Raw genomic sequence first — 142,621 nt, 5'->3', positions numbered from 1 at the left:
GAGAAATCACAGCCTTGATGCAACACTGGCTGGAAATTTACCAAGTTCACATGATGGCCTCATGGACCCCGTGGCAGACAGGAAACACTGTTGTTGTAACAGGCCCGCCTGGTTTCCCCTGGAGCTAGAAGGTAGCAAATCTCTCCACTGCCCCTACCCCTCCCCACCTCTTTCCCACTCCCCCAGCTGCTCTGTGCAAGCCCAGTAATGGCTGTTATGAGCACATACCAACTCTCCCACCACTGAGCTCCATGCACTAGGCCACACTGCCTTATATGACACCATCCCCGCCCTGTTCTAGTTGGACACCAAGAGAAGTCATGGGACCTGGGTGCAAGCGTGGGACTGGCAATCCAGGATACCTAGGTTCCATTCTTTGCTCTCGGAGGGCAGCGGGGTCTAGTGCTTAGAGTGGGGCGCCTTGGAAGTCAGGATTCCTGGGTTCACCTTGACTGACTTGCCACGTGATGTTTTTTTAACAACAAAAATTCAGCTCCTGGATCCAGCCATCTGGCCTGTTCAGAGCAGGGGGGTCGGGTTCAGCCCGGTGCTGCGAATTGGGTCGGCGACAAGGTTCTCATCTGGATGCAAAAATTACCCACCAGGTTAAGATAGGACGGCTTAATGGTTAGAGGCATCAGGACTCCTGGGTTCTCTTCACAGATCAGGAAGGACAGAGTGGGGTCTAGTGGGTAGAGCAGGAGGGCTAGAAGTCAGGTGTCCTGGATTCTATCCCCAACTCTAGGACAGGAGTGGAGTCCAGTGGTTAAAGTGTATGTGTGCGAGGGGGGAGTCTAGGACTCCTGGGTTCTCATTCTGACTCTGGGGTAGGGGGTTAGAGTGGGGAGACTTGGAAAGCAGGACTCCAATGTTCTCCGTGGGTGGATCCTCGCTGTGATAACTTTTTTTTAACACACCACATCACCTGTCGGTGCCTCAGTCCCCCCCCACCAGGGCTCAGACTGCCCAGGATTCTGTGAGCTGCGCCCAGGAAGCCCTTTGCCACCCTCATGGGTATGAGTTGAAATAAAGCCTCCCGGATCATCTGGGGATGGACCTGCTGGGAGGAGCTATGTGCAGGAGGATGGGGAAGCTGCATGAAATGTGTGGGTGGGAGCAGAGGCCGAGGGATAGTTTCAAATTCCTCCTTCAGAGCATTCACAGAGCCAGGAGCAATTTAGATCTCCAGAAAGGGACTTTTCCACTCCCTCTGCCCGGAATTTCCTGTTAAGGCTCATTGCAGGTCTATCTCTCTCTCTCTACGTTTTTTGTCAATGGAGTTTTTATTCACCGCAGTGTCCCCCGTAGGAGACAGCTCCATCCGCTCTGGGTGCATGCAGGATGGATGTGGTTTAGGCACTGGGGCCAGGACTTGGAGGTTTCATTCAGCGGTACTTAGTGCCGAGCCCCACTGAAATCAAGGGGAGTGAGACCCCCCCCCTAAGAACCTTTGAGTAGCTGGGCCAAATTGCTTTAGAGGTCAGTATCATTATACCCATTGTACAGATGCGGAAACTGAGGCAGAGAGCGGCTAAGCGACTTGCTCAAGGTCACCATGGCAGAGCTGGGAATTGAATTCAGACCCCCCCCCCCCGTCCATGTCCTAGAGGGGCACCCTAACCACTGGAGCACCCTTTCTCTCCTAGCAGAGCAATGAAGCTTGGTCAAGTCACATCATTGCTCTCTGCCTCGGTTTCCCCACCTGTAAAATAGGAAGAATGCTCATTCCTTTGTCTGTTCAGATTATAAACAGGGCTTCTGAGTTTCGGTTTCAACCGATAAACACCAATAACCCCATGCTAAAAAAGAAAAAAATCATTGTTTTTCCATTAAACACCAGAAAAACACCAGACATGGTTGGTTTGTTCTTCTAAAGACTCAAAACCACATCACTGCTGATTAGCTGAAGTGGGGTGAAAACACCCTGCCCGTGAAACCCAACACGGAGTTCGGTTATGGTAAAATGAAATAATGTGTAGGCGCAAAATCTAGATACGATTAAGTGAGCTCAGTCATAAGGAATGAAGCTGGAAAGAATTACAAGTACACAAAACACGACACCAAGGGCACCGATTCATTGGGTGCTCCGGGGCTGGCCCACCAGCAGCCCCCCACCCCCCCCCCCAAGCCCTATCAGCTTCCCCCCACTGCCTCCCCGTCCCTCCCCCTACCTGCCGCCCCCGCTGCAATCGGCTGTTTTGTGGTGTGCAGGAGGCCGGGAGGGAGCGAGCGGGAAGGACGAGGTGTGCCCTGGGGAGGGGGTGGAGCGGGGGCGGGAAGAGGCGGGTTGAAGGACCCATCTTGCACAACTAGCAAGAGTTCTGGCCTCTTGTGTCTGTCCAGTGCTTGGCCAGCGAACCTGGGAAATGGATTTTTCTCAGGGTTACCCCGCAAAGTAAAGTGAATGCAAGCCGCGGGGAAGGTGGCGCAGGGGCCGGTGGGGAAGGAAGCTCCGTGCGCTTTCTTCCCTCCACCTCTTAGCTTACTAGCTTAGGGTAAAATTGCTCAAATCAATTGGTTCGTCTCTAAGGTGCCGCAAGTCCTCCTGTTCTTTTTGCGGATACCGACTCACACGGCTGCTACCCTGAAACCTTACTAGCTTTGTTTCTCTCATAGGTAAAAAAGGATGGCCGTTTTCTTTGCCTGGCGATCGGGCTGGTCAGAGAATCAAATGCTCATTCCTTTGTCTAAGCAGGCCTGGTTACCAGCTGCCCCTGGCGTTCCTGGCTTGAACGCACTTGAGTTTTCATGCCAGCATACCTCCATAACTCTTAACACCCACCACGTGCACACGTCCCACCAGAACTGCAGTGAGCAGCGAGTTATTAGCTTTCCCATGATACCTCACACGGCATCCTTCATACCTGGAAGATACATACAACAGTGTGCAGGGTGTGAATACAAAGGGGCTTAATGTCACAGGGTCCGGCTACACTGCAGTTAAAAACCCGCAGCTGGCCCGTGCTCATGGGGCTCGGGCGAAAGGGTGGTTTAACTGTGGGGTAGACTTTCAAGCTGGGGCTGGAGCCTGGGCTCTAGGACCCTGTGAGGTGGGAGGGTCCCAGGACTAGGGCTGAAACCAATTAAACAGCCCCCTCCCCTGAGTCCCAGGAGCCCAGTCAGCTGCGGGTATTAAATTGCAGCACAGAGGTACCCGAAGAAATGTAGGAGTGAAAGGTCATCGTTCTAGCCCATCCACTCTGAGGCAGGACCAAGTACACCAAGACCATCCCTGACAATTGTGTAACCTGTTCTTCAAACCCACCAGTGATGGGGATTCTGCAACCTCCCTATGTCCCCTGGGCCCATGTTGAACTGGTTTCAGAGTTCAAACGTGCTTTTACCAATATCTGTATCTTCCTTGCTCCAAACCCTGCTGGTCCTGCTCTCTGTGAACACGGAGAACAACTGATCGTCATCCTCTTTAGAACAACCTCTTCCATATTTGCAGACTGTTCTCAGTCCCCCCTCCGTCTTTTCTCTGGACTAAACATGCCCGGTTCTTTCAACCTTTCCTCAGAGGGCAGGTTTTCTAGACCTTTAATCATTTTTTGTTGCTCTCCTCTGGACTCTCTCCAATTTGTCCACATCTTTCTTAAAGTGTAGCACCCCAAACTGGACCTGGTACGCCGGGGAGGACTCACCTCGTGTCCTATATATGACACTCCTGTTAATACACCTAGGACAGTCAAAGTCCAGACACCCAAAGGAAAGATCAGGGAGGTCTTACCTCCCCCCTCCACCCAGTATAAGAAATTGAATTGTTTGTAGACAATATTACTGTGTATAAGAAATTATGTCAGGTAAAGGCTTCTATGAAAGCATGTAATGTCTTGAACCTGACGGTCACTGGGAGGTCTGTATACAGGATAGAGTTATGAATATTGCCTATATGTGTCCAAAATTGTAATTATAAATACAGTGCAACTGCAGCCTCACCTCAGAGCAGCCTGGAGAGACAATCAGGCAGGGCACCGCCTCAAGGCCCCTAGCAATGTGCAGCCAGGAAGAGACAACGGCCTATGGTGGATCACTCCAGTTAATCGGAAAACAATGAAAGAACTTGAAACTGAAAAAAAGCCCACAGTGGGAACCACCCCAGCTCTGTGTAACTCTGAATGACCACGTTCTGAGAAAAAGGGGAAAAAAAATGACAAAGGGCAAAGCCTGTCAAACGGGAAGGGGTTTGAAGGGAAGCTTAGCTGGAAACCCAAGGTCAGCGCCCCCGGCTTGTCTCCACTTGACATTCTACAACGGCATCGTGCTGAAGTGTAGCCACTCCTGGAGCTGACGAGAGGAGTTCTCCTGTCGGGGTCGGTGATCGCCCTCCCCGAGATGCAGTAGCTGGGGCTATGGAAGAATTTTTCCATCCACCTGGAGCTGTCTATATTGGGACTTGGGTGCATGACTTAACCAGGTCACTCAAGGATGTGGATTTTTCACACCCCCAGAGTGGCCTAGTTAGACTGAACTAATATTCTTGTGTAGACCAGCCATACGTGAAACCCTGGATCCCCTCTAGTGCAGCAGGCCTGCAGGCAAACTGTTCAGAGGCAAGAGGTAACTATAACTAGAAAAGGAAATACAGCTCAGGCAGATGTGAAGAACCTGAGATTGCATCTTGACGTTTATTTTCTGGGTTACTTGTCTCTGTGCACTTTTCCTTGCTATCTCATCTCTGAGTCGACGATTTCCCTATTACGAAAATGTCTTTGTTGTGCAATCTGTGTGTGCTGAAGTGAGCCAATAATTGTGGGCAGGTTTCATGCCTTCGGGGCTGAGGAACCAGAGGGGAAAAGTCCGAGCGGCTGGTAGTTAAGAACTCGGGGAGATGGATTTGGGGGACTTGGGACCAGAAGGGGCGGCTGAGTTCACCCAGCTAGAAGTCACGAGCCTGGTGGGAGCCAGGGTGAAACCTTACGCTTGTGGGCTGGCTACTGGTGTCCGAGCGCTGACCCATAACAACGTTAAGACACCCAAAGTGACAAGGCAGGGGGTGAGAGAACCCCTTCCTGGTCTGGGTGCTCCCCTAACTGTTATAACACCCAGGAGTGACATTTGCATCTTTGGCAGGAGCATCACGTTGCTGGCTCGCATTCTGTTTGGGATCCAGGCGAACCCCGGAATTCCTACCTCACCGGTGACCCCTTTGTTAAAGGTACACTGTATTCTCCCAGAAGGGGGCAGCACTGAGCGTCACAGTTCACTGTCAGGTCCTTGGCAGCCAAAGGGACAGGTGGAGTCCAGGTGTGCAGGGCGTGTGTTCACATGAGATTCTTTGCTGAGCGCTTGTGCAGCCAAGTCACTCCCCCCCTTCCTCCCCCCCCCCCCCCCCAGTGCAGCCATGGTACATTTCCATTCATAGAATCATAGAATATCAGGGTCAGAAGGGACCTCAGGAGGGTCTAGTCCAACCCCCTGCTCAAAGCAGGACCAATCCCCGACTAAATCATCCCAGCCAGGGCTTTGTCAAGCCTGACCTTAAAAACCTCAAAGGAAGGAGATTCCACCACCTCCCTAGGTAACACATTCCCGTGCTTCGCCACCCTCCTAGTGAAAAAGTTTTTCCTAATATCCAACCTAAACCTCCCCCACTGTAACTTGAGACCATTCAAGGGCTCCCACTGTGCGGATTCATTCAGCCTATTGTTTCCCTCCCTTCCCTCCGTGTAACCAAGCCCACTAGATCCACCCCTCCACTCAGCAAGACAGAACAGGTTCACTTCATGTTGCCTCTAAAGGGCCAACAGGGATCACCTGGGCTAGGGCAAGGGATGAGTCCTCACTCTGTCACACCTGGGTCCGGCTGGTTTTGAAATGTTAGCTGTTAGGGTTGGCCAACATTTCATACCCACGAATTTAGACCATCTCTTTAAAGAGAGGGAGCGTGGCATATTCCAGCCCTTTACAATCAACAGGCTAAGTCACCTCATTTCAGTCGGGCGACACTCCCGGGCAGCCCGCTTGAGTCGGGCGATCTGATGGGCGCTTCTGGTTGACACGGTTTGCCAATTAAAATAAGGCCAGTTCAGCCCGGCAGGTAAATCCACGTATCGGACTCGCAAGACGAAATGCAGCTCCGCAGGGGACGTGCATCGTCATTTGTACTTTGCCAGTGCGCTCTCTATTAAAGACCCGGCTCCGATCCGCCATGGTCTTTAGGCTCCTAATTTTGAAATCATAGATGTACCAAATCCTGCTCCTGATGGCCATTGGGATTAGGAGCTGGCGTGAGACTGCACCAGTCTGCCAAATTCGCCATGCCTGTGAGTCACATCCACTTTGGATCACTGCCCCACTATGTCAGAGGCTTAATTATTTCCTTGCCTGTATCCCCCCATTGCCTCCTGCCCTATAGTTAGATTGTCAGCTAACTGGGATAGGGACCATCTGTTTGTGCCGTGTTTGAACAGCACCTTGCACATGATCCACGACGGGGTTTTTTTAGAAGCTACCATAATACACCTAATAAATCATGTACTGTACCCAGCACCATGGGGTTCTGGTTCATGACTGGTGTACCTCGATGCTACCATAATACACCTAATACTGCACAGTGGGGTGCTGGTCCATGACTGAGGCTGCTAGATGGAAATAGCGCGGCTCACTTGAGTCGTCACCTCGGCAAGCACGCTTGTTGCTCTGATCTGCAGCTATGTCAGCACAGCCAGCAAACTACCGGAAACCTCACCATCCCATTGTTTGTGTGAGTCATCTGTAGATACAATAGCTCAGCAGCATTGTTCTCCGCAGAGCTTAAAATAGATGAGCAGGGGTTCTCTGGCTGCTGTTCCTTTTATTGAGGTCATTTACAAAATAACGCCCCCCCAAAGTCTTTTCATTTGTAATTCGTAATTTTTTTTTTAAATTAAGGTGCATTTCTATTGCTGAAATAGTTTACACTCCTGTTTTTCCTTTCATCCCAAAGGGCTAGCGAATGTTTTGCCTGCTACTCACATTGCAGCTCCCTCTGGGGTGGGGCACAGCAGCTGGCTGACCGTGCAGCAAGTAGGAACAGGGCTCATTCACCGACCACGGAAAGGCAGCTACCTCTAGGTGGGGCATGGCAGCTCCTCAAGAGCAACACTTCACAATAGTTTAGGGCAGGAAAGCAGAAGGATCCCAGCTATCACCGCAGGACAAAAAGCAGGGTGGCAGAATTGGACGCTGGAACTGGGCCAGCACCCTGAGGTTAATGTCCTGGTTCCTGTGAAAAGGCTCATGTGGTCTCTAAGGAAGACGAGTGGTCAAGACCTTGGTTTTTCGTGTTTCATCTGAAATTCAGCCCTTCCAAATAACACAGCACCCCCACCCGGCTCCCTGCAGCGTGGCACCCCCGAAAGCTGCACTGGGACACTGGGGTCAGCTCTGACGGCACTGCGAGAGCGCTCCCTACTGAGCCTTCGTCCCTGCTCCCCCTACCACTCCAGGGTTCTCTGGCAGTCTCCCATCCGAGTACTTAGCACACCAGGTCAGCCTCTGAGAGCAGACGAAAACGCAGACAGCCATGGCGCTGGCTACAGCCAGTACACAGGAAACACAAGGAACTGAGATGCGATTTTTCCGTAGCATTCTTGGAGTCAAAACATTCGTCTGCTCTGAGCGAAGGAGAAGCCGTCAGATGGAATCTGGGGAGGTGTGAACCACCCACGCACACCCTAAAGAGATAACAAATTGTATCAGCCTCTGAGATAGGTTTGATCTGATGTACTGTGGCCTATTAAGTCCTAAAGATGCCACAGGGCCCCGTTCCCACCCACCAATGGCCCTTGGGAAGCAGAGAATAGCCATAGTGTAGCATGGTCTAGATAATACCTAGTCCTGCCATGAGCGCAGGGGACTGGACTAGATGGTCCCTCCCAGTCCTATGATTCTCTGATTCTATGCTCCAGCATTGCCCTGATCTGCCCCCAGTGCTAAGAACTGGGTTTGTGCAGAGCCCTTATACCAGTCCCACACCAGCTGGAGAGACCTCCCCAGACCCAGCTTTCTGGCAGGAGAAATTCTAAGGGCTTGTTTATATGGGGACACTCAGGAAAGTTAATCCAAATTAACTTTTAAGCGGATTACTTCAAGATAATGGAGTGGTTGTTATGGGACTTGATTACTAAAGAACTAACCGCAGGTAATGTAGTTCATGCAAATCAACTTGGGTTTACAGGAAACAGAGCCTGTCAAACTAACTGGAGATCTTTTTTTGGTGGGATTACAAGGTTGGTTGATAAAGGTCACACAGTTGATGTAATAGACTTAGAGTTTGTAAGGCGTTTGAGTTGGTGCCACACGACATTTTGATTGAAAAACCAGAAAAATTGAAAATTAACAAGGCACACATTAGATGGATTAAAAACTGGCTAACTGATGGCTCTCAAAATGTAACTGTAAATGGGGAATCGTCATCAAGCAGGGCTGTGTCCAGTGGGGTCCCACAGGGGTCAGTTCTTGGCCTTACGCTATGTAACATTTTTATTAATAACCTGGAAGAAAACATAAAATCATCACAAATAAAGTTTGCAGATGACACAAAGATTGGGTGAGTGGTAAATAATGAAGAGGACAGGTCACTGATTCAGAGCGCTCTGGATTGCTTAGTAAACTGGGTGCAAACAAACGCTATGCATTTTAAGATGGCTAAATGTAAATGTGCTCATCTAGGAGCAAAGAATGTCGGCCATACTTACAGTATGGGAGACTCTGTCCTGGCAAGCAGTGATCCTGATAAAGATGTGGGGGTCATGGTGGATAATCAGGTGAACAAGAACTCCCAGTGCGATGCAGTGACCAAGAGGGCTAATGCGATCTTGGAATGTGTAAACAGGGGAATCTTGAGTGGGAGTAGAGAGGATATTTTACCTCTGTATTTGTTACTGGTGCAACCGCTGCTGGAATCCAGTGCCCAGCTGTAGTGCCCAAAATTCAAGGAGGATGTTGATAAATTGGAGGAGCTTCAGAGAAGAGCCACGAGAATGATTAAAGGATTCGAAAACCTGCCTCATAATGAGACACTGGAGGAGCTCAAGCTATTTAGTTTAAAAAAGAGAAGGTGAAGGGGTGACTTGATCACAGTCTATAAGTACCGACATGGGGAACAAATATTTCATAATGAGCTCGCAGAGAAAGGTCTAACACGATCCAACGGTTGCAAGTTGAAGCTAGACAAATGCAGACTGGAAATAAGGCATACATTTTTAATGGCGAGAGTAATTAACCACTGGAACAATTTACCAAGGATTGTGGTGGATTCTCCATCACTGATACTTTTAAAATCAAGATTGGATGTTTTCCTAAAAGCTCTGCTCCAGGAATTATTCTGGGGAAGTTCTAGGGCCTGTGTTATCCAGAAGGTTGGACTAGATGATAATGGTTCCTTCTGGCCTTAGAATGCATGAATCTATGAACTGCATTAAACCCATGTGTGAACGCTCTTATTCAGAATTAAAACACCTTAATTTGGTTTAGCTTAATTCCCTTAGCCCCCCGCATACCCTGCTCCCTGCAGAACAGCGCCCCCTATCACCCTAAGGGAGTCATTCCCACCCACTTTAAGACTCCTTTGTGTTCCCATGGTCTAAAGGGGCTTGCTGAGTCTAGTTATTTGGGCTCAGATCCTCAAAGCTTCTCAGGTTGAAAACTTGGAAGTCTGGGCTTTAGATTCTAGCTGCCTATAGATTCCTCTTCTAACTAGAATTGCGGCCCAAACTAACCTTCCGGGCCTCAAAGGTCCCCTCAAACTTTTGGTCCAAATCTGGACCTGACTCCGCATTTTGTGTATGAGGGTGAACTGAAATCCTGGATCCAGAGTGACACTGGTGTCTGCAGTGTTGCCCAAGCCAGAAGGTCAAAAATCAAGAGTCAGGCCATTCAACTGGTTTAAAAATTATGGTTTAAAAAAATAAAGACACTTTGGGTTCTTTTTATTTGCCTTCTGCTTCCTGAGCCTTTCATGTGGCCCTCAGGATGAGCTTTCATGCCTCCACACCCAGAATGGTTAAGAAAAGTCATTTAAATTTTTTAAAGGGAAGCTGAGACTCTCCCTTATTCACAGGAGCTGGGGCTTTCTGAACAGCACCAATTATTGCAGGAGTTGGCGACATGGATCTGACCTTGATGGGTGCCCTCAGGCCGATGAACCAAAACCGGAGGATCCATCCCGAGGGCATAGTGCGCATATTCTGAACCACAGGTTTACAGGCTACACACTTTGACAAGGACTGAATCAGCGGTGGCATTCAGGGATCACCTCCCATGCTGTGCAAGATCTCTGCTTTATTCTGATTCCCCTTCCAACTGGCTGTGCATAACAACAGAGGTGGTGGCTGGGAAGCTCAGTCCTTAAAGGCACAATTGCCCAATACGCCACACCAGCGATGTCCAGAACGAGAAACATGCGCCCCGCCACAGCTCAGTGTATATGACATGCTCCCTTCTGTGTCTCATCCATCTTTTTGTTCTGTGTCCATACAGCGCCTAGCATAATGGGGATGCTGGTCCATGGCTGGGACTCCTAGGCGCTACTGTAATACACCAGATAAATAGTAACGTAGAGAACCTAGCACAATGGGATCTTGGCCCATGCCTGGGGGCCGGGACACTACCATAATACACCTAATAAATAATAATAACAATAATAATTTTTCACTGCCCCCCGCTCAGGGCTGTAGCAAACCCACATCCTCTGTGGGGCAGGCAAAGAGGGCACCGCAAGACCCGCACTGACTCATGAGTTCCATGCCCACCTCTGGTTTATTAAAAGAGGGTATGTTGCCCCCCGGCCCCACCTCCTGCAATCAGCCTCCCAGCAGCGAGAGTGCATTCCTAGCCCTTGCTTATTTCCCGCCGGGCTGTGCTAGGAAGTGATGCATCTGGGAGCCCTGTGGCAGACTCAGAACACGAAATGCTTTCCTCATGGTTAAGGGCCCTGGGGCGGCTTGCTGCAGCCGGGTGTTCCACTGATGCTCGGCTCCAGTTACGGCTGCTTCACGCTTCACACTTCACACCCCCGCTCTCCCACCCACTCAGCGGCTTTCCGTGTTCGCATCAGAACCTGGTGTGTCACTGCAGACAGCTGTGCCAGCCATGCCTCCCTTTCTCATGGGGGGGGTCTAGCGGTTAAAGCTGGGGGGGGTCAGGTCTCCTGGGTTCTAGTCCCAGTTCTATGGGGGTAGTGGGGTTAGAGCGGGGCGTCTGGGAGTCAGGACTCCCGGGTGGTATCCATGGATCTGGGTGGGGAGTGGGGCTGAGTAGTCAGAGCAGGAGGGCTGGGAGCCAGCCTTCCTCAGTTCAGCTGCCAGCTCTGGGAGGGAAGTGGAGTCTAGTGGGTGGAGCAGGGGAGGGTGGGAGTCATGGTACATGGGATCTAGGATGAAGTGTGCCAGTTGTTTAGCACAAGCGACTGGGAGTCAGGAGAGGTGCAGCTTAACCCATCCTATGGGAGGGAGCTTGGTCCGATGGTTAGATCGAGGTGAACGCCGAATCCGGGCCACTGGGATCAGGAGGGGAATGCAACCTGTCGGATCCAGCAGTGACATGTCCCCTGTGGTCCAGTGGCTAAGGCATTGATCGTGTTCTGATTTGGTGCAGACATCTCCAAATATTGCTCTGTAGCCACATTACTTAATGACAGTACAGGCCGCCAAGGGCCACAACACCCCCTCGAGGCAGAGGGGACGTGTGGTGGTGGGGGGGTCGTGTGAGGTCATGTACCCCCCCCCCCGCCCCCTGGATTTCTGCCAGGATTTATATGCCCTGCCCTGAACCCCACCAGAACCTGTAAATTGTGCCCTGCCCCCAATCACATTAACCAATTCCTCTGTCACCTTGGGACGCCCCCCCCTTTGCCGTTGGTTCCCCTCTTCCTACTGCCTTCCTCACCGTTTCTCCCAGTGCCCCAAAAGCATTTGACGTTCACCTTAGAAAGTGGCGATGAATTGTGACAGCAGCAGAACCTAACTGATTTTTCAAGAGAGATTTAGACATGAAAGAGCCTAAATCCCATCAACAGCCAATAGGACTTTGGCTCCTAAGTGCCTAAATCCCTTTTGGAAATGAGATTTCAGGATCCTTAAACTGGTATGCATTGCAACGTGAGTGCAGCAAATCCTGGCTACCTGCCAATCTCTGGGCTGCTGTTCCTCACCCTAGGCCAGGCCAGGGTCCAGGCCAGAGCGGGGAGCTGGCCTGGAGCCCCAGGCCAGTCTCAGCAAGGTCAGTCTCCCCTTTCCTCCACCTCAGCCCGAGTCACACTCCCCCCACTTCCTGATTAACACATTTCAAACTCCTCTTTGCCCTGCTCCCTTCCCATGCCATCACATGCTCCCTTTTCCACATCCCCTTCCCCATGCCATCTCACACCCCCCTCTGCCCATCTCCCCTTCCCATGCCACCTAACACACCCCTTTGCCCATCCTCCCTTCCCATGCCATCTCACACACCCCTTTGCCTATCCCCCTTCTCATGCCATCTCACACACCCCTTTACCCATCCCCCCTTCCCATGCCATCTCACACTCCCCTTGGTCCACCCCCTCTTCCCATGCCATCTCATGCTCCCCTCTGCCCATCCCCCTCCCATGCCATCTCACACTGAACTTTTCTGATCCCCTATCCCCTTTGCCCAGCCCCCTCCAATGTCATCTCACACCCCGTGATACTCTGTACCTCAGGCCTTAATGGCTGGATGCCGGGAGAACTGTAACACAAACTGCCTTTGAGATAGTCAGTGACTAACCTTCTTGCAGGAAACTAAGGGGGCAGGTGTGACACTCTGTACCTTGAGGGGACACCCTGCACCCCCATGTTCATCCTTATAATATGACTGTGTGGTATCCAAAGCAAAGTTTGTCATGTCGGGTGTCTTTGGAAGGCTCATGATGCCCTGAGCATTGTTGTTATAGTGAGGTTATAGGGTGTAATTTCATGTATATAGTTATGAGGCTGAAAATGTGTCCTCATGGCTTAAAACAAGGCCAGGCAAACACTCTCCAGGAGCAGAGGGGCAGCTCACACCTCATCAGGGCATGTATGGGACAAACCCAGCCCAGCCTCACAGGAACAAAGGACACCTGCCTAGGCAGCAACAAAGGATCTGTTGGACTCTGAAGTGAGTGAAACCCCTTCCCTGGGTCAGTTTGGGACTGCAGTGAGGTAATGCTCAGCTGACTCTGAAGGGGGTGGGGGGCAAAACCAAAAGGGAAGAAAGAACATGATAAAAGGGAGAGAGGTTTGCCATGCTCTTCCACCTACATCTCCAGACACCACACCCAACGACTGAGGCGCTGATCAAAGGGGAGAACCTGGCTGAAGGGCAACCAACCAGCCTGTGGTGAGAAGCATCTAAGTTTGTAAGGGCATGGAAAGTGTTAAGATCAGCTTAGAATGCATTTTGATTTTATTTATTGACCAAATCTGACTTCATAGAATCAAAAAATCATAGAATATCAGGGTTGGAAGAGACCTCAAGAGGTCATCTAGTCTAACCCCCTGCTCAAAGCAGGACCAATTCCCAACTAAATCATCCCAGCCAGGGCTTTATCAAGCCTGACCTTAATAACCTCTAAGGAAGGTTTCCACCACCTCCCTAGGTAACGCATTCCAGTGTTTCACCACCCTCCAGTGAAAAAGTTTTTCCTAATGTCCAACCTAAACTTGCCCCACACTGCAACTTGAGACCATTTCTCCTTGTTCTGTCATCTGCTACCACTGAGAACAGTCTAGATCCATCCTCTTTGGAACCCCCTTTCAGGTAGTTGAAAGCAGCTATCAAATCCCCCCTCATTCCTCTCTTCCACAACTAAACAATCCCAGTTCCCTCAGCCTCTCCTCAGAAGTCATGTGTTCCAGTCCCCTAATAATTTTTGTTGCCCTCTGCTGGACTCTTTCCAATTTTTCCACATCCTTCTTGTAGTGTGGGGCCCAAAACTGGACACAGGACTCCAGATGAGGCCTCACCAATGCTGAATAGAGGAGAATGATCATGTCCCTCAATCTGCCGGTAATGCTCCTACTTATACAGCCCAAAATGCTGTTAGCCTTCTTGGCAACAAGGGCACCCTGTTGACTCATATCCAGCTTCTTGTCCACTGTAACCCCTAGGTCCTTTTCTGCAGAACTGCTGCCTAGCCATTTGGTCCCTAGTCCATAGCAGTGCATGGGATTCTTCCGTTCTAAGTGCAGAACTCTGCCCTTGTCCTTGTAGAATCTCATCAAATTTATTTTGGCCCAATCCTCTAATTTGTCTAGGACCCTCTGTATCCCATCCCCACCCTCCAGCATATCTATCTCTCCTCCCAGTTTAGTGTCATCTGCAAACTTGCTGAGGGTACAATCCACGCCATCCCCCAGATCATTAATGAAGATATTGAACAAAACTGGCCCCAGGACCGACCCTTGGGACACTCCACTTGATACAGGCTGCCAACTAGACATGGAGCCATTGATCACTACCCGTTGAGCCGGACGATCTAGCCAGCTTTCTATCCACCTTATAGTCCATTCATCCAGCCTACACTTGTTGTGCTTTGACTTATAATCACTTAAAATCTATCTCTTGGAGTTAATAAATTTGTTTGTTTATTCTACCTGAAGCAGTGCATTTGGTTTGAAGTGTGTTAGAGATGTCCCTTGGGATAACAAGCCTGGTACATATCAATTTCTGTGTTAAATTGACAAACCCATATAAGCTTGCAGTGTCCAGCGGGCATAACTGGACACTGCAAGATGGAGGTTCCTAAGGTTGTGTCTGGGACAGGAGATATTGGCTAGTGTCATTTGGTTGCACAATCCAAGGAGCAGTTTACATGCCAGAGGCTATGCTTGAACAGCCCAGGAGTGGGGGGTTCTCACAGCAGAGCAGGGTAAGTCTGGCTCCCAGAGTCGAGGATTGGGGTGACCTAGCAGATCCCCAGTCCAGATAACACCAGAGGAACATCACAGTGGCACAGCAAGCCGAGTGTATATACAGTTTGTTACTTCAAGTGAAGTTCAACAAACTTTAAGCACTGATATTTCTGATTTTAAGTGAGTCTTAAGTTCAGTGGCTAACACTAGTCAGAGGAGATCACAGTTTTGTTATTTCCTGTTTGCTTATTTTGGGAAAGGGAAGTAAAAACAGGAAAGCAGGAAAATGAGTGAAAGCAGTGAAGCGATTGCGAAGTTGTAGCTTTTTAGGCTGCAGGTTGCAGAAAAGGAGAGGGAGCACCAGAGATTATTACAACTGAGAACTGGAGATAAAAGAAAAAGAGAACGAGAGAGAAAAAAGAGAAAGAGAGAGAGAGAGAGAGAGAAGAGAAAGAGAGAGACAGACAAGAAAGAGAGAGAGAGGTGCCACAAGTCCTCCTTTTCTTTTTAAGAAAGAGAAAGAGAGCAAAAACACCAGCTTGACCTGCTAGAGAAGCAGAACCAGAACCCCCCAACCCCAACGACTCCCATCACTCCAAAAATCCACAAATGGGAACACTTATGTCCTGCATACAGTGAGGAGGACGATATTGCTGAATATCTGACTACTTTTGAAAGACTGTGTGGAATACATGAAATCCCTGATGATAAGAGAGTTCCTTCCCTGATTGTGAAATTAACTAGTAAAGCTCGAAATGTATTCAATGGAATGCCTATTGAAGATGCTTTAGACTACTGTAAATTTAAAGATACTGTTTTGTGAAGTTTTCAGATTACCCCTGAAACATATCGAGTTAAATTTAGGAATCTTAAGAGGGAAATTGGTATGAGTAATGGGGCATATGTAAATAAAATGAAAGATTTGTTGGGAAAATGGAGAGGGGTAAGGAGGTGGCAAGTTTTGAAGGAACGCTTGATCTTGTGGCTCATATAAGGCTGATGTGAAGCAGTGTCTATGGGACAAAGATGTCAAGTCTGTGGACGAGATGGCTTTTTTAGTGGATGCCTTTGAACAGACTCAGGCGTCTATTGAGGGCAGGCCACAGAAAGAGGGGTTTACAACTGGTGGGAAGGGAGGATCCCATTTTGCCCCTGGGGAGAGAGAAAGGGGCTGGGGGCCTGAACAGTCTCTGACCCAAAAACAGCCCTCTACTGCTAATCCTCATCCCAAATCTCCTGTTAAAGCAGAAGAGCCCGGAAGGTGCTATCGGTGTAATTCCACTGATCACCTGAGGAATAGATGCCCTGTGCTAGGAGGAAGCAGGCAACCAATAGCTCATGTTAGTTCTGCTGTCCTCAACACAGAACCACCCCCAAGCAATGGAAACCGATCATATTGGTTCTGGGAGGTTAGCCTCTGCAGAACCAGATATGGAGCATGTTAAGGCTGTCCAAATTGATGGCAGGGAATACTTGGGGCAGAGGGATACAGGGGCCCAGATCTCTCTAGTTAAGCAGAGTGTGGTCCCAAAGGCCAGTATGTTGCCTGGCCAAATGGCAAAGACCGTGGGAGTGGGCAAATGCAGATTCCTTATACCACTAGCTAAAATCCACATGGCTTGGGAAGGTTTGGAAAGTGTTTTGACTGTGGGGGTAATGGAACACCTCCTAGTCGACCTGCTTCTTGGTAATCATTTTTTCTGTGTAGCTCAGGTTAAAATATTTGCCTGCAGCAGGAGGGGGTTTTATGCTGATACCCCCGAGGGAAAGGGTAAGAGTTTTCTCAGGAACTGCTGAGAGAATGGGAGAGAGTCTCCTTGATTCTTCTGCAGCAGGGGGAAGCCACATGCTTCCAGATGGGAGGGTGGTTGAGACAAATTCCTGGACTGCAGCTGAAGGCATCACCACATCAGGAAGGGATGGGAGCGTAATGCCTGCCAGGGAGAGAATTGTCCAGGTTATTAGCTGCCAGCAGGTCGCAGCTGAACCAGAGGCAAAACTGGCTCTAGGGAGCACAGAGAAATTTGTCCCAGAGGAGAGCCCAGAGAAGGGGCAGAGGATCTCAAAAACCACTGAGGTGGGTGAAGATTCCTGTGACTCTGTAACACAGGGAAACAGGGTGCTTCCAAGTATGGGAGAGGCTGAGACTAGCTCCTTCACAGCAGAAGACAACATGCCCCCAAGTGCAGGGGCAGGAGAGGGGTTGTCAGTGATTATGAAAACTGCCCCAGTTGTTAGCTGGCAGAGTTTTGCAGATGAACAAGGGACAGAACTCTTCCTAGGGAGCACAGAGAAACGTGTCTTAGGACGGGGCCCAGAGGAGGAAACTGGGGAAGGAATAGTGCGGGCACAGGAATGTCTCCTCGCTGGTCATTTGGGAGAGGATGCCCAGGACAGAATGGCTGAGTCAGCATCTGTGCACCCAGGCACTCAGCCTGTGACTTGGGTTTTGAGGGGGGACCTGTGTGACCGACTTCCTGGAGGGGAGCAGTCACACAACTGACTTCTCTGGGACAGAGAAAGGGGTGGCGGAGGGTGCCCCAATCCAAGTCCCAGTTTGTCAGGATGCTATTTCTGATAAGTTTTTTGGAAGTAACTGTGTCTCTTTACATCAAGATGCAGCTCCAGTGCCTGGACCTGAGACCAGGAAATTGCCAGGTGGTAATTTGTGAGAACACAAATGACCCACCTGACAGAAAAGGGGGCGTTTTCCCTCAGGCTGGTGAGATGCAGAGAGCAGTTATGGAAAAGCTGATGGGGAAAGGTACTTCTGATCAAAGGGTAAGCACACCTAGCCCAGAGGGCACAGATCACAGCCCTCTCGGGCACAGGGAAGGACTCAGTGCTGGGAGGGGGAAACACCGGGTAACCCCAAAAGAGGAGCTGTATTTTCTGTATATGTACAGTCCTGGGGTTGGGAGACTGCTCCCCAAAGGGCCAGCCAATGTGCAGGATCCCCCTGAACACCTACCTTGCCAGACCCTGAGGCACCAAAATTCCAGAAACCTGATTAAATTAAGAGCCCACACAGAGGGGAACACTGAAGGGAAAGAAAAGCCAGTGACTGATTACATGGGAGAGAGTCAAAGGACACCCTGGGTGATGAACAAACTAACCTCAAACTAGAATATCTGAACAGAGGGCCTGGTATTATTAAGATACCTGTAAATGTCCATCTGTGATAAAATGTTTTGGTAAGTTTTGGGGCTAAGAATTTTGACACGGATGTTAAACCTTGTGCTAATGCTACTTTTCAGTTAATACCTGTAAACAGACCACAGCAGAGAAACCACAACAAACCTGGTTTGCTGGATGAGGGGGAAACTGAGGCATGCTGCCTTATGGCCTTAATGGTTGGATGCCAAGAGAACTGTAACACAAACTGCCTTTGAGATAGTCAGTGACTAACCTTCTTGCAGGAAACTAAGGGGGCAGGTGTGACACCCGGTACCTTGGGGGACACTCTGCACCCCCATGTTCATCCTTATAATATGACTGTGTGGTATCCAAAGCAAAGTTTGTCATGTCGGGTGTCTTCGGAAGGCCCATGATGCCCTGAGCATTGTTGTTATAGTGAGGTTATATGTTGTAATTTCATGTATATAGTTATGAGGCTGAAAATGTGTCCTCATGGCTTAAAACAAGGCCAGGCAAACACTCTCCAGGAGCAGAGGAGCAATTCACGCCTCATCAGGGCACGTATGGGACAAACCCAGCCCAGCCTTACAGGAACAAAGGACACCTGCCTAGGCAGCAACAAAGGATCTGTTGGACTCTGGAGTGAGTCACCCCCGATCCCTGGGTCAGTTTGGGACTGCAGTGAGGTAATGCTCAGCTGACTCTGAAGTGGGGGGTGAGAGGCAAAACCAAAAGGGAAGAAAGAACATGATAAAAGGGAGAGAGGTTTGCCATGCTCTTCCTCTCTCTTCCACCTACACCTACAGACACCACACCCAGCGACTGAAGCGCTGATCAAAGGGGAGAGCCTGGCTGAAGGGCAACCAGCCAGCCTGTGGTGAGAAGCATCTAAGTTTGTAAGGGCACGGAAATATCAGCTTAGAATGCGTTTTGCTTTTATTTCATTTGACCAAATTTGACTTCTTGTGCTTTGATTTATAATCACTTAAAATCTACCTTTTATAGTCAATACATTTGTTGGTTTATCTTTACCAGTGAGTTTGTATGAAGTGTGGGGCAAATCTGCTCAGGTTGGCAAAGGCTGGTGTATGTCCACTTTCCATTGTTGAAGTGGTGAACCAATTAATAAATTTTCATTGCCCATCTTGGGCAGTACAAGATGGTATATTCCTGGGGTACAGTGCTGGGAACTGGGGGGATTTGGCTGGTGCCTTTCTCTGCGGGATTGATGAGTGGCTCTGGGAGCATTCTAGCTGGGTGTGGGGCTCCACATGCAGTTGTGCTGAGTGATCGCAGCTCCTGGAGGGGTTTGCTGCTGGTCACTAGCAAGGCATTGTGAGAGACAGCCCAGGCTGTGGAGAGTGCAGGGGGCACAGTCCCAGGCCACATCCCGGTCCCAGGCTGAACCCCAGGGAGATCCCGTCACACCATCTGACCCTCCCCTTAGCTCAGCCCCCTCCCATGCCATCTCAAACACCCCTTTGCCCATCCCCCCTTCCCATGCCATCTCACACTCCCCTTGGCCCACCCCCCGTTCCCAGGCCACCTCACACTCCCCTTGGCCCACCCCCCGTTCCCAGGCCACCTCACACTCCCCTTGGCCCACCCCCCCTTCCCAGGCCACCTCACACTGCCCTTGGCCCATCCCCCTTCCCCATGCCACCTCACACTCCCCTTGGCCCACCCCCCCTTCCCAGGACACCTCACACTGCCCTTTGCCCATCCCCCTTCCCATGTCATCTCATGCTCCCCTTAGCCCATCCCCCCTTCCCATGCCACCTCACACACACTTTAGCCCATCCCTCCTTCCCTCACACTCCCCTTGGCCTCACACTCCCCTTGGCCCACCCCCCCTTCCCATGCCACCTTACACACCTCTTTGCCCATCCCTCCTTCCCATGCCACCTCACACTCCCCTTGGCCCACCCCCCCTTCCCATGCCACCTCACTCACCCCTCTGCCCACCCCCCTTTCCCATGCCACCTTACGCACCTCTTTGCCCATCCCTCCTTCCATGCCACCTCACACTCCCCTTGGCCCACCCCCCCTTCCCATGCCATCTCACGCTCCCCTTGGCCCACCCCCCTTCCCATGCCACCCCACACACCCCTCTGCCCACCCCCCCTTCCCATGCCACCCCACACACCCCTCTGCCCACCCCCCCTTCCCATGCCCTCTCAGTCTTTCTTCCTATGCCCTCTCTCTCACTTATCCCGTCTTTCTTTCACACTCATCAGTTCTTTCTCACGCATCCCCGTTCTCCGCCTCTCTCCCCCCCGCGGCCCCGGGCCGGGCTCCCCATGATGGCTCCCCGGCCCGGGCTCCCCATGATGAGCGCGCTGCTTTCCCCGCAGCTCTCTTTCCTTTCCTGCCCCCGGCGCTGTCAGTGGAAATTCTCAGCCGCGCTCCCGCTTCCCTCGGCGCCTCCCTCCCTTCCTCCCGGGTCCGCCCCGCGCCTATAAAGCCCCTGCGCTGGGCGCCGCTGGCTCATTTCGGCCTCGGACCCCCCCCAGCCCGGAGGGAGCAGCCGCCTGCCCCCATGACGGCTCTAGAGCGCAGCCAGGACCCCGAGAGCCTCCTCCAGGCCGGCTCCCGGCGCGCCTGCCCCTGCCGGAGCCTGGACTGGTGCCTGCTTCTGGGGCTGGGCGCCCTGGGCGCAGCGCTCCTGACGCTCGCCTTGTTCTCGGTCTGGAGGGTCCTGCCCCCGCCGCTGGAGACCCCCGAGCGCTCCCTCCTCTCGCTCAGCATGGGAAAGGTAACGGAGTGGTGGGGAGGCGTCTGTCCAGCCCAGGGTCCCCTGCCTGTCTGCCCCAGCGAGCGGGGGCCCCCATCTGTCTCCCTGCCCACAAGGCAGGGGTCTGTGGGTCTGGCCCTTCCCCTCCTGCCTGTCTGTTGCTGGAGCATGGGGATCGGTCGGTCTGGGGGCGGGGGAGATCTGTTTGTCTGGCCCCGCTGGGGGTGCGGGTGGGCTCTGTGTGTGCGGAGATAGGGGGGGTAGCATCTCTCCCCTTGGCTAGCTGTCTGTCTCCGTGCCCCTGTGGGGTCCTCCTCTCCCGCTTTCCATACCAGACCTTCCCGACCCCTCTCCAACACTTGGTGTAAACACCCGAGTGCACTAGTTGTTTGGGCAGCCAGTGCTTAACCGCTTCACGAGCAAGGAGCTGCATGCTGAGGAAGGGTGGCCTAGGGGGTAGGGTGCTGGCCTGGGCCGAGGGAGACTTGTGTCGAATTCCCAGCTCTGCCACAGACTGTCTGTGTGACCCCGAGCAAGTCACTTCATCTCCCTGCATCAGTTTCCCCACTCTCCTATGTCACAGGAGTCCTGGGCAGTGTCCAGATGCTACAGGCATGGGAGGAGGATGGTGTGAGGCAGCTGATTCTTAATCTTAGGGCACAGTGGGTGATTTAGGGATGTGGCACTTTAAGCCCTAAATCTTCTGTCAGCTGCCAGTAGTTGCTGTAGGTTTTGTCACGGATCCTGCCAGCTAAGCAGGACTGGGAGAGAGGTGCTGGAATGCTTTGTGTAGCGGGCAATGCTGAGACCCACCGAACCAAACTGTAACCCTTGTATGTAATGGAAACCACTTCCAGCCAGGGGGTGCGGGCGCACCCCTGCTTCCAGCACCTATGATAGGGAGCGCTCTCCATTTAACCCAGTGCTTGACTTGCCCCCTTGGGGCCCAATTTCTAGAGGTGCTGGGTTCTTGCGACACAAACTGAAGTCAACAGCTGCCACAGGCATAACTTGAAAACCAGGCCTGGGACGTCACAGGAAAACAGCCCAGAAACCCCAGCGCCCGCCTTTGTAAACTGTCACTGTGTGTGACCAGTCAGGCTGCTGGAAAGTCCTTTTCATTCCAGCTGTCAGCATCTCCGCTCTAAAGTTCTGCATCTCAACTTCCCCAAAAGTTGGCCTGCGCTCGGGCCCTGCCTTTGAGTCTATGCCCATTGGATCTAGTTTATATGATCTAGTTGGTGCTGCTCTCTTCGCTCCTGTGTCTGGGGGTGGGAATAGTATCTTGTCTGACCCTTGCAGAAAACAGCTGTTCTCGAGCATGGTCAAGTGCATCTTTGTTTGTAAAACAAACACTCTCTTTCCTTCTTTTCAGGAGGCTGGTGCCCAGGTATTGCCCACAAGCGGTGAGTATTTTACAGTTACTTGACATTAATGGCTCATGTTTTCCCCTTCCTGAAGGGGGAAAAAATGGGAGTTTGGGGGATCTAAATCCCTTGGAAGCTCTGGGATGGGAGACTAATAGATTGTTTGCATCGCTGGTATACACGAACCAATGTAACTGCTGTCCGCCTGTGGCAGGGTACTGGATAATTCCCCTAGCCTCATGCCATTTGTGCATCAAAGGAGACTTTAAAACTCATGCTGTTTGTACAGTAGGGAAATCTGTCTCTGTCACACTGCAGATCTAAGCAGGTTTGAGCTGGACCAATACTTAACACCTCTCCCATCCAACTAAACCAGTGATCATTTAATCAGGGGTGCTCTATCCTCTAAACCAGACCCCCAGACCACATTACATTTTGGATGCAATGCCAAACCAAATTCTTGTCTACTCCTGCTCCCTTAGGCAAAAATCCTGTAGGTTGCTACCTTCACTGTCTTGACTAAATTCAAACTCTAGTTATATTCTGCCGACCTAAACCACAGACATACTTTCTGTTGGATAAGTGAGATCCCCCATTTGCTTCCTCTCTGAAACTGGGTGGCTGTCACAGGAGTATTGTGAAGTGTTCAGACATGAAGGTAGTGGAGGAGGAAGGCGTAAGACAGATGATTCTTAAATTTGAGGGCACAATGGAGGATTTAGGGATGTGGCACTAAATTGCTCGTAAATCCGTTCTGCTCCACCCCAGAGGTGGCTGCATTTCCACGGTAGACATAAGTGATTCTGACGTATCAAGCTGCTGGAGTCAAGCAGTGAGTGCTTTTGAGGTCTCTCTGCGTGAAAGAGCCATAAAAGAGACGGGTTTCAGAGTAACAGCCGTGTTAGTCTGTATTCGCAAAAAGAATACAGACTAACACGGCTGTTACTCTGAAACCTGTCATTATGCAAGGCACTGCATTTAGCCGTATGGAGTGGAAATCTATCAACTGCATGAAAAAACTTGTACAGATACAGACGATACATCTGAAGAAGTGAGCTGTAGCTCACGAAAGCTTATGCTCTAATAAATTGGTTAGTCTCTAAGGTGCCACAAGTCCTCCTTTTCTTTTTATAAAAGAGACGGTGAGGTGGTGCTGATTTGTTATTTCACCTAACCACTCGACCTCTGGGGGCTCGCCAGCCTCCTGACTTGGACAAATGCATCGGTAACAAGGCTGTGTGGATGTATTTCCCAGCCTCCGAAGAGTTAACGGTGGATTTTTCTCTCCCTGCAATGATTGCTGCTGTATATTTCATGAGCACCTCACCCCTCCTAGAGTCAATGCCCGTTGTCTTGGTTATACGTGCTTGGGAGAATCCAGTAGGGTGTCTAGAAAGGGGGCACTGTGACCATATAGGATACAGACTCTGCCTAAAGGCTCCGTTAAGGCAGAGCATAAAGAGAAGGCTGTGGAGATAGGAATCTAGGGTGCGTTGCCAGCAGCGGACCCTAGAGAGTGCTAAAGCTCTGAATACCTTGTTCATGGCTCATGCGAACAGAGTCCCGGCCGCTAGATTGACATGAGTCATGTTGGCTAATTCTGCAGCATGTGACCTTCTCCTGCCTATGGGAGTGGGAAGGAAATGGTTTCACTGCTTGCAAAAATAACACCGGATGCAGAGAAGTCCTAAGGCAGCGGTCCCAGGGTGAGGAAATGCCTGTAAACCCCCTGGCTCGGACCCATGAGCTCGTACTGGGGCTGGATCGTCAGTAGCCATAGCTCAGGGCTCTGCGGTAGGATGGCCCCATCCTGCATGGAGCTGAGGATTGGGGTGGTTAGACAACCCCTGCCGCTAAAGGAGAACCTCTCATTAGCTCTTGTCAGTGCAGAGCCGGACACATGGTTGAACAGTTAAGACTCCATCCAGCAGAGGTCACTGCGGTGCATGCATTGACTAGCCAGTTCACTCCTACACTCCCATACTTTGTAGGCCCTAGCTCTAACGCCCTTTTCATCACTGCTTTGCAAAGGTCGCAATCATTTCTCCCCATTTTGCAGCTGGGGAAACTGAGTATTTATCCCCACCTCTTCAAAGATGACTAACATGCCTTCCCTCTTCTACCCTGTTTCTGCAGATGTAATCCAGGACAGGGTAATGGGGTTCTATCACGCCACGGGTATTGATGGAGTGGTTTTCAGCTCCAACTTCAACTACCACGACACCTCGCACAAGCTGGAAGTGAAGGTCGGAGGCCTCTATTTTATCTACGCCCAGCTTGCTGTCAAATGCATTGCCAAGTGCAGCAAGAAGCAAACAGTGGAACTGATTATCAAGCAGGTGTCCGGAGACACCCACAGCCGTGTTCTGACCATCTCCCTGCACTTGTCCTCCAAGTCGGAAGAGACCATGTCCAAGTTCTCGGCGGTTCTGCAACCTCTGAAAAAAGGGGACTCTCTCTATGTGGTGATGAAAACTAATAAAACAGACATCGAGAACTGGCAGCTGGACCAAACCAACAAAAAAGACAACTTCTTTGGCCTCTTTAGGCTACCTAGCTCTGCTGACCAATAGGTGGGAGCAAGGACCTCTGCGGTGGGAGTGGCAGTCTGTATATCACCTTAGGTTCTCTTGGACTCTGCTAGAGGTTGTGGAGGCTAGATTCCACCCAGCTAAATGCCCAGGGTAACAATCAGCAGCAGACACTGGGGAAACATGGGTGTGTTGCTAGCTCTGGGACAGCACCATCGCTTTGAGTGGCGACAGCTGGTTTCCATTCGAAGCAGGACTGAAACGGAAGGAACACGCTGTGAGGCGTGCGCTTGCCACACCAAAGAACTGGCGTGGGTCTGGTTTTCGCAATCAGTGATATTTATTATTATGTGTTTCTTTATCATTCTGTAATTTATTGTAAGCAACTGGGAGATTGAATGAATGGTGCTGCTTTTTTTTTTTTAATTTTTGTGTGGGGATTGCTCTAAATGTTGACAAGGACAGACATTTCCATTGGGGCACACGGCAACCTGAGTACTGACGTAGTAATTCCCATGACTGTCAGTATTATAATTGTCCGATCACTGCTGCATGTGGTATTATGTCATCTGTCTGGTCTTATGGCGGCTAGGGTATGGTGCTTATCAGTGTGGTTTAGGCATTGCCCGCTGCTGGCTGGCATTGCAACTGCTCAGTCATGTGTCATAGGCCCTGCATTGCTGAAAGCTACTGAAGATTCTCTTTTAGTAGAAGTAGATTGAGGCCTGTTCTTCTGGAGCAGGAAGGTCTGAGATCTATCTGAGCTTGTCACCATGAAGCCCTAAGAGGCGGCAGATTTGTTACAAGAGCGTGTTTGCCTAATCATTATATTTTGCATTCTGTGATTATGTGTCTGACAGTGACTAGTGTCAGCATCTGTGTGGGCCCCCCCCAAAAAAATTTACTACTAAAAATACACATATGAAAATGCATCTGTTTGAAGCTTAATTGGAAAGAGTCCATTTAGAATTTAAACAGCCTTCTGCGATGCTCCTAAAATTGGGTCTTACTCACTAGCGCAATGTCTAGTCAATTTCCATTTCCTGGTTGTGGTGTTAGCTGAGGGTGGAAATTGACTAGCTGGTTTCCACTGTACAATCGGAGTGACAGGCAAACAGCGTAAATAGGATTATTAAAAAAACGTATTTCACCCCTAATTGTCACCAGGGCCAGGGGTCGCAACAGCTTTCACAGGAGTCTTCTTGAGTTATTTAAGCGGATTGTGATGATTTTTACAGCAATTTAGAGAGGCTTAAATTAGCAGATACAATAGTTGCCAACTTTCATGGCTTTGAGGAGTCTTGGGATATTTAGTCCTTTTCTTAAAGCCCCAGGCTCTGGTGTCACGTGAATGCATCAAAGTCTCAGGAATCGTTCCCCCCCCCCCCCAAAAAAAAATCAATCCTAGCTCTAGTTTGTGGAGAAACGCTGGAAAAAAGTGGCCCCGAAAGGTGCAAAATCCAGAAAGCAAATAAAAAGAATTCCAATTTTATTTATATCCATTTTAAATTTCCTGATTTTTTTTTTTGAGCCAAGCTCACGATTTTTGTGCAGCCTGACTTGTGATATTTTGAATGCTTGGGACTGGTAACCCTGCACAGAGCAACTACAATCGTGCCAATAACTTGACTTCAAACTGCACTTATCAAAGGCTCGGGTCTATCACTGCAATAGCATTACTTGGAGTAAGATACTATTCCGCCCGCAGAAAGTGAGCAGTGCTGGCTCCTAAGTTATTGGGGCCCTGATCTTTTCATTAAAGGAGAGGAGACTGCAGCTTGCCTTGACTTCAGCTGGAGTTGGAGGGATTTTGCACTTCTGGAATAAAGACTTCCATAGCTTGCTCCTGTTCTGTTGCATTGATGCTCTTCTGAACCCCTTAGGTAAAGCAACAGTGGTTCCAGACCTGCGTGTTTTTAATACAAAACACCCATGGTCTGTGAAAGCTTGTCTGACATTCAGATGTATGTATTTTCTTCCTCCATACTGGGGTATATTTAATATATGAATATACAGTTTATTTATTAACAGTCCATCATTTCCAACCAGTGGATTAATCCACAAGTACTAAGCTCAACTCAGTCAGGAGTGAGTTTAGAGGAGTAGTTTCTTAACCTTTTCCATCCTTTACAAAAAGAATCTAGGGATTCCCTTTTCCTCTCATCCTAAAGAGTGTGAAAGGGTGTAACCCCATAGGCAGAGAACCTCTGATTTTAGGACACTTGTTCTCTGGTGTCTGGAAAGAACTTGTTCTCATCTATTTAAATAAGACCTGAACTGTGTGCACGGGAAGAACTAAGACTCAGGTGTATTATTATCATATATGCTCTAACTTGTTTTGTAAAAACACTTCTGGAATATATATACTATATATTTAGTATGCACTTTAAATGGCTTATTTATTTTAATACAGCAGTTAAAATGGACGTGTCCATCAATAATAAACTATTTATACTCAAGAGTCTGAGTGAACTTGCACTGTATTTTATAAGCTGGTTTCTTTGATCCTTTTGGGCCCAACGCTCCAGACGTACTGTTGTAAGGAGGAAGGTGAGTTGAGGCAGTTCAGAATCTGCTTTTCTGTGTTAATTATCCAGCAGATCCGTCCTTTGGAAAAAGCCACGCTGTCTAACCTGGCCTTTCTCCCCTATTGGTCGGTGAAAATTCAGCTTGGCCTTAGAGCTAAAGAACTATAAGTCCAGTAATGAATAGCCCTGGATTGGTCTGGGGAGATGGAGCCTATGTGGTTTTGTAAGTTTGTCACATGGTGTAGCGAGGCAACGACTCACCGGTGCGGCACCTCCTGCTGGTCGTCTGGGAATTAGCTCTTTCCAGCCTTCGGAGCGCCCTCTGCAGGCCAGTGTCTCACCTGACGCTGGCCCTGTGTCCCTCCCGGACCCTGTGCCCCTTTACCTTGGGGTGCTGCCCCCTGGCAGTGTCCCAACACTCTGGGTCTCCCCTCCCAGGGAACCCCCAACCCTCTAAACCCACCTTGCCTCAGTGGCTACTGCCAGTCATCTAGCTCCCGCTCACTGGGGCAGACTGCAGTCTGTAAACCACTCATCATGGGCAAGGGGGTTTGGACCAGCTGCCTCTGCCTAACCCCAGGCTATACCTCTGCAGCCCCAGTACCTCCGTAGGCCTTGCACAAGGCCTGCAGCCTGGGGAGTTAACAGGCTGCAGCTCCCCAGTTCCTCTTACCTTTCCCCAGCACTGCTCCGCTCAGGTACCCTGCTCAGCTCCCAGGCAGCCAGGTCCTCTCTCAAGAGCTAGAGAGAGTCTTCTGCTCCTGGCCCCCAGCCCTCTTATAAGGGCCAGCTGGGCCCTGATTGAGCTGGCCACAGCTGTGGTCAGCTACACAGTCAGCTTCCCCCAGCTGTTTGTAATCCCTTTTACCCAGCCACAGCCCTCTCCAGGGCTGCTTTTAACCCCTTCAGGGCCGGAGCGGGGGCACCTCACTCCCCTACACATGGCCAAAACTTTTACTGGTACCTTTGCTTCTACATCTCCAACCGGATGGATCTTGAGCCTCACGCTTAAGAAGTGACCTCAGCTGGAGCGGTGGGTGCTGACCACGTAGACACCAAGGCCCTGAGTTTCACAGTTGGCTGCTAAATTCAGTGCCTGCTGCTGAAAATGTTGGTCTGCCCCATCCCACGGTGAGTCACAGAGCTAACTCCCATAGGAGTCCTTGGCTCTGCCCTCTTCCACTCACCCTTTGAAAGAAGACGCAGAATTGTTCTTGTTTTCTTGGTGCGGATCGGAGCAACTTCATTGCTTTCTGTGGAGTCGCTCAACAGTTGCCCTGGGGTAAAAGAGAGCAGAATCTGCCTCATGGCTACTTCTCCCAACCTTCTGGAGGTTTTGCCCGACATTAAAACTTGAGTGACTTTCCAGAGTTGCTGGTCCTTTTATGGTCCATCCATAGGAGGTTACCCAACAAGGAGACTTTGGGTCAGGGTGAATGCAAGACATTTCCCAAGTTTTGGTCAGGAAACCTACTCTTAAGCCAGCTCCAAGCGATGTGGTGGCACCAAAGAGCATTCCCGGTCTTCTGGAAAGATCGCCCAATGGGGTCACGTGTGAGCATCTTCCCTCGAGCATCTGCTCCTGAATGGGCTTGCTCTGGAAACATTCAGCACCATGTTGAGCTGGAAATGAATCTAGAGACAGCCGAACTACCTCACGCGGGACTCTCAAGAGAACCAGTCTCTGGATGGGATTTTATTAATCCTTTTCAAAAGGTCCTGGATCACTGAGAGACAGGAATTCATTTAGGGATTGATTCTACTTTGGGGCTAGTCCAGCCAACTGTCCCAGGCCAACATACACCACCACTTCCCAGGGAGCGAGCTTATAAGAGGGGGAAAGTTGTCCCTCTATGGTCCATCCAGCCCTTGGCCTCAGCTAGTCGCCTCGGGGTGGGCAGGAAGCTCCCTGTCAAAGGATCCAGCCTGTCCTCTTGCTGAGACATGCCTCTTCATTCAGCGGCTGTTGGATGCCGGACTGCTTGTTAGGATATAGACATTCAGGCCTGTCTGCAGAGGCCTCTGCTTTAAGAATTTAGGTGTATTTTTATCACTTAGCTAGTTATGGAGGTATAAAACAAAGACGGAAACTCATAGTCTGCCTGTGTATGGGCCTTCTCTCGCTAGGAGACTCTGAGCCCCGGCTCTTAGGCTAAGCCGGGGTGGCCAACCTGTGGCCCCGGAGCCCCATGCGGCTCCTCAGAAGTTAATATGCGGCTCCTTGTACAGGCACCGACTCTGGGGCTGGAGCTACGGGCGGCAACCCTCCAATGTGCTCACGGCTCAACCCCTGGCTCTTCCCCCACTCCACCCCCCCACCCCCTCCCATGAGGCTGCCCTGCCCTCGCTCCTCCCTCCCCCTCCCCACCCCCAGCCTCCTGCATGCCATGAAACAGCTGATCGGGAGGTGCAAGGAGGGAGGGGGAGGCGCTGATTGGTGGGGCTCCTGGTGGGTGGGAGGCACGGGGAGTGGTGGGGCGGGGGGAGCTGACGGGGGGGGGGGGGGCTGCTGATGTATTATTGTGGCTCTTTGGCAATGTACATCGGCACATTCTGGCTCCTTCTCAGGCTCGGGTTGGCCACCCCTGAGCTAAGGCCTTTGGCTAAGCAGCAGAGGCAGCCATAAGCTGGGATGCGAACGGTCACATCCTCACATCCCAAAACAATCATGTTGAAATAAGGTGCTATTGGGCTGTTCGGAATACAACCCTGCCCTGCTAATGCCGATCACCACCAGAGAAAGATGATTAAAGAAAACTTAGTCTGATAGCATCCTGTCTGGCAAGAGTTGTGGTTGTGAAACCCTCATTTCTGTATGCTTTATCTTTATGGCCCTCACTTTTCTATTGGCCCTTTAAAGAGTAACACATTTATTTGGGCATTTATTTGGGCCGGACTCCTCGTTGTTTTTGTGGATACAGACTAACTCGGCTACCCCCTGATACTTGACGCTTTTCTATTGTTAATCTGGCTGGTTCTCTGACTGTTTCTGTCTGTTGCATAATGAGTTTTGCTAGGTGTAAGTTAATTAGGATAGTGGGATATAACTGGTTTGAGAATTAGGTTCCAGGATGTTAGGACTGGTTAGCTAGCTTTCAGTAAAATGATTGGTTAAGATATAGCTGAGAATATTACTATATAAATTAGGGGCAAACAGGAAGTAAGTTGGGATTCGAAAATAAGGAAAAAGGAACTTGGATTTAAGCTTGCTGGAAGTCCACCCCAATAAACATCAAGTTGTTTGTACCTTCGGACTTCGGGTATTGTTGCTCTCTGTTCCCGCAAGAAGGATCAGGGAAGCGGGGTGGTGAAGGAATAAGCCCTCTAATGCTGCTTTGAACCGTTCCTGAGTGGTGTCACCCATGACCTACGTGTCCCCTCACCTGGCCCTCAAGCTTGGATGTGGTTCATCATGGTACATCACAGCATGGGGCGCTTGGTAGCTCAGCTCAAGGGTGTGACATCAGGCCCCCAGTGTACCCATCACAGGGGAGCTCTGTGTGCAGCAGGGAGGAGACAGAGAGAGGAGATGCGGTCATGGTGCCAAATACACATAGCCTTCCATCCTCTCCGGTGGAAACTGACGTGAGTTCAAGGCCAGAGGCATCTCTCTCTCTCTCTGCGTCAGCGTCACCTCCTCGCTCCCTCCCAAACAATAACAAGGGAAGTCTACACAACAGCCCACACAAAGCTAACCACATCCCTAGCAGTGACAATGTGAGCTCCAACTCACCCCTGGTTTTTAATCCTTTCCTTCCCTGTGTGATTAATGATCTCGGGGATTAAGTGCCGGGTTCGGCTGTAAGACTCCTGGCTTCAGTTGCTTCGGCAAGGCGCGTCCCCGCTCTGTGCCTCAGTTTCCCCAGCTGTTGAATAGGGAGAACAATCCGTCCCCTTGGCTGCTCAGACTGTAAGATCTTCATGTCTCATACTATGTGTCTGTACAGTGCCTGGCACGCTGGGGATCTTGCTTTTGCTAGGGCACTCAAAGCACTGCTGTGATGCACGGCTTGGTGGCAGAGGGGGAGAATACACAGAGTCTGAAAGGTTTAGCATCTCTTCCCCTGAAGTTCCAGGATGAATGGGAGTCTGGTCCCCAGCAGGCCTTTGCAACACAATGGTTCTGTGGGAACAGTGCTGCCCGCTAGTGAAAGGGCGCCAGAGTGGCACGCAGCCTACTACCGCCGCTGACTAATGAGAGGGGAATTCTGCTTTAACTTGCGTGGTGGAGGTTTGGGGTTTTGAATCAGGCTTGTAGTCGTGCTTGCCCGAAAGCGTGATTTGATATCAGAGTGTCGGGAATGCTTCAGAAGCGCGAGCTGCGTGCAGAGCTCCCAGCTTCTCCAGTTCTGTCCTCTCCCAGCAGGGGGGCGCTGTAGGGATGGGACGGGAGTGCTGGCTGGGTGCTGTAGTGTGGAAGCAAAAGTGCTGGGTGCGAGGGCAGCGCCTCTGTGCCTCAGTTTCCCCACCTATAAAAGGGGACACGGCCACCTCTCTTGTGAGGGTTGCATGCCGCTTAACTTTTACTCATCTGGCGATGGCAAAGCTCTAACGCCCATGAGCTGGAAGGGGTGGGGCTCGACCCCTACTCCCACCCCTTTGACAGCAACTCTTCCCAACTGCACAATGCTTTCAGCAGCCGATGTTGTTTGAGGCCTATGGGCCTGGCAGACGCCTTTGTTCCATTCTGCTCCCCACGGCATCGAACACCCTGGGCAGACCAGGGAACAGGCTGGGGATGAAGATCTGACTGCATCATGCCACGTCGTTAATAAAGTCTAGGATCTCGGTCCAAAAATCATATCCTGTTGGCTGAGCCAGAGGGGGGAGCTTAGCAGTTGGAGCCCAGGAAAGGAGGCGAATGGGTCAGAAATGGTTCAAATGGCTCATTTTTAAAAAGTGGCTTTTTTGATTAAAAATTCTGGCATTTTGCCCCCCCCCCTTTTGGGGTGTGTGTGTGTCTGGGGAGGGGGGGATCTGAAATGAAAAAACAATTAGCCTTTTAATAGTTTTTCTTTCCTTTTTCCCTCTTGTGGTTTCCTTCCCCCTTCACATCTTATTTTTGTCTCTTTTTTTCTCAAATTTTTCTTGCTGAAAACCCAGACGTTAATTCGAAGAGCTCTTTTAAAAAATCAAAAAATTCCAAGGGGGTGGCGCAGAATAGAAAACGGAGGCAGAAAAAAACCCATGACCCAAAATTGGGTCAATTTTAAACTCCACTAAATGATCATTTGGATAATTTTTCATTCCCCCACCCAAGTTGTTTTTCTCTTTTCAATCATTTGGGGGGGGGCGGCATGGGAGGAATTGAACTCTTCTTCCTCTGCGTTTCCAGGTTGGATGGTAATTCTGGGTAAATAGGGGCGGTGATAAATACACAATAAACCAAAGTCACGCATTGTGCTGCTGGAATAGCAGGGGGCAGCACTGAGGTGGGAGGGGCAGTTAGGAGCTGGCGGGGGGGGGGGGGGGGGCTCTCCTTGTGGGTGAACTCCAGGGCGTGCTACACTGAGCGTGTCTCACAGCAGCCGCAGTCAGTGTCCTGTAAGATGCAAGAGCAGAGGTGGTGAAGCTGATTCCTCTCTGCAAGCAACTGGGACTGGAGTAGCTGGGAGCTCCCCCGACAGCCAGGGCTCCTGCCACTTCCTACAGTACCCCCCTGCTGGGAGAGGCTGCGCGCTCCCCCTTCCCGCACAGCCAGTTCTCCTGCCCCATTGCCTACAGCGCCCCCTGCTGGGAGAGGCTGGGTGCTCCCCCTTCCCGCACAGCCAGTTCTCCTGCCCCATTTCCTACAGCGCCCCCTGCTGGGAGAGGCTGCGCGCTCCCCCTTCCCGCACAGCCAGTTCTCCTGCCCAATTTCCTACAGCGCCCCCTGCTGGGAGAGGCTGGGCGGGAGGAGCCACTCGACCTCTTGTTGTGGTCTCAGGGAGATGGAGTTGGAATCCCGGTGACGCCTCACCACAGCCACCGGACCTATTCCCTGGGGAGATAGACCATAGCAAGGAGCTGATTCACTGACCCCTCATCCGCTTGCCCTAACTCACTCGTCCCCCTCCCCTGCCCTCCAGAGCTGTGGGCTAGACCCCAGGAATCCTGGCTCCCACTTCCCTTCCTCGGATCCTTAGCCCAGACTCTCATCCCCAGCACCTTCAAATAGAACCCAGGAGTCCTGACTCCTCCTAGTCCAATGCTCTGCCAAACTAGATCGTAAACCAGAACCACACTCCCCCAGACAGAACCCAGGAGTCCCACCTCCTTGCTTGAATCACTCCCCTCCCCTTCCAGAGCGGGGTCTAGAACCCAGGAGTCCTGAAGTCACAGCCCGCAACACACGTTATGCCGTTAGCCCCTCAAGCTGCGCTTTCCCGAGCCATGCAATCAGTCTGAGCCGCAGCCCATGAAATGCCCACGGCCAGCCAAGGCCCGGGCCTACTAGCTAGCCCCGTGGAAATGTGGCCCCCGGGTCATATGTCTCCGCGGACACATTTGGTTGCCACAGGTCTTCCCGTCAAAGCTGCATGCTAGGGACCGGAAACGCAATCCCTGGGCTGGTTCACTCCCCACCGCCCCCATCGGTTCTGCTCCGGTAGCTGCCAGCTTGGCTGTGATGAGGGCTAATGAGTTTCTGTAAGAGGCTGGCAACATAACAAGCCTGAGACTAATGAGAACCAGGCGGTGAGCAGCTGGGGGTGGGTGGGGAAGCAGGGCTGCTGTTGCTGCGATTAGCACTCGCTAATTGCGGTTCTCACCCTGTCATTGATTTGACCCAGATCCACAAAGGGACTTAGGTGCCCAAGGCCCACCCTGTGGGAGATTCAATTCCTTCCCCCTCTCCCCCCCCCCCCCCCCGAAGGAGAGAAAGGGTTTGAACAGGGGTCTTTCAGCTCTAACTCCTGAGCTATGTGATATTTGGGGGGATGCCTCAGTTTCCCTTGTTGAAGCTGTTCCATCGTGGATCTAATTCAATACGCCCTGGGGCTGGCCCCTGGTCTCCCACCTGGGTGCCCAAAGCACCAGTCTACAGAGTCATTCTCCGTCTCCTCTCTGTGACTCAATGACTCTTTAATTATTTAATCCAGTGGTTCCCAAAGTGGGGGTCCCCCGTGGGTTATGCAGGGGTCCGTCTCTTGAGCCAGGGCCGGACTGCATCAGAACAGTGTTCCAGCGAGTCTGGTGCATGGCGGACGCCATTTTGTTCTTAAATGGTGCCTTCCACACACTGTGACCTCGCACGCACCGAGTGTGAGAGGTCTCATTGGCAGGGGCCTTCTCTCGCCGGCGGGGGTATTCTGGTAGCGCTGTACCGGGAATGAAAGTCAGTCAGATGCCAAAGGGATGCTCGGGAGGAAAATGTTTGGGAACTGCGAGTGAATTAAATGCACCAACACATAGCCCCCGACTTTCTAATGGACAGTCATGCAATCTGGCTGGCTGAGTCCTGGGGCAGGGGGTTAGGAAGCACCTCTCTTGCTCGCACAGTCCAATGAATCTCAAACTGGTTCCCTCCCACAGCTGGGACCAGAACCCAGGAGTTCTGATGCCCAGGCCCTCTGCTCTAACCACTAGACCCAACTCTCCTCCCACAGCTGGGACCAGAACCCAGGAGTCCTGACTCCCAGCCCCTGTGCTCTAACCACTAGACCCAACTCTCCTCCCACAGCTGGGACCAGAACCCAGGAGTCCTGACTCCCAGCCCCTCTGCTCTAACCACTAGACCTCACTCCCCTCCCACAGCTGGGGCAGAACCCAGGAGTCCTGACTCCCAGCCCCTCTGCTCTAACCACTAGACCTCACTCCCCTCCCACAGCTGGGGACAGAACCCAGGAGCCCTGACTCCCAGCACCCCCTGCTCTACCCACTACAACCACTCCCTCCTTTCCAGTTTTGCTAAATCTCATTAGTTCCCCCTGCAACCCCTGCCTGTATTTCAAACCCGCTGCTTGCTCCAGAAAACCCGGCCTGCAGAGAGCCGGGCAGGCAGAGAGCGAAGCTCTGGGTCTGACGGTCCCGCCCGAAGTTCGGCTGAGGCGGATGCATGGGAGAGGAAGCTGTTCTCAGAAGGCAAGGGGGAGTCGGAAAGAGGGGGTGGGGAGAGGGGCTTTTGGGTGAAAAATTCCATCTTCGGACCTGGCCCCCGGGCTGCGGTTGGGATTCTCAGAACGGAGCAGGCCAGGGGCTTTCGGCACCGGGGGCCGTGTTATCTCTGCCCATCAGTCCACAGTACAGGTGCATGCATCTGGCCCTGGCCTATTTAAAGACAGAGGAAGCTGAGGTCAGAGCTGGTTGGGGCCCTGAGCTTGGGTGGGGAGTGTACGCGTCGGAAAATATAAACAAACAATCAACAACTCGCATGCCCTGCACCTTCCTATTAACATGCCCAGCAGGGCTAGGGCATTACTCCTGCTTTAGCTATGGGGAAACTGAGGTCCCGAGCCACTCACCCAGGGAGTCAGCAGGGGCACTAGGAATCAAACCGACAGCTCCAAAGAGCCAGGTGAGCCCCCCACCCACTGTCCCGTCCTTCCCCCCTGTGACGCCAGCCCGGCTCAGTAGGTAACCAGAAGGCATTGAGACCAGTCTGTAGAAGACTCCAGGCATCCTGATCAAGCCTTCGCAGCCTGGCACTCCTTCTCTTCCTTGTTGCTGAGATCCCAGGGTGGCACCGGCAGCTGGCATTGCAGCCAGCGCCTGGCCCAGCCACAGCGCCGTCCAGCTGAGGGGTGCAGAGCACTGAAAAGACAGACTAAACCCGCCCCTCCCCCCCAGGGTGGGTATTATCACGCCAGCCTTCCAGATGGGGAAACTGAGGCACACAGCCAGGCAGGAACTTGCCTGAGTGAATCCCTGGCAGAGTGAGGAATAGAACCCAGGAGTCCTGACTCAACAACACCCTTCGTCTATCCCACTAGACCCCACTCCTCTCCCAGAGCTGGGAACAGAGCTAAGGAGAGCAGACTGCCAACCCCTGCCCCCTGGAGCAGGTGGTCTGGGGCTCGGAGCTGGACACGGCTGCCCGGCTATCTTATTGTCACGTGTGCTGCGGTACTTTTCCAGCTCTCAGGCCGTGCCCTCGGCCTCCCGGATGAACTGCCAGCCTCAGCTGCAGTAACCCGGCTGCGGGTGCTTCTTAATCTCAGAACCCAAATTCGTGCTGGGCCGACGTAAGGGGCTGATAGTGGGAGCGATGGAGGGGGAAGGCCCTGGCATGGCTGCAAAACCCAGGGGATGCGATCTGGCTGGCTGGCACGCAGCGATGGGTAGGTGCCATGGATTCCAGGATACAGCACTGTCATCACATGCATCGTTAGGATCTTTTGCGGCTCCTCCCAACTTTTAGACCGGGCAGGGGTTCTGGGTGTGTAGCAAACTCCAAAGCTCCCCACCCAGAATGGATCCCAAACTCCCAGCCCCCCACCCCATGCCCCTCCCAAAGCTGGGAATGGAACCCAGGAGATCTAGCTCACAGCACCCCTGCTCTAACCATTAGACACCACACCCCTTCCAGCGCTAGGAATGGATCCCAAGCATCCTGACTCCCAGCCCCCCCTACTTTCACCACTAGACTCCTCTCCCCTCCCAGAGCTGGGGATAGTACCCAGTAGTCCCAGCTCCCAGGCCTCCCGCCTCTAACCATTAGATACCACTCCCCTTCCAGAGTGCAACCAGGTCTCCTGGCTGGCAGCACTCCGTTCACTGCTACAAACACTTTTTGTTTGTCCTTTCCTATAATCTCATTTGCACAAACAGTGGCTCAGTCATTCAATATATTGGCACCAGTCCTCATTTACTACCCTAACTTCCTCCGTTTGCCCCAGAGAGGCCATTCTCACATTTCCTCTTCATCAGGTTTGTGATGGGACTGCTCAAGGCAATGCAAAATAAGTCCATGCACAGGAATTGCAGGCGGGGAACTCGATGCTTTGGGCGGGTGTGGCAGAACAAAGGGAGGGGTGGAGCATGGCGCTAACCCATAATACTCTGGGTCACGCAGTTAACCCCTGGATGATCATTTTACTGGTGCAAGGCACACCCCTCCCCAGTGGGATTCTAGGTATGCACTTAATGCAGCTTGTTTATTGACGCTCTAGGAGCGAGTCCTGGGACAGAGGTGGGCGCAAACAGCGCCAAGCCCAGTCTGAGATTTCAGCCCAAGCACCGGTGCCTGATCCGCATGAAGTTATCCAGCATGGACTCTAGGGAAGAAGATTTAAGGCCTGGGCTACACAATGATTTTGTACCCATACAGGTATATTATGGTAGCACCTAGAAGCCCAACTGATGGACCAGGACTCTTTTGTGCTGGGCGCTGTACATTATTTATTAGGTGTGTTACGGTAGCACCTCGGAGCCCAGTCTCATAGACATATAAACTTTAAGGCCAGAAGGGACCATCACGATCATCTAGTCTGACCCCTCTGCACAGCGCAGGCCACAGACCCTCACACACCCACTCCTGTAGCAGGCCCTTAACCTCCGGGTGGGTTAATGATCCCCTCAAATCTTGATGCAAAGACTTCAGTTACAGAGCAGCCACCATTTACACGAGTTCAAACCAGCAAGTGACCCATGTCCCATGCTGCAGAGGAAGGCGAAAACCCTCCCGGGTCTCTGCCAATCTGGGGGGGGAATTCCTGCCCCACCCCAAATGTGATGATCAGTTGGACCCTAAGCACGTGACTGAGATCCACCAGGCAGACACCTGGGAAAGAATCCTGTGGAATAACTCAGAACGCTCCCCACCGTACGCCCTTGGAGGTGACCGCATCAGATCATCCCCGCCAGCTCAGTCGTGAAGCCAGTTTGGTTTGTTCCACTCCACTGCTCACCTTGGGAGGCTGGTCCACTCCTCTGATGGTTAGAAACCTTGCTTAATTTCAGGCCTAAATAACTTTCACCCAGTGTTTATCCATCTGACTTATTGATACAGCGCAATCAGATCTCCTCTCGGCCTTGGTTTGGTTAAACAAGCCAAGTGCCTTAAGTTTCTTTTTGTCAGGTAGCTTCTCCATTCCTCTCATCAGCCTAGCAGCCCTTCTCCGCATCTGGTCCAGTTTGAATTCATCTGCCTTAAACATGGGAGCAGGACCCCACTGTGTGCACATTATTTATTAGGTATATTATGGTAGTGCCTAGGAGCCCCAGTCATGGAGCAGGACCCCATTGTGCTGGGCGCTGTACGTTATTAGGTGTATTACGGTCGCACCTGAGAGGCCCACCACCTCACTGTGCTGTCTCTATACAAACATCGACCAATAATCCCTAGCTTTTATCATCGTTAGCTCTCAAAGTGCTTTACCCAGGAGACCAGTATCATTATCCCTATTTTACAGATGGGGAAACTGAGGCACAGGATGGGAAAATGACCTGCCCAAGGTCACCTAGCAGGCCAGGGGCTGAGCAGGGAAGAGAACCCAGGTCTCGTGAGTCCCCGTCCAGAGCCCTACCCATAAGGCTGTGCTGCGAAAGGGGCAGGGGTGTGATTTGTTTACTGGTATGGCAGAACAAGACCCAATGGCTGGACGTTGACGGCAGATAAGTTCCAGTTAAAACAAGGCACATTTTTACAAGGCATGTGATTAACCAGTGGAACAAACTGCCAAGGGAAATGGGGGGTTTTCTACCGCTGGAGAGCTTCAGATCAAGACTCCATCCCTTTCTAGAAGATGCTTTAGCCAAATATACAAGTTACTGGGCTCAACCCAGTGGGGCTGGGTGTTCTTCTCTGGCCTGTGTTACACAGGATACCAGCTTGGATGATCTAACGGTCCCTTCTGGCCTTGAAACCGATGGATCCATTTAAACCCCTAGTATGACTGGAGATATACTGCTATAAAGGTATTTCCTACCCTGTCCCATATAGGAATAAACTAAATTGGTACAAGCACCTTTACACTGATATAACTGTGTGGGTACGATGTGGGGGGAGGGTTGTGTCATTAACTATAGTCTGCTGTAGTTAAAGAGACACCACTTTTGCATGCAGAGAAGTGCTTTGAGATCTACTGATGAAAAGCACTAGATAACTGCTGGATCGTAATTAATAATAACATAATAAATAATGATAATTATTATTATTCAGGCAAAGAGCAAACTCCCCAGCTGTCTGCAACAGCTCCCCCCTAGAGAAATGTCACAAAACTAACAACGCAGCCCGTCTTCAAAGACTGAAAACTTGCTTGCACGCTTAGAAAAAAGACACGCAAGGGTGCCACCAAGTGACTCCTGCCATAGCAGGGGTTCTCAAACTTTTGTACTGGTGACCCCTTTCACACAGCAAGCCTCTGAGTGCGACGCCCCCACCCCTTATAAATAAAAATATGTTTTTATGTATTGAACACCATGATAAATGCTGGAGGCAAAGTGGAGGTTGGGGGTGGAGGCTGACAGCTCGTGACCCCCCCTGTAATAGCCTCATGGCCCCCTCAGGGGTCCCAACCCCCCAGTTTGAAAACCCCTGTGCCATGGCAACAGGAGCTGTCTGGTGGATCAGACCAATGGTCCACCTAGCCTAGTAGCCAACAGTGACCTTGCAAGAAGCCCCCCCTCGTGGTCACTGGTGAAATTACCTGCTTCTCATATCTCCCCCTCCTGACTGCAGCATTTCAGAGAATCATAGAATATCAGAAAGAACAGGAGGACTCGTGGCACCTTAGAGACTAACCAATTTATTTGAGCATGAGCTTTCGTGAGCTACAGCTCACTTCATCGGATGCATACTGTGGAAAGTACAGAAGATCTTTTTATACACACAAAGCATGAAAAAATGGGTGTTTACCACTACAAAAGGTTTTCTCTCCCCCTACCCCACTCTCCTGCTGGTAATAGCTTATGTAAAGTGATCACTCTCCTTACAATGTGTATGATAATCAAGGTGGGCCATTTCCAGCACAAATCCAGGTTTTCTGCCCCACAAAACAAACCCATTCTCCTGTTGGTAATAGCTTATCTAAAGTGATCGCTCTCCTTACAATGTGTATGATAATCAGGTGTGGGTTTGTGTGTGTGTGGGGGGGGGGCGGAGGGTGAGAAAACCTGGATTTGTGCTGGAAATGGCCCACCTTGATTAGCATACACATTGTAAGGAGAGTGGTCACTTTAGATAAGCTATTACCAGCAGGAGAGTGGGTTTGTTTTGGGGGGTGGGTGGGGAGGAGAAAACCTGGATTTGTGCTGGAAATGGCCCACCTTGATTAGCATACACATTGTAAGGAGAGTGATCACTTTACATAAGCCATTACCAGCAGGAGAGTGGGGTGGGGGGAGAGAAAACCTTTTGTAGTGATAAACACCCATGTTTTCATGATTTGTGTGTATAAAAACAAACATCTTCTGTATTTTCCACAGTGTGCATCCGATGAAGTGAGCTGTAGCTCACGAAAGCTCATGCTCAAATAAATTGGTTAGTCTCTAAGGTGCCACAAGTCCTCCTTTTCTTTCTCCTTACAATGTGTATGATAATCAAGGTGGGCCATTTCCAGCACAAATCCAGGGTTTAACAAGAACGTCTGAGGAACGGCGGGGGCGGGGGTGGTGGTGGTTAGGAAAAACCAAGGGGAAATAGGTTGGTTACCTTGAATAATGACTTAGCCACTCACAGTCTCTATTCAAGCCTAAGTTAATTGTATCCAATTTGCAAATGAATTCCAATTCAACAGTCTCTTGCTGGAGTCTGGTTTTGAAGTTTTTCTGTTGTAATATCGCAACTTTTATGTCTGTAATCGCGTGACCAGAGAGATTGAAGTGTTCTCCGACTGGTTTATGAATGTTATAATTCTTGACATCTGATTTGTGTCCATTTATTCTTTTACGTAGAGACTGTCCAGTTTGACCAATGTACATGGCAGAGGGGCATTGCTGGCACATGATGGCATATATCACATTGGTGGATGTGCAGGTGAACGAGCCTCTGATAGTGTGGCTGATGCGATTAGGCCCTGTGATGGTGTCCCTTGAATAGATCTGTGGACACAGTTGGCAACGGGCTTTGTTGCAAGGGTCGGTTCCTGGGTTAGTGGTTCTGTTGTGTGGTGTGTGGTTGCTGGTGAGTATTCGCTTCAGGTTGCAGGACTGTTTGTAGGCAAGGACTGGGCTGTCTCCCAAGATTTGTGAGAGTGTTGGGTCATCCTTCAGGATAGGTTGTAGATTCTTAATAATGCGTTAGAGGGGTTTTAGTTGGGGGCTTAAGGTGATGGCATTCTGTTATTTTCTTTGTTAGGCCTGTCCTGTAGTAGGTGACTTCTGGGAATATCAGGGTTGGAAGGGACCTCAGGAGGTCATCTAGTCCAACCCCCTGCTCAAAGCAGGACCGATCCCCAATTTTTGCCCCCGATCCCTAAACGGCCCCCTCAAGGCTTGAACTCACAACCCTGCGTTTAGCAGGCCAATGCTCAAACCACTGAGCTCTTCCTTCCCCACCCCAGGCCCTCTACACTGTGTTAGCACTGAGCATGTCACAAACCCCGTGGGCTTTAGATCCTTCCCTTTGCCCATTTTGCTCCGAAGAGAAAAGAGTTTCCTACACCGGCCTCCCCTCTCTAGCAGCCTGGCTTGGAATCCTGTCCGGGGTCACAGAGAAATGTTTTGTGGCTACTTCCTAAGTTGTAAGCCATAAAGCCATAAAAGTGGTACTTAGTTGGGCCGGATTCAGGACAATTCAGGGCAAGAGCGGGCCGGCAGAGCTGGGAAATCCCCCTGTGCCCGGCCCAGTAGGCCACTGACGGCTTTTGCGCTCTAACTATGGGACGAGAGTGCCCTCTGCTGGAGCTGAGGCCCAGGTACAAGGTATCCTGACTGCTCTGCAGAAGAGAGACAAGGTGGGTGAGGTAACACCTTTGACTGGGGCAACTGCTCTTGGTGAGAAAGCCAAGCTTTCAAGCCACATAGAGCTCTTCTTCGGGTCTGAAGTCACACGATGGGTGCCTTCAGCCCTAGGTCAGAGGTGGGCAAACGATGGCCCGCAGGACCCTCCCACCCTTCCCCTGAGCTCATGGCCCGGAAGCTCGCCCCCGGCCCCTCCCCTGCTGCCCTGGGCAGCGGGGCTGTGAGGTCTTGCCGGGCAGCAGAGCTGCAGAGCCGCGGCCTGACCCGGTGCTCTGTGCTGCACGGTGGCACGGCTGGCTCCAGCCGGGCGGCGCGGCTGGCAGCTACCTGTGCTCCAGGCAGCGCGGTAAAGGGGCAGGGAGCAGGGGGGGTTCGATAGACGGCAGGGGAGTTCAGGGTGGTGGTCAGGGGGTGGGAGTGTGGATAGGGGGGTGGGGCGGTCAGAGGGCGGGGAGCAGGGGGTTGAATGGGGGAAGGGGTCCCAGGAGAGCAGTCAGGAAGGAGAAGGGGGGGATGGATGGGGTGGCGGGGGGCAGGCAGGAGCAGGGGTTCCGGGGGTGGTCAGGGAGAAGGGGTGGTTGGATGGGGCAGGGGTCCCCGGGGGGCAGTCAGGAATGAGAGGAGGGGTTGGATGGGGTGGCAGGGGGCGGTCAGGGGACAGGGAGGGGTGGATGGGGCAGGGGTCCCGGGGGGAAGGCCATCAGGGGACAGGGAACAGGGGGGTTGGATGGGGCTGGAGTCCCGGGGAGGGGCTGGTCAGGGGGTGAGAACCAGGGGGGGTTCAACAGGGGGAGAGGGCACAGCCTCCCCTAACTGGCCCTCCATACAATTTTGGAAACCCGATGTGGCCCTCAGGCCAAAAAGTTTGCCCGCCCCTGCCCTAGGTGATGCTAAACTGCTGCTGTGTGGCTGTATAAACAGCTGCTGCACTCCACCTCAGAGCCAGCTGCATCTCAGCATCAGATGAGGTATCCCTGTATAAACAGCCCCCATGCCACACCCCAGAGGTGGGTGCACCTCAGCAGCAGGTGGGGGATTCCTGTATAAACAGCCGCTGTGCCTCACCTGGGAGGCAGCTGCATCTTAGCATTGGGAGAAGGATCCATGGATAAACAGCTGTCACTCCCCATCTAAGAGGCAGCTGCATCTCAGGGTCAGATGAGGGAATCCCTGTCCAAACAATGCTGCATCCCACCCCGGCTACAGCTGCAACTCTGTGTGGCGTGAGGGATTCCTGTAAAATAGCTGCTGCATCTCACCCCAGAGGTGGCTGCATCTCAGTGCCAAGTGTATCACAATGACATCAAGTGGCAGAGAGTTCCACAGATTAACATTCTGTTGTGTAAAAAAAGCATTTTCTGTGATTCATTTCAAATGCGCCACCTTTCCATTTTATTAGTTCCCTGCTTGTTCTTATATCATCAGAAAGTGAAAACAGGAGCAGCTTTCTCTGTACCATGCATTATTTTAGTACTTAAAGAGAAGGATCCCTATATACAGCCCAAGCTCCTCACTCCAGAAGTGGCTGCATTTCAGTGTCGGGCAATGGATCCCTGTATAAAACAGCCCCCACACCCCAGCCCAGAGCTGGCTGCATCTCAGCACGGGGCAACAGATCCCTGCGTAAATGGTTACTGCCTGCCTCCTACCCTCTGAATCTCCAAAGAAGCATTTGTCTCTCGCCCATCCACTATTTTAGACCACTCCAGCAGTTCAGGGCAAAAGTCTCCCCTCCAAAACACGCCAATTGTTTTTTGTGGGAATTTGCCGGGGGAGGGGGGGAGGGGACATTTTCTTTTTTCAATTTCCCAAGCAGTTTCAAAAAAATGTTTGACGAAAAAAACCCTGAACAAATTCCTTTTTTTTAAAACCAGTTTTAAAAGTTATTAAAAACAGCCCAGGCCATTTTTTAAACAACCCCCCCCCACCCCAAATTTTCAGGGCTCCCCCCCATTACATTTTTTCTCACCAAACTATGGACAAAAAGCTGTGTCAAAAATGTGGGCAATTTGCAGAAAAATTAGGGCGAGATGTGCATTAAAAAGGAGGCGGGGGGGGGAAAGGGTGTCAAAAATGAGAAAAATGTTAGGGCGAAAATTGCAAAATAAAGAAAAGAAAAAAAGTTTCTGATGGAAACCTTTTCACCAGCTCCCATCCCGCTTTGCCCGGTTCCTCTTACCCGACAGTGCCCTCTTGTGCCCCCCAGAGGTCTGGCATTGACGCAATGCACCTTGCCTCCATTGGCTATAGCGCCTACTAGTGGTCTGTGGAAGGCATTGCACCCGTCTCCTCTTGCTCTCATGGGTCCGGGTGAGAGTCCTGCTTTCAATAGGTTGCAACAACTTGGCAGGCCGAAAGCTTTGCAGCGAAGTAAGAAAAACCTTCCATTGTCAAACGACAAAGCTTTTCCCTTTTCCTAAACCAGAAGAAAAAGCCTGACTCACATCAAGACGAGACTCCGGCGCGCGGCCCTGACCACACCCTCCCACCTCTTGCCTTTGAAAGACAGGCCCTGCTGTGGGAGGGGCAGCCGTTGGCAGGGCAAGCGGGGGGGTGGGGGTAGGCGGGCTTTGAAGCTGCACCTCACAAGATCCCAGGCACGAATTGCACAAGTGTTAAAAATATCCATCTCTAGGATCCTGACTCATAGCTGGAGGGGGCTGCGTGCTACTTTCACTATTGCAAAGTGCAGATTGCCAGCTCTGAAGGCTGCAGCGAGGAGCCAGCACGAGCTTACCGAAGGGTGGGACGGTGGGGATCGCTGAGCCGGGAGGACGGTGGCCTCTATATCCACCCCTGCAAACAGCCCTAGGAGGCTGCTTCTTGGTTTCGCTGGTCCTGGGCTTTGTGGAGGGTTAAGAAGGCTTTAAGCCATCTGTGAGTGCCCTACTTGTTGATTGTATTATCATAGCACCTAGGAGCGGCAGCCATGGACTGGAACACCCTGTGGTGCTAGGCACTGTACATTATTTATTAGGTGTATTACGGTAGCACCCACGCACTCTCATCACAGCCCAGGACCTCACTGTGCTAGGCACTGTACATTATTTATTAGGTATATTACAGTTGCACCTCAGAGCCCCAGTCATGGCTCAGGACCCGTGTCTACAGACACAGTTCCTGCCCCCAGAGAGCTGACAATCTAACTATAGGGCAAGGGACAGAGGGACACAAACAGGAGTACAAGGAATCCCTGAGACACTGTTGGCCCCTCTAATCTTTAGGCTGTGGCTGGTACTTGGTCTAAGTTAGAGCAGCCTCAGGGCTGCTCTAACTCATGATCATCACTCCCCACAATGGCCTCCTATAAGAAGCAGAGAAAAGCCACGCCCCTGAGTCCTCCCCTCCACCAGCTCAGCACCACCCAGGGAGGCAGCATTGTCCGGGAGGCGGCTCGACCCTTGTCAAGGCTTCTTTACAGAGCCTCAATGAGGCTTAAGCCTCAGGAGCCCTTAAGCAAGGGGGGCTGTGTCGAGTGCCACTGAGTCCCTGGCAAAGACACCACAGGTGCTGAATTTTATTTTTCCTGGGGGGTGCCTCAGCTGCCGCTCTGCCCCGAGGCCCTGCCCCCACTCCGCCCCTTCCCGTGAGGCCCCACCCTCACTCCACCCCCTTCCCCGAGGGGTCCCCCTGCTTGCTGCTCTCTGCCCTTCCCTGAGCGCCTCCCGCCAGCTGCCAAACAGCTGATCGGTGGCCCCACCGAATGTGGCTGGTATGTGCTGAGCACCCACGTTTTTTCCCCATGGATGCTTGAGCCCCAGAGCACCCACAGAGTCGGTGTCTATGAAAGCCCCCCACTGCTTCCTGCACATTTAAATCTCCAGGGTCGTACGCAGCTTAAAAATGATTTTGGCGTCTAAACTTGCAACCTGGGGAGGAGCGGCTGTGTTGCTCCCTCCCAGGGCACGTGAGTACCTGGGTCTGAGCAGAACTCACACAGCGGGATGTGCGGGAGGAGGGACTTAATGTATGGCAGGGTAAATCAGCAGGGTCCTCCGGCACCCTCTAGTGGCCATGCCACTCCTGGAGGACGATGAGCCGTAGACCCGCATGCTTTCATACTCAGAGCTCCTGCATTCAATCCCGCTGCTGACAGCCACCCTGTTACATTAAATAAAGCCAGGGACTTCCACATGTGCTCGGCTGTGGAATCACCACAGCTTGAGTTCCGCCTTTGTCTCCTTTGTTACCACACAGCAACTGCTAGTGGCTGAATGAGGTGCTGTAGGTAAGTGCATCATGAGGGCCACAGCACGTTGCAAGCCTCTGTCAAGGATATGGCATGAAGAGGGAGATGATAGTGTCTTGTTCTTGCTTTTGGGGAGGGGGGCGTGTCCCAGCCTGTACCTCTGAAAATGCCCCCTCTCCTCAGGCAGCTTAGAGGGGCGGGTGAATAGTGAGCTGGATGAACAGACAAATGGATGGCTAGATAGATAGACGGCTAGAATGGCTAGACAGCAAGAGGGCAAGATAGAGAAAGAGGCAGAAGGGCCGGTGGATGGATGGACAGACGAAGAGAGGTGGAAATGGGGCCCTGACAGAGCAGGGAAGGTACTTGGTGCTGGTGGCATTTGCTGCTACTTTGTTTCATTTAACCTGGGGCACTCAGGGAATTTCCTTGCAGGAAGAGAGGTGCCAGTCAGTCACTAAAGTGCCGGCAGAGCATGCTCAGAACTTCCCAGCGGCAGCCGGGCTGGAACCCAGCCCAGCTCCTCTTTTTGCAAAAGCCCCAGCTTCTGCCAAACAGGCTAAAGGGGAAGCGCTTAGCAGCACCGACCCTATGGCTAGGGCCCTACCAAATTCACGGCCATGGAAAAGCGTCTTGGACTGTGAAATCTGGTCTTCCCCTCTTGAAAGCTGGTCTTTCGTGCGCTTTTACCCTATACTGTACAGACTTCACGGGCAAGATCAGCGTTTCTCAAACTGGGGGTCCTGACCCCACAAGGGAGTGGCAGGGCGCAAGGTTATTTTAGGGGGATCGCGGTATTGCCACCCTTACTTCTGCGCGGCCTTCAGAGCTGGGCGGCCTGAGAGCAGCGGCTGCTGGCCGGCTGCCCAGCTCTGAAGGCAGCACCTAGCCAGCAGCTGCGCAGAGGCAAGGGGAGCAGTATCACCCCCCCCACAATAACCTTGCGAGCCCCCCCACCCCCACAACTCCTTTTTGGGTCAGGATCCCTACAATTGCACCACCATGAAATTTCAGCTTTAAATGGCTGAAATCATGAAATTTACGATTGTTAAAATCCTAGGACCGTGAAGTTGACCGTGAATTTGGTAGGGCCCTACCTGTCGCACACAGGTGAGCTGTTCTCATTCCTTTCCAGTAGAGGGCAGCGGTTTACAGCCACCCCCACCCCCCCCCACTACCCCAGGCCTAAATCCCTCCAGTAGGGGGCAGCAAGGACACGGACACACATCCACGCACAGCTGGTTTCCTACACAGTGTCTTGCAGGCTGGGGACCGTTCAACAGTGGGCTGCGCCCATGTGCCTTCCCCTTGCAACACAGTCATGAGCAATGCAGCAGCCGCATCGTGCTGTGGGCTCTTAGTCGCAGAGCCTCATGGGTACGTAGGCATCTAACGCCTGTGGGCCTTAGGGCCTCACCCCAGGGACTTGGCCTCGGGGACACCCACCCCCCCATGTGGGAGCCACCAGCAGAAGGAAGATTCCACCCGTCAGGGAGCATCTGAAATCTCCGTGGCCGCCCAGTTGCTCTTGCCCTGATCTAGCCGCTTTCCCTTTGAGGAGAGTAAACTTCCTGTTTAGAGCATTTGCGCTCGGAAACCCGGCTCCCCTCCCCCACCCCTACTCCAGCACAGATAAGAGCAGCCCCAGCAGGCTGTTTCCCAGCGCAGCGGCCAGATATCATCGCAGCCACGGAGCTGTATAGTCTCTCCTCCACCCCCATCCCCACCCCCCTGGTGTCCATGGCCCCAAAAGGCCCCTGCCCTGTCAATTTCCCCTCCAGAAAGTTGCTAGGGGAGAAGCCTGCCTGGCCCTGACTCACAGCAGGCCCCACACCTGTACCGGGAACTGGGGGAATCCAGGGCCCTGTGCAGTACGGCAGGGGATATGGCAATCAGGACACCTGCGTTTTCTTCCCAGCTGTGGGAGGGCAGTGGGGCTAGTGGTCAGAGAAGGAGGGGCTGGGAGCCAAGACTTTGGGTTCTGTCCCTGGCTCAAGAAGGGGCGTGGGGTCTAGAGGCTAGAGCAGGGGAGTGGTGGGGGTCTGAGAGTCAGGACACCTGGGTTCTAGCCCAGGCTCTGGGTGGGAGTGCTGTCTAGTGGTTAGTTTGGGGTGGGAGTCGGTTTATATGCCACTGAGAAGTAGCTGCTTCTGGGTCCGGGGGTTGGTGTGGCCACACAACAACACTGCACAGGGATTGCACCTCCAAGGGCTGATATGCAGCTGCCTCTGGGGTGGGACCTAGCACCTGTAGGACGGCACCCGGCAACGCAGCACCACTGTTGAGGACAGGAACCGAAGAGGACTCAAGGCTCAGGGGGAAACGTTGTGTGACCAGATGTGAACACAGGCAGGACGCCAGAGTTCACAGCCCCACGCTCTGGTAAAACCCCGATGGAGCATTAATGATCTGAGCGTCTCTCTCTCTCTTGCCCCTTATCTTGAAGATCCATCTTCCCCTTCTCGCTACAGCAGCAGCTCGAGAGCGCCGCAAACAGCCAGGAGGCAGCGCGATCAGAGAGGCCTACTCCATCACGGGCACGGCCGAGATAAGGGATTCGCAGAATCACCCACAGCCCGTGGTTCTGCTTCTGCCGACAAACCCGCCGGTGCCTAAAGTAGGTCGAGGCAGCCACAGGCCATCGAGGCTGCAGCAAGAGCCTGGGTGCAGCAGAAGGAGAAGCACGAAAGCCCCACGAGAGATGGAGGAGCCGCAGGAGTCTGCAGTGAGCCGTGCCGGCTCCTCGGCACCATCGATGTTCTGTGCGGCCCGAGAGAGCCGTGGCCAGGCCTAAGTCTGGCTGCGTTTCCCTGGGCTTCATGCATGGGCTTGTGTTGCCTACACTGCCCCCTCTCCCAACCCTGGCTGTCCCGGTAAAGGAAATTCATCTTCCCTTCCCTTAATGCCACAAACAGGGCAGCCATCTCAGCGCCACTGGGCACCAACCCAGGGCCAGGCCACAGGTCCGGCTCTCCAGCTTGGGTCACTAGATCTGCATAACTGTGAGATTTGCGGCCTGGCACCACGCTGACCCTTGGCATCATTTCAGGGCCGGATTTAGGGGCAGGTGACCCCAGCCGCTGGGCCCCCGTCATGCCCTATCCTCGACAGAAGTTTGCAACGTGCGATGGCGTTTGCCTGCAGTACCGTATTCAGCCACTAGCCGTCGCTGGGTGGTGGCTGGGTGGTAACAAGAGAGACAAAGTGGAACGCAAGCTGGGAGGCTGCTTTTGTTAGTAAATGCCCCCTCCTTGAGGAGGACTCTGGGATTCCACCGCCGAGCGCATGTTGAAGTCCCTGGTTTTATTTAATGGAACATGGTGGCCGGGCTTGTGGGGCGTCGGGCTGGGGATGCTGTTTTTGTTGTTTATAGATTCTTGCGTGCAAATGTATCGTCTGCTACCACCGGGATAAATCGTGCAGCAACGGTGTGAAAGGGGATCCCAATGCAATAAAAAATAAGGGATTCAAAAGTTCAACAAATAGGGGGTGGGGGGGGGAGGGAGAGTGGCACCAAAGACACTCCTCTGCTGGGGGACCATTTGGTTTAGGGCCGGCCCTGCATCAGCTTTTCTACGGCTGGCGTTGAGACCTATGACAACACGGTTCCAGGACCCCCTCTATTGTCCCCTCTCAGGAGCCCCAGTCTCCCCCACCTTGCTCCTTCCCTTTCTGGCTGGTGAGGCTCACCCTCAGGGGATGGGTCTGTCCCACTTCCCAGCTGCTCCCAGGAGTCGCAGTGGTTTCGGCAACAGCAGATGCGGGCCTGGCCTGCTCCCAGCTGCGACGTGTGAGGCCAGTTGTTACGATTGCCATGTGTATGTAGCAAAACACCTGGCACCTTACCTCTTTTCACTGGCAATCGGCAGGGCAGTAGAAAAACTGGCCAGACAGAGCAAAAACCAGCCAGTGGCAACCCAAGCCCACCCCCAGCCCAGAATGCTCAAGGATGTTTCACCAGTATGTGGCATGTTGCCCTAGTGCCAGGACTCACAATGCCAGCTTCAGCACATAGATACCACAGCTCCCCTGGGAGATAGACCAGGTTCTCTCCAGGTCACAGCTGGGGAAACCTGAGTCACAGAGAGCGGAAGGCCAAGGTCACACAGTGAGTAAAGAACCCAGGCATCCTGATTCCCAGCCCCCCACTCTAACCACTAGTCCCATCTCCCTTCTCACAGCCAGGATAGAACTCAGGCATCCTGACTCTCAGCCACCCCACTCTAACCACTAGTCCCCACTCTCCCCCCAGCCAGGATGGAACCCAGGAGTCCTGACTCCCAGCCCCCTGTTCTAACCCCTCGACCCCACTCTCCCCCCAGCCAGGATGGAACCCAGGAGTCCTGACTCCCGGCCCCCCCCGCTCTAAACACTAGATCCCACGCCCCTCCCTTCCCAGTGCTGGGGATAGTCCCCAGGCCCCTGACTCCCAGCCCATCACCCAGCAGACCATGCTGCCACTCACAGATCTCAGTCATTCTCTACACAAACAAGAGCCATCTTGCTTTGATTATTTTTTTCTCTTCCCACTTGTGGGCTCTGAATTTTGCCATTTCATTATTATAAATATCCCACCTGTAGGTGCCTGCTACCCCCCCACCCCCCCGGCCTGTGGGTTTGCAGCGCTGAGTAACCCGGCGCTGTTTCTTTTACTGTAACGCTACTTCCCCGATGCTTATCACACCCACAGCCACCCAAATTCTTCTTTCAAGTCAGTTTCATTTCCCATGGCAGCCCCTGTTGCTTTGGCACAGAGATTCAGCTGGCAGCAGGGAGGGGAGAGCCGCCCCCCCATCCCGCACCACCCCCTCGGGTTGGATTGGTTCCTGGGCCGATGTGCCTCTCTTAACGCTGAATCCTCTTTAGATGGGGGCTTCCCCTTCTGTTCTGTAGACAGCAGCATCAAGCATCTTGAATGCAAATCCACGCCTCAGTAGATTAATGGAGCCTAAAGCTGGATCATCGATTCTGACCTTCTGTATGACATAGGTCAGAGAATTCGTCTCCATTTTCTACCTAGGTGACATCATTGGTCCCAATAACCATTGAAACAAGAGTCCAAGGGGAGCAGGACACCTCCCGGTGGCTCTCAATCCAGACTGGAGGCCTCGCTGGGAGATGCTTTAGTCAAACACAAGCTCAAAACCAGGGCAAGGAGGTGAAATTCTCAGGCCTGTCTCCGATTTGGCGATCTGAGAGTCTCTTCTGGCCTTAAGCTCTCTGATTAAGCTGTGGTCAAACTAGAGAATGCAATCATGTGCCTGGTTTTCAGCTGGGGAAACTGAGGCACGGAGGTTTACCCAAGGTCACCGGCAGAACTGGGAATAGGACGCAGGCCCTGGGACTCAGCCTCCCAATGCAGCGAGGCGGTGTGCTCCACTGACGGTGCCATCAGCTTCACGAGGCTCGTGGGGGACTGGACTCGGCCCGACAGCTGAGTGAAAGTTTTCAGCTGAAACTGCTGTGGGTGAAAAATGCAGATTGGAGACGCCGAGCTATTTCATGAGGTTGAGTCGGTTTTGCTAAAATGTTTTGGCTGCAACAAAACCAAACAAAGACAGTCCTAAAACCCCCTAAACATTCCGGTTTGACATTTACAGCATGAAATTTTTCGGCTGGAAATTAATTTCCATTTCAAAATTTCAAAATGATTTTTTTTTTTAAATAAAAAGTGTGTGGAAACGGACCAGATCATGCTCGAACCTGACCCACTCTGGCAAGTCCTCTCTTACTAACAATACTGTAATGTGGTGTGTGTGTGTGTGAGCCCTCTGGTCTCTGCAGAACTGTCATGAACTGAGTGATAGGTGTGCAAGCGAGCGTGTGTGACTCCATCGCCCTCTCCTGGATGCAAACAAAACCGCAAAGTTGGGTGTCAGACTCCAAACACCTGCCAGCAAAGGGAGATTCTCCTGTGCTCTTTAAGCTAGCAGCGGGCAACTGTCCAGGCAAAGTCCTAAGTGGGCTGCGGGCGGTTTTGTTACGCTCATTTGTACTTCTCTAGGTTATTTCATCTCCACGCTGTAGGGCAGTACTAGTTTCCTTGGGCTACAAATGGCGACACTGAGGCACAGCCAGAGGAAGTAACTTGTACCAGGTCACACAGTGAGTTAGTGGCTGGGTGTAGAGCCCAGGAGTCCTGGCTCTGGCCACTAGACCCCACTGCCCTTCCACAGCTGGGCACAGAACCCAGGAGTCCTGGCTCCCAGAGCACCTGCTGTAACCACTAGACCCAGTATCGGAATCAATGTGTCCTGACTCATAAGCCCTGTAACCACTTGACCAGACTTCCCTCCTAATGCTGACTGTCATAGGGCGTGACTGCCCTCTAGCATCCTCTGTTGGCCAAGCACAGCACGGCAGTGCATCCCTGTCTCAGTTTCCCCTCCCCCAGGTTTTGTCTCTCCCGGAGATTCATGTGGCTCGGGGAGCGGGGGCACTCCCAGAGTTCAGGATAACTAAAAGCCAAACAACCCCCAAGTCCTTTCACCCCCATGTGGGCTCCTCTTCAGGATGCCAGAGGGTTAACGTCCAGTATCTGAGCCTCTTTCCCTGGAGTCCTTCCACAGAAGCGCAGCACGCTACACCTCGCTGGGTGGTGCTTTCCCCCTTGGAGTTTTCCCCGCCCTTTTACGAGGGCCAGGTGTTTCAGGTTGTCACCTAGCTGCAGCCCTCTTAATTGCCTCACAAGGCGGGCTCCCTAGCTCTAGACCTCCTGTCCCTCAAAGGACCAGCTGCCCTGGTACCCCAGGCAATGGGCCAGCCGACCGTGATGGGCTGTTGCAGTCAGACGTGGGCGTTTGGGGCACCATGACTTGGCTTCGTGCCATTCTCCCCCTGAGCTGGGCGCTCCCCCTGCTGTGTCCATATGCCCCACTTCTCAGTGCCATTGAGCCACAGCCCCTGAGCTCCGGCTGCAGGAGCTGATGCAGAGCTGCCCTCCCCAGCCGAGCCGTATCTGGCCACGGCTTGCAGCAGTCAGGAAATCCTCCTGTTCTCATGTGGTGTGACCTAGAGGGGCCAGATAAGCATGCGTGTGTGAGAGAGCTGACGCCGGGCATTTCCATCCCAGGCAGGGGCCTGGTGCATAACGGGCTTCTCATCTCTGGCACCTCCGGATCTCGGAAAACCGTGGACCGGGCAGGAAGTGCCTTCTCACCTACTCTGCCCTCAGGTCTGGAGTGGGGACTCTAGCCATCATCCGCAGTTCCCTAAAGCCTCCTGCACTGGAGCTAGTCACTTCATCAGCAGCTCTCAAAGCATAGTGTCATTATCCCCATTTTACAGGTGAGGAAGCTGAGGCGCAGAGCGGTGACGCAACCTGCCCAAGTTTGCCCAGTAGTGCAGCTGGGAATAGAATCCAGGTCTCCTGAGACCCAGTCCTACCCACTAGGCCATGTTGCTTCCCTGCTGAAGGAGAGTTCCCAGTTCCCTCCCTGCTCACACTTCCACCCCGAGCCAGAATGAGAACCCAGGAGTCCTGACACACAGGGACTTATGCTGTCTATCCCTGGGAACGCACCCCAAGAATCCTAACTCCTCGCCCCCTTCCTCTAACCACTAGACCCCACTCCTCCTCCAGAGATGGGGCTAGAACCTGGGAGGCCCGTCTCACAGCCTTTACCTAAGCCATAAGAGCCTTTTGCTCTGAGTCTGTAGTGGTGCAGACCCTGCCCTGCGCTAGCTTGTTTGATTGCCCCGTTAGCGCACTCTCTGAGAGCGGGGTGCAGGCCCAGACCAGGTCAGTTTGCTTCCATGGTGGAGGCAGAGGACTGGTCCCCCGGGACGTGAGCCTCAGTGCTAGGCTCTCCTTAACTCAGCCGGCTTCTACCTTGTACATGCTTGGTTGGGAGACCACTACAGAAAGCACAGAAAGCCGGGGTGGGTGATTTCCACTGAGTCACTGCAGAACCCGGGGCCCCAGTGTGGTAGCAAGAGACGCTACAGTTCGGGGGAGGTGTAAAACCCAGCTCCTGACCGCTTGTGGTCATTAAACATTCCTACGGTGCATTTCGCCGGGGTGCACGCTGGCCAAATGCCACCCCACGTCTTTCCATTCTGCCTCTTTAAAAGGTCCCCTGTCATTTGGATTCTTCTTGGTTTCCTAACCGAAACTGCCATGGAGCATTGGTGTGTGCGGTGGAATACCTGCCGTGTGGCCCACCCCAGAGAGGTGAACAAACCCTCTAGACTGAGGGCCAAATTCTGCTCTCCCACTAACACCAGGTGTAAATCTGTTATGCTGGCATCTGTCAGTTATAAATGGACTTCAGTGGAGTCATTCCAGATGCACACCGGTGTCACCGAGAGCAGAAGCTGATGCATCAAATAAAACTGAAACCTTGAGTTGAATAAAAGGTCAGGTTAGTCCCAGGGTGCTTTGGGACCCAGGGATCAGATCCCAGGCTAGTGTAAATGGGCCCAGTCAACGGAGCTATGTTGATTTACTCCAGCTAGGATGCTGGAAACTCTTGGAAGTGGCTGGAGGTGCACTGGGCCTGAGTCAGATCAGACAATCTAACCCCACGGTTTTCTAACGGAGTTACTCGTATTTACACCAGGGGATGAGAACGCTACCTCTCCAGAGCAGATGCAAGGCCTGATTCTGCTCCCATCGACACCAGTGTCATTCCAGGGGCATTACGCCACCCTTGCTCCGGTGGGAGTGAGAATGAGGCACCGGGCTGCTGGCGGTGGGGTAAAAAAATGGCAGAACCTCTTGGAAATCCTCAGATGACCTGAGTGGTGCTACCCTGATTTACACCAGCAAGGGGGATCTGGCCCCATTCACTCCAATGGAGCAAGGGCCGATTCGCACCAGCCGGGAGTCTGGCCCTAGGGCTCATGCAGGGACTTTTCCTTCAGAGCAGTCGCATCGCACAGGGCAGAGGAGAGAACTCATTCTATTTTGAAGCTCAGCAGTGGCCAGTCTTTGCTCTGTCCCTTTGGGGGGCTCCAGGGGCTTTACAGACACCGATTAACCCCACAGCTTGCCCCCCTGCCAATCCTGCTCCCACTGAACTTAATGGCAGATTTGCCAGTCACTTCAGTGGAAACCGGATCGGGCCCAGGGAGGTAGATTATGTGTAAAACCAGTGGCAGAACTAGGAACAGAATCTCAGAATCCTGACCCCCCCGCAGCTCCTGTGGTCTTGGACCCCCCTCCTCTCCCACAGTGGGGAGTAGAACCCAAGAGCCCTTATTCAAGTTGAGAATAGAACCCAGGACCCTCTGCTCTAACCCCCCGGTCCCCTCCCGGAGCCATGACTAGAACCCAGGAATCCCAACTCCCAGGCACTATCATAGTAAGACTGCGCTTCCTCCCGGACCCAGGCATTGCAGCCTCTTAGTCCAGAATCCCTGCGCTCATCTCGGACTCTCCTCCCGGCATCTCGCCGCCCTGCACCTCTCAGCGCCGGTACAGACCCCAGAGTGCTCTGGACTCAGGTAGGGAACGATGCAACTTTGTGATCCATGCAAACATTGCCCTCGCGGGAGCAGAAAGAAGGGCAGAGGGGTCTGTAGCAGGGGGGCCTGCTCTTTAAGGGTAAGGGGGTGTGTGGCCAGCCCAGTGGGAGACAGGCCCCTCAGCCTCCCGTCTCCCCTAGGGAGGCATCATCCAAGGCTTGGAAGGATTCGATTTTTATCTGCCTCAGTAAACATCAATTTCACCGTACATGCCCACAAACTAATGACAACAAATATTTCCATTGCTCATCACAGAAATGTACAGATGGGCAAAGTGAGAAAAAATGCCGAACTTTTTGGGGTTTGATTTCAGGCCATTTACTTTGTATATTTTGACCCGGGATGTTTGACCATTTGTGGCTGAACAGTTATAAAGCTTTACTGAAGCTGAAATCTCAGCCCCTACTTTTGTCAAATAATTATCTCCTCCCCCCGCACCCCGTGTCCCCCAACTATGAAAACTGAAACCAATAAGAACAGGAGGGGAAAAGCTACCTGTAATTTTGCACAACTGTGAACATTTAAATCAATATTTTTTTTTACAAATGCCTAAAACAAACACCAATATCATCCATCAAATTATAAACAAAATAAAAATCAAAATTCTGCCCCCCCCCAAACATACCCAGTGGCCCTGGGGTAATGGATAAATAACCATTAGATACAGCTGCTCCCTGAATATCAGGGAATACTCATTGTAAAATAAATAGGCGCACACACGGCACGTTCACGGCACGTAGCGCAGAGCAGGGAATGGGGGGAGCCGGGTCACAGCCCCAGTGGCCGGAAATCAGCTTCGCCTCACGGACTCCAGTGGATCGACGCTCAGGTCTCCCGGCCGGAGTTCTGGGCCCGTTCCCGCAGGATTCTCCCCTTGGGTAAGTCTTACATCAGTATCGCTTCCGCAAAGTTCCTCCGGATTAACACCGCAGCGAGTGAGAGGAGAACCAGGCCCGTTCTTGCCAAGGTCGGAGACACAGGGCTAAATAGTAAGGGCCCAATCCTCAGCAGGTGTAAGCTGGCATTGCTCCATGGCAGCGACGCCGATTTGCACCAGCTGACAGGATGGCTCTCTGCAGCTCTTCTTGGGGAAGACTCCTCGGGCCAGACCCTCAAAGGGACGTGCCCGGATCAGGATCAGGGCCTTCCCCATGAGCAAAGGGAACTGCAGGATTTGACCCCATCAAGCACCATCAGTTGCTAAGCAGAACTGCAAGCCAATTAAATACACTTTCCTCCCACCAACACCCTGGCAGCTGGCATAAACAAGCATGGAATGATTGAAGTTGAGTTTGAAGTTATAGATTAAAGTTATAAAGATTGAAGTTATACTGACATACAGCAGCTGAGGGTCGGCCGGCCTTGGCGACCTTGAGGCGAAATGTCCCTTGTGGTACCCAGTTTCTTTGCCTCTCCACTTTCAAAGCTCATCTCGGCTTTCAAAGCTATTCGAAAACCCGCCGGACCTGACAGAGGGACAGTGGCCAGCTAGTCGGGGGACAGCAGTATGACCTATAACACAAGGGAAAGGGAGAACCATCGTCCCTGTTTTGCAGCTAGGGAAATGGAGGCACAGAGAGGCAAGATGACTTGCTCGTGGTTTCACAACAGGTGGGTAGCACAGCTGGGGATAGAACCCAGGAGTCCTGACTCCCAGTTCAGTGACCTCCCGCGGACCTAACCACTGCCTATCAGAGTATCTTCTGTCCAAAGCACTCCATGCAGCTTAAGCTTCGGGATACCCTCGTGAGGTGGCATGTTTATGCTCAGACGGGGAAAGCAAGCCATACAGAGAAAAAGTGTCTGGACTGAGGTCGCACAGCAAGTCAGTAGCAGAGCGAGGACTTGGCTCCCAGTGTCCTGATCCCTAGTACAACGCCTCAACTGGAAGCCCACCCTTCCTCTTCCGAGCTCTGTGACCAGCCTCGGAAGTTAACATGATGAGCTGGATCCAGCCTGGGGAGCATATTAGACTGGCAAGGTGCAACAATATTTTAGGGGGTGCTGGGTCAGAGTGACGTAGGAAAACCACATCAGTGGCGGATTAAAAAGCACAGGGCCTCAATCCAAAAGCCATCAGTTGTGGCTCCGGGAAGGGCCTGCTCAGATCATGAAGGTGCCAAAATAAGACCTGGTGCCATCTCTGATCTGTAGCACCTGTCTCTGCGACACCTTGACGTAAATCTGCTCCTCCTCTTCCAGGTGGAAGATTCCTCCAAGGAAGCTGTTTTGCCGCCAGAACTCGCTGTCCTTCCCATCGCAGTAAAGGATCAGGTTCTCCATAAGTTTCATCTCCTCGACATACCTGGGGGTCTTCTTATAGATGCCATGATAGATGACAGAATTCTGGCCCTGCTGAGAGCAACTCTGTGCCATGAGATGGATCTTGGAGTAGATGTAATAGAAGCCAGGCTTGATGCAGACCAGGGAGCCGCCCTGGTAACCCACATCATGCAGGAAAGCCCAGTCCTTACTGTGTTCCCACTGCAGAGAGCCGTTCCCAGAGGTGGTGAAGGCCGCACCTGGGGAACACAATGCCCACAACACGTCAGGCCTCAGCTCCCTCCCTGGGTCTCAGCCCAGAAGGAGGCATAACTGGGAAGAGAACCCCGGAGTCCTGGCCCCATCCCCCCCCGCTCTAATCACTGGACCCCACATCCCTCCTAGAGCTAGGGAGAGAACCCAAAAGTCCTGGCCCCCATCTCCCCTGTTCTGATCACTGGACCCCACGTCCCTACCAGAGCTAGGAACAGAACCCTGGTGTCCTGGCCCCCCCCCAACTCTAATCACTGGATCCCACATCCCTCTTAGAGCTAGGGAGAGAACCCAGAAGTCCTGGCCCCCATCTCCCCTGTTCTGGGAAGAGAACCCTGGAGTCCTGGCCCCATCCCCCACCCCTGCTCTAATCACTGGACCCCACGTCCCGGCCCCATCCCCCACTGTTCTAATCACCGGACCTGACTCCCCTCCCACAACTAGGAACAGAACCCAGGAGTCCTGGCCCCATCCCCCCTTCTCTAATCACTGGACCCCACATCCTTTCCAGAGCTGGGAATAGAACCCAGGACCCCTAACTCCATCGCCCCCTGCTCGAATCACTAGACTAGACGCCCCTCACAACAGAGGCAGCAGACTATGCAGGACTTATGCAGGACTTCAACCTACCTAAGACATGAGCTGCTGGCTTCTCAGCGTGAAGTTTCCTGTCTGCAAATGAAACAAACAAACAAACAAAGGCCCAGCTGTGAGATCAGCCCAGCTCCGAGTCCTCTGTTCCCAGGGCCAGCGTGGGCTGGGGAAGAGCTTCCCGGGGCTGAGTTCTGGAGATGGGCCTGGATCGGAACCCAGCTCCGGGTCGGAACTTTGCAAATGGAGCCAGGCAGAGCAGCACCCCGGATCAGAACTGGGGCTCACCCTCCAATGTAAAGCAATGGTACCCTGCGTCCCCCCCAAACCCCCTAGTAATGTCACATTCATCTTCCCCCCCATCTGCCTTGTTCCATTGCAACCTCATCACGCCCCCCCCCACTCACTCCATTACACCCCCGTTCCATTCACCCACCCTTGCACCCCCCCCCCCCGTCACCACTTCCTTCCACTCTCCCCCGCGCTGGGTCTAGCCTGCACTTTCATCGGGACTGCTATTTAATTTCTCTCTCTGTTTCCTTTCTGTCTCGTTTCCACACACACCGCGGGCCCCCCCCGCCCGCTTCACTGCACCTATCTCTGAAAAGCCTCCCCCCCGGAAAGCAGTTGCAGGGGCGGATGCGCTAGGCAAACATGCTGCGTCGCGTTGTATCGCAGTGAACCGCCTAGCACCCCACTGTCCTCTGCTGGATGGATTTGGAACTGCTTAGCCATGTGTCAGAGCCCCCATCCCCCTAGCAGCTCAAAGGAGATTTTCTGTGAGGGGGAAGCGTTTTTGCAGGAGGAGGGCCTGGGCCTGCACGTCCCATGTGGTTCTTTTGTGGAGCACGGCTGCGACGCTGGGCAAACCGGTACAATATTTATGCCATTGTCTGCGGAGCCATCCAAACCTTTCCCCCGGCCACTATTCAACTTCCTAGGCCAGAACCTCAGATGGTGCAAAGCAAGGGAATGCCTTTGACTTCAGTGAAGCGCTGCTAATTTGCGCCAGCTGAGGATCTGGTCCACTAAAAGCAGTTAGCTCACTGGGGCAGGAACTGTCTTTTTGTTCTGTGTTTAAATTGTACAGCGCCTAGCACTTGGGATCCTGGGCCATGACTGCTGTATGCGCTACTGTAATAAAAATCCACCACCCTGGCTTAGCAATATCCCCAGCCCCCACCCATTATCCCAAATCAAATCCACCTCATCCTGTCCTGGGTCTTGCTTTGCTGCACAACAGAGATGCTCAGAACCTGACAGCAACAGCAGGGACAGGACCCATAATTTCTGTTCCAAAAAGAGCTGAAGGAGAATCTCTGTTCACAGTGTCGGGACTATGAAACAGATGAGCAGTTCTGGTACCATCCAGCAGGGGGCAGCGGTGCTCATATGCACTAACCACCTTGTTACTGTGCTCTTGACCAACATAATCAACACAACAACAGATTAAAGACAGTGCCACTGCCAAGTCAATATCATCATCATCCCTAACTCACTTATATACCACTTTTCATCAGTGGACTGCACAGCCCTTTACAAAGGAGCTCAGTATCATTGTTCCCATTATAGAGAAGGGGAAACTGAGGCACAAAGAGGGGTAGTGACTTGCCCTCACCCAGCAGGCCGGTGGCATAGGTGGGGATAGAACCCAGGTCTCCCAGTTGAAGGCTCTGTCCGCTAGGCTGCACAGCCTCCAAATACCTGCAGCCATTAACACCATCGCAAAATGCTCCCAGAGCAGAATGGTACCCCCGGATCCTCACTCCAGCATCATCGATTCCGAGGCCAGAAGGGACCGTTTGGATTAGCTAGTCTGACCTCTGGTATAACACAGACCATAGGACTTCCCTGGATTAGTTCCCGTTGGAACTAGAGCAGGTGTGTTAGAAAAACAGCCCATCTGGAATAAAAAGCTCCCATGGATGGAGAACTGTAGCCCAGTGCTCGCTCCGATCCATTACATCAGAGTCACACCGCAGGAGAAGTTTCCTTTCCTCCCCCTGCTGCCAACAAGGGCTGTATAAAAACCACGGACGGGCCCCAACCTGAGAGTCTCTGAGGCTATGAATAAACCTTGGTTGACCAACCCATTACAAATAACCCTTTGCAATTCTTTGTGCTCGCACACATCTCTGTCCCTAGCGTGGAAGGTCTGATGCAGAGATGTTAACCAGAGGAAATGGGGTGGGGTGTGGAGACAAGGGGGCTTCGTTAACAGAGATTAGACCCACCCCGTGTCGGAGTCACACTAGGCTTTGTGGAAACTCACTTCTGGGTAGGGTCAGTGGGACTGTTCATTGCAAATCAATGAACCAATGAATTTAGAGCCAGATCCCCGACTGGTGTAAACAGGGCCAGATCCCAAGCTGGTGTAAATCAGCAAAGCTCCATTGGAACCAATAGGGCCAGATTCCCAATTGGGGTAAACAGATGTCGTTCCATTGAAGTCAATTGGACCAGATCCCTGGATGGTGGAAACGAGCATTGCTCCACCGGAGTCAACAGGGGCCATACTGATTTACACCAGCTGAGGATCTGGCCCACCACATCTGCTTGGGAATAAATGGGTGAATGTTTTTATTTCAGCGGGTCCAACCGTGAGGCAGGAATTCTCCTCTCCCCGCTCTGCCGCTGGCGAAGTCCCAGCGGTGTAAGGGAGATCACAGTCAGGCACTGGGAGATCGCAGCGGCGTTAGGTTGGTTCATGCTCCCGGCCAAACCCCTCAGCTGGTGCGAACTCGGTGGGGCTGCTCTGATTTACAAGAGCTCAGTTCCCATTTAGGCACCGACAAATGACTTTTCCAGCGTGCAGCACCCCGGGTGCCTCTGAATATCTGGCCTTGGCTTAGGTCCCTTTGGTGTGTTTCCACAGCAGCGCGTCTCAGAGCCTGGGCCGATTCACGGGGCTTGTGCTACAGGGCTAAAAATAGCCATGGAGACATCTGGGCTCAGACTGGAGCCCGGACTCTGAGACCTGGCAAGAGGGGAACGTCCCAGAGCCCAGGGTCCAGCCCGAGCCCAAACGTCTACACCACAATGAAACAGCTCTGCAGCCCTAGCCCCGTGGGCCGGGGTCAGCTGACACAGGCCCCCTGCAGGTGTTTAATCGCAGTGTAGACATGTGTGATTTAGTGGAGCGCTTCTGGAAAAAATCTGTCCCTCGTTGGGAGAGCCACGCTCTTAAAATCTGGTCTGTGTTTCGGCAGGCTGGCAGCTGAGGGTTCGCAAAAGGGGGAAGAGATTTACCTTGAATGGACTTCTCGGAGATGGCCCCTGCTTCCTCCTAGGATACAAAATACAAGCCTGTTAGAAAGGAGACACACACACACACAAAAACCCCAACTCCCAAACCCTGAACACTTTTGGCCAAACAGTTTTGGGCTTTTGGCTGAAAAATTTCCAGGGTTCGTTTTTTCAAATAAACGGTTGACATTTTCAGTGGACCCACCCCCATTTTCCAACCAGCTCAACCTGCCTTCCTCCCACTGGATCTGTGATTGGCTCAGCACCGGGCAGGATCAGACACCTAGCTACGTGGGGTGTACAGACACACTTTCGTGATTCTGCCAATAATGTTGGCTGCCCAGCTGGAGAAGTCTCGGGCCTGATTCTGTGGGGTGCTGAGAACCTGGGGCTCACCTAGAGTTACAGGGGCTGGGGCCTAGACCTTCAAAGATATTTAGACACCAAACTCCAGTGCCTTTGAGGGTCTGAGCCTTGGCATATATGAAATTGAGGACTGAAATGCTGCAGCATACCTAAAATCTTTGGGGTTAATAGAGGGATATTGGGCTGAAATTTAATGGCCTGTGATCTGTAGGAGGTCCGACTAGATCATCTAATGATCCCTGCTGGCCTTAAAGGCTGCTGGGCACCTGAAAATTTTGAAGTCACTTTTGAAAGTTTGGCCCAGAGTTGGGGATAGAACCCAGGAGTCCTATTACTCACCCCAACCCCCTCGCTCGAACCCACTCCAGTCCCAGAACCAGGAGTCCTGGCTCTGTGCTTGAACTTGAACCCAGCTTGAAACACGTGTTTGGATGCAGTTTACAAGCACCTGTAGCTGACCCAGATTCTAACACTGCTTGTGAGGGCAGCTCGAGCCAGGCCAGCTCATGCTGGGCTCCGCTCCCCTGGTAGCCCAGGCTAGTAGGGGAGGTAAAAGCAAACCCACCAGGGCACAGGCGATTCAGACTCCCAAAGGAACAGCCCCTTCCCGAGCTGCTCCCCTGCCTGCCCCCGTGATCCCCATGGCCAATGCAGATTTCTGCAGGGGGTCTTGGGGCTCGTTGGTGGAGGGGGTTGGTTGTTGGGGTGGGAGGAAGGAGGGGGCTTGGACACAGCCCCTGGATTTTCCCGCTGTACAGACCCCGCCAGGAGGGGCAGCAGCAGGACCTGGGCCTGAGCAGTTTGAGATTCCAAAGGAATGTTTGCAACCAGCTGGCCTGGGCACCCACAAGCACAACGTGGCTTGAAATGTGTCTCATGTTATGAGGTGTGCGCGCACACACAGTGTAATACACGAGTGCCACCCCAACTTACACACACAGCAACAACCCCATTTATCCACACAAATCCATACACACCCCCACAGCTCCAACCTCATTTTTTTACACACACACACAGAGTAATATAGCTCAGTGGTTTGAGCATTGGCCTGCTAAACCCAGGGTTGTGAGTTCAATCCTTGAGGGGGCCATTTAGGGATCTGGGGCAAAAAAAATTGGGGATTGTGCCTGCTTTGAGCAGGGGGTTGGACTAGATGACCTCCTGAGGTCCCTTCCAACTCTGATAGTCTATGAGTCTACACACACACAGCTCCAACCCTATTTATACACACAAATCCACACACACACACAAATCCATACACACACAGTAATACATGAGTGCCACCCCAACTTCACACACACACACACACAGCTCCAACCCCATTTATACACACAAATCCACACACACACACAAATCCATACACACACAGTAATACATGAGTGCCACCCCAACTTCACACACACACACACAGAGCTCCAACCCCATTTATACACACAAATCCACACACTCACACACACACAGACTCAGATCCACACAGTGCCCTGTCGAAGCACACAGACACACCCGGACTCACCCTAGCAAAGCCACGCTGCCCATTCCCAGCACACACACAAACACAGAATGTTCTACACAAGCAGGTGTGCACATGCCAGTCCTGATTCAACACACACGCCAGGTTAACACAAACATACTGTCCCCTACTACTGCACACAGCCCCATCACAGCACACAGACACACAAACCGATGTCAACACATGCATGACTCTCTGCTAACACAAACCTGCGCTGTCCCTACTAGCAGACATGAGTCCATTCCAAATCACAGTCCCAACACAGCGCGCACAGCCCTGTCCCAGCCAACACACAACTCCATCCTCATATACACTGTCCCATTCTGCTGCACACACAGTTCAATCCAAACGCTCTTACACACGGCCCCATTTTAACACACAGACGCTGCCCAGACTCCACCCGAGTACACAAACACACACCCAGATCCCTGTCCCAGCAAATGCCTAGCTTTATCCTAACACACACACACACACACGCTCACACCAGTGCCTTTGCAAATCAGTGCACACATGCGTACACACACACAGATCCTTCCCAACACACTTGCAGAGTCAGCTCATTTTCACATTGCAACACACACACACAGCCCGATTCCAGCACACAGCACTGCCCACCTCCAAGTCCACACCAGCTCATTTCCCTGTTACTGTGTACACACATACACACGCAGAGCCCCCTGCCAATGCACACTGCCCCCATCCCCTCGTGCATTCCCCCCCCCCCGCCCCATCACTGCCCATGCGTGATGCAAGACTCTCGTCGCCCGCTCCCCTTTCTCGGTCACTCACCCCAACCTGGGACGTTGTCTTCTCCAGCTCTTTCTGGAAGCGGATCAGGAAATAGCCTTCCGTGGCCACCCCGGCCAGGGCTAGGATGACCAGAGAGGCCAGGAAGCCCTGGCTGTGCCAGCAGACCCGCCGCTTCCTCCTTATGGGCGGGACAAAGGGGACCCCGTGCTGCTGGCCGTCCACCACGAAGACAGAAGGATACACCACCCCATCGCCCATGATTGCTCTCGGCGGAGCGGGGGAAGGTCCACAGCAGAGCTCGGGAGATGCTTATGGACTTGACGGCAGAGCCAGAAGCCGACTTGACGCCGTCCCTAGCAAGAAGAGGACTGATCATCCCCTCTGTGGCCTGGGTTATGTATCCGAGCCTGTGACGCCCACAGCCCCGTAGAGGAAACCACACAATTACTCAACTGGCCTCTGAGTCCTTACACTTTTCTCTCGCTTGACTGGGTGGGGCTACCCTGCAAGAAGCCACGCCCCCTTCCCCCCACCCCCTCCCGGCTTTGCCTCCCTGCGGGAGCATGTCTTTCTGCTAGAGGCAGCCACAGGCTGTCTGTGCTTTCCAACCTGTGGTAGGAAAAAGGGACCTCCATGGGGACTTCCCAGCCCCGACTAACTCCCTCCTTCAAGAGCTTCACTAGAGATCACCCAGACTCATAATTAATCAGCTACCTCAGTTATCAATGGGGATCAAACCCAAGCCCCCCAGTGTGCCCCACACCACCCCAGCCCACTTGAAGTATAGAAGCAAGTCCTGTTGTTCTAGGTTAAACCCCAGTCCTGGAGGAGGATCCCGTTTTGCTACGTGCTGTACAGACACAGAACAAGTCTGTCCCCTGCTTCACCACCCCAAACTCCCACCACTGAAACCATCACTTTCTGTCTGAATCTCAATTCATTACAATCTGGCTTTTCAAGCTCTTTTTTCTCTCCGAGAGAGACGCTTCTCTGGCCTCCAAAAGAACAGGAGGACTTGGGGCACCTTAGAAACTATCAAATTTATTTTGAGCATCAGCTTTCGTGAGCCACAGCTAGCTCACGAAAGCTGATGCTCCAATAAACGTGTTAGCCTCCAAGGTGCCCCGAGTCCTCCTGGTCTTTTTGCGGATACGGATTAACCCGGCCGTGTCTCTGGCCTCGCGCAGCTTCAACTGGTTGGGCTGAATAAAATGGGGTTTGTTGTATCAATAACAGGCACCCCTCAGGGTTCTGCCCTCCAGTGATCTCAGCATTTGCTTCGCAAAACGGTCATGAAAATAAAATAAAGCAACACTTCTCCGCATCGCCCCTTCCCCTGCGCTTGCTACCTGCCTGTTTTAGCTCGTGGGGCTGTTTCTGACTGGAAAAGGACCCTGGCGGCTCCGGGTGGCACCGCTGAAATCCCATCAGCAGCGCAGCGGGGGCTCAGGGCTAATGCAGGCTCCCTGCCTGCCCTGGCTCCATGCGGCTCTCAGAAGCAGCTGCCAGGTCCCTGTGGTCTCTATGCGCATGGGCGGCCGGAGAGGCTCCAAGCGCTGCCCCCATCCTGAGTGCCGGCTCCGCAGCTTCCATTGGCTGGGAACCGCGACCAATGGCAGCTGTGGGGGCGGCTCCTGTGGGCACGAGGACAGCGCGCGGAGTTTCCCTGGCTGCCTATGCGCCCAGAGGCCGCAGGGACCTGGTAGCTGCTTCCTGGGAGTCGCAGTAAGCGCTGCCGGGACCCCGCACCCCAACCTCATGCCCAAACCCCCTCCTGCATCCCAAACCCCTCATCCCTGGCCCCACCCCAGAGCCCACACCCCCAGCCTGAGCCCTCACCCCCTGCATCCTAACTCCCTGCCCCAGCCTGGAGACCTCTCCTGCACCCTGAACCCCTCATTTCTGGCTCCACCTGAAGCCTGCACCCCCAGCCCAGAGCCCATACCCCTCCCCCCCGCACTCCAACAACTGCCCCAGCCTGGAGCCCTCTCCTGCACCCCAAAGCCCTTATCCCCAGCCTCACCCCAGAGCCCACACACCCAGCCGGAGCCCTCGTCCCCCTCCTACACCCCAGCTCAGTGAAAATGAATGAGGGTGGGGGAGAGCGAGCGACAGAGGGAGGGGGGATGGAACAAGCAGGGCGGGGAGCCCTGGAGAAGGGGCGGGGCAGGGCAGGGCCTCAGGAGTGGACAGGGCAGGGGGCGGGGCAGGGGTGTTTGGTTTTGTGCAGTTAGAAAGTTGGCAACCCTAGTTTAATTGCGGTGCAGATGTTCTGGCTTAGGCGGGAACCCGAGCTCCGGGTCCCTCCCCACTCGCCGGATCCCAGGGTTTTTCTCCAGCCTGATCCTGAACATCTCACCACAGCTAAACAGCCCCTTAGTCCGAGTCCCTTACCCCGAGCTGGCTGACCTGGGCCAGCCGTGGGTTTTCATTTGCAGTGTAGACATACCCTAAGAGTCTGGACTTCCAATGCCCCAGCTCTAACGCACAAGACCCCTCCCCTCCAAGAGCCAGGAATAGAAGCCAGGAGTCCTGACTCCGAGCATTTCCTGCTCTTGTGCACTAGACCCCTTCAAGGGCTGGGACCAGAACACAGGAATCATGGCTCCCTGCTCTAACCCGCTAGACCCACTCCCCTTCCAGAGTGAGGAAGAGAACCCAGGAGTCCTGACTCTCAGTATCTTGCTCTGACTCACTAGAGCACAGCCTTTTAAATCCTTTAATTAATTGGCCAGGTCACTCGGAGCCTTTGGATGATGAAGTCGCCTGGTAACTCTCCATGGGAACCAAGGACTGGGGCTCTTGTGGAACTATACAGATAACAAACTCTTCAGGGATGTGGGAAAGGAGGTGAAGAAGAAGAAAGTCCAAGTTATCTTCTTGGAGATCCTTCTGGTTCCAAAGAGAGACGACAGGACAAGGCTGAAAATACTGGAGGTCACCCATTGGCTACACGACCGGCAGGAAGCTGAATGTTTTGTGGAACACTGGACCACACTTTAGGGGGAGAAGTGGCTCTCTGAATGGGATGCCCTGCATCTCACAGGTAGGGGGCTAATCTCCATGGCTGGAGATTAGCTGGCAGAGGTGCCCACTTTCCAGTTTGCCAGGGGATGCTTGACCCCCAGCTATGCTCCCATTCCACCCCTTCCCCCAAGGCCCCACCCCCGCCACACCTCTTCCTGCCCCTGCTCCTTCCCCCTCTTCCCCAGAGCCTCCTGCACACCGGTGGACGGGAGATGCCGGGGTCGGGGGGGAAGCTCATCGGGGGGGCTGCCAGTGGGTGCTCAGCACCCACCATTTTTCCCCATGGGTGCTCCAGCCCCGGAGCACCCACAGAGTCAGCGCCAGGAGGGCATTAGACTAACAACACGAGGGGAGGGTGCTTAGGAGGCAAAAGTGGGACAAATTCCGTGAGCAAAGGGAGCAGATATGACGAAGAACGTGGGAATATTTTTCAGTTGCTGATGTGCTCATGCTAGAGGCGTGGGTAATCAACAAGAGGAATTGGAAACACCCATGGAGGAGATGACGTTTGATATAACGGCATCACTGAAACTCGGCGGCGGGACAATTTGCATGACTGGAATGTTAAAATCTCTGGTTCAGGAAGGATGGAGTGGGTAAAACAGGAGTGTGGGGGAGTTGGCACTTGGCATTAATTAATTGCTTGTTTTTGAGTTATTGATAACTCAGACTCACAGGATCTTGAGTGTGTATGGATCCATGTGCTCATTAACAAAGCACTGGACGGGGATGCTGGTGCGGGTCTGTTACAGCACACCAGATCAAACCAGAGAACAGGATGAGTTACTCCTTAAACTTCAGCCTGCAATGTGTGGAAATAAAAAGTGTGTTCTTATGGGAGACGTATGCTGGAGGTCTCAGACAGCCAGGAGGAAAACATCATTAGAAATTCTAAAAGTTATAGAGGATCGTTTTCTAACACGAAAAGTATTGGCCCTGATACGAGGCAACTATTTTGGACCTCATTATGTCATATAAAGATGAATTAATCACTGGACTGGAAGACGGTGGTGCGGGACCAGTGATCATGCCCTGATCACATTCAATATGGACAAACAGAGGACAGTCCTGACCAATAATACAGATACCTGTAGAGCCCTGTGCCGATACAAAAATTGTATCTGCATCCAGTCCGTGACCTGCAAAAACGGTCTGGGGTAGATGCACCTGCGGCTATAAAGCGGGTAGCTGCGCATTTGTGGGGTTTTGCACACTTGGTCCTTCAACAGGGCTGGTTTAGCAAAACTAAGGAAAATTATAAACAAAATTGATCAGGAGGGAAAAAGTTAGGCAGAAAAATGGGAATGAAAATTGGGAGTTCTTTAAGAAGAGTTTATTAGGTGGCCAAAAGCAGCAGAAAGAGGGAAGAGACACTTACATTACAGGGCTGAGAACTCCGGAGTCCACACGTAACTTTGGAGTCATTACAGATTCCCCACAAATGCGTTGATGGAACATGCGATTCCAGCTTACAGGCAAGATTGTTGAGAGACCCTGAGCTAATCCCAGGGAAATGCATCCAAATAGCAAGGGCAGCTGAACTGTTCAGGGAAAGGATCAAAACAATGACAGTCACTAGCAGAGAATAAATACGCAAGCTCAAGCCAGAGGAACCCAGGAGGCAGGAGAAAGAGAGAGAGACATGGACCGAGAATGCGAGGTATCACGGTCCAACATATATACTGTGGAAAGCAACATGAAAGGCAGAAAGAAAACGCCCTGCCGATGGCGTAAGAACCAAACAGCACCACTGTATGTCCCAGCGCTGCATCGGTCCCAGGAATTGAAATAGCAGCAGTACGTGTAGCAACTGGGGGTGCAGAGATGCTCAGCAAAGAGGAGAAGATCTGCCGTGTGGCTCGAGCAGTGCCGAAGACTCAGTGTCTTCACCCTGCAGAAGGAGGCTGCCACCTATTCTACCGGGGTGGCTGCAAAGATGAGCCGTTCGGGTCCAGCAGGATTGCAGCGCCAGCTGCAATGTAAGCCCAGCAGTCCCAGTAAGCAGCCCGGGCTGGTCTTTTACAATGAAACCATTCTGAGGCCAGTGGGCAAACGCAGGCTCAGACACCAATGAAAGGAGAGACGTTATCACAGGAGTCCTGCCACCTACTGGGCGCTGCAAGCATGGATTGGGGAAGCACACGGGATCCCTGTTGGGAGGGCAGGATTCCCTGATGTTAAGACCAGAAGGGACCATTTTGATCATCTAGTCTCACCTCCTGCATAGGACAGGCCAGGAGATTTCACCCAGTGGTGCCTGCCTCCAGCCCACATCCTGTGAAAGAAAGCAGGGTGAGAACAGCTAACACGTACCAGATGTTCTTAGAAATCTACCCCAGGCAGGAATTGAACTCCTAGCCCACGGAAGGGGGCTCAGATGACTGCTTGCTTCCTTATGGCACCAAATGACACGGCTGCTGGAAACCCAGTCTCCAGGGCTGCTGTTGGTTACTTTCATAAGCCTGGCCGGTTGAATCTGGATAGCGTGACCTTCTGTAACAACCTGTTGGTGGTTGTGCTGGAGTCATCTCTGTATGGTATCTCATCGCCTCCTCTTGCACACCCCCAGTCACTTCCTCACCAGCCCCACTATCGTTAGCACCAAGAGGCCTGTTATCTCATCAGGATCTGTGGTTCTGATGGAAGCTGTTTATCCACTTTCTCACCAGCAGGAGTCTTCTCCTTCCCCACCATGTCAAGAGCTCTGAAGCTTCTGGTTGCACCTGACTCATACCGTGGCCTGCGTTGGGTGGGCTATGACCAGAGTGAGTAGGACAGGAATTCCCCAGGCAGGGGTGTGAAGGCTGTAGATTTTTAACCAGGGCCAAAAAGAAAAGCCCAAGGGCTCTTCTTCAAACTTTTGATGACTTCAGTGGGAGCTTGTGTAATAATTTGATCATCACCAGGAACTGAACTCAGGCTTCCCAGAGCAAAGAGCATAAGATGCTACAGCGTGAGAGAAGCAGTTAAGCCCGCCTGCCTTCAGTTATAGCACTCAGACGGTTACGTTCAAGGCACACACGCAGAGAAGTTAGATAAAAACCTAAAATATTCTTGTTGGAAGGTTGCAACATAAAACCTCTCTATGTCTTAGAATCCAGAACCCTAAGGCACAAGAACCAAAAGACAGAGAGAGACAAAGCAGGTTGCTCCTTAAGATAGAAAGACACAAGGGAAGCATATGATCTGGGTCTTTCAGCAGTCAGTCTGCAGAAAGCCAGCCTACTGGGTTGAGTTCTATGATTCTATGAACTAAACCCAGTAGGCTGGCTTTCTGCAGACTGACTGCTGAAAGACCCAGATCATATGCTTCCCTACAGAGCCTCTGGACTTCCAAGGAGGACCAGGAAACCCCTCACAAATGTAAAGTGATAGCTTGTCATTTTAACACCGTTTTCACTCCACCACACACGTCCCAGGTGAACCGCTCGCTAGAGGAGATTGCATAACACGTGCCGGACAAGGGGTTAGATTCACCTGCCACAGATTGACCTCAAGTCTGTAACAAGATGACTCCACACAGGATCATCCTGTGACCCCCTTCATTCATTCAGCGACAGTCCGTGTAACTGGGCTGGTTCAATCCTCCCATCTCCCAGGCTTCCGTGAAGGAGGCTATCCCGACATGCGCCGCAGCACGTGGGACAATAGCTGCCGTGCTCTGCACCAGCCGCTAAGGCATTATGGGAAAGCTGCCCTTATTTCACACCCCAGACGCACACCGGTAACAAAACAGCGATCTCCCACAAAGCCACTGAGGTTTCTCAGCGCTCGCCCGTGACACTTGTTTATCCCCTGATGTGATGGAGGGTTTTGTTTTACTGTGCTTCACCACACTGACCGGATACAACCCCCCACCCCACTTCTCCCCCCCACCCCAGCGCTGGCTCGATGCCCTTCCTGCCCACATACAGCAGAGAGCCTGCACTGTGCGGCTGTCAATACCAACTGCAGCTGGGGAGGCAGGGCAGCGAATGCCACACGATGGGAAGAGAGTGAGTTGAGCAGGAAGCTTATGACAGCACCTAGCCACATCAGGGGAAGAGAGGGGCGCTTATCCTGACATGTGGAAACCATCTGAGCCAGAGGCTCAGCTCTGCCCCCTCACTGAGCTACAGCTGGGTGCGGTCTCACCCCCGCTCGGGGGGAATGCTGCTGGCAGCGACTCTGGCAGGCCTGGAGGTTTTACCGTGCTCAAGAGCAGGGTGTGCAGGTGACTCCATTAACAGGAGGTAAGGCTTCCCCCCACCCCACTGGGCTGTGAGCTCCCAGCCCCAAAGATCACACCCCGGTCCGCATCCCCCTTGTTTTGCACGCTCTCAGCACCTGGTTTTGCTGGAGGAAGAGATACTCAAGAGCCAGTGTGTTCAAACTGGGGCATCTACAGGGCGGCACCTTTAGGCTCTGAAAACAAGTGGCCTGATTGTCAGAGGTTCCTGCACGAATCACTGGGAGAGCTCAGACTTCGAAAAGCGGCCTCCTCATTTCCAGAGCTTCTAGGTGGATTCAAAAGCACAAGGGACCCTGCTTTGGGAATGCTGGCCCAGGGGCAGATTTCCACAGGTATTTAGGCATCTAGAGGTATCAAGTGGGATTTTCAAAAGCGCCCAAGCAGATGAGCCCGCAGGCCTGGGCACTTCTGAAAATCCCATTAGGAGCCCAAATAACTTGGAAACTCAGAGTGGTTTAAGCTTCTGAGACGAAGTTCTCCAACTTATTCACCAGAGGACAATGCTGCCTTGTGCCTAAGTAGTTCCTTGGGAGACATGTTAACTAGGGCCCTGATTTGGCAGAGTGTTTAGTCATGTACTGAAGTCCATCCCCATTCAGTCAAGCACATGTATAACTTTAAGCACATGCTTAAGTCCCATTAGGATGTGTCAAAGAGACAGGGACCCTCTTTTTGTTCTGTGTTTGTACAGAACCTAGCACAATGGAGGCCTAATCTATGAGTGGGTGGGCCCTAGACACTACCGCATTATGAATAATCGATAAGAATATTAAGTGCTTTGCTGAGAGTAGAGAGGGACTGCTTACTCAGGGCCCAGGAGAGGAGTGGTTGTTAGCTATGCAGAAAGTTTTCTGAATTTCAAACTCTCTGGCCCACCTGGATTCTCTGTTCATGCCACATTGTTTAGAAAGGAACCAAGATATATACTGTGTAACAGAATCATAGAATCCTAGGACTGGAAGAGACCTCGAGAGGTCTTCTAGTCCAGTCCCCTGCACTCATGGCAGGACTAAGTATTATCTAGACCATCCCTGACAGGTGTTTGTCTAACCTGATCTTAAAAATCTCCAACAATGGAGATTCTACAACCTCCCTAGGCAATTTATTCCAGTGCTTAACCACCCTGACTGGAAGTTTTTCCTAATGTCCAAGCTAAACTGCCCTTGCTGCAATTTAAGCCCATTTCTTCTTGTCCTGTTCTCAGAGGTTAATAACAATTTTTCTCCCTCCTCCTTGTAACAACCTTATATGTACTTGAAAACTTATGTCCCCTCTCAGTCTTCTCTTCTCCAGACTAAACAAACCCAATATTTCCAGTCATCCCTCATAAGTCATGTTTTCTAGACCTTTAATAATTTTTGTTGCTCTTCTCTGGACTTCCTCCAATTTCACAGAATCATGGAATGATAGAAGATTAGGGTTGGAAGAGACCTCAGGAGGTCATCTAGTCCAACCCCCTGCTCAAAGGGGGACCAACCCCAACTAAATCATCCCAGCCAGGGCTTTGTAAAGCTGGACCTTAAAAACCTCTATGGATAGAGATTCTCCTGCCCCCCCGCACCAGGTAACACAGTCCAGTGCTTCACCACCCTCCAAATGAAACAGTTTTTCCTAATATCCACATTTGTCCACATCTGTCCTGAAACATGGTGCCCAGAACTGGGCCCAATACTCCAGTTGAGGTCTAATCAGTGCGGAGTAGAGCAGAAGAATTACTTCTTGTGTCTTGCTTAGAACACTCCTGCTAATACAGCCCAGAACGGTGTTTGCTTTTTTTGCAGGACTGTTACACTGTTGACTCCTATTTAGCTTGTTAAATGCTAAGCGGTACTATACTGTTCAGACACTAGGTGGAGCCATATGTAACGTACTTTAGTTAAGGTCAGAACATTTCCGGGCGGTGTATTAAAGGATTTTATAGGGCACACATCTGGTGTATCTCTCTGGGAAGGAAGCTCTGCAGCCAGTCCATAGCTGTACAACAGTCTGTCCTGCAACCTACCGTATACAACCACGACATGACATGGTGTCAGGGATTGGTCCTGCTTTGAGCAGGGGGTTGGACTCGATGACCTCCTGAGGTCCCTTCCAACCCTGATATTCTATGATAAGAAGTAAAGGTAACTGAACTGCTGCCACAGGAGAGCAGAAACGGAAGGGAAACAGCAATGAAGGTTGCAAACAGAAGGAACAAAGCACCAAAGGTTTCAAGTTCTTCAGTGCCCCCGAGAACTTCAGCTTTGATAGACCTTTGGAATGGACAGACTGGAAGCAACATTTTGCAAGATTTCACATTGCTACAAAATTTCATGAGGAAAGTGAAGATATCCAGTTATCTTTCATTGATGCTATGGGGAAGCAGGCAGACCATATCTTTAAATCTTTTACCTTTACTGAAGACAGTCACAAGATGACTATGAAAGGGTTTTGGGTATGTTTGATGCATTATTTATACCTCAAAGAAATGTGGTTTATAAAAGAACATGTTTTCACTAGAGAATTCAGGAACTAAGAGAGGATGCTGAAGCTTTTATAAGAGCTTCACATGCATTGGTTGAAAACTGATTTTGGAATGGCAAAACCTGAAAACATCAAAGACAGGCTGGTTATTGGGTTAACAGAAAAGAACCTTTCACAGCATCTACCATTAAAGACAGACAAATCTACCCTCAGCTATACAGATAGCAAAGAAGTCTGAACTAGTCAAACAGCAGAATAAAAGGCAGGAGCAAATTGAAACACCCGAAACTAGCTTAGATGCTGTAAACACACACCACAAAAAGCCCTGAGGCTAACTACAAAGCATTTCAGAGTAAATGAACAAGATGTGAAAAATTTCATAGCTCAAGACGTGTGTCCAGCTAACAGTAACATATGTAATAAATGCACAAAATACGGACATTTTGCAGATGTTTGCTGTACTAGGGCAGTCAGGGAGCTGACTACGTTTATAGACAATCAAGAGCCATTGTTTCTGGGCTCTACCATGTGTGATGAAACAGGGCCAGCCTGGACAGTGAAACTGAATATTCATGGAAAGCTACTGATTTTAAAATAGACTCAGGAGCAGATGTGACTGTCGTCTCAGAAGGGCCTTTCAATCATCTTCAACCACTCCCAGAGCTGAAATCACTCAACACACCCCTGAAGGTGTATTTAGAATAGAGCACCACAAAAACAACTTACAAAGACAAACCGCTGGCATTCAGAGTGCATGTGGTCAAAAGATCAAAACCCAACAACCTTCTCAGCTGCAGCACGATAGCCATGATGGGCCGAGTGAGAAAGGTGCAAGAACTCGACAGAGAATTTGGTGATATTGAGATTTTGAAAGGAGCTCCTGTTCAAATAACCTCAAGAGACACTGCTGAACCATCTCGTGTCCAAACATCTCCACCACACAGACCCTGGAAGAGACCAGCTGCAGATTTATGCAAATTCAGAGGACATTAGTACCTGGTCTTAGTTGGCTATTTTCCCAGACATATCAAAGTAATGTACTCGAAAGACATAACACATGGCAGTGTTATCGAGAAACTGAAGAGCCCTTTTACTCATTTTGGTATTCTAGGACCACTAGTGATGGACAATAGATCACAATTCACCACAGTAGTATTGAAATCATTCCAAACGAAATAGGATTTTGATCATATTACCAGCAGCCCACATTATCCACAAGCAAATGGAGAGGCTGAGAGAGCTGTACAGACAGCCAAGAAAATCCTACAGCAGGGAAAATCCATTCCTTGTTCTTCTCAGCTGTAGATCAGCACCAACAGCAGCTACCAGATGTAGTCCAATACAATTCCTGGGGGGACGACAACTCAGAACTACAGTTCTGGCTCTGGAAAATAATCAGACTTCAAAGTGGCCCGACATGAAGAGTAGCCAAATCAGATAAAGAGGCAACAAGAGTTTACAAACACCTTTATAACAGATGCCACTAAGTTAGAGACCTGCTGGGTCTACAACCCGGTGAGTGTGTTTTTGCGTCAAACTGGCTGGAGAAAAAAGGATAGAGAACTCCAGCTACCACGAAGAAAAAGAAGTCATCACCCAGATCATGTGTGGTCGGGACCAGTAGTGCAGAAGTGCAAGAGAAACCTTTGACATCTAAAGAAAAATCAACAGAGCCAACTCTACAGAGGGCGGATGCAGACCAAGATGATGACACCTCACAGATTCCAAACCAACCAGAGACAGGGGGACAGCCAGATGACCAAGCTGTGACATGTTTGGGTCATGTAATTAGAAGACCAGTGTGATTCAGAGACACTCAAGGGACTGAGCCATACTGAACTTTAAAGCTAGCGTGATCGGATGGGCTGCGGGTGAAGCTTCCCCTTAGGGAGGCTAGCCCACTGCCCTACCTCTGCCAACCAAGGCCACGCCCCTGCTCGCTGCTCTCTGCCGCCCCCATGGTCCCAGGTGGGGTGGGGAGGGGTGCTAAGAGACCAGCCCCTCCCCCCAATAGCCTGTGCCTGCCAGCCCTGATGCCATGGCAGGGGGGAGATTTTTCCGGGGGCCCCAAATTCGCCACTGCCGCCCACCCCCCCCCCCGGCAGTGCAAGGTTTGGGAAGGCTTAGCCTCCCACAGCCTCCATTACGAGCCACCCATGCGTGATCCTGTAAATGGTAGGAATGTAAAACCAAGGGGAGAAGTAATCGAATGTTAAACTGGATTATACTGTTCAGCCACTACGTGGCGCCATGCGCGACATACATTACTTAAGCTCCTAACAGCTGTTCCTGGCAGTGCATTAAAGGACGGTGTAAGCGAACACATCTGGAGTCCCACTCTGAGAAAGAAGCTCTTCCGTCAGTCCATATCTGGCACAGAAGTCTGACCTATTAGTAACAGTCCTACAACCTACCGTGTACAAGGTGTACATGACAAATGGCACACATCAAATTCCTCGCTACTTTACTCTGGACTTTTACTCTACCCTCGAACCTGATTCACAGAGTTTTAGGTCAACGGGGACCATTAGATCATCTAGTCTCACCTCCTGCATAACACCGGCCGGAGAATTTCACCCACTTACCCCTGTATTGAGCCCAAGAACCTGTGCTGGACTAAAGTATATCCAGTCTTGATTTGAAGACATGAAGAGGCAGCCAATCCACCGCTTCCCTTGGGAGTTTGTTCTAGTGGTTAATCGTCCTTACTGTTAAAAACTGGTTCCTTATTTCTCATTTGAATTTATCTGGCTTTAACTTCCAGCCTTTGGTTCTTGTTATACCTTTTGCTGCTAGGTTTTTCCACCCAACCTAACCCCTCTCATTCATTAGAGAGCGGTCACTGTTCGCCTCCGATCAGCCCATGGTGCCAGCGTCCCCGCCAAATATCTGCAAAGCTGCCTCATTCACCCCCTTCAAATCCCTCCTCAAAAAAAACTCGACAACCGTTAGGCTGCTAGTGTGCAGAGACCACCACCCACAAGGCTGAGCAATACTTGTTTCCTTGCACTCCCCCATCTGTCAATATCTGTCTGTTCTCTCTTGTCTTATGCTTTGAGTGTAAGGCCCTCGGGGGGCGGGGACAGTGGTTTTGCTCTGTTAAATTACAGCAGCTGGCAAAATGGGGTCCTGGTCTCTGATGAGGCCCCCTGGGCAATACAGTAATCATCACCAGCTTCTTTTCCCAACCCCAAGGTTGGGTAGAGCCAAGCTATGGTAATACAAATAAAATAAAATAAATAATAATATAAGAAGATTAACGAGCCTTTTAGTACTTGGCATTTCCTCCCCATGAAGGTATTTAGGTATTTATACATTAACTTAATCTAATGCACCCATGGCCCTCATAATTAGCCACATGAGCTGTATTGTAGCATTAGATTATGTGATATTTGTAAAAATCCACACAAGATCGCTGTAAGAAGTCAGGCATTTTATATCTATAGAATAATTGGTAAGGGGGCAGGAGAGGAAGCGCAAGCAGGGTAGGGGATATTACAGCATAGGAATGTCAGAATGAAGATGTGTCAGCCTTGTGTGACGCTGTAGCTGAGCTCAAACCCTCCCATCTGGACTCTCGCCGCGAGTGCTGGTGCCGCGTTTAAGTCGGGCAGCCGGCCATGGTCATGGCTTGGGAGAACTCGTCGAATTCCTGGCACAGGATCTGGAAATCCTCCTCCTGGCAGTCTTCCTCTTTTGGCCACTTCTCGATCCAGGTGTCCTTGTTAATGATATAGGTGATGCTGGAATGGAGAAGAAGGTTTGTACCTTTGATCTCGGGATTTACTGAGTAATCTACCTGCGTGGCTCCTCAAGGCTGGCCAGGCTTTGCCCTGTTGGCGTAGCTCACACCCACGCTGGAGCAGGCTGGGCCACATCCAGAGGTTGATGAGTCTGTTACAGCCTTGGCTGACGGAGATGGGTCTTTTAGCTCAGGCAGTAGAGGCTCCTGCTTTAAGTTCCAGAGGTCCCAGATTCAACCCATGCCATCGTCAGCTCATCCAGGATCCTGATGCAGCATTGGCTGGAGTCTGAGGACCACATCTGACTTGCGTAAGAATTGAGCTGACTGCATCCACATTTATCTTTAATATGGAGGTGGAGTCTAGCCAGAGACTACATGCATGCAAAGCTCTGCATTCAGCCACACATATATTAGGATGGAAGTCTCTGAAGAGGCAGCACCCTCCTTGTTAAAGAGGAAGGTGCCATTTTGGAACTCCCTGGTTATGGGCTTGGAGGACCCTGGGCTACCATGGGGTAACAACTCAATAAGGAAGCTCAGTTGAAGATATTGGATAAACTAGACAAAGGGCAACTGTTTCAGGTCACACATACTAAAAAGGCCCTCTCCTCTGGTCACTTTCTATCATCAGGGGGTGTCCCTGGCTATAATCCCATCACGTCAGATCCTAACAAGTCCCCCCAAAAATCTGACCCAACATTGCTAATAGGCAGGACCCTACCAAGTTCACAGCCATGAAAAATGAGTCACAGTCCGTGAAATCTGGTCTTCATCATGAAATCTGGCTCGTGTGTGTGTGTGGGGCGGGTCGCAGTATTGCCACCCCTAGTTCTGCACCGCCTTCAGAGCTGGGGTCTCGGCCAGCAGCTGTCGCTCTCCGGCCACCCAGCTCTGAAGGCATGGCAGAAGTAAGGGTAGCAATACAGTGACCCCCTCCCCCACAATAGTCTTGCAACCCCCTTTTGGGTCGGGATCCCCAGTTTGAGAAATGCTGACTTAAGGGCTTTACATGTTGATATTTTTAAATACATATTCATGATTTGTGACAACACTGTGAAATTTAAGATTTAAATATCTGTAATTGTGAAATTCAAAAATGTCTAAAATGCTATGACTGTGAAATTGACCAAAATGGACCGTGAATTTGGTAGGGCCCTATTAATAGGGCTGGTAGAAAATTTTCCATGGAAACAATTTTATCAGTGGAAAAGTGGGGATTTGACTAAATGCAATATTTTGTGAAGTGTCAGCTTTCAGGAGAAAATATACATTTTCCATTCAAAAAACAAATGCTTGAAAACTGAAATATTTCAATTCAGCAGTCCTGCCATGGTGCCTCATGGGAGATGTAGTTGGGTTTACTCATGTTTCATTCTTCTCTATGGGCCAAAATCCCCAACCAGACTACATATCTCATGGTGCATTGCACCGGGAGACTCCTATGATGGAATGTCCTCCCCTCACCAAGAGGTAAGAAAGTATTGCATCATGGGATATTTAGTCTGACCAAGGAGCCCAGTCTTTAGAGCATGAGGCATCCAAACTACAAATTCCACGAGGCACCACGGCGGCATTTCCAAACCAAAATATTTTGGTTTTTCACCAAAAAGTAGAAATTTTCCATGGAAAAAAGCCTATTTTCCAGCCAGCTCTAATTGTAAGGCTCAGATTTTGTCAGGGATATTTTTAGTAAAACTCACAGACAGGTCATGGGTAGAAAACAAAAATTCATGGAAGCCCATGACCTGTCTGAGTTTTACTAAAAATATCCCTGACAAAATGGGGAGGAAGGAAAATCCAGCACCCACAGCTGCTAGGGATGCTGGGATCCTGTCGCCACCTGCTACAGCTGGGCAACTTCGGGGACCCCACCATCCACGCTCTCAGCGGCTGGGAGCTCGGGGTTCCCCTGTTGCCTGGTGGCTAGGAGCTGCTGGGGACCCACCTCCAGCAGCGGCTGAGAGCTGTGGGGCTACCAGCTGACAGCTCCAGCCCTGGGCCAGAAAACGTCACGGAGGTCTCTGGAAGTCACAGATTCCCTGACCTCCGTGACATAATCAGGGTCTTAGTCATAGATCATAAAGAAGCCTCTTGAGAATCATAGAATCATAGAATATCAGGGTTGGAAGGGACCCCAGAAGGTCATCTAGTCCAACCCCCTGCTCAAAGCAGGACCAATTCCCAGTTAAATCATCCCAGCCAGGGCTTTGTCAAGCCTGACCTTAAAAACCTCTAAGGAAGGAGATTCTACCACCTCCCTAGGTAACGCATTCCAGTGTTTCACCACCCTCTTAGTGAAAAAGTTTTTCTGCCTTGGGGTTTGTTTGGGTCTCTTTATAGCTACGGAAATCTGAACAACAACAATACTTTGTCTCATGGGCGCAACTAGGAGCCCGAGTCACGTATCAGAGCCCCCGTGTGCTAGAAGCTGTAAAAACTCGGACCAAAAACACAGGCCATGCACCAGTCTAAGTCTCTTTGACATGTTTTTATCAACAATACATATTTTGCAATGTAGAAACACTTAAATATTAATTTTCTATCATGGCACAGAGATGATAATTGCACAGTAAATTAATATTTTCCCACCCTTTCTAGCAGGTAATTCACCCCAATTCAGCCCCGAAGGACTATGGATGGATAAACCCCACAACTACTTGGACACACTGACCGCACTACAGCTGGGCTTAGTGCTAGAGAAACACAGGGGTGGCCGCTAGCACTAGCTAAGGCGAAACTGCATCTGCAATCTCCAGCCCTACAGCACAGACCTGAAGAAGCTCGGAGGGTAGGCTACTTACTTCGTTTTCAAGTCCCACAAGTCACTGCTGAGTCCCCAGATCAAGTAGTCCTTGTTAGGCTCCAGCCTCAGAGACTCCCTGCACTTCACGTGGCTGACAAACGGGCGGGTTTCTCCGAGCGGATTTTCATCAGTCCCTGAGGAAGAGAAGAAAGACGGTCAGTCAGATGTTCCTGGTAGAGGAGCCAGTAGAGCCTGTTTATCAGTGTCCAGAAGGAGGAGCTCTTACCTGTTTTAATGACTCGCAAAATGTTCATCATGTAGGTGTCATAACTGTTTGATTCTTCAGTTCCAACAAGCCTGGTTTTATACACTGAGGGGGAAGAAAGTGACACTGGTTAAAGACTGTAGCAGTTTTCTGTAGGGAAACTGGTGTGTGATCAACCCACAGAGAGGCAGAGAGAATTAATTAAACAGGGTAGAAGACCTTGATCCATTCCATTTGTTCTAAGATTTCCCCAGGGCTTGGCTTAGGAGTTTCACATCATTCTTTTAATCTGGTGCTGATAATAGTGACATAAGTGGTAGCCAGACAGTTTAGTCAAGGGACAATTTGACAGCTTGTCATAAGAACGTCCATACCGGATCAGCCCTAAGGTCCATCTAGCCCAATATCCTGTCTTCTGACAGTGGCCAATGCCAGGTGCCCCAGAGGGAAAGAACAGAACAGGTAATCATCAAGTGATCCATGTCATGTTGCCCATTCCCAGCTTCTGGCAAACAGAGGTTAGGGACACCATTCCTGCCCATCCTGCCTAATAGCCATTGATAGATCTATCTTCCATGAACTTATCTAGTTCTTTTTTGAACCCTTTTATAATCTTGGCCTTCACAACATCCTCTGGCAAGGAGTTCTACAGGTTGACTGTGCGTTGTGTGAAAAAATACTTCCTTTTGTTTGTTTTAAACCTGCTACCTATTAATTTCTTTTGGTGACCCCTAGTTCTTGTGTTATGAGAAGGAGTATATAACATTTCCTTATTTATTCTCCATGCCAGTCATGATTTTATAGACCTCTGTCATATCCCCTCTTAGTCATCTCTTTTCCAAGCTGAAAAGTCCCAGCCTTATTAATCTCTCCTCATATGGAAGCCGTTCCAGAGGCCTAATAGTTTGTGTTGCCCTTTTCTGACCTTTTTCCAATTCCAATACATCTTTTTTGATATGGGGCGACCACATCTGCACGCAGTATTCAAGACGTGGGCATATCATGGATTTATACAGATAAATATCTGTAATCGTGATATGGCAACATGATATTTTCTGTCTTATTATCTATCCCTTTCTTAATGATTCCCAACATTCTGTTAGCTTCTTTGACCGCCACGGCACATTGAGTGGATGTTTTCAGAGAACTCTCCACAGTGACTCCAAGATCCCTTTCTTGAGTGGGAACAGCTAAATTAGACCCCATCATTTTATATGTATAGTTGGGATATGTTTTCCAATGTGCATTACTTTGCATTTATAACTTCAAGATCTGCACCTAAACTGGGGTTCACAGAGTGAGTGGCCAGAGAGGCCAATGGAGACTCCAGATTGATACTGTAAACCTTCTATTTGGGTCAAAATGGAGAACTGCAGGCCCTGGGACAAAGCAAGAGCATCAGATCTCAATCTGAATATTTCTGAGTAAGAGGTTGGATTTGAATTCTTAGACCCTCTGGTTTTGGCTCTGGGTTGGGTTCCAAATCAGAAGAGGTCCATTTTCCAGATCTTGTTGGTAAAGCAGGTGAGTTCTCATGAAAACAGCTGATTTTGTGAGATTTGTGTCATTTTGGGGACCCAAAATCTCACGAGTCTCTTGTACAGGTAAATCCAAAACCTACCCTTATTTCAACCTCAGATCCAGCTGTAAGTCTGGACCGTGTCTCTACTCTCATATGTAAGACTCTGCAGATCCAAAGAGCAGTTTTACCATAATCGACTCCAGATTCACATGACATCTCAATTCGTTTGTTCAGGGTGATGGGACCCCTCATCTTGTGCTGCAGGAAGCAGTTTTCTGGGGGGAGGAGAAAGAAGGGAGTCACCAGGGAAGACATTCAAGTAGACCGGGGTGAAATTTTTCAACCACAATTCATTCGGCACAAAAGGCAGAATCAGCGACACTGAAATACTGTGCGAATTCATGTCAAATTCGCCAAATTGTTTGGTTTTGAACTCCGCCTCCCCAAATTCTGAAATATCTAAACATTAAAGGCACTATAGGAGAGCTAGGGTGTGTTATTAAATACTCCAAGAACCTGTATCCTAGCCTGCCCTGATGTAAGCAGAAACAGGACCCTCCTTACCCTCCGCGCACCGACAAACATCCCCATGACAGATCTTATTGAGAAAGCCGCTCTCTTTAGGCAGACGGTAGAACATGGTGCATTGGTCCACTACAGAACAAGCAGAGAATCACAGGTTAGTAGATTTTAAGGACTCAAGGCACAACTGGGATCTCATCTGACCCCCTGCCTCACACAGACTGTAGAATTGCACCCGCCATACCCGCATCAAGCCCATAACTTGTGACTGAGCCAGGCTCTGTTGTTTAGAAAGACATCCAGAGATTGGAAGCAGGGGCACCGGAACTGGAGAGGTCAGGAGGGCTGTGGCCCCATCACTTTTTACCGGCCGTAAGGGCGAACAACAGGGAGGAGGGGAGGAAAGGAGGGAGTGGGGGGCAGGGTGTTTGGGGGAAGAGGTGGTGCGGGAGCAGGGCTCGGGGAGCAGGGGTGGTGTCAGGGCCGGGGCTTGGCAATGCAAGGGCAGGGCCTCGGGGGAATGGCGGCCTGAGGGTGGGGGGCTCAGGGAGAAGATGCAGCGCGGGGGCGGGGCCTCGGGGGAAAGGGGCGGCGTAGGGGGGCAGGGCCAGTTCAGGCACCGGGGGTCAGCCCACTTTTGGGAAGCTTCCACCACTCCTTAGGGGACAACCCTGAAGCCGTTACTCAAGCCAAAGTCTCACTGAGGTCATTGCCAGAGTTTTGACTGAGCAAAGTGTGAATCATGACGAAGAGCAGTGAGAGAGATCTAAATGTTTTGAGTCTCTTGGGGAGACCTAGGCGGTGCTGTGCCCTAGAAGAGACCAACTGGCCATTTAATCTAGAGATTATCCTGAATCAAATCCTTGTATCTTCATTTCATAGATTGAGAGATTTTAAAGCCAGACTAAATGCTAAACTACTTATGCTAACCAATCTGTTCCACCTTGCCCTTAACTGTGATGCTTGGAGTACCTTTCCCAGACCTGAAGAAGAGCTCTGTGTGTCTCAAAAGCTTGTCTCTCTCACCAGCAGAAGTTGGTCCAATAAAATACATTACCTCCCCCACCATGTCTTTTTGATTTCATGACAACATCGAGAGATTTCCTGGGGTAGCATGTTCCAACGATTTATTGCCCTCAACTTCTGAGCAGCCCAAGCTTTGTGGAAGTTTGGATCCGGATATGAATTTCCTGACTCACCTTTCTACCAGATACTACACAGGAAGGCATGAAATGCACCTTACTGTGCCACAGTGCTTGTCCGTTCTTTCCTCCTCCTGACTGGTGATCAGCTCATGCTTTGAAGCATGAAGAATGAGAATTCTTGTCACTACTGGTGTTTTTCTTATTCATGCATCTGATCAATTTCCGTATTCCCATAACATGTTTGCTGCCATGATAACAGAAAACTCTGAGTGTCTGGGGAAAGGGACATATTGGGCATGACCCCAGTGATGAGAAAAGATACAGCTCACTGTTACCTAAAGAGTAATACTCATAGACTTTGACAGACCCCGGCTGAATGAGACCAACTTCGAAAAATTGATGAGCTTTAAACTGCAGGCATTCCTCCTCCATATGTGAAACCTGGGTGGGGAAAGAACAGAAAAGGAATGCTTAGGTCTTTGGAAAGGAAGAAATGGCAGAGGAGACAAAAAGGCATGAAAGAGAGAAAGGTTGAAGGAGAAAGGGTGATACACGGGGGATCAGATTCAGCTGTTGGTGTTAGCTGGTGCATCTCCCATTAAAGACCACAGGACCTGTGCACAATTTATCCTGCGGGCGATTCTGCCATCAGTTATACCTGGGCGTCTCTGGGGACACCCAGGAGTGCAATTTGGCTAAAGCAGGAGCCTGCAGCAGTAGTTCCTGAATTTAACACAAGATCAGAGAACGCCCTTGTAAAGTCTTACCTTGTCCAGGTAGATGATGAGGGTGCTTCTGTCCGAAGGAGAGCGGTCAATTTCATACTTGGAAATGTATCTGTCAACCCCTCTGGAAAGCTAAACACAATGAAGGAAAAGCAAGAAGCATCACGGTAAGGCAGGGACGCAAAATCCTGAAGCCGCACCAAAATGAGTCAAGCCCCACTACTAAGCCATATAATATGGATGAGATCATATGTCCCTCTAGTGGCAGGCCTGCATAATGCCCGACCCTACTTCGAGCTGAAAGGGTTATTGCTTTAGGTCAAGTGCAAGAGGGTCAGGCTAAAGGTCCCAGGTACAGTCCTCACGGACGATCATGATTTCTGTATGCATGGGGGCCGATTTCACATACAACACAATACTGCCTGATGGTAACGAGTTTCCATTGCTGATCAGAGGAGACCTGCCGTCCTACAACTGAAAGGCTCCATGTCCCAATGCCTTGAGCCATCCAGCTGCTAACCGACTCGTGTAGCTTCCATGTCTCAGACAGTGGGAAGAACCTCCCCCAGCTGGAGCTTTAAGCTCTGCTTAGCCTGGGCCTTCCTGTTCTACTGAATAGCTTGGATGATGCCAACGTACTCTGGTCAGATCATCCAAATCTGGCGAGAAGCCCGTGAGCATGGAGACATCGAGGATCGACATTGTGGCATCAACCACTCCGAGGTACCTAGTGGGGAAAAGCAAATGCCCTTGCACCAAAATTTAACACTGAGAAACCCATTTTGAAATTGACTTGCCAGTTCTTAATATTTCTTCTGCTGTCCTCTAGGAAAATCTATAGCCTGTGACCATCCATCCCCATATACACCCATCTATCTCTCTCTCTCTCCCCACATACACCCCTCTATCTCTCCCCACAGTATCCATACATTTCTGAAGCTCCCACCAACACAGTATGGTATTAAGCGGTAAAGCCCATCTGTCTGAGGCATTTAGGGCCAGATTTACGACGAGTAAAACTAACCTAAAGAGTTTTACCAAAGCAGATCAGCAGGTTAGGTGCCTAACTCCCACTGAAAGTCAATGAGAGTGAGACACTTAACTCCCCACGAGGCACCTATCTCCATTATTCGGCCACTTAAATACTTCTGTAGATCTGGGTCCTTTTTCTTGCTTAGATGCTCCAGTTGCAATGAGGGACAGTGAAAAATTAAAAACCTCAAAACCAAATATTCTTTGCAATTTGATTCAAATTTTCAAAATTAAAAAAAAAAACCAAGTCGATTTGCATGGGAAAGAAAACAAAGCAACATATAGTATTTTTACACTCCAATGCGGGCCTGCCTTCCCTATTTGAGTGGGAAATGCGTCTGTTTCAAATATGTCATGGCTGCAAATCCACAGGCTCTGGAAAAAAAATGTTCTACTTTGCTTGCGGAACTGGCCATTTGGACAGAAATTCCACAAGAAACGAAAGATCTCATTTGTTGAAATGCCTGGAATAAAAGGGTGAACTAGTTGCTTGGAAGTTTCTAGCCAGAACGGTTGCATGACAATGCTGGGAATTAGCTATAAAGTCTATTTATCTGCCTCTCGCTCTCTAGGTATTATTGATCTTATTAATTATTGTAGAGCCTAGGACCCCAGTCATTGTGCTGGGCACTGTAAAAACATAGACCCAAAAGATGTTCCCTGCCCCAAAGATCTTACAGTTCAAGGACAAGACCAGATATAACAGGTGGAGACCGACCGATGGGAAAGCCCAAGAAAACAATGAGACAATATTGGCCAGCATGATGGGCCCTGGCCTCAGCTCACCCGCTGCCTAACTCTTGTCAATTTTTTTGAGTGGGCATCAGAGCAAAGGAGAGTTTAAAGACAAGATTAGAGGGACAGTGAGGTACCTTTTTGGATACTTACATGAGGTATTTATATGGCTCTCATCACAGCAGGGCCTAGCCCCTTCTCTATTCCTGACCGGGAATTTAAAGCATGACAACCAAAGACTTTCCTTGAGGAAGTCATTGCAGGATTTATACAAGACCAGTGCATGCTGGGCCAGGATCCTTCCATGTAGACCAGCAACAAACCCAGCTGTGCGGTCTAGTGCATAGAGCACTGGACTGGAACTCAGGAGACCTAGCTTCTATTCCCAGCTCTGCCCCAAACCTCATGAGTGAGGTTAGGCAAGTCACAGCACTGCTCTGTGCCTCAGTTTCCCCACCTGTAAAATCAGGGTAATGATACTGTTTTCCTTTATAAAGCACTTTGAGATCTCCTAATGACAAGGGCTAGATAACAGCTGGGGCTCATAATAGTGATTCAGTAATACTGATCCTTATTCTATGGAAGTGTGTCCTGTGTAACAATATTCATAGATTCTAAGGCCAGAAGGAATCATTGTGATCGTCTGTTCTGACCCCCTGTATAACACGGGCCACAGAACTGCCCCAGAATAATTCCTGTTTGAGCTAGCACGCATCTTCCAGAATACCCCCCAGTTTTGATTTAAAAATTAGCTGTGATGGAGAATCTGCCACACTGCTTGGTCAAGCGTTCCAATGGTTAGTTATCCTAGCTGTTAAAAATTTACACCTTATTTGTAAATTTGAATTTGTCTAGCTTCAACTTCAACATTATCATTAAAGGTCAGTGTTCTCACCTGGTGCAGATTCTGATGAAGACTGAACGCAGGGCTCCTTCCGGCCTCTTAGCTAGAAATGTTTCAAAAAGAGGAAAAAATATTTTTTGGTGTAAGTTTCATTTTTGTTTTGTAAAAAGCCCCCAAACTTGGAAACTCAGCACTTTAATCAAATAGATCCTAGAACTGGGGTGAAAAAAAATCCCAAAGGAACCAGCCACTCTGAAGGATACCTGACACACAAGCTAAAAAGTAGCATTGAAAACTCTTGTGGTAAGTCTTACGATTTTTGATGTGTTTCTTTAAGCCCCAGCTCCTGGAAACAAAAGATGGCATGAGAATCTCAGCTTTCACTTAGCATAAAAATCCATTTCTAGACCTTGAGGTTGTGGAGAAAAGCTTAAAATGTGAAGTGGGAGCAACTGAAAGACTCAGAAACCAGAAGGCAAAGAAAACAAACCCCAAATGTATTATTTTAAAAATCTCACGATTTTAAGCGGATGTCATTGTTTTTTGGGGACACGACTAATGGGTTTTAAATGCATGAGTTTGGCAATTGTGAAAAGCCACTCCCACAAAAATGTGGTTGTGTGTTATCAGAGGAGAGAGGCCTGAATCAGAAGCTCGGATCTGAACTCCCCCGTACTTTGGAAAGTTCAGAACTTGATCCAAAACTCCTGGCTGGCCCTGATCTCTCCCAGAGGCCAAGACAAAATCCTGGCTCTGGCATAGGCTACATCGACACTACGCGCTAGGAGTGTGATTCCCCCGCTCATGTACGCATACTCATGCTCGCTCTCATCAAGGGTATAAATAGTGGTGGGGCTGCAATCAGTACTCAGTGGGGCTAGCCGTGCCTCGGTTGCTTATCCATGGCCCGGCAGCGACATCACTATTTATACTCATGCTAGCGTGGGTATGTGAGCACCCCTAACCTGTAGTGGGCACATAGCCCAGGGGGTCTCAAACTGGGGGTCGGGACCCCTCGGGGCGGGGGGGGGGGTTGTCACAATTTTATTACATGGGGAGTCGCGAGCTGCCAGCCTCCACCCCAAACCTTGCTTTGCATCCAGCATTTATAATGGTGTTAAATATATAAAAACATGTTTTTACTTTATAAGGGGGGGTCGCACTCAGAGGCTTGCTATGGGAAAGGGGTCGGCCGGTACAAAAGTTTCAGAACCGCTGACATAGCCTAAGTGTGTGTGCTCATGTCTCCCCCTAGGGGCTCAAATCAAGAACAGCAGCCCAGTCATTAGCGAAAGAGTCAGCCAAGTTATTAGCTAAAGAAGCAACAGGTCACATTTTCAGAGCCGATGGCTGTAAGGCCGAGCCCACTGACAAGTGTGATGACTCGACCTACGAGGCAACATGAGCGCTCCCAAACTTTCGACCCTTATATCTATAGCAAGCCGAACCGAGCCCTAGATCTGAGCACCCAACCCCTGGGAGAAGTGTGGACCCAGTTCTCAACTTCTTGGTTCAGACTCATCTCCCGTTTAGAGGGAGCAGATCCCAGAGTCCCATGCCCGACTTTTCATCCATATGGTATTGTGGGAAGACGAAATGTTCTAACCCTGCTGGTCAGAGGCGGCATGATGCCAGCATGCTGTCCCACAGCTGGACTGACCCTACGTCGGAACACGTAGTGCCGAGCGATAACAGTAATATTAGCAAAAGAAAAAAGACGTAATCATAATACCTAGCGCTATGGTATTTTCCATTTTCATTATCCCCATTTTACAGCTGGGGAGACTGAGATACAGGAAGGCGAAGTAAGCTGTCCAAGGTCACCCAGCAGGCCAGTGGCAAAAAGGGAACAGAACCTGGATGTCCTGAGTACCAGGACAGTGCTCTGTCCACTAGGAAACATTGCTGCATTTGCTACCCTACCCGCCTTGACCTCACTATTACTTTATGCCCCACCCAACTCTACACTGGTCTGGGGGTTAACACAGCTCCTGGTTTTGATCCAAACTCCATGGGAAAGTAACTGAAATGCTCTGTTCCCCCTGTGTAAAGGGAATAAGACTCCTCCCTTTGGCTGGTTAGACTGGAAGCTCTTTGGGGCAGGGACTGTCTCTTACCATTTGTATGTACAGCGCCTGGCACAATATGTCCTTGATCTTGGTTGAAGCCTTTAGGTCCTGCTCTAATACTAATATTTCTCTTCTGGTCCTTTCACTCTGTGCATCCTGTTCTCCTGGTCTTAAGTTAGGCCACAATTCGGGAAACATTTATGCACATCTTTGATTTTACGCTCATTTGACTTCAATGGGACTTCTCGTGTGTAAAGTTAACTACTTGTGTAGGTGTTTGGGTAGCGACAGCAAACTTAATTTAACCAGTCAGAAGGTAACTTACCATTCTGGGCTTCCCTGACAGACACCCTCAAGTCAAAGTTCTTACACTGAGATGTATCCTCTGGTATCTTTGCATTGTAAACAGTTACCACGGTCAAGGTTCCTTGCCCGGTGCCTCTTGCTCTCACAACAAAGTCTTTATTCAGCCTAGTCTGTAAAGAATCCGCAGTCAGATTGGGTGACTCTTAAATTTCTTAATTTTAAATAGGCCAGTGCTGATGAAACGTGCCAGACTGATAGCTTGCAAGATTTCTGATGTTCTCTATGCCAAACAGTTGCAGATTCATACACACCTACGGTCCCCTTAATGGGCTTACATTTGTTCTTATAAAGCAGTATATAAATGCTAAGTCTTATTACAGAAGGGAGTTCACTCTCATTCACTCCTTCAGCCATTAGTTTCTCTGCTGAGCCTGTCAACGAGAGCGATGGGGATTCGCCATCAATGAGTGGAGACCTCCCAACTCATCTCATGCAGGACAGTAAACAACCATCTGATGGTAATGCCTAGAGCTGGGCAAGTAACTATGGAACTGGGTGAATAACTGATCTCTCGGTTTGCTGGCAGGTCCAAAAAAATTGGCAAAAAACCATTAGGTTCAACCCGAAACAAATCTGAAAATTACAAAAATTGTTGGCAAATAAAAAAAAAATCCATTTTGGGTGGAAAGAAGCCTTTGTTAAGGGGTAGATTCACAGAAGGGCAGCAGGAAAAGGTAGTGCTCTGCTTGCGACTTTTAGCTCAGTGGTCAGGGACTCACCTGGGATATCAAAGACCCTTGTTCAATTCCCCTCTGCCTGTGGAGAAGGGTTTTGCACTGGGGTCTCCCATATTGCACACGGGTGTCCTAGCCACTGGGCTATGGGACATTCTCATAAGGGCTTTCTCAAGCTCTCCAATTCGAGCTGTTCCACTTTTCAGAAATAATTACTCTCACTGGAGCAAATGTAAATGGAGCGAGGGGCGGGGGAGCACCGACTGGGAAAAAGAAAAAGGTCAGTGTCTGTGGTGCCTAAGGACCCTGAGATTGGGCACCCTGGGGATCCAGGGATCCAGGAAGCACCCTGGGGATCCAGAGCACAGACGCTTGGATTTCCCTCACAGCCGTCCTAGCGCATGGCCAGGAAGGGGCCCTCAGTAGGATCTGTGGCAGCAGGAAAAAACAGTACCTCCACCGTTCTGAGCACCATAGCAGTCTCATACTCAATCCTGTACATGAGGGGATTAGCACGGCCAGGCAGGAGAACAGAAACATCCAAATCCAGCTCCTGGTGTAGCGGGATGTCTATCTGGTACTGCGCAAGAGCCTGGAACACCATGATGATAGCCTGGAAGACCAGGAAAAAGACAAGAGGGTTACACCTTATTGTCCTATTGCCATGAACCAAGGGCCTGCATCCCTTTGGCTCCCGAATTACCCCAGTGGCCCGTGAATGAGATCAGAACCCAACCCTGACTGTTTAATGAACAGGAACTGAAAATACAACAACAGTTAACTCTCAGCGTTAGATGTTACACAGGATAGTAGGAGATATATTTTTGTTCGGTGATTAACATATAGTCATTAACACAGACATGAGCCAGCCCAGTAGCAGAGGCTCATGGGGAAACGGTTATCCATCTGCTATAAGCCACTATAGGCCTTATGTTTAGGTTAGACATTAGGAAAACTTTTTAACTGTAAGGATAGTTAAGTACCGGAACAAATTACCTAGGGAGGTTGTGGAAACTCTGTCATTGGTGTTTCTTAAGAACAGGTGAGCCAAATACCTGTCATGGATGATCTAGGTAATACTCCGTCCTACCTCAGTGCAGGGGACCGGACTAGATCAGTGGTTCTCAACCAGGGGTATACGTTACCCTGGGGGTACACAGCAGTCTTTCAGGGGTTACATCAACCCATCTGGATATTTGCCTAGTTTTACCACAGGCGACATAAAAAGCACTAGCGAAGTCAGGACAAACTAAAATTTCATACAATGACCTGTTTACACTGCTCTATATACGATACACGGGAATGTAAGTACAATATTTATATTCCAATCGATTTATTTCATAATTATATGGTAAAAATGAGAAAGTCAGCAATTTTTCAGTGATAATGTCTGTGACATTTGTATTTTTATGTCTGATTTTGTAGGCAAGTAGTTTTAAAGTGAGGTGTAACTTGGGGTTACACAAGACAAATCAGACTCCTGAAAGGGGTACAGTAGTCTGGAAAGGTTGAGAGTCACTGGACTAGATGACCTAGCAAGGGCCCATTCTGCCCTATATTTTTATAATTCTAGGATTAACAGGAGCCATGTTTCAACTGTATGGGGCATAACAAATGAGTGGCAATTTATACACCTAAAAAGTTACACATGAAGTATGTGCAACAGCGAGGATCATGAACCGTGGGGACAATTTGTACGAAGAGTCATGATGGATTCTCCACCATGGGCAATTTTTAAAATCAAGATTGAATGTTCTTCTGTAAGCTCTGCTCGAGTTCAAAAAGGAATTACACCCGGGGAAGCTCTATGGCTTGTGTTATACATGAGGTCAGAACGGATGCTCACAGCAGTCCCTTCTGACCTTGGAAACTATGGATTTATATTAGGTTATCATGTCGACCTCCTGGACTAACACATGATTGTGCCCTATGGTGGAGTCTCCCTCTCAGTGGATCAAGTGATGGGGTTTCCATTCCTTCTATTGGGAGACCTTCCCACAAAACATATGGTTATGTCTGCCAAAGATTATACTCACTTGGGTAGATCCATACCCCCCTTCATAGAATTTCTGCTCTGTCAGCCATCTGACTATGGGTCTGACCAATTCGTACTTCTTCATGTGCAGCAAGGCCAGCAAAGCGTATGAGGTGGCCTCAATGCTGAAGGTGTGGGTGTTCATGTCTTCCCAGCGATTTCCCTCTAAACTCCATAAAAGAACGAGAACTAGAATAATCTTCACCAGGACACAGAACGGCACATTCTGAGCAGCTCCAAATGGAAAATACCACCTCTTGAACCATACCCATGTGAAGACGGGTCAGTGTGACTCAAATCCATAGCTACATCGATATTCCCACAGAAAATATCTAAGTGCTACAGAAAGGACGACTGCTCTTGCAGTTAAGAAGCTGGCTTAGGACTTGGATCTGGGCTCAGTTCCCAGCAACAAGCTATTTTGTGCAAGTTGCATAGGGCACATGTATACTGCGATAAAAGACGCATGGCACAGCTGCAGCTGGCCCGGGCCAGCTAACTTGAGCTCATGGGGATCAGGCTGCGGGACTATAAAATTGCAGTATACATTTGAGCTTGAGCTGAAGCTCCCACTCTGGGAAGTCCCAGCAGGGTCTCAGAGCCCAAGCCTGAGTGACCATGCTGCAGTTTTATAGCTCCATTGCCCAAGCCTTGCAAGCCCAAATCAGCTGACCCAGGCCAGCTGCAGGTCTTCTACAGCAGCGTAGACATTCTCTCTGGGTCTTAGTTTCCCCATCAGTCTGCCTTGTCTACATAAACTATGATTTTCAAAGGGGCCTGAAAGAAGTAAACAACCCACTCTCATTGGGCCTAATGAATTTGATTAGATGCCTTTGAACTAGACTGTAAGCAGTGTGGGATAGGGGCTGTCTCTTGCCATGTGCCTAGCAAAAGGGGGCCCTGATCTGGGTTGGGTGTCACTGTAATACGGATTAGAATAATATCAGGCCAACTAACCAATACTCACTGTTAAACAAAACCACACCAAACTCTCAGCTGTTGTAGATCTCGCTAGCCTTTGATCACTTTCCCCCTCCCTCCTGTGAGCTCCCTCCCAACTTGGCCACATCTTTCTGGTACTGAGAACCCGCCAATAATCTACCTGTTGAAGTGCTCATAAGCACTTTCTCGCTGTCCAGTTCCCCCATCAGGGCTAAGGCATAGGACGTGAGAGCCACCGTGTAAGGTCTTCTCAGAGATGGATACCTTCTGGCCAAGTATTCCCCAGCTTTGTTAATGCTGTTCTTCAGACTCTGGGCGGTCAAAAAAACAAAAAAACAAAAAAACCCAAACACATCAAGAAACCAAGCCCACAGATCAGGCTGAAATTCTATTAACTTTTATATTTAAAAAAAAACCAATTCATGGAATTGTATTGGGTGTGAATTTCATTCTCCCAGCACACAACCTTCACAACACCCTCTGGCAAGGAGTTCCAGAGGTTGACAGTGCATTGCGTGAAAAAATACTTTGTGTTTGTTTTAAACCTGCTACCTATTAATTTCATTTGGTGGCCCCTTGTTCTTGTAGTACGAGAAGGAGTAAATAACACTTCCTTAGTTACTTTCTCTATACCATTCATGATTTTATAGACCTCTATCATATCCCCACTTAGTCGCCTGTTTTCCAAGCTGAAAAGTCCCAGTCTTATTAATCTCTCCTTATACGGAAGCCTTCTATACCCCTAAACATCTTTGTTGCCCTTTTCTGAACCTTTTCCAATTCCAATATATCTTTTTTGAGATGGGGCAACGACACCGGCGTGCAGTATTCAAGGTGTGGGCGTACCATGGATTTATATTGAGGCAATATGATATTTTCTGTCTTCTGTTAGCTTCTTGACCACCACTGCACATTGAGTGGATGATTTCAGAGAACTCTCCACAATGACTCCAAGATCTTTTTCTTGAGTGGTAAAACAGCTAATTTAGACCCCAATGGCTAATTTAGACCCCAGTTGTCTCTTCATGCCTCTTTCCCCCATCAGTAAAAGGGGGATAATAATATGTCCTTGCTCTGTCCTGTTTATTTAGATTGTAAAAATCTTTGGAGCAGGGATTTGCCTTTATTACAATATAAATCTAAGTTCCTGGAGGATTGTGCTGAGCTCTCTGGAGGATGTGGAATCTGGCCCCACAGCAAAGTTTGACGCGTGAACTCAAATCTGGCAACTCCATTCATTACTTTAGGCCAAATTTTCTCCATCACGTGTTCACGCACCACATCTGGAAAGGAAAATAATGCGAATACGTGAAGATACATGATAGACTTACTCACCGAGACCTGAGCGTTACAAATGTCTTTGGACTCCAGCAATGCGACAAGAACAAAAGCCGTCAGAGATGCCTCAGGCTCAGCACCCTGGTACCCTCCCTAAGGGGGAAACAAAGAACAAACCTCAAGGACAGAATTAATGATGTTATCTATCTACCTCTCTACTCTACCGAATCGACTTATGAGATTTATCTCTGCATTTTTAACACCCTCATCGCTACCATACCCGGGCACCAATTATAGCCGTGTCATGGTGCACTGGTACCAACCAGAAATGGCCTATCTACCTATCCCCACGTAAACACTACCCATCCATCCCCGTACACATCCTCTGTTTATTTGTCCATCTGCTTCCTACATCCTCCACGGCCCAGCTTGCAGGGATGCAGACAGCCCCATGTCGGCCGCTCTCTCCATGGCAGTGGCAAATGTTAGTACTCCTGGGGGAATTCTGTGCCACTGCAGATGCGCAGAATTAATGTATCCTGCAGAATTTTTTTTTTCCGGCGGAAAATACATTTCCGCCCCAGAAGCGCTGCAGTTCTGCCTTTTGCTCACCAAAGGTCGCTAGGGCACCAGAACAGCCAGCAGCAGGAGTGCAGTTGGTTGGTTGGGTGCCGCAGCAGCCTCTGGCGGGCAAAAGGCAGAACTGCAGCGCTTCTGGGGCAGAATGTATTTTCTGTGGGGAGAAAAATTCTGTGCGTGCCCAATGGTGCAGAATTCCTCCAGGAGTAGAAGTTAATCACAGCACCCTGCCTGTGGACCCAGGTTAGGACAGAGTGGGGCACACAGGGCTGCTGGGGGGTCCACAGGCTGGGGTTCAGAATGGCTAGTGGGGGACAGACTGGGGCATGGGATCAGGAGCTAGTGGGCTGACAGTGTTGAGCCTGGGGATAGGGGAAGGGAGCTGCAGGGACACATGGGGATGGGGGAGGAGGCTGCAGAGACCCATGGGGATGGGGGGTGTGGGGACAGGGGCAGATGTGCCTGACTGAATGGGAGAGGGCTTGGGGTCAGCCAGGGTCTGCATGGGGGAGGCTCCCCAACTCTTTAGCAATCCTGCCCCCCCAAAAACTTGTTCCATACTTCTCCCACCCATACCCAACAACCCTCCAGCCAGGTTCACTCTAGGCTCCTTCCCTCTCCCCCAGCTCCTCCATTACCTCTGACTTCCCCAAGCCTTTGCACTGCTTCTGACAGATGCAGGGAATATAGTTCTGTATTGTCCTTTAAATTAATTACTCAAAGTTCTGTATTAATATGCCTAGAAAGGAATCTATTTGTCAAAAAAAATTGCCAGAATCTTTTTTTGGTCTATATTGTTATAAACATACTTGCTGACAGATATTTTGAAATAAATTACCAAAATAATTTAAAGTGGCATGATTATATTGTGTTATTTTGACAAATAAAATATGCAGAATTTTAAAATATTGTGTGCAGAATTTTTAATTTTTTGGCACAGAATTCCCCCAAAAGTATGTTATGTCCCTATTTAAGCAGGGTCAGAAATGCCAGAGGTAGCTACAAATATAACCCATGATTACTCAGGGGGATGCTCTGTCCCTCTCTAGTAGTGGCTGGGCCACAGATAGGTGTTGATAAGTCTGCTACAGCCTTGGCTGACACAGCTGGGGCTTCCACTAGAAACAGAGCGTGTGCCCCACTGCGTCAGAGCAATTACACAGACACTGGTCCAAACCAAATATTTACTCAGCTTTTACTCACTTCTGCTTCAGATAAAATTTCCATTGACTTCAACGGAGGTTCTGCCTGGGTAAGGACCCAGTGAAAAAGAGTAAAGACTTTGGGATCTGGCTTAGTGAGGCAAACTATTGATTTCGGAAGTGTCAAGCTGCTAGGCTGAATAGAATGGGGACAGTCTGGGGTATTGTGGGAACTAAGGTTAAACTTACCATCATACTTTTGGACATCACAGGAGCATTTTCATGGAAGATGCCATCGGGTTTCTGCTTTTCTAGGATCAGCCATTTCACAGCCCCGCAGATAACTTGAGAGTCTATGGCCACTAGCTTGCTAGCCAGGGAAAAGACCTTTGCTACATACGCTGTCAGCCTGAGGGGTTAACATGCAGAATCAATCAGGTCAGAAGGTCACTCCTGCCTTCCTGAAATTCTCCTCGACACAGATGTTTGAGCCAAAGTGTTACCATCTGTGCTGATGGATGAATTAAATGTGTATGAAAACTTCATCAATAATTGGTGTCAGGACAGATTTTGTGTGGATCATTCTAGTAAATCAGTTGCAGTAACTTGATTACCGCGCCCACAAATAAGCAAGCGAGCGAGAGAGATGTGAATGCTTAGAAATCCTTGGGTGTACGGCACAGAACTTCCTGCAGTAACTGGGCTTTCACTGGCATTCCACCATCCAAGTCTTACTTTGCTTAGCGTGAAATGTGATGGGATCATGACTAGGAGAGCTGTGATTATAGAATTTGTGTGCGCTGTGGACACCTTCCCACTGGGAACTGGACTAAAACCCACCAAATTCATTTCACACAAGTCATCAGGTTCTAATGAACATGTGTCAGACCTTTACTGATCTAGGCCACACTAGTGTCAGTGACCATTCAACGAACTGTGTTCCATTACCAATCTCTGATGCCATTAAGTCCCCTCTGTTTTTAATCCCCTGGTGTACCTTTCCGAAGATCAAGTTCTACACATTAACTTTGCCCTTTCAGTATAGCCAGGGGAATAGATTGCTCTGGCTCATGTCTTCCAGAGGAATGGTATACAAAGGAGAAACTCTACACGACTCAGCAGAGCTCTATAGAAAAGCTGTCTTTACCATGTGCTTGAGGGTGAACTTAAATAGGCTGCATAGGAGTGGTTCGGTTTCTTATATGCCAGTTGCTGTGTGTAACCTGAAAAGGAGAAAGATCGATCTTTGAAATGTGTTGTGCACCTCTCCCGCCTTACCCCTCCCATCTGTCATCCCTCTCCCCTTTCTCCTTCTCTCGCTCCTCTTTGCAAAGCACAGTCTCTACCCTCAGCTACCTGCTTGCCATCCATTCTGTGTTTGTTAGCAGCAGTCAGTGGGACTGGGAATCCAGCCCATTGAAGCAACTAAACTGAGCACTCCAGAGACCAGGATCCAAGTCACTTTCATGCTGGCTCAGGCTAATGCACTCATCACATCTAAACTCTGGTCCTAGTGCACACAGAGCCGTGAGCCGAGCATGGCACAGATATCAGATAGGAGGAATCTCCATGACACATTCATGTCTTGGCTGCTCTATAGAGACTGCCGCAAGATGTCCTGGGTCAGATGAGCGAGGATTTTGGCAGAAGGGGATTAAGATTTGTTGGGGCCCTGGACACAAAGAACATATGGGCCTGCCATGCCCTGTGGGACCAGGGGTGCCAGAACTGGGGGGGGGGGGGGCGGGAAGAACTAGGGAGGCCATAACTCCCCCCAACTTTTAAAAGTGCGAGGGCCATGCCCGCCCAGGTTTTAACATAGGCGGAATAGCCTCAGTCAGGTGTGGAGCAGTGATGTCATGGGCGTAGTTTGGGAGAACAGGGGAGGCGTTGCCCCCTCGAACTGCAAGCCTCGGGCCAGAGGCGACAGGAGGAGTGGTGCCATGGGAGATGGGGGAGCCACCGGCTCGGGGAGGCTAGCCTCTGGCCCCCCTCTTTTACCTGAGGACCCGCCCCTGGAGGGGGTGGGAGGCTAGACTGGAGCCCCTGCCCCTGGATCCCACTGGTAGTGGTGTGCCCCAGGTGGTGGGGACATGGGCCAGCAGCTGTTCTCGAGCACCTTGGCCCTCTCCCCAGGCCAGGTGGAGGATCCGGGGCTTCCCATAGCAGCTCGGGCTCCCTGGGCAGCTCTTACCATTGCCTGGCTCTGGCTTCTGGCCTGGCCAGGAGGCGGGGCCCCAAGGGGAAGAGGAGGAGCAGGGGGCAGCGACACAGTTCCGGTGCCCCCCACACTTTTAACCAGGTTCTGGCACTTCTTCTGGGGCCCCTAGATTGGATTTTGGTAACACCGACATGTGTCCTGCTAGGAACTGACCTGAGATCCATCAGTTTAACCCACAAAGACCCCCAAACGTCAGTCCCAAAGTAAGTTTTTTGCTGTTATCAAGATGGAACTGATTCTAACCATCAACTATGTACATCTGTCCCACTAGGAAGTGGGCTGAGACTCACCAGTCCAGAAAATAACAATTTAATTGTTGAGGTGAGACAGATCTGAGCCGGAAGCATATGGGAAAATGGTTCTACTATAATCCTGGGGAAATTCTGGGCCACTGCGCACGGGCAGAATTCATGTCCCTTGCAGAATTTTTTTTGCCTGCAGAAAATACATTCAGCCAGAGAGGTGCTGCAGTTAAGCCTTTCACCCACCAAGGGCTGCAGCGGCCCCAGAAGAGAGGGTAGCTGCTCCCAGGTGGAGGGAAGAGAGGCTGTGTTCCTTACAGTGCTCTGCCCATGGGGCCAGGTCAGGAGGCACGGGATATGGGGGGACGGACAGCATGGGGCACATGGGGCTGCTGGGGATGTGTGTCAAAGATGGGTTCAGCAGGGACACATGGGAACTGGGGGTACAGGGACACATGGAGATGGGGCAGATGTGCCTGACTGAATGAGAGAGGCTAGGGGTCAGCCAGGGTCTGCATGGGGGAGGCTCCCTAACAATCCCTCCCCCCACCCAAAAAAACCCACATACCATACTTCTCCTACCCACACCTAACAACCCTCCAAGTTCCCACCCAGGCTCCTTCCCAGCCATTACTTCCCTCTCCCGCAGCTCCAACTCACCTCCGGCTCCCCCAAGCCTTTGCACTGCTTCGGAGGGGTGTGGAAAATACATTTCTCTATTGTAGTTTAAATGAATTACTTAGAGTTCTGAAGGAATATGCCTAGTAAGGAATCTATTTGTCAAAAAATATTTCCTGAATCTTTTTTGTTGTCTGTATTGTTACAGACAAACTTGCTGACGGGTATTTTGAAATAAACTACCAGAATAATTGAAACTGGTGTGATTATATTGTGTTATTTTGACAAATAAAATATGTAGAATTTTGCAGAATTTTAAAATACTGTGTGCAGAATTTTTAATTTTTGGCACAGAATTCCCCCAGGGGTATTCTATAGGTTGACACCACTCCCTTTAGCGATCCTAGCCCCCACCCAATAGCCATATGCAGGAATAACCAAGCCCTAGTAATGAACAGGAGTCTGGAGAAGGATCTGCTGTCACCCAGGAAAGCCTCTTACCTCTCTTGATCAGGTTGATGGCCACAGCCCGGCGATCCACCCCCATCTTCTCCCACTGGTGGGTGCTGTCCAAGAAGTGGGTGGAAATGACCGTTGGGGTCAAACGGATCATGTTCTGTTCCCCACAGCCAGAAGGCACCACGATAAGATGCCCCAGCTTGGCCCCGTCAATGGAGTTTTCTACAATCTGAGCCACGGGGTTTCCTGGCCAAGAGAAGAACCTGGTGTGAATTCAAGCATGGGAGTGGCAGCTTGTAGGAATGGGGAGAAAGTGATCCCTCAATGGGTTCTGTAGACTTACACTCTGAACCTGAAATGTGCCTCAATGCCTCCTGAAGTCTGGGGCACCCACTGCCCTGTAGGACTGGGTCCTAAGACTGGATCAGTTGATCCAAACCCCTGCTGGGACCTTGCAGGTTGGAAGAGAAGTCAGTGATGTGGAGTCTGGGTATATTTTCAGTGCAGCTTGTTTCATTTACACTATGCACACCAGTCCTGGAGCAGAGGGAGTTGCAAACAGCATGCAGGTCAGTCCCCTCTCTCCGGGATCTTGGTCTCTAACACTAAGTCTCAGTTCCCAGGGAACAACAGAGATGAAAGCAAACACTCCTGCTGCTTTCCACAGCTCCCGCAAAGAAAATTCACAAAATGACCACCACCACTGTACTTCTTCCTCGATTAAAAACTCGCTCATTAGGAAAAAAAACTTGTAAGACTGTGTAACATTCGGTCCATTTGTTGACCTCTGGCCTAACAGTCTTACGAACTTCTGAGTTTCACTCAGTCCGATTTCTAAGCACTACACAATCACAGGCTCTTACTTACCATTGATGGTGACTTTGGTTTCTGGTTCAGTATTTGGAACGATATCATTTATATCTGGAGCTTTCACCTTCGTTACCTGTTCCCCACCTGTGAAAAGGAGAAAAGAACCCACCGTGAAAATAATGAGCGTCCCATGGGCTTTGCTGCTGCTATTTCTCCTGGGTCACAGGCTCCCTGCCTTCATACAGAGCCTGAAATGACGCCCTGTGGAGGGAGATGGAGGAAGGTACCAAGATGAGAGCGGGGTGGTGACATTGTAGTCCAAACTGATTGTCCCAGGATTCATACTGCTGACTTCCTAAGAAGCCAAACCAGCTGTGCGATCACAGGCATGAATTCGGCTGATTTAAAGTGATAGTAAAGACTTTATTAGTGGCCTGATTCTCCACTACTTTTCACCTTCTTATTAATTATGATTATTTGTACCGCAGTAGTGCCCAGAGGCACCAGTCTGGGGTTGGGCCTCTATTCTTCCTCTGTTGCCTCCAGTGATGGAGAATCATCTCTAGTTTTGGACTCCAACATTTTCTAAAATGTTCTCTTCTTCTACCCTTGAGAGCTACCTCTTGCATCAGTCAATAGCAAAATCTGTGTCACACTTTATATTCAAAAGTTTATATATATAGTTTATAAAAGGATTGACAACTTCTTAATATATGTTTTAATAAATGGCTAATCAATAGTTAGAGATTGTTAGAGTCCAGCAGATCGACAGGTTGCTTATAACCATCTACATCACCTTCTATTGAGATCTGCAACACATACTGCTTATGTCTGCACCCTGCTTATAACATAATAGTATTTTAAACCCTTTATTGACTGCTTACAACTGTACTCAACACTGTGTGACCAAAATCCACTTTGATTTGTGTCTGACTCCTTTGAGAGGAACATCAGTCCACTGGTTAAGACATTATCCTTGGACTGAGAACCTGGACTCATTCCTTACTCTGGTGCAGACTCCTTGTATGCCTTTGGGCTAGTAGTTAATAGCTTGGTGCCTCAGTTTCCCCAGCTGTAAAATGGGGATAAAAACATTTCCCTATCTCAGAAGTGTGTTGTGAGGATAAGTACGTTAAAGATCATGAGGTGCTCAGTGTGACACGGCTCCCCATATTCTGCATAGAAATATTGTTATGATATGAATATGGCACAACTACGTTTTATGCAATATCAGTCACGTGAGGTATCACTGGAAAGGTTATGATCCACTGAAAGTGTTTATCCAATGTGTATGCATGTATCATTTCTGTATCTGAGGTTAGGAAACCGTTACAACTGTGTGTGTATTTGGGGGAACGTCCACCAGACAGCAGCCAATCAGCCTCAGTGGGCCATTGGGAAGAACAATAAGACTTGGAAGATACTAATCTCCCGCCTTCCTGAGAAGCTCCTGGGGTTGCTGCTTTGACACTGCAGGGTCAAGTGGTTGGCTCACCTGGTACTAGACCCCTATCTTGGGCTTTCAGTGTTTTTCCATTAAGAGGAGAGGGGGTCAGACTGGGAAACAAAAGATTCCTGCCTTATGTATATTCAATTTAAGGCTGGGAAGTAAGGCAATCAGATTTTTCTCCATTGCCTCCCGTCCAAGAAGGAGATTGCTAAAAACATCTGAAGGAAAAGGAACTAAGCAAGGGCTGAGTCCAGGCTGAGAACTGGGGTCTAGCCTGTAAAGAAACATAACTGGAACTCTGAGCTGCAGAAACTCGGCAACCTTCCTAAAACAACATTTAGGGTGAGAAATTACGATGCGTAACCTGATTCTTTAGTATATTAAGATTAGTTTGTATGTTTTGTTTTATTTGCTCAGTAATTAAAACAGTTTAAAAATTAAAAAAATGTTTTGTTTTATTTGCTCCTGAGGTCCCTTCCAGCCCTCACATTCTATGATAATGTGTTCTGTTCGCTATCCCTTATAATCACTTATAATTTGCCTTTTATAGTTAATAAAATTGTTTTTAGTTTATTCCAAAACCCAGTTTGTGCAATTCATATCGGGGGGGGGGGGGGGAAAGCTGTGCGAATCTCCTTCCACATTGAGGAAGAGGGCGATTTTTATGAGCTTGCGCTGTGCAGATCTCTCTATACAGCGCAAGACAATATTATTTTGGGTTTACACCCCAAAGAAGGCGTGCATGTGAGCGCTGGGTAAATCCCCGAGCTGAATCTTTCCACACGGAGCTGATTTCAGTCTGTGTCTGCCGCTGGGTGCGGCCTTACCTGTGTCTGTGCCAGAGAAGGCTTGAAGGCCTGGCACAGCAAGGCCAGGGTGACGAAGCCCAGGCTGGTGGAATGGGCGGACGCAGCGGGACCCCAGCACATCAGGTGGCACCCCGGACAGTGGGGTCCAACCTGTCCCACTCCATTACTACGGGATGTGTAAGTACCTCAGATGGATATATGCAGTGGTGTTACATGACTGTGTGAGGCAGACAGAGGGACCAAAGAAATGTCCATATTTCACCCAAATTTTAAACAAGTGTGGGGTATTCCATGGAACTGAGGCAAGTCTTCCATTGACAGCTTGACACTGGCAGCCTCACATCTCACCAAAAACCGAAGCAATCCATTTGAAAATCCCCGGGCATGATCGTATGGCAGGCGCAGAATTTTTCTGGTGAGTCTGAGGCAAATTGGGCAAAGCGTTTGAAACAAACGAGGGCTCCAAAAATGAGACACCCTCACTTATCTATACCTTGTGTGCTCACTGGGCTCTTGCAGAATGAAAGGTGCTATATAAAGACAAATAATAGATTCATAGATACTAAGGTCAGAAGGGACCATTATGATCATCTAGTCCGACCTCCTGCGCCACGCAGGCCACAGAATCTCACCCACCCACTCCTGCGAAAAATCTCTCACCTATGTCTGAGTTATTGAAGTCCTCAAATCATGGTTTAAAGACTTCAAGGATTAGAGAATCCTCCAGCAAGTGACCCGTGCCCCATGCTACAGAGGAAGGTGAAAAACCTCCAGGGCCTCTGCCAATCTGCCCTGGAGGAAAATTCCTTCCCGACCCAAATATGGCGATCAGCTAAACCCTGAGTACGTGGGCAAGATTCACCAGCCAGATACCCAATTACTGTGGTTACTCACCTGCTGCAGCTGGATCCAGCACAGTGGATATAACAGTTTGTGTTATTCTCATCCCTTCAGGCTAGGAGGGAAGAAGAACACATGATCAAAGTGTAACAAAAGTTATTTGCAGTGTTGTTGTAGCCGGGTTCGTTCCAGGACAGGGGTGACAGCATAGGCACCGACTCTGTGGGTCCTCTGGGGCTGGAGCACCCAAGGGAAAAAAATGGCAGCCCCCCATCAGCTCTCCTCCTACCCCCCCAGCGTTTGCTGCCCACTGGCGGGCCTCGCGGATCAGCACCTCCCCCTCCTTCCCCATGCCTCCCGCCCACCGCAGACAGCTGTTTCGTGGCGTGCAAAAGGAATGTTTCCTTCTGGTCAGGCTGCACCTTTGAAGGAAAAAGGGGAAAGCCCAATTCACAGCCCCAAATGCCGCCCTAGTGTGTATCTACTGACTTCAGTAGAGCTCTACCAGGAACGAGTTAGTCCCCTAGAACCAAGCGGGTAAGGAATCGGTGTTCTCCCGGCTACATGTTGTTGCAGTTCTCAGTGAAGGACCCCTGATCCCCAAGTGAAGTCTCCCATTAAGAGGCCAAATGGCACTGATTTTCCATGGGCAAGCTGAAAGAGTCAGTTCTGGCACTTCTGGTCCCACCTCGCTCTCAAATATAACTGACTCTTTTCCTCCAATATCAGACCACTATTCACAGGGCCAGACTAAGGATGTTTGGGAGGGTCTGTCTTGGCCCTCATCACTGTAGTATCCGAGTGCTTCACGATCTTGCATGGATCTATCCCCACAACCCCCCCTGGGACATAGGGCAGCTCTAACATCCCCATTTTGAAGAGCAGAGAGACTAAGTGACTTGCCAAGGGTCACACAGGGAGTCTGTGGCACAGCACGGAATCAAACCCAAGTCTCCTACATCCTAGGTCAATACTTTAACTACTGGACCATCCTTCCTGTGCCACGAGAGCTCATGAGATGATTCCTTGAGATACACCAGCAACATTTCCCATGAAGTGTGTGTGAATACCTTTAAAACGTTTTACTCCCATAATTTTACTGCAGAAATGGAGCCCGCCTTGAGGGTGCTGGTCCAAGGAGCAAGATGCTAGGGGGCTTAGCAGCTGAGCTCGGGTCTCTCATGGGACACCTTGCAGAGTTACTTGTAGCAACTAGGCCATTAACAAGGCTGCTGTGGTCACCGCAGTGGAGGGAAGGAAGTGGGCCGAGGACGTAGGTGCTAACTTCTGAGGTAAGGGAAAGCCCAGATTCCAAAGACAACCTAGCCAGGCCGCCGGCTGCTTATCCTGTGACCAGACGGGATGGGCCTGTGACCCAGTACATACCACGACCTTCAGCTTCTTCTTCACACCGTCGGACGCGTACGAGTCCCAGACAGCAGCTTTCACCTCAACGTCGTGCAACCCTAGCTCCAGCGGGACGATCACGAGTGGCACCGCCCGGGAAGACATGGGCTCGATTTCCAGGATCTGCCGGTATTTCGCTTTGGAAGAGGACGCGCTGCAGAAAGCTGGATTGTGTATCAGCTCCATCCGGACCTGGGAAGAGAACATGGGGGCAGCTTTTACCCAGAGGAGTATGGTAACCAGAGGGGAGCTGTTCTCTCCGTTACAGACGACTGCTTTGCTGGCTGGGGTCTGAGGCTCCGATCCTGCCAGGTGCCAAATGCATTTTGCAGCGTCTCTCCAAGAACAAGTCCTAGAAATAGGCTAAAAAGCCCTGGTTGACGTGCAATGAAGCCGAAGGATCCAGACTGGCATCCCCTAGACACGTAAGTGCCACATTTGCCCACAGATCGGGGACAGCACAAACAGTAGCAGGGCAAGCTCTGCCTATTCATCTCTGCCTATTGATTCTTTAGGCTGACAGCTGAGATGGACAGGAAGAAGGCCAATGAAAGTCACCTGGGGCTGTGGCTTTGCGATAAGGAGGCTGGGGTGAGGATGTCGGCAAGCACGTGGACACGGGTGATCCAGAAGATATAGTGTACTTGGACTTTCAGAAGAGCTTTGACAAGATCACAAACCAAAGGCTCTCGGACAAAGTAAGCAGTCATGGGATAAGAGGAAAGGTCCTCTCCTGGATCAGTAACTGGTTAAAAGTGTCAGAGTAGCAGCCATGTTAGTCTGTATCCGTAGAAAGAACGAGGAGTACTTGTGGCACCTCAGAGACTAAGAAATTTATTAGAGCATAAGCTTTCTTGGGCTACAGCCTACTTTATCGGATGCACCATTTGGTTAAAAGTTAGGAAACAAAGGGTAGCAATAAACAATCAGTTTTTCACAGCTGGAAGTAAATAGCGGGGTTCCCCAAGGATCTGTATTGTTCTCTTCAGCATAGTCATAAATGATCTGCAAAAGGGGATACACAATGAGGTGACAAAGTTTGCTCAAGATAGTTAAGTCCAAAGCAGACTGCGAAGAGTTACTAAGGGATCTTGCAAACCTGTATGACTGGGCAAGAAAATGGCAGATGGAATTTAATGTTGATAACTGCAAAGTAAGGCACATTGGAAAACATAATGCTAACTATACGCATAAAATGATGGGTCTAAATTAGTTGTTTCCAGTCAAGATAGAGATCTTGGAGTCATTGTGGAGAGTTCTCTGAAGATATCTGACCAATGTGCAGCAGCCGTCAAAAAAGTGAACAGAATGTGAGGAACTATTAGGAATCAGATGGATAAGAAGACAGCAAATATATAATGCCACTATATAAATCCATGGTATGTCCACACCTTGAATACTGCTTGCAGTTCTGGTCATCCCATCTGAAAAAACATATACTAGAATTGGAAAAACTACAGAGAGGGGAAACAAACATGATTAAAGGGATGGAACAGCTTCCATATGAGGGGAAATTAAGACTAGGATGGTTAATCTTAGAAAAGAGATGACTGTAGGGAGGATATAATAGAGATTTATAAAATTATGAATGGTGTGAGTAAAGTGAATTGGGAAGTGTCATTTACCCCTTCACATAACACAGGAACCAGGGGTCCTCCAATATAGTTAATAGGAAGCAGATTTAAAACAAATGTAAGGAAAAGTATTTCTTCAAGCACTATACAGTCAACCTGTGGAACTCCTTGCCAGGGGACATTGCAAAATCCAAAAGTATAATTGGGTTCAGAAAAGAATTAGCTAAGTTTATGGAGGACAGGTCCATCTATGGAATTACCCAAGATGGTCAGGTGCAAACCCATGCTCTGGGTGTCCCTAAAACTCTGACAGCCAGAAGCCGGGACTGGATGACAGGGGAAGGGGTCACTCGATAATTGCCCTGTTCTGTTCATTCCCTCTGAATCACCTGTTGGAAGACCACTGGTCTGACCCAGCACGGCCATATATTCAGAACTACCACTAGAGGACATTCAAGCCCACATTGCAGACATATGTCCCATTCAGAAGTGAAACCGCGAACCCAGTTTAGTCAGACGGTGACCACCAAGCAGCCCTCATTTTGGGAACGACCTTCTGTAAATACACACCGTGAATAGGCTCTGTTTCACCTGATCATTTTAATGTGTCTCTTTCAGGACAGAACCAGCTTGGCACTGGCGATGCGTGACTCTGGCTTTGGGGAAGGTGGGGGCCTGAGTGCTGGAAGATCCCTAGAAGTGGTGGGGACCACCAGCCCCTGGACAGTGGCCCCGCCCCCTGCTCCCCCCGAGGGCTCCACCCATGCTCCACCCCCACTCTGTCCCAGGCCCCACTCCCCCGAGGGCCCCCCCTCCACTGCTCATGCCTCTCTCTGCTTCCTCCTCCACCCACCACCTGCCACCTTCGCCTCTGCCTCTTCAGGAGAAGAGGTGCAAGTGGCGGGTGGGGGAGGGGGTGAAGAGGCACGAAAGGCGGGCGGGGGCCTTGGGGCAGGGGGCGGAGAGGAGTGAGAGGCGGGCAGGGAGGTCACGGGGGAGGTGGGGGAGCAGCACGAGAGGGGGGCAGGGCGGCCTCGGGGTAAGAGGCGGACCAGAGGTAGGAAGAGGAGCAGTGTGGGCAAGGCCAATGGGAAGAGCGGGGCCTCGGGGCGGAGCGTGGGTGGGCCACATCGTGTTTTGTGCTTAGCCTCTCCTGGCCTGTTATACCCACTGCCCATGCAGCTTGGGGCTGCAGTTTTCTGTGTGGTGGGGAGATCTCGAGGTGAGCACTCCTGGATCTAATGGCCTGTCTGAAGTGTAACTAGCAATGCAATACCTAGGTGCTAGATTTGAGTTTACCTTGATTTTGTCACCCTGATAGTTGTAGAGAATAGCCCGGATCTCCACCTGCTCATTCCTCACGACCGAGTAGGGCAGCCGGAGATCGATGAAAAAGTCCTTCATCACTGTGATCTCATAGGGGTCAGCCACACAGATCCCTGCGGTGGGAAAGGACCTCAGGTGAGGATCAATGGGGTTTACGCTTTAATATCGAAACCCGTTTGCTATCGCCTGGATTGTTCCATCTCACTGTGATGTTTCCAGGTCTGTTGCTGCCTGGAGCCCCTTTTCCCCATTCAGATTTCTATTGGCTCACTTCAGCAAGCTGGCGTTGCCCTCACCTTTGGTTTCGGAGAGGCTCACAGCCAGCACTTCCCAGGTGGTGATGGAATCCTTCAGGAAAACGTTCATGGTCTTGGACGAAATTCTACAAGGAGAGGGGGACAGAGGTTTAATTTACAGAAGGAAGAAGCTGGGTCTCATGGGGCAGTCTCAATCCAAGGGTCTAAATCCCAAATCCACCCATCCTTAAATGAGATCGGACACTGAGATCCTAACCAGCTATAGACACGGACTTCAGCAGCGGTTGGACCCACTTATGCGCTGCCTTTGGTTTGGGAGCAAAATATATCATGGAACAATGGGCCAGGTCAGTAGAGATTTACTGATTTACACCCGCTGTGGATCTGGTCCTGTGAGAACCACAGAGCTCTTACCCGTCTTTGTTTGGTGGCTGGGCCAGCTGTTCCACTTGCCATAACCAACTTTCTGGAAAGTGGCTCCTCGAGGTAATATCTTCATCTTGTAAGAACCCTTCATCAATGTAACCTGGGATGTTAAATCAGAGGTAGTTAGCCAAGCTGTGAAATCCTTAATGCCCTGCATTGAGACTCAATAGGATGGCAGTGATGTCGTGGCATAAACGGTTATGTTTTGATGCCACCATGTTCTGGGGTTGGAGTATAGGTGGGTGGCTAGATGGGGGAAGGGGCCAGCCACCCACATTTGGTTGCCTATCTCCCCCACAACATCCCAGAGTGATGTGCTCTTCTTCTTTGGCTGCTGCCGCATATGGGGAGCCTCTTCTAGCTGCCTATGCTCTGGGACACGGATCTCACTCAGTGAACGTGAGCAGCACTGGCTCGTGTGGCCGAATATTCTTCCACTGTCCTCCTCTGAGTGATATTAAAACCCTGGCACTTGCTTCGTGACAGTTCCAGGTGGAGCTCCCGTTGCCGCTCATCCCGTATGGTCTTGATATAGTTGCAGCAGTCGAGGAAGGCCTTCTTGCATTCATCCGTATCCAGGATGTACCCAGCCCGCTTCTCGCAGCTGTGCCCCATGGGGTTCTCGTACATCCCGTCTTCACAACATTTCTTCACTGCCTGGTCCTGGTAATCCGCCGCTGAAATGTACAAACCACAAGGTCTCTCCTACTGAGCGTCAGCTGAGCCTGTTGTCTCTCACAAGGTCTCAGTCCTCTTTACTCTCTAGTAGAGACGGGCAAAAGGCAGAGGAGAGTCAAAGCTGGTGAAACTTGCACCTTCTCCCAGCCCGCACAGAGTGTACGTTACCCCAACATAGACACCCTTACGCTCACACTCACCTACCCCCCTTGCGCATCACACACGAATTAGGTCCCCTGAAACTGGGGTCCAGATTTTCCCCTGCATCTGAATGCTGCTCAGAGCAAGGGAGTGCTGACAGGGTCATCGGGGACTCAGTGACAGTGCCCTTATCCTATAGGTGGATCTTTCCCAGTGATACATGGGCTCCTAGCATTAGGTCATTGTTCCTACGGGCCTTACCCCTGAAGAGGGCTGGCAAAGCAGAACACCCCTTTCCAGTCTCTCCTGGCCTTGTTGTCCTTCCCACGCCCTGAGCAGCTGCCTACTCTGGAGATGGAGTGGGGGGCTGACACAAAACGTGACTTTGCTGATTTAATGGGGAATTCCCATCCACCAGGGGAGTTTTCCACTGTGGATATGACATCGACTGAATGGTTCATGCAAATGAGCATCTGGCCCAGAGTCGAAGCCGGTGGAATCCGCCCCGTGAAGGGGCAGAAGAGAGACGTGCAGCACGAAAAGCAACAAAAGAAGGGTGCTAGAGTACACATGGGAAAGTTCCTTCCTCATTTTCATGGAAACCTTCTTCCAGCTCCTTGGAGTGCACATTAGACCAGCCTGGATCCCCCTGCACCTGCCGGTCCTGTGCACCATGCAGCCAGCTGCATCTGAACACAGGTAAAACTGAGCTTCTCCTCTCCCCTCTTAATCCAACTCCACTTTCCCTGTTCTCGATTACGGAGAGCACCATGCTCCTCTGAGTCACCCAGGCATTATCCTGATCTCTCCGGTACAACAATACATGAGGGCAGTGGTTCTCAAACGTTAGCAACCTGAGGACCCCCATTTTGATTTAAAATTTTTGGCAGACCCCCAAACCCCTTGCTCAGCCCCAGGCCCTGCCCCCACTCCACCTCTTCCCCCAAGGCCCCACCCCACCTCTTCTTGCCCCAGCTCCACCCCTGCCCTTCCTTTTCCCCGGTTCTTTCAGCCCCCTCCCCCGAGCACACCCTATCCCCACTCCTCCCCCTCCCTCCCAGTGCCTCCTGCACGCTGCTGAACAGCTGTTCCCCAGCATGCAGGAGGCACTGAGAGGGAGGGGAGGAGTTGAGAGACGGAGTAGGAGGAGTTGATCAGTGGGGCCCACGGACCCCCTGGAGTATCCTCACGGACCCCAGTTTCAGAAATGCTGCACTAGGGGGTCAGATACATTGGCATGGGTGGGAATTTTGCCTTCCTCTAAAGCATCGGACGTTGGTCACTCTTGGGAAGCAGGATATCCACCTTGCTGGACAGATGGTTTGACCAGGGATGACAAATCCTTTTCCCCAGTCTCACTGGTACCTACTTTTGTTTGCCTTGTACTCAATTAGCTGAACAGAGCGACGTTGGCGCTTTGCTGGCTGGGGACACTCTGGATCTGCAGAAAGAGTAGAGAAAGAGAAATGAAGCCCTGGACAGAGGGGAGCTCAGTCTCTGTGACCCAACCAGTCCTTCGCCTCCCTGCTGAGACTCAGCTGGCTGTTGTAGTGATGACTTTTGTGACGTAACAATCACACACGGCTCATCTATGCCCCTTTCATCCAAGAACCTCAAAACACTTTACAAAGGCAAATATCATTAACCCCAATTGGTAGATAGCAAAGCTGAGACACACAGAGGTGAAATTTTTTAGTCTCTAAGGTGCCACAAGTCCTCCTTTTCTTTTTTAGAGGTGAAATGTTGTCCCCAAAATCACGCAAATGGCAAAGTCAGAAATGGAATCTAGGCTTCCTGAATCCTGCATCCTACTGCAACCCATCTAACCTACCCCACTATCTCCAAGAGCTAGGAACAGAACCCAGGAGTCCTGATTCCCTGTCCCCCTCTAAACTCTAGGCCAGGGGTAGTCATTTATTTTTGTCAAGGTCCAAATTTCTGGGTCAAGGTGTAGTCAAGGTCCAGACTCCAGAGAAAATAATAATAAAAAACCAATAATGATGATGATGATGATAAGATTTCAGGGTCCATTCAAAAGCATCCGGCAGACCGGATTTGGCCTGTGGTCGGCCTATTACTACCTCTGTTCTAGGTCAAGCCACCTTCTCTGGACGCTTGTCCACTGGGAGGCAGATTGAAACCATCACAGCACAGACCACCAAGAGGCTGGCTTTCAATTTCTAGTGTCCTGGGGCAGGTGAACAAAGACTTGGAGGTGGACGGTTTTGAAACCCTGTTATCAATACCCCGAGCCACCCAGAGATCAGCCAGTCTGTGAAGCTAGTTGCTGAAAGGGGAGGTCAGCAAGGAGTTTCAGATCCATGCAGTGATACCTGATCTCAGGGGTGTTGAAATCTTAATGCTGGTCTCCAGGCTCAGTCCAGCATCTGCAAACACACCCTTATTGTCCTTGCCACTGCCAGGTGTGCACCCAATGTCGCTCTTCTCCACGGTGTCCCAGATCTGTGAAGAGTGGGCATAGATGACGGGAAATCATTATGAACAATGGTATTTTGTACACATATAGGCCTGGACTTCCACCGAGGTTCTAATCCCCCTTGGTCCCTTCGGACTCCCAGCCAGAAGGGTCTCAAAGCACTTTACCGGCTGAAGACTAGATTTTGCTCTTTGCATGCTACGAATTAAAAATGCTCTGTCTACGCCGTGTTTTGGAGCGAGCCTCCTGGTGCAGGTCGACAGGCTTGAGCTTGCAGGGCTTGTGTCAGCAGTCTGAAAACCGCTGCATGGACAGGTGCCACAAAGCGGTGGCTCAGGCTGGAGCTCCGGCTCTGAAGCACGCCCCCTTCCTTGGCGCTGTCTACATATTTAGAGGGCTAGCATGAGCCCCATAAATCCACGTGTTGACCAGGGCTGGGAAGCTTGCTCCCGCTTGCTCCAAAATGCTGTGTAGACATACCGTGTAAGATCGCAGCCACCTCGAGCATTGTGTTGAATGAGAACGGACTCAGAGGGAGGAAGGCAGTGATGCTGGAACACATTTCAGAGTGCGGGAGCTGAGCTGCACACCCCTCCCCCCATCCATGCCCCCTGCCGCCCCCTAGAACTGGGACCGGGAGCAGGGCCATGGTGCTGGGGGGGGGGCGGGGGGACGGATGGGGGAAGGGGGCCGCAGCTGGGGCCGCAGCTGGGGACAGATGCGGAGCCTTGGGTGCAGGGCTGGCAGCCGGGGCACAGGGCCAGGGGCAGGGCACGGAGCTGGCAGCCGGGACTCTGGGCACGGAGCCCCGCCCCATACAAAATCTGGAGGTGCTGCAGCACCCCCCACATGCCTAGTTCCCGCGCCGATGGAGGAAGGCCTCCTTCTGAATCACCAAAACTACTTCTTGTAGCTCCCTGGGTTTCCTTTAAAGTCTCCCATTCAAGGACTGAACTGGCCCACCCCTGCTTTGCTTGAGTCTGAAAAAGAGCCCATCCCAAGGAGTATGCCAGCAAGCAAAAAATTCTTGCTATTACCAAACAGAATCTCAGCTCAGTGCCTTCCACCCCGTAAAACACCACCAGTCACAGCCAAGGTCCTGATGTTTACATGGCCCACCTTTGTTTGCGAAATCTTGTGTTTCTTGTTCAGAACGTAGACTCCCTTGTCCACGGCCACCAGCCCGACACGCGCTCCAGCGTCTCCTTCCACTTTGATTTTCATTGAGGACCCTGGCTTGTGGATTCTATTGTCCGCCTCGGTGGCTCCTTTCACCACCAGCTATTTGGAAAAGGGTGAAGCAAGGAGGTTATTTTATGGCAGAGGAAGCCATTTACTTCCCTTCTTAGCATAAGAAAGTAGAGTAAATCTGAAGCTGATTCTAGATTCCAAAGGAATCTATTTATAGACCTTAATTTCTACCTATCTTTCTATTGCATCTCTAAGGAATCTCTTAATCGTGCTATTGACCCAGGAGACGCTGAGAGCTGAATCAGTCCCATTATCACTAAAAATGACTTTCTGTGTGTTTCTTCTCTCCAGACATGATTGAATGGTGCCCTAGTCTCCATTGTGCTAAAAGAGGAAGAAAAAGAAGTCTGAATCTTGAAGCGAGAAGAAAATCGTGGATAATAGTGATGGCTTTATGACAACAAGTGTCAATTTATATGAACAGAGCTAGATCCAGAGGACCAGAAAGAAAACCAACCCACCGTTCCCATGCAGGTGTCCTGGACATCCACCCAGACCGAGTCTGCTACAATCTCCGAATTTCCTACATGGTAGTAAGCCAAGATGCGGAATGAAGGGATGAGGTCTGGAGTGATGGGCAGGGACATGGTCACCAGAATTTGTGAAGCCTGCTTGGCCTGTCTTCCAGCACGGATGATCTTCCCTTTATTCAGGATCTAACAGGGAAACATGAGACATGGGTTGTGAAGGACAATGAACCTCATCATCCACCTGGACAAGACCAAGAGACTTGGAATGTTTCAGATATACATTAAGATCTAGAGTTGATGGAACTGGTTGAGGACTGCAGGTCCTGGCCTGAGGTGCGGAAGCTCTGACATTCAGATACTCTTCAGACTCCCAGATCCAAGCCTCATCCAATTTAGGACCATCCCTCATGACTGGAATGGGTTAGACGAGGAACTGGTTGGAGCAAAGGCCTGGGAATCTGGACCCCTGGATTCTACTTCTGGTTCTGCGTGGGAGTGCGATCTAGTGGTTAGAGCAAAGGATTGTGGGTCAGTGGTGGATTTAGAGTTAGTGGGGCCCTGTGAGCGGCTTCATTTTCACGCCCCCCAACCCCCTTCAGGACCCAGCTAAGAAAAAGAACATTCTCTTATCTCTCCCCTGTTTTTCATTCTTTTATTCTTCATCCTCCTCCTATATTATAAAGTAATGGAAAGTAAATCAAAATAAAGTGAGGTACCTTGACTGGGGCAGGGGGTTGGGGTGTGGGAAGAGGGGTGAGGGGTGCAGGCTCTGGGAGGAAGTTTGGGTGCTGGGTGCAGGCTCTGGGCTGGGGTAGGGGATTGGGGTGCGGGAGGTGGATAGGGGGACGGCGCGGCTCCCAAAGCGACCAGCACACACCCACCCCCCCACCAGCAGCAGCTCCTAGGTGGGGGGCAGAGAGGGGATGTCCAAGGTGTCTCGTGCGCTGCTGCCCTCAGGCGCCACCCCCGCAGCTCCCATTGGCCACAGTTCCTGGGCAATGGGAGCTGCAGAATTGGCGCGGAGACACCCCCCCGCCCCCGCCAGGGGCCGCAGGGACATGCCGGCCGCTTCCAGGAGTGAAGCAGTGCAGAGGGAGGCAAAGCGGGCAGAGAGCCACTTCTGCCCTGCTGCTGGCACGTCTCTGCGTGCCCCTTAGGGGGAGGGGGACAGCGGGTCTTCATGCGCTGCCCGGGGCAGAGGCAGCATGCAGAGCGGCCTCCCCCCCGGCCAGGGGTGCACAGAGACGTGCCAGCAGCTGGCTGCTTCCAGGAGCGGTGTGGGGCCACCGGCCATGGCACGCAGGCAGCCTGCCTGAGCCTGCTGCTCGGGGGCAGATTGTCAGATATTTGTCCTGCATTTTGGAGGCGCCCCTGTTGTTGGGGGCCCTGTGCCACCACACAGTTTGTTTCTTGGTAAATCCGCTCCTGGTGGGTGCATCCTTCTATGTGCATCTGCCTTACCCCCAAATTCAGACTTTGATTGCAACGCAATAATGTTTGGGGAGTCTCCTCCAATTTTCCAATCGGGACTTTGGAGCAACTAAAGCAAACTTCTGGCCCCAGATAATCCATCCTTGGTTTATGTTCAGCCTTGAGAAGTTGACATTGGGAGTTTAGTCAGTGCTGGGTGGCTACTCTAGGCCATGTAGACATGAGTAATAAAGCTTCTATGCAGGGCTTAAATTCAGCCAGAGCTCTCCGGTAAATATTTTCAACCTCCCTTGAGTTTTTATAGGTTATAGGGGGAGGTGCGGGGGACTCCGGGAAATTCTCTGTAAGAATTTAAGCCCTGCTTCTATGTCACTAGGGGGTCTTCAGTGCCTGGATGTAAAAGGAGAACCTACTACCCTGGAGCACAACACTTACCAGGTAGGTGAAGTACATGTTCTTGTTCACAATACTTTGGCTACTAGTTTGCAGGTGGAAGTTCACAAGTAAGTTGTCTCCAGGTCTGATCTCAGTAGTGGTGACTGCCAGATGGAGATAATTTTTAGATCCTCCTTGGGTCTGATAGGCTTCAGCCACCATGGACTTATGGGCCTGGCGGTTCTCCGGGAGGTCCCTGTGGTCAGTTTTTACCTGGAAGGATCAGGGGAAAAAAAAACAGTGTCAGTTAAAATAAATTTGAGCTTTAACACATCTGTCTGGGCCAGATTCTGTTCTCAGTTACACTGGTGTAAATTCAGAGCTGCTTCAGATTTACGTCATTTTCATGAAAAGCAAAGTCTGGACCCTAAAATCTTTAAATGAATAAAAACTAGTTCATAAAGCCAAGAAAAATTAATGACCTCCTGTCCTTATTCTAATAGCAGCATCTAGTGCTTTTCATGCCTGGCTCTCAGAGAGCTCTACAAAGGAGGTCCCTTTGTGGAAACTGAGGCACAGGGAGGGGAAGTGAGGTGCTGAAGAGTGCATGGCAAACCAGTGGGAAAGCCAGAATTTGAACCCAGGCTGCCTGAGCCCAAGGCATAAAGCCGCATTGTCTTCCTTCAGGCATTCTTAGTGTTTCAGAAGCTTCCTTTCAGTTTCTTTATATAGTTTAGTGCTTTGAAAGACCCAGAAGACTGAAGCCTTTCTAGCCACAGGACAACTGTAGCATGGACTCTGGGCAGGGGAAGCTTCCCCACATGACCCCCCCACATCGTATCTCAGCCCAGCCCCTTCTCGTATTAAGAAGGGAGTTCAGTCTCTATGGCCCAGTCAATCATTGGCTTCTCTGGCGCCCTCTTCCAAGCCCCAACCAGCCAGCCCTCCATGTTGTTGCATTTTCATTAACCATACAGTCAATTCCTTCCGCTCTTTGCCAGATATCTGTGCATTTCCCACAAGACTCTGCCCCTTGTGAAATCCAAGTCACAGGCCGCTGGAAATGACTAGATCTCACCCAGCGTAGGGAGAATGAAGTTCAGATGCTATGCGCCAGCCTGGAGATGGAAACAGTGGTCGTATTGAAGCTGCACTGGCATCCACTGCCTGCAGGGTGAATGATTATCTTCAGTTTCCCATGACTGATTTAGGGCTGTGTACAGGGCGTCGGCCGGAGGGGGCTGCCCAATGGGTGCACACACCGTGCCCAACCTCCTGTGATAATGGAAGGTTACTCACGGTGATGTCTAACTGTGATTTCTCCCCAGGCGTGTTGATAACCAGCTTCGCCGTCCCGTCTCCCTGAGTCAGCCGAGAATCTTGGGAGCCATCCACCTTAACGGGAACGCGGGCCGCTGGCGAGCCATCGGGGTTTGTCACGTAGACCTGAGATCAAGGGGAGACAAAGGGATTACCGCCCAGCGTCATGTTGGACTAGGTTGGAGATTCTGTGTGTGCAGTAAGCAACAGAGACAGACAGGAGAGAATGATCCCCCAGCTGCCCCACCCTACAACTTCACTGCCCTCTGCCGTTCCGTACTAGCGCCCCTCTACCCCAGTGCAAATTCCTACCACTCCCCAGGACTGTTGCTTCCCAATTCTCCCCTTCCTCCACCATTCATCTATTCCCCACCTCTCAACCCCCACCTCTCCCAAACCTCTCTTCTTACTGCCTTTGAACCTCAGGCTGCAACAGAGGAGCTACTATGTGTCCATCTGCATACGGAGGGTATATCGACCCTGCAATCAAAGGGGTGACCGCGGCATGGGTAGACGTCCCCAAGCTAGCTTTGATCCAGCTCTCCGGAACAACAAGAGCAGTGAAGCTGCTTGAGTTCACATCCAGGGTCAGTTGTACAGCCTGCCATGGCTCCACTGGTGTCGTTCTTTGAGCCGGCTAGATCAAAGCTGGCTCGGGTCTGTCTACGTGCACTGCAGTCACACCTCTGATTGTAGGGTAGACGTGTAACCTGAGCCAAAGGGCCCTGGAGCGCTAGGCCCAGCATAGAGCCGCATTATGAGCGTGGAGGAGTCTAGAATCCCTAAAGCCCCTGGTACTGGTACAAGGCCCAGGAAGCAGCGTACTAAGGCGTATGAGTGACCTCATGCCGTATTTTGTATCCCCCGCCACCACACTGCTTCCTAGATAGACTGTCAGCTTTGAGCCAGATTCTGATCTCAGTCATGAATTGATGTCAATGGAGATACTCCGGCTTGAGATAAGAACCTGGCCCTTTGTCTCCTGTTAATACCCCCCAAAAGGCCTAGTTCTAGGCAGAAGAGAGATTACCATGAGTTCAAAGGGCAGCCCCGGCTTGAAGTACTTGGCTGTTTTTGTGAAGTGGATCTGATAGGGAGACGTCACAATGTTAATTCCGGTTCTCTCCGCTTCCACCATGTCGCTGCCTGCACAGAGAAGCCACAGGATGGGTTAAGGAAAGCGGTTTCAGGACAGATTCTGATCTCATCTTCCCCACTGTCAGTCAGAAATAACTCTACCAGGGTCACTCTATTTTTATGCCATTGTAATTAACAGCAGGATCTGGCCTGGTATTTCCAAGGTACAAGGGACCTAAGCCATGAAGGACTTCATAGATCAAAAGCTACGCCTTGAATTGCACCCAGAGAAAGCAGGTAGTCAGTGTCACATCCTTCCTGAACTGAGGACTTATTTTTGCACCTCTCCAAAGTAAACGGTTGCTCACCAGACTGTGTCAAAACCGTCACAGTAACATAGATTGAGTGGCCGATGAGCTCCCTAAGGTCGACGAAACGGGCCTGCAGCATTGCTCTGGTTAGCTCTGCTTCCCCATTCCCATCAAGTATCTAGAAAGAGGGAAAGGGTTTCTTAATGTCACATGCACACACGTACATGTGCAGCTGTCGGCTCCCAAACTTCCGTGGGTTTAGAGCAGAGGGCAACTTTCTGCAAATGCCCCAGGTTGGTCTTCTACCTGGAGCCAGAGGATTGCACCCGGAATGGCACAGATTGTAGCCCACTTTGTTATTAGTGTCTGGGGGAGGCCCATGGTGTCCGCAGGTCCCAGCATATAGTCTCTGCTGCTGCCCCTCTGTATTTGGGTGGTGGGGTGACACATCGCAGAGCTCCTCAGGTACATAAAGTTCACCGGCAGCACTTTGGCCACCCCGACATAGTGAGCAACGGTGCAGTCCCTAAGCCGTCCCTTTCACTCCTCTTCTGCGGTGGCTGCAGAGGGAGCTGCATGAAGCAGGCATGGCCGTGAGGGTGATGGCAGCAGAGAAGCTTGGGCTGATGGACTACTCCCCGAGCCCACAGCCCTGTACGGGCGAGTAGCACCTACAGCCTGCTGGTGGGAGAGAAGGTGGGCAGCTTTTAAAGGAGCCACCTACCACTTTATACGTAAGAGCAAGTTGGGAGTTTGCGGGGGATTATAGGGCAAATCTAGTCAGGTCACACAATTTGGCTCTGCTCCATCTCATGTCCCCATCCCATACGGACCTTGACTACAGCCCTTGGTGGTGTTGAAGGTAAACACCCGATTAAGGTGATGTGCAGTTGGGGAGGTTCTTTACTACTTTATCTGTGAGGGCACATCACTTCCCCAGCATTTCTCCTCCAAGAACGGGCATTACCTCAATTCTCTTGAGTGACTGCGGGATGCTCTTCTTCTCATCACCTATCTTCACCCCAAAGAGGACAAAGGCAGTGCCGTCTAAGTCTTTCCCATAGAGGAACCTGAAAGAGGAGAGGATGGGTAAGAAAAGCCCCATGGAAACCTCCTGAGAACCTGTGGTGCTGGCTTGTGGGTTATACCAAAGATATTTCCATCGCGGTCTCTTGAAAGATACCATGTGCCCTTGGTTAAAGGTGGCCCAGTCACAGATCAAACTAAAATGACTCATTTGTTTTCAATTAACCTCTTTCTGCTGTGGTAGCTGGAGGAAGTGGCAGAAATAGTAGATGAAGGAACTGAGCTGAAGCCACAGAGTTTGCTTATGGGTCCAGCCAGGTTTCAGTTCCTCACCAGAAGAAACTTTACTTTGGGAGTATAGCTTGCTGAAAATTTCCCCTCTAAACTCTTTTTCAATGGCAAATTGGGTTATTTACCAAACAAAATTTTCTGTAAGAACTGTCTGTTGCCATAGGGGGAAAAAGAAATCTATTTTTAATTGAAAAACGGAATGCCTGAAAACCCAAAATATTTAAATTTGGAAGTGCTGCCATAATGCCTCAGGGGAGTTGTAGTTCTGGTGTCTCATGTGCCCATTCTCCGCAATGGGCCCGGGCTGCCCAGCCAGACAGCATCTCCCATGATGCACCATAGCCAGGGACTCCCATGATGCACCGCCTCTCCTTCCACTCAACCAGCTCACAGAGACACCCACCTCGCGTTGATATGAATTCTGAGGTCCTCGTTGCCATCTATGTAGAAAAACTTCTCAGACGGCTCCAATGTGACTTCGAAACTCGGTAACACTGGAGAAACGAGAGGAGAAGGAAAGAACGTTGAGTTTATAGGATTGTACAGCTGGTCAATAAAGCCAAACTGAATAAAAAGTCTCCTCCATGATTGGGTCAGGAGATTAGAGAGAGGAGAGCTCTCTGGGACAGATGAAGGACAACAGTGGGGATCCTCACCGTACTCTTTAATGTCAAACTGTGCACTGAAGCTCTGCTGTGGGGAGTCTTCATACCTAGCCACAATATTCCAGGTTCCCAAACTACAGGGGGAAAATAAAAAGATGAATGAATGCACCTAGCACACATTTTGCTATGTCTGACTGGCCCTCTTCTTTCTCCAGGGAATTTAATTGGCCTGTAATGCTAACCCTAAGCCATGCATTGATCCCAAGATGACTTCAGGTCAATAAAGATGACTGGTGGCTATCTTAACTTCTGGCAATCTAAAATACAGTTGCATATTTTGAGGGGTATGGAGAGCCCAACAAAATCTGCACTCCTTGGGGCAGGGGTGGAACATATTGGGTAGGAGGACAAATTCGGATGGGTTCTCCAATCAAAAAGGGTTTGGACATTTATATGGCTCCTAAGAATAAGAACAGTTAATGCTAACAACAATTCTGGAAGGGTTCTTAAACCTCAGGCTTCCGGGCTTAAGCCAGTCTCTAAATATCAGGATGACACTGTCATGGGGATATTATCCCACATCTGTCGACTGCAGAGGCTCTTATGCTGTCCTCTGCACCATCTGGTGGTACCACTTTTGGCCACATAATACTGGACTAGATGGATCTTGAGTCTGATCCACTCTGGCAATTCCTATGTCACAATCACTGTGTTACTGGGGATAGATCGCTCTCAATAGGAAAATAACCACGATGAGTCCACATCTGCTTTAAACACTGCTTAGGAGGTTATTATCTCCAGGAAATGCCTGTAGGTGAAACAGCTAATGAATCATACACATAAATCTTCTGTTTCACTGCCTGATCTCTGTAGGTCTTTATTACTAGGGCCCTATTAAATTCATGGTCAATTCTGGTCAATTACTCAGCCACAGGATTTGAAACTTAGTCAATTTCATGTTTTCAGACTGTTTACATCTGAAATTTCACAGTGCTGTAACAATGGGGTTTCGGACCCAAAAGGCAGCTGGGGCGGGGGTGGGGGGTAGGAGAGGGTCATACAGCTGTTGTAGGTGGGGTTGTGGGATTGCCACCCTCACTTCTATGCTGTCTTCATAGTTGGGCTTCCTGCAGCTTCAGGAGGTACCCGGAGGTGGGTCTGATCTCCCGCCGAGAGTGGCTGGGCAGGAGAACAGTAAGTCCTGTTCCTCCCCAGCTCCGGGGACTAGCAGCTGGAGCCTGAGGAGCCCCCTGCCCTACCCCTCCCTTTCCCCTCCAATAGCTAGATTTTATGGGGGAGGGCTTATTTCACGGTCCGGGGCACATTTTTTACAGCCGTGACTTTGGTAGGGCCCTATTACATATGCACACGGTGATATTTAGGGCAACTTACTTGATAATTTCAGGTAAGCGATGGTTCATAGGGAAGATCCCGACTTTGCTGGATGAGGATACAGATTCCCTCTTCACAATAATGCCCTCAGGTGTCTGGCAAAGAAAAGCAGGTCAGAGATTAGAGGTGTCAGAAAACATTGTGAATTGTTCTGCCCCATACGATCACCTGGGTTTAAATTTGTGGGCTAATAAAAAATTCCGAGGTTTATAAATCAGCATTTAACAGTCAGTTACTTTGGCTGCTTTAGTCGACGTGATGCAGAGACCCCTTGGAAAAGGAACCCCCCTGTTCTTTGCAAATAACTCTTACCTCAGACCTGACAAATGTACTAGACCAAACACACCTCTTGCAGGGTGTTTATGCGTGACAGATAACATGTATGATAACTACCGAAAGCTCGCAACTTATTAAGACTCAATCACTGCAAGATTGCTCAGCACCCACCAGCCACAGCTGTCTGGAGGTTTGGGGATGGGTTTGAGGAAGGGCATAATATGCACTTCACAGACATGTCATGAAATAATGTAAAAATAAGAGAAACATAATATATAAATAAATATAAATAAATCATTATTATAATATAATTATAAATATATTTTGAAACAAAACGTTGATGTTGTCTCAAAACTATTTTTTTTCACTTCGAAAAAAAATTTTTTTGTGCAGAGATGTCATCAAAATAATATCAACGTTGTGAAAAATTTTGCTTTTTCTCAAAATGGCGTCTTCCTGTAGAAAACTGTTTCACCAAAGACCAGATCTATTCGTAGCTTACGCTTCAGACCCATGCTGGCTGCACAGCTCCCTTATCAATAACCTTTCCACCCTCCCGAAGTGCTCCCAAAACCTTGCTCCAGTCCTACACCCAACAACTCCAACTAAACCATGAAACCTCCCAATCAGCACAGCTGCCCCTCCGGAACCATAGAACTTTCCTCGTCAATGACAGCAGGAAACTTTCCATGCATTAGGTTTACAAGGTGAGGCTTCAATCAGCTATTAACTCATCTCCTATCCTTACCATGTTTTTATATGTTTGCAGTGTTGTAGCCATGTTGGTCCCAGGATATGAGAGTCAAGGTGGGTGAGGTCATATCTTTTATTCTGTTGATGGACGAGACAAACTTTCCAGACACACAGACTTGAAGAAGAGCTCTGTGGAGCTCAAAGCTCATCTTTTTCCACCAACAGAAGTTGGTCCAATAAAATATATTACCCCACCCACCTTGTCTGTCTCATGTTGTATCAGAGTGTTTACATTCAGCGATGTTAGTTAAAACAGTTTAGTTTACAAAACTCAATTCTTACAGCTAGTCATTGTGACAAAGTGACGGGAAAATGTCTTACCTGAAATTCAACAATAACTGGTTTCGACACTGGTTCCAGTTGATGACCCATAGAGAAGATTCGACAATAGACTGGAAAAAAATTCAGAAGGCAAATTAATGGTTGATTGCTCTGTCAGGCCTTGGGTTGGTTTATTTCACTTTAAACAGAGCACAATCTGAGATATCCTGAGTATACGGGTAAAAATATAGGAAACAAAAGGGAAGGATGAAATTAATAGGCAGCGTGTTTAAAACAAACAAAGGGAAGTTCTTTGTCACACAACACAGAGTCAATTTGTGGAACTCATTGCCATGGTATGTTGTGTAAAGGCCAAAAGTATAACTGGGTTCAACAAAGAATGAGCTAATTTCATGGAAGATTGACCATCTTGGCTAATAGCCATTGGTGGAGCTGCTCCAGGTGTCCCTAGACCCCCAACTGCCAGGAGCTGGGACTTGACAACAGGAGATGGATCACTCGAAATTGTCCTGTTCTGTTCATTCCCTCTGAATCATCTGGCACTGGTCACTGTCAGAGGTAGAATACCGGCCTAGATAGATCACTGGTCTGACCCAGTTTGGCCTTTATGTTCTTACTTTGGGGATTTGTTTAGATTGTTCCCCAACTGCAGCTTCTGATGATGGCTTTGCGACTGCATGCATATGTGCCAGGAGAAGTTAGGCTGAGATAAAAAGATTTTATTTCCCACAGGCCACAGAACAGCTGTGAAATGTAATGGCTGTGTCACTATCAACCTAAAATGGAACTGAAAAATAATTTTGAAGTGATGGGTCCATATCCCCTTCCCATCCAGGTCTAATCTGTGTATGGTACTTATGTGGCCCCCTTTTCTGTAATATATGGACGCCTCACAATCTTTAATGTGTTTATCTTCGCAACACATCTGCAAAGCAGGACAGTGCTTTTATTTTCATTTGACAGATAGGGGAACTGAGTTACAGAGAGGCTAGGCAACTTCTCCAAGGTCACACAGAGTTTATGGAAGAACAGGAACTTGACCACCAACCTCCCAAGACTTAGACTAGTGCCCTAACCACTTGACCATGCTTCCTCTCTTCCCCATCAATACTGAAAGCTCTGACAATTCCATGGAAAAGTCCTGAGGCATCATTCACTAATGCTTTGTACCTTGTGTCCAGAGTTGAGTGAATGATTTTTTGGGGGGTGGGGTTCAGTGGCCGAACTGAAAAAAAATCCCCCCAAATTTTTGTTCCGGGTCAACACGAAATGGAAGTTTGTTTGGTTTTTCTTGCCAAAACAAAATGATGAACTATTACGATAGGGCAACGCCCTTGCATGAAGTGTATTATGACTGGTAAACATTTTGTTTCGGGTCAAACAAAATGTTTTATTTTGTTGAGTTTTCTGGTGGTTTTTACTTAAAAGCAAATTTAGCTGAATTTCTAAACGGAACATCATTTCCAAACAAAACATCAAAATGTTGTATTTCAAAAACAGAATTAATCACTTTGACTTAAAAAAATTAATTTTTTTCCAGTCATAACTATTCTCCAAAATCAACCTGAATTCATGAAAAGTTTTGGTCAATCCAAAACTGAATTTTTTGGAGCATAAACTATTTGTCTGAAAAATTTCACCCAGCTCTACTTGTGTTTCACCCAGGGCAGAGTGGAGTAAAATGCTACCTCTGGCATGAGTGCAGAGTTCTGTTCTGGGAGCGATATAGGACTAATTTGCACAGGTGTGACTGATGATCCAAGGTGCACGGCAGCGGATGATCAGGTGTTAAGAATGACCGTTCCCTTGCATGGAGTGTACTGCAAATGGTCAAGTACCAGTGAATGGTAACATAGTCCTGAGGATGGGGACTTAAGAAGCCATGAATGAAATACAGAAGAATTAAAACCAGAAGACGAGAGACACAATAATCTCCACAGTATGCAACCTGCAGCAGATCTAAAATGAAGTCAGTGCACCCAAAGCCCAAAAGGGGTCAGAAGAAGGCAATACCTGTAGATCCAGGTGTGTAGATGGTTTTATCTGTCTGGATGAAGATGTAGCCACCGTGGAAGGTGACCAGAACCACTTTCTCCAAGTTGAATTGCGGGCTTTTGGCTTGGACAGCCACATACTGTTTGCCATCTTTCTTTAGGTCTTTGGTATGAACCTGAGTGAAGATTATTCAGTCTGGAGTTATTAGTTCAGCAGGTCAATAGTCACCATGGATAAAGTATCCATGCAGGAACAGTGAAACTTAATCATAAATCATGTTAGCAATTCTTACAAAAGTTACAAAGCTCCATGAAAAACACTATGTCATAAATTTCCCCTTGATCCATCTATTTGCTCAACATCTATTGTTAAAAGACATTCCAGTCACAAGTCAACTGTATGCTATGGCCCTTACAGGGATAATAAAGCTGCTATTCCTCTCTGTAGTTTGGCCACCTTGGTCCTAAAATACTAGTCAACACTGGAACTGGCCAAAACTCGAATTTCTATTCCCTGCGAAATGCCGACATTTTGAAGGTCATTTTCGTTCAGAATCGGAACAAAACCAAAACATGTTGGTAACTTTGAGGCAATCAAAACATTCCATTTTGAGAAAATCAAAACATTTTCTTCCTTTTTTGACTTTATTTTGTATTGCTATATATAATTGAATATACAATTAAATACATTTCAAAACTCTACGTTATTTCTAAATGAAAAAAAAATTCTATTTCAATAAGGCCAAAACATTCCATTAAAAAAAAAAATCAAAACAGACATGTTCCCGTGGAACGTTTCAAGGTTTTCAAGCATTTTCCAATCAAGAAATGTTCAGCCAGAAAACTTTCCACTAGCTCTAGCCACCAACTGAATGGGGTTGCAGTTGACTGGAACACCCACTCATCCAAAAACTCATGGCCAGGGACTCATTTACCTATACAACAGTCAGACCTTGATTTGGTTTTGTTAAAAGGTCACAATCAACTTTAAAAAAAAAAAGAAATCATCACACTTCTACCTGAAAATGATGACCTGTTTTTGTTACAAATGTCCCCTAAATTCATCATCGTGGAAAGAGATGAGGGATGAGATCATCAGCTCTTTCACGGCCTCTTTACACCAGGTAAAAGGGCCAAAGTGGTGTAAAGGGCCCCTAAAAGCCCCATATCTGGCCAGGGAGGATACCTTCAGGCCCAAGAACTGAGCGAATAAAGCTGCCTTCTGAGGATCCCTTCGTTAGCCCTGGCATAGGACGCATGCTGTTGCGGAGATGCATATCTGGACTGCAGCCCACAGTGCAGCCCTAGGAGGTTGCTCTAACTTAGTCAGGTTCCTGGGGCTGTCCAAATAAACTGGATGTCGTGGAGCAGACCAGGATAAGGAGGGTGCAAAGGTGGTTTAAAGCTAACACCCATTTGTGCCTTTGATGACATAGGAAAGGGGAGATTTTCAATTTCACTGCCCCCCCTCTCCACTCCCCGCATCTACTTAGTTGTCAGAACTTCTGTTGTCTGGGTGGAATTTTCCCATCGCATCCAGGGAGAGGTGTAGAAAAAAACAAAACAAAACGTAAAACATGATTGTAAATCACAAAAATTGGTAGGGGGGCTAGGATCCAAGGCAGGGGTAGGAGCTGAAATTGCTTATAACTCATTCTTTTTATATCAATTAGACTACACTTTATTATTCTAATGCCCAGAGGCCCTAAGCAAAGCCAAAGCTCCCATCTGTTAGGTATTGTACAAACACAGGGTAAGGCCTTCAAGTCTACGAATCGGTCCCTGTCCTGAAGATCTTACAATTCATATAGACAAGGCAAAGAAAGGACTACAGGAACAATGACTACTGGGGGATTTTAATCAACTGGCTAAGCGATTTATTTCCCCCCCCTTTGGTGGAAATTACCCAAAAACATCCGTGTTCCCAACGCTCATGATTTTACTGAGATTTTCATGATAGTCAGTATTTTTCCTCAAAGCTCCAGCTCCTGGATTCATGTGATTAGGTGCAAATCTCAGCTTTCCTGTTTTTAAACAAGGAAATTCTTGTAGTTGCAGAGAAAAGCTTGAAAACGTGACTCAAGTGCACCCGAAAGGCTCAGAAACCAGAAGACAAACAAAATGATCATGGGGGTGAGGGGAGGGGGGGAAGCCGTCATGATTTTTAAGCCAAACTCATGACTTTTTGATGCCTGACTGATGGTTTTTGAATATCTGGGATTGGCACCATTGAAACATATATTGTGATTTGGTTTAACCATTTGTTTTGCTGAGCGATCTGAGGCTGGGGTTTTACGCACCTTTATTATGGCTGTGCCCATCATCCCATTGTCAGAGTTCAGGTTGGTTTTGACTTGGTATAAAATGAGTCTCTTCAGAGGGAAGTCGTGTACGGTGATTGTCACCTCGGTTGGAGTGGTGAGACCATGAGCTTCCACCACGATCTTCTCTTCGCTGTCCACCCGCAGAACGTTAGGGGTGATCAGAGTGTATCTATGAAATGTTTATTCATTTACAGAAAGTCTTTGACAAGGTCCCTCACCAAAGTTCTTAAGCAAAATAAGCTGTCATGGGATAAAAGGGAAGGTCCTCTCATGGACCGGTAATTGGTTAAAATATAGGAAACAAAGGGTAGGAATAAATGGTCAGTTTTCAGAATGGAGAGAGGTAAATAGTGGTGTCCCCCAAGGGTCTGTACTGGGACCAATCCTGTTCAACATATTCATAAATGATCTGGAAAAAGGGGTAACCAGATAGTTGGCAAAATTTGCAGATGATACAAAACTACAGAAGATAGTTAAGTCCAAAGCAGACTGCGAAGAGTTACAAAAGGATCTCACAAAACTGGGTGACTGGCAAACAAAATGGCAGATGAAATTCAATATTGCAATGCACATTGGAAAACATTATCCCATATACAATGATGGGCTCTAAATTAGCTGTTCCTACTCAAGAGAGATCTTGGAGTCATTGTGGAGAGTTCTCTGAAAACATCCACTCAATGTGCAGCGGCAGTCAAAAAAGCTAACAGAACGATGGGCGTCATTAAGAAAGGGATCAATAATAAGACAGAAAATATCATATTGCCTCTATATAAACCCATGGTACGCCCACACCTTGAATACTGCATGCAAATGTGGTCGCCCCATCCCAAAAAAGATACATAGGAATTGGAAAAGGTTCAGAAAAGGGCAACAAAAATGGTTAGGGGTCTGGAACGGCTTCCGTATGAGGAGAGATTAAGAAGACTGGGACTTTTCAGCTTGGAAAAGAGACGACTAAGGGGTATATGAGAGAGATCTATAAAATCATGACTAGTGTGGAGAAAGTAAATGAGGAAGCGTTATTTACTCCTTCTCATAACACAAGAACTAGGGGTCACCAAATGAAATTAATAGGCAGCAGGTTTAAAACAAACAAAAGGAAGTATTTTTTCACACAGTGCATGGTCAACCGGTGGAACTCCTTGCCAGAGGATGTTGTGAAGGCCAAGACAATAACAGGGTTCAAAAAGGGACTAGATAAGTTCATGGAGGGTAGGTCCATCACCAGCTTTTAGCCAGGATGGGCAGGGATGGTGTCCCTAACCTCTGTTTGCCAGAAGCTGGGAATGAGCGACAGGGGATGGATCACTTGATGACTACCTGTGCTGTTTTTCCATCTGGGGCACTGGCATTGGCCACTGTCAGAAGACAGGATACTGGGCTAGATGGACCTTTGGTCTGACCCAGTATGGCCGTTCTTATGTTTTTATGTACTACATTTTAAACTCCATCTGAGACACCCACTTCCCCAAGCACGCCTCCTGCCTCTTCAGCACCAATGAGCGTCATACCATCCCCGCCCACCTCCAAACCACAAAGCCCAGGAAATGCAGAGGAAAGCAACTGACCCAGAGAAATCACCTTCTCTCTCAGACAACCCCTCACCATTCCTCTAGCAAGTCAACAGTTGCCTACCACGGTCACAAATGTGACACTCAGACAACTGAAATCTTTCTTCTGTGAGATGACAGGGTTCCCATGGGACAACTCTATGTTTTCCAGCTTGTGGCTTTCCTTTGGGTGTTATTTGCCCATTGGAACTTTAACTCATTTAAAGGTGTCTTTTCTTAGCTTCATAATACCAGAATTTAGGAATTATACTATGTGGCTACTAGTAAGGAGCAAAGGGTCATATTTGAAATCTCCTTTGGATAAGCTTGCATAAGTTGGTGCCAAGCCATAAACACATTCACTGGAACGAATCTCAAACTAAAACTCCAGGCTGGGACATCATTTTTTGAAGTCTAGCTCTTGCCCCCCCACAAGATTTACACAGCACGGTCAAGCAAAGTTCTCCCTTCACCGGGAGAGACGCAGCCAACCACGCCTACTGCAGACATCTCAGTAATGAGATCTGAATTCACAGGAACGTACAAATCCTCAGGCAAAATTGTTACCAAGTCTCAATCACTGATTTTCATCTCAAAGCCGTTTCAAATCAGTGCAACGCTGCTGACTTCAATGTAGTCATTCCTGATTTACACTGCTGTACGTGAGAGCAGAATTTTGCCCAATGGGAGGGTTGCCTTTATCCTCAGATTATAGAAATTTGGCACCAGAGTTCCACTTTTCAGGTTAAAAAGCTTCCAAATTCTACAATCCTGAAATAATCTGAAAATGAATGAGGTTGACAAAGATCACAGCAAATGGGAAAGAGAATTTCTGAAGCTGGCTCCCACTTGTCACGGAATTTCAGCCAAGGAAGAATAATTAAGGGTAGCCTCCACTCAGTCCAACGAACCCCAGGTTAATATCTTCATCTGCTCAGAATCACAGGAGGTACTTACAGATGGCTGTGAGAAACGGCTGGGAAACAGAACGCGAACACGGCCACTAGGTAGAGAACACGTCCCTCCATGGTGAGGAAGGTTGAAGTAGTAGCTTCTACCAGGTTTATTTATATTCATAGAATATCAGGGTTGGAAGGGACCTCAGGAGTTCATCTAGTCCAACCCCCTGCTCAAAGCAGGGCCAATCCCCAACTAAATCATCCCAGCCAAGGCTTTCAGAGTCCAATGTAAACCAAGAGTTTATGCAAACCACTAAGCAGTTATTGAATTTTGGGAAGGAGCCAAGGCAGCTTTGCATTCTTACTAGAATGACCTAGGAGGGATATTTGGATGGTTAGTTTGATGTTTGTTCTGTTATTTATTCAGGCTAGTGACAGCCAAGAATGGCCAAGCTCAAATCTAGGGATGGGGAAATTGCTCAAAACACATCTTGTTCAGATCTCCACAGGGAACCAAGTGCAAGGATTGGGAGTCAGGACTCCTGAGTGCCATTGCTGTCTCTGCCACTGCCTCACCATAGAACAGGGGTGAGCAAACTGCACCTCACCAGCCATTTTAAGCCGGGCCTTGAGCTCCCACTGGGCAGTGGGGTCTGGGGCTTGCCCCCCTCCGGCACTCCAGCTGGGGAGCAGGGTTGGGGGCTGCTCCACGTGGCTCCCAGAAGCAGCGGCATGGCCCCACTCTGGCTCCTACAGGTGGCTTTGCACGCTGCCCCCGCCCCAAGAGCCGCCCCCGCAGCTCCTATTGGCTGGGAACTGTGGCCAATGGGAGCTGCAGGGGCGGCGCCTGTGGATGGGGCAGTGGGCAGAGCCACCTGACCACGGCTCCGCATAGGAGCTGGAATGGGGACATGGCCACTGCTTCCGGAAGCCGCTTGAGGTAAGCACCGCCCAGAGCCTGCACCCCCAACCAGAGCCCTCACCCCCTCCCACACCCCAACCCTAATTTTGTGAGCATTCATGGCCCGCCATACAATTTCTATTTCCAAATGTGGCCCTCGGGCCAAAAAGTTAGCCCACCACTGTTATAGAATCCTAGGACTGGAAGGAACTTCAAGAGGTCATCTAGTCCAGTCCCCTGCGCTCATGGCAGGACTATATTTTATCTAGACCATTCCTGGCAGGTGTTTGTCCAACCTGCTCTTAAAAATCCCCAATGATGGAGATTCCACATCCTCCCGAGGCAATTTATTCTGGTGGTTAACCACCCTGACGGTTAGGAAGTTTTTCCTAATGTCCAACCTAAACCGCCCTTGCTACAATATAAGCCTTTTGCTTCTTGTCCTATCCGCAGAGGTTAAGAAGAACAATTCTTCTCCCTCCTCCTTGTAACAACCTTCTATGTACTTGAAAACTGTTCTCATGTCCCCTCTCAGTTTTCTCTTCTTCAGACTAAACAAACCCAAGTTTTTCAATCTTCCCTCATAGGTCATGTTTTCTAGACCTTTCATAATTTTTGTTGCTCTTCTCTGGGCTTTCTCCAATTTGTCCACATCTTTCCTGAAATGTGGCACCCAGAACTGGACACAATATTCCCAGGGAGACCTAATCAGTGTAGAACAGAGCGGAAGAATTACTTCTCATGTCTTGCTCACAACACTCCTGCTAATACAGCCCAGAATGATGTTTGCTTTTTTTTGCAACAGCGTTACACTGTTGATTCATATTTAGTTTGTGATCCACTATGACCCCCAGATCCCTTTCCGCAGTACTCCTTCTCAGGCAGTCATTTCCCATTTTGTATGTCTGCAACTAATTGTTCCTTCCTAAGTGGAGTACTTTGCATTTGTCCTTATTGAATTTCATCCTATTTACTTCAAGACCATTTCTCCAGTTTGTCCAGGTCATATTGAATTTTAAGCGAATCATCCAAAGCACTTGCAACCCCTCCCGGCTTGGTATCATCTGCAAACTTTATAAGTGTACTCTCTATGCCATTGTCTAAATCATTGAGGAAGATATTGAACAGAACCGGACCCAGAACTGATCTCTGCGGGACCCCACTCGTTATGCCCTTCCAGCATGACTGTGAACCACTGATAACTACTCTCTGGGAATGGTTTTCCAACCAGTTTTGCATCCACCTTATAGTAGCTCCAACTAGGTTGCATTTCCCTAGTTTGTTTATGAGAAGGTCATGCGAGAGACTATCAAAAGCTTTACTAAAGTCAAGATATCATATGACTATGGTCAAGTTTTCTGCTGGGTGTGCCTGCGTGTAACAGAGCTGGCTGCCTCCCTAGTGCCCCTTGTGGCCGGAGGCTGCTCTGCAGCCTCCTGTCTCAGTTTCCCTCTTGGTTCCTCAAATAAACTCCAGATTACTCTCCAAAGGTAATTAAGATATTTCCTTCCTGGGATCCAATTTATTTAGTCCTGACACACATTGGCCACCTCAGGCCCCAATCCTAGTTCAGTGTCCCTCCACTCTGTGAGAGAGCACTTCTTTCCTGAGCTGGGTCCCAATTTAAGGTCTCTCTCTCTCTCTCTCTCCCGCCCCCTTGGGTACGGAGTCCCCATCCCTCCTTCCTGGAGCTGTGTCCTTTACTCTCTGCAGGCCCCCCTAACTAGAGATCAGCCGCCTGGCTCTGACTTCCAGGATGCAACCCTTCTCCCGATCAGGGTCTCCAGCAGGAACCTCCTGCTCACTGCAATTCCTCTCTGTCATAGCTTCCTCTTTCTGCTCTCCTCTGGCTCTTTATAGCAACCAACTGCCTTCTATCTGGCCTCATTGAGAGGCTGTTAATGAGGCCCAGGTGGGCTGGACCAGTTCCCCCTTAAAGGGCCCGGTTTCTTTGTCTGAAAAATGGGGCAATAAATATTAATAAATAAGACCGCAGTGCTAATGGCTGCCAGCATCTGAGCCTTGGATGCAAAGACAGTCACAGAACCCATTAAAGCCCGTGGGGAAGCCCAGCACCGTTAGAGGAGTCTTTACCCAAGATCTGCCTCTAACTCTTCCAGAATGGTGCTCCTTCTTGGCAGGAAGTTTTTTTGTCCGTTTGTTGAGGCAGAAATTGGAGCCTCACAAAATGGAGCTCTGGGGCGGGTAGATCCTGAGCTAACAGGAGCACTCTGGAAAGAAGGACAACTTGTCCTGGGGAGGGAGAGGGATCAGAGACACCAGGGTCTAAAGCTGATCTCATGGATTAGTTGAGCAAAAACATTTGCAGTTGGGCTTCTTTTCCCAATAAGAGTACAAACGGTGACTCCAACACTTAACACAAGAACGGCCATACAGGGTTAGACCAATGGTCCATCTCGCCCAATATCCTGTCTTCTGACGGTGGCCAATGCCAAACGATTCAGAGGGAGTGGACAAAACAGGGCAATTTACTGAGTGGTCCATCACCTGTCATCCAGTCCCAGCTTCTGGAAGTCAGAGGTTTAGAGACATCCAGAGCACGGGGTAGCATCCTTGATTATCTTGGCTAATAGCCATTGATGGATGTATCCTCCATGAACCTCTCTCATTCTTTTTTGAACCCAGTTATACTTTTGGCCTTCACAACCTCCCCTGGCAATGAGTTCCACAGGTTCACTGTGAATTGTGTGAAGAAATCCTTCCTTATCCTTCTTTTAAATTTCATTGGGTGACCCCTGGTTCTTGTGTTATGTGAAGGGGTAAATAACACTTCCTTGTTCCTTTGCTCCACACCATTCATGATTTTATAGGCCTCTATCATATCTCCCCCCCACCGACTTCTCTTTTCTAAGATGAACAACCCCAGTCTCATTAATAAAAAGAACAGGAGGACTTGTGGCACCTTAGAGACTAACCAATTTATTTGAGCATAAGCCTTTTTGACAGCCGTTGCACATTGAGCAGATGTTTTCATAGAACTATGCCCAATGACTCCCAGGTCTCTTGCTTGGGGGGGTCACCCATCATTTTCTATGTATAATTGGGATTATGTTTTGCAATGTGCATTTCAGCGTGGATAAATGTGAAGTATTTCATCTGCCATTTTCTTGCCCTGTCACCCAGTTTTGTGAGATCCGTTAGTAACTCTTCTCGGTCTGCTTTGACCTTAACGATCTTTATTGTCTACAAACTTTGTCACCTCAAGGTTTACCCCTTTCTTCAGATCATTTATGAATTTGTTGAACAGCTGGTCCCAGCACTGATCCTTAGGGGACCAGTGTTCCCTCTAACTTTTTACATCCATGTGCAGAATGAATTCTGTTACGTGCACCCATATGGAGGTGATGTGTGGTGGGGGTGGGGCCAAGGGCTGGGGCACAGGGTTGGGGTATGGGGCGGGGTGAGGACTCTGGCTGGGGGTGTGGGCTCGGGGATGCAGGCTGCAGCGGGGAAAGAGGACTCCCCTCAGCCCTCTCTCGCTGCACCAGCTCTGGGGCTGGGGGAGAAGTACCTCTCCCTGCCTGCATGGCCCTGCTACATGGCTTAGAAGGAATGTAGTGGGGGACCCAGCTATTTTTACCTGTCTCCACTGTGAAAACTGAGTTTATTCCTACCCTTTGTTTCCTATCTTACAACCATGTATTGATCCACGAGAAGACCTTCCTTCTTATCTCTTGACCCTTTTCTTTGCTTAAGAGACTTTGGTGAGGGACCTTGTCAAAGGCTTTCTGAAAGGCCAAATATAGTATATCACCTGGATCACCCTTCTCCACATGTGTGTTGACACCCTCAAAGAATTTAAATAGACGATGAGGCATGATTTGCCTTTACAAAAGCCATGTTGACTCTTCCCCAACAAATCGTGTTCAGTCTAGCTGTCTGATAATTCTGTTCTTTACTATAGTTTTAACCCATTTGCCTGGTACCAAAGTTAGGCTGACCAGCTGAATTTGCTAGGAACATCTCTGGAGCCTTTTTTAAAAGTCAGCATCACATTAAACATTCACCCGTCAACTGGTAACAGAGGCAGATATAAGCAATCGGTTACATACCACAGGTAGTAATTCTGCAATTTATATTTGAGTTCCTTCCGAACGCTTGAGTGAATACCACCTGGTCCTGGTGACTTATTACTGCTTAACTTATGAATTTGTTCCAAACCCTCCCTTTATTGACATCGCGATCTGAGACAGTTCCTCAGATTTGTCACCTAAGCAGAATGGCTCAGGCATGGGAATCTCCCTCACATCCTTTGGAGCGAAGATCGATGCAAAGACTTGATTTAGCTTCTCTGCAACCACCTTCCTTGAGTGCTCCTCCAGCACGTCAATCATCCAGTGGCCCTGCTGATTGTTTGGCTTCCTGCTTCTGAGGTATTTAAACATGATTTGGGCCTCGTTGGTTAGTTACTTTTCATATTCTTTTTGGCCTACCCACTTATACTTTTACACTTGACTTGCCAGAGTTTATGTTCCTTTCTATTTTCCTCAGTAGAATTTGACTTTCAATTGTTAAAGGATGTCTTTTTGCCTCACCGCCTCTTAGCAGTTGTTTAGCTATGATTGCTTGCTTTTTTTGGCCCTCTGACTGTTTTGGTTTGTTTTTAATTTGGGATATATGTATAGTTTGAGCCTCTATTATGTTTTTTAAAAGTTTCCATGCAGCTTGCAGGCATTTCACTTGTGAGTGTTCCTTTTAATTTCTGTTTAATTAGCCTCCTCATTTGTAATTCCCCTTTTTGAAATTAAATGCTACTGTGTAGGTTTCTTTGGAATTTTCCTCCCTACAAGATGTTAAATTTAATTACATTATGATCACTGTTACCAAGTGGTTCAGCAATATTCACCTCTTAGACCAGATCCTGGGCACCACTTCGGTCTAAATCAAGACTTGTCTCTCCCCTCCTGGATTCCAGGACTAGCTGCTCCAAGAAGCAGTCATTAATGAGGTCTAGATATTTTATCTCTGTATCCTGTCCCAAGGTGACATGTTCTCAGTCAATATGGGGGATAGTTGAAATCCCCCATTATTATTGGGTTTTCTGTTTTGTTGCTCTCTAATCAACCTGGGCATTTCACAATCAGTGTCACGATTACGGTCACTAGTATAGTCCCTCCTGCTATACTCTTGCTGCTCAAGCAAGGAATTTCTATCAGCGATTCTATGATATTGTTTGATTCATTTAAGATTTTTACTATATTTGACTTTATGCTTTCTTTCATATATTGTGCCACTCCCCCGCCAGCACGACCTACTCTGTCATTCCTACACAATTCATATCCTGGTATACTGTGCTCCATTGATTATATTAATATCCTCATTTAATACCAGGTATTCCACTTTGCTCATCTAAGTATCTAGACTTCTTGCACTTCTACACAAGTACTTATAAAATGTGTCAATTTTTCCATTGTCGGCCTTCATAGGATGGAACTAGACTCTTTTCTGTTTGACTGTTTCTCCTCAGTTCCTACCCGTACTTATTGGGGACGTATGTCTGTCATTTGTGAGTACTGCACCCTTGCAAGAAATGCAATCGTAAACCTGGGGATTTAGGGTTTGACATGTCTGAGCCCCAGTACCAGGGGAAAAAAAATACAAAGTTGCTTTTGATAAGTTTCAATTTTATGTGGCAATGGACAAAAATCCTAAAGCGATGCACTAACGCCAACAGGGGAACTAGAAATATACACAATAAACTAAATTGGATCGAAACAGACTCCGGTTAGGGCCGGCTCACAGCCATGGGTAGCAAGAAGGAGCTGAGTGGAGGCTGGGCAGTTCTGCCTATATGTCTTCAGCACAGGGCATGAGGACAGCAGGGGTGCCCAGGCCCTGCTTTCCAAAAGACTCTGATCTCCAATGCATGGCGCAGATGCGCCCCAAGAATGGAATAATATAGACAAAATGTTCCAAGAACTTTTTTTTTTTTAAAAAAACTTATTCTAAGTAACACCCCCCCCCCACAAGGGGTCCAGCTACAAGCCAGCAAAGAGTTAATGGGAAAGTTGGTTATCAGATGGTTTCCGATAATAACTGTTTGTTTTCCTGGCATTGGACAAGCTATTTGCAAGCGATCCAAGTCTAGACATTCTCCAAAATATGCAAATTGCAAACTATTAAACTATGGCTGCATCCATCATGATTCCATTATTAAGGTTGGCACCAGAAGTCTATGGTAAGCTTAACGTCAATCCCCCCCACTCCCACATACAACCCTCTCTGACTTTTATGGGACAGGACAGTCTTTGGTAAAAGGGTTAATCGAGCAATGTCTGTTGGCCTCCCTGGCAGAGGTTTAGTATTTTAGGAGGACAGGCCTGACTGCCCCTGACCCTGCATTGCACCAGCCTCCCACACGAACTGCTGATCATGTTTGGTGGGTGGATTATGGACTCTGATAAAGGCCGAGTTTGTTGGGTTTGGGTTGTTTCCAGAAATCTCCAGGGTGATTGATACCATTTGCAGAATGCTCTCTGCCCCAAACCTGCCCTCAGCTTAACCCTGAGTGAAGCCCTTCCTGCCCCAAACTGACCACTGTTGGGTTTTGTTTTTATTCTGGGTTAGATCTAATACCAGAAGAGGACCTGTTTTTCCTGCTCTGGTTTGAGTATGGCTGACACCCCCACAGATCAACAGTCTAGTCCCTTGGGCTAGTCATCTTGTGCCTCCTCCCAGCCCAGGGTAACATGAGACTGGGTTGGGGTGTTGGATTTTCACAAGTGGGTTCACTCGAGTGCCTGCCCTCAGAAGCCATAAAATTTCACCCAGTTACTAAGCCCAATCACTTGTGTTTGACTGATGTATATTGCCAGAAAGGCAGCCAATCTTTATTTGAAAAAAATCAAGAAGCGGAAGATCCACCTCTTCCCTTGTAGTCTGCTCCAAACGTTCATCTTTTTCACCATTGAAAAATGTACACCTTGTGTGATTTGAAGAAGTCTGGTTCTTGCTATTCCTTTCTCTGCTAGATTAAGGAGCCCTTTAGTATCTGGTATTTTCCCCCCTGCCCCCACTACTAAGACCACCAGTCCCTATTTCACAAAAGTCATAAGATAAGAAGGTAAGGTATACACTAAAGGATTGAATAGCTTGTAACTGAACTGGTGGAATAGAACCACCCAAGCATAAATGGTTCAACTTGTCCATAGCCATGGTGATTTAGTTTAAGAATCCTCCCCACTTTTGCTCTGCAGCCACACTGCTATTGTTCTCATACTCATGGACCTTAAGGTTAGAAAGGTCCATCACCACCAGCTAGTCTGTCCTCCTGCACATCGCAGGCCACAGAACCTCACCCACTCATTCCTGGAATAGACCCCGAACCTCTGGTGAAGTTACTGAAGTTCTCCAATCATGATTTAAAGATTTCAAGTTACAGAGAACCCACCATTTGCACTCGTTTAAACCTGCAAGTGACCCGTGCCCCATGCTACAGAGGAAGGCAAAAAACCCCCAGGGTCTCTGCCAATTTCACACGGGGGGAAAATTCCTTCCTGACCCAAAACCTGGTGATCAATTGGATCCTGAGCATGTGGGCAAGACCCAGCGGTGGAAACCTGGGAAAAGAATTCTCACAGTAACTCAGAGCCCTCCCCACCTACTGTCCCATCACTGGCCATTGGAGATATTTGCTGCTAGCAGTTGCAGACCCTAACTCTAACCCTTTCTTTTTATTCCATATCATTTCAGTTGCAGTGCCCTCAAGGGACCTGTTCCAGAGCTCCTGCCGTAGCTTCCAGAAGCAGCGCATTCTACATCCTAAAAGGGGCAATAAGGGGCAGAAGTGAGAGGACTCATGGAACCAGTTTGTGTTAATCCCCATCCACAATGGCACCAGAATGATTCCAATTTAACCAGGTTTTAAACAGGCGCGCAGTGAATCTACAAGAACTGGTTATTAGACGGCTTGGAGAGAGTAAGCACACTGGGGTGTGCATGTAGAGTGCTACACATCCAGTTCTTAGGACGCCAAATCGCGTTGGCAACCCTAGGAAGGACTATGAAGAACAAAGCATTAAGGAGAACTAGCCATCTCATGGATGGCAAACGCCATGCTGCCTTCAACCACAAGACAAGCAACACGATACACTCCAGCGTATGGAATCTGCAGACCGGCTATAGCGCTGATGTGAAGTCAGTAGCTCCCCCAGCTTCCTGTTAGAAGGGATATGTGGAATACAGTACCTGTCCATCTGGACGAAGATATAGCTACTGTGGAAGGAGACAAGAACCACCTTCTCCAGTCCAGGGTGACCTGTGGGGGCGCATGGCCTGGACGAACACACACTGGTTTTGCTTGGAATCTTTCTTCTGGTCTTTGATGGGAACCTGAATGAGAAGGAGATCATGGCTCTGGGCGTTCTTTCCTGGTTTCAGTCACCAGGACGAGATACTTTATGCAAAAAGGCTTTGTAGTGATAATGAATTTTAAGTAATATATTGATATCGACAAGACTTAGTAAGAGAAAGAGTCCATAAAAATCAAGGCTGTCAGGAGCCTTTGACTACCCAGCCATACGCACAATTCCTCCAGCACTGAGGTATCATAAGACAGTATATCTGCTCAGTGGAGAATACTCTTGGTGTAAAGGGGTTCCCTGGATGGCATAAAGCTAGCATAGGTGGCTTTTTGCCCTCCCCTCTTGTAGCCTGTGTCATAGCATACATGCTCTGAGGAAAAGGGGGTTTGACTGAAGTAGGCTCTGTACTCAGGCTACTTCCGGCTACTAAATTAGAGTTGCTCTGAGGATGCTCTAAATTATGCCGGAGGCTGGACCCAGAGTACAAAGAGGGGCAGAGGTGGCTTAAAACTGCATCAAGTGTACCTGGGATGGAACAGATAATCCAGACTTTTTAAAATGAAACCTCATTTATGGACATTCAACATGTTTATAGGGATTTAAGGGACAACATTCTCCAATCAAGTCCAGACACTCACCAAAAATATTACATTTCCAAAATACTGTATAATCGAGGTGCTGGTCGTGACTCCATGATTAAAGATGATACCATGAGTCTATTATGGTTGCACCTAAGGATGGCTGCTTCTGGCCGAAACGAACACTGGATAGACAGATGCTCTATGGCAAATTCACCACAAACTGACCATTGCAGGAGGAACTGCTTGGAAACCAAGTGGCTGCAGGAGCAGAAAGCCATGGAGATTAGTTACTGACAGATGTCCAATAAAGAATAGCAGCACTCTTAGATAGTACTCGTCATCAGTAGACCTCAAAGCCCTTCACAAAGGTCAATATCATTGGAATAGGGGTGCACTCACCTCTCACGAGTGTCCGCTGGCTGAGTGAGTGTACACACTCTCTGTCCGGTTTGTGGTGGGCCTTTGCTGACTCGACCCTCCAGCCGGTCACACACAGTCCGTATGTGAAATAAAAACAAGTCCAACAGGGACCTCTCTCAAGCTGTCCCTGCTCCGGTATAGAGCGGTGGCCCAGGGCTCCCTCCCTGGAGGCAATGTCTTCGCCCTCTCGGAGCTTTCTGTCCCTCTGTCTATCCATCTGTCCGGAGCCTTTCTGGCCTTAGCTCTACAATTAGGCCACTACAGTTCAACTCCCCTTCTGGGGTGCCTCAAAGTCCAGGCCTCTTTCCCAGTGGCTGGTGGGGGGAACCTAGGCCTGCCTTCTACTCTGGGTCCCAGCCCAGAGACCCTACAGATCACAGCCACCCACCATGTCCCTTTAAATAAACTGCATTGTTGCTCCAGTTCCCTGGGCCACTTCCCCATGGCTCCTGCACACTCTTCACCCTTATCTCAGGGCCTTGTCTTGGTGGAGTCCCAGCAGCCAGCCTGGAGCACCATCCACTCTCCTCCAGCTCTAGCAAGGAACTGATCTCAGTCTGGCCCGCACGCAGCTCTTCTTATACTACCCTGCTGGGCCCTGATTGGTTGCTTTCCACACAGCCACTCTAGGCAACTTGGAGGACCTCTCTACTGCCCTTTCCTGGGGAAGGGTGTGGCAGGGCCATAAGGCATCCAGCAGGGAGCCTCAGGGCCTAGCCCATCCTGTCACAATCATTATGCCCATTTTACAGATGCATAGTTATAAATAAAATTTGGGCACCATTTGTTTTTAATTGTAAGTTTGTCCTGCGTGTATGTGGTGTGTGTCTCGTGACTAGTTTTTGTTTGGTTTTTATTTTGTTGCAACAAAAGTCAATTTTATACTTTTATTTAATTTAAGTGGTACCACACTATTTTAATATTGTGATTGGAGTATAGCCATCATAATATTATTAATAGCAATTTTTTTGCAAAGTACAAAAAGGCATCAATTATAAATATATGTACATATATTTTTGCTGACACACAAATAATGCAATTGCAAACAAAAAGCTTTATTTTTTTTTTTATTAATCACAGGTTTTTTCATTCAAAGAAAAAAATGTAAGGGTAAACCTCAACATTAAGGTAAAGGAAATATTAATGAAACATCAATTTCTTGTTTGGATTTTTATAAACTTGTTCGCACTTTCAAAGGCGGTTATACGAATGTTATAGCAAAATTAAAAAAAAATGTATGCTATGTCTGGTTATGTTGCAAAATGTTAAAGCTAACCAAACAATTTCAACAGGTTTCCACCCTTGTTTCCCAAACAGATTGAAGTGTCATGAAAGTTTAATACATCAAAGAATTTGCATACCTGTATTTAAAATTCATTTTGGTTTAATTTTTATTCTCTTTCATGTTATGTTAAAGGGAAGTAATAGTTGTTAAAGCTTATGCTTCCACACAGTTAACAAAAGTGGAATTGGTATCTCAAGCAAATTAACAATATAAAGTGTGGGTAAAATTTCTTTTACTAACTCTTTTGCTAAAACAGAGGGTATGTCTACACTACGAAATTAGGTCGAATTTATAGAAGTCGGTTTTTTAGAAATCGGTTTTATATATTCGAGTGTGCGTGTCCCCACAGAAAATGCTCTAAGTGCATTAAGTGCATTAACTCGGCGGAGTGCTTCCACAGTACCGAGGCTAAAGTCGACTTCCGGAGCGTTGCACTGTGGGTAGCTATCCCACAGTTCCTGCAGTCTCCGCTGCCCATTGGAATTCTGGGTTGAGATCCCAATGCCTGATGGGGCTAAAACATTGTCACGGGTGGTTCTGGGTATATATCGTCAGGCCCCCGTTCCCTCCCTCCCTCCGTGAAAGCAAGGGCAGACAATCGTTTCGCGCCTTTTTTCCTGAGTTACCTGTGCAGACGCCATACCACGGCAAACATGGAGCCCGCTCAGGTAACCGTTACTGTATGTCTCCTGGGTGCTGGCAGACGCGGTACGGCATTGCTACACAGCAGCATCAACCCATTGCCTTGTGGCAGCAGATGGTACAGTACGACTGGTAGCCGTCATCGTCATGTCTGAGGTGCTCCTGGTCACCTCTGTGAGGTCGATCAGGAGAGCCTGGGCAGAGATGGGCGCAGGGACTAAATTTGGAGTGACTTGACCAGGTCATTCTCTTTAGTCCTGCAGTCAGTCCTATTGAACCATCTTATGGTGAGCAGGCAGGTGATACAGATTGCTAGCAGTCCTATTGTACCATCTTCTGCCGGGCAGGCAAGAAATGAGGGTGGCTAGCAGTCCTATTGTACCATCTTCTGCCGAGCAGCCATGAGATGTGGATGGCTTGCAGTCCTTCTGCACCGTCTGCTGCCAGCCAAAGATGTA

At 49.7% G+C, this 142,621-nt stretch overlaps 3 protein-coding genes across 3 annotated transcripts; 1 reads left to right on the top strand and 2 right to left on the bottom strand.

Annotated features, from left to right (window-relative positions):
• The first annotated feature begins 20,482 nt into the window (after positions 1-20,482).
• Positions 20,483-27,063, top strand: TNFSF9 (TNF superfamily member 9). Its single transcript, XM_073318319.2, has 3 exons — positions 20,483-20,727; positions 22,082-22,112; positions 24,210-27,063. Exons 1-3 carry the CDS (start codon positions 20,512-20,514, stop codon positions 24,644-24,646), a joined length of 684 nt encoding a protein of 227 aa, XP_073174420.1. The 5' UTR covers positions 20,483-20,511; the 3' UTR covers positions 24,647-27,063.
• Positions 27,064-56,830: 29,767 nt separating this feature from the next.
• On the bottom strand, positions 56,831-64,931 carry TNFSF14 (TNF superfamily member 14). Its single transcript, XM_073318824.2, has 4 exons — positions 64,647-64,931; positions 61,985-62,021; positions 58,775-58,816; positions 56,831-58,131 (listed from the first exon to the last, which is right to left on the bottom strand). The coding sequence occupies exons 1-4, from the start codon at positions 64,863-64,865 to the stop codon at positions 57,713-57,715; spliced, it is 717 nt and encodes a 238-aa protein (XP_073174925.1). The 5' UTR covers positions 64,866-64,931; the 3' UTR covers positions 56,831-57,712.
• A 12,995-nt stretch (positions 64,932-77,926) lies between these two features.
• LOC140900623 (venom factor) lies at positions 77,927-130,139 on the bottom strand. The gene is made up of 40 exons (XM_073318131.2): positions 130,069-130,139; positions 127,538-127,730; positions 125,257-125,413; positions 123,283-123,353; positions 121,933-122,027; positions 120,592-120,674; positions 120,339-120,429; positions 119,586-119,688; positions 118,676-118,796; positions 118,261-118,376; positions 117,210-117,356; positions 115,971-116,183; positions 114,096-114,290; positions 113,503-113,664; positions 112,280-112,409; positions 111,316-111,387; positions 109,604-109,804; positions 109,116-109,227; positions 108,741-108,826; positions 108,418-108,557; positions 105,524-105,736; positions 104,192-104,252; positions 101,096-101,182; positions 100,271-100,474; positions 97,836-97,911; positions 96,938-97,097; positions 95,025-95,120; positions 93,850-94,000; positions 92,749-92,912; positions 91,167-91,325; positions 89,998-90,148; positions 87,655-87,706; positions 85,632-85,719; positions 85,035-85,124; positions 84,603-84,708; positions 83,165-83,254; positions 82,789-82,875; positions 81,100-81,183; positions 80,872-81,007; positions 77,927-78,068 (listed from the first exon to the last, which is right to left on the bottom strand). Exons 1-40 carry the CDS (start codon positions 130,137-130,139, stop codon positions 77,927-77,929), a joined length of 4,956 nt encoding a protein of 1,651 aa, XP_073174232.1.
• Positions 130,140-142,621: the final 12,482 nt, after the last annotated feature.

This window comes from Lepidochelys kempii, chromosome 20 (assembly GCF_965140285.1).
Source record: "Lepidochelys kempii isolate rLepKem1 chromosome 20, rLepKem1.hap1, whole genome shotgun sequence".
Lineage (NCBI taxonomy): Eukaryota > Metazoa > Chordata > Testudines > Cheloniidae > Lepidochelys > Lepidochelys kempii.
This window is presented reverse-complemented; position numbering and strand designations above follow the sequence as displayed.

Coding starts and splice junctions, on each gene's coding strand:
- TNFSF9 (XM_073318319.2), top strand. CDS start 20,512: ATGACGGCTCTAGAGCGCAGCCAGGACCCCGAGAGCCTCCTCCAGGCC. Junction 20,728..22,081: donor TCTCGCTCAGCATGGGAAAG/GTAACGGAGTGG, acceptor CCTTCTTTTCAG/GAGGCTGGTGCCCAGGTATT. Junction 22,113..24,209: donor CCAGGTATTGCCCACAAGCG/GTGAGTATTTTA, acceptor CTGTTTCTGCAG/ATGTAATCCAGGACAGGGTA.
- TNFSF14 (XM_073318824.2), bottom strand. CDS start 64,865: ATGGGCGATGGGGTGGTGTATCCTTCTGTCTTCGTGGTGGACGGCCAG. Junction 58,817..61,984: donor CTCCGAGAAGTCCATTCAAG/GTAAATCTCTTC, acceptor TTTCATTTGCAG/ACAGGAAACTTCACGCTGAG. Junction 58,132..58,774: donor GCCAGCAGCTCATGTCTTAG/GTAGGTTGAAGT, acceptor TGTGTTCCCCAG/GTGCGGCCTTCACCACCTCT.
- LOC140900623 (XM_073318131.2), bottom strand. CDS start 130,139: ATGGAGGGACGTGTTCTCTACCTAGTGGCCGTGTTCGCGTTCTGTTTC. Junction 109,228..109,603: donor CCACCTGGAACTGTCACGAA/GCAAGTGCCAGG, acceptor TTAACATCCCAG/GTTACATTGATGAAGGGTTC. Junction 101,183..104,191: donor GCTGGATCCAGCTGCAGCAG/GTGAGTAACCAC, acceptor TCCTTTTCACAG/GTGGGGAACAGGTAACGAAG.